General features: G+C 39.0%; 11 protein-coding genes and 1 long non-coding RNA gene across 14 annotated transcripts in view; 4 read left to right on the plus strand and 8 right to left on the minus strand.

Annotated features, from left to right (window-relative positions):
* Nucleotides 1-1699: 1699 nt before the first annotated feature.
* LOC122641713 lies at nucleotides 1700-2390 on the plus strand. The gene has a single exon (XM_043835004.1). The coding sequence runs from the start codon at nucleotides 1855-1857 to the stop codon at nucleotides 2176-2178; it is 324 nt and encodes a 107-aa protein (XP_043690939.1). The 5' UTR covers nucleotides 1700-1854; the 3' UTR covers nucleotides 2179-2390.
* A 3575-nt stretch (nucleotides 2391-5965) lies between these two features.
* LOC122641711 lies at nucleotides 5966-21551 on the plus strand. 2 transcript variants are annotated; one of them, XM_043835002.1, is made up of 4 exons: nucleotides 5966-6692; nucleotides 6799-6948; nucleotides 7041-7368; nucleotides 21542-21551. In XM_043835002.1, exons 1-3 carry the CDS (start codon nucleotides 6075-6077, stop codon nucleotides 7326-7328), a joined length of 1056 nt encoding a protein of 351 aa, XP_043690937.1. In that variant the 5' UTR covers nucleotides 5966-6074; the 3' UTR covers nucleotides 7329-7368; nucleotides 21542-21551. The 2 variants fall into 2 exon arrangements, with proteins under 2 accessions (XP_043690937.1, XP_043690936.1); XM_043835001.1 differs by lacking the exon at nucleotides 21542-21551 and having other exon boundaries at nucleotides 7041-7453.
* LOC122641714 lies at nucleotides 9990-10443 on the minus strand. Its single transcript, XR_006329948.1, has 2 exons — nucleotides 10322-10443; nucleotides 9990-10174 (listed from the first exon to the last, which is right to left on the minus strand). It is a non-coding gene; the product is annotated as an uncharacterized LOC122641714 (long non-coding RNA).
* On the minus strand, nucleotides 11083-12143 carry LOC122641712. Its single transcript, XM_043835003.1, has one exon. It carries the CDS (start codon nucleotides 12015-12017, stop codon nucleotides 11409-11411), a length of 609 nt encoding a protein of 202 aa, XP_043690938.1. The 5' UTR covers nucleotides 12018-12143; the 3' UTR covers nucleotides 11083-11408.
* An 831-nt stretch (nucleotides 21552-22382) lies between the features above and the next one.
* On the minus strand, nucleotides 22383-40021 carry LOC122641710 (serine/threonine-protein kinase EDR1). The gene is made up of 14 exons (XM_043835000.1): nucleotides 39934-40021; nucleotides 39438-39883; nucleotides 37978-38400; nucleotides 37171-37274; nucleotides 29971-31235; nucleotides 29426-29466; nucleotides 27975-28043; nucleotides 27758-27858; nucleotides 26755-26833; nucleotides 26566-26664; nucleotides 26128-26196; nucleotides 25958-26007; nucleotides 23675-23851; nucleotides 22383-22810 (listed from the first exon to the last, which is right to left on the minus strand). Exons 2-14 carry the CDS (start codon nucleotides 39864-39866, stop codon nucleotides 22678-22680), a joined length of 3039 nt encoding a protein of 1012 aa, XP_043690935.1. The 5' UTR covers nucleotides 39867-39883; nucleotides 39934-40021; the 3' UTR covers nucleotides 22383-22677.
* Nucleotides 40022-59358: 19337 nt separating this feature from the next.
* Nucleotides 59359-60042, plus strand: LOC122642104. The gene has a single exon (XM_043835519.1). It carries the CDS (start codon nucleotides 59408-59410, stop codon nucleotides 59936-59938), a length of 531 nt encoding a protein of 176 aa, XP_043691454.1. The 5' UTR covers nucleotides 59359-59407; the 3' UTR covers nucleotides 59939-60042.
* Nucleotides 60043-67212: 7170 nt separating this feature from the next.
* LOC122642103 (pentatricopeptide repeat-containing protein At4g14850-like) lies at nucleotides 67213-76450 on the minus strand. 2 transcript variants are annotated; one of them, XM_043835516.1, is made up of 5 exons: nucleotides 74806-76450; nucleotides 73268-73747; nucleotides 73217-73219; nucleotides 70918-71012; nucleotides 68700-68724 (listed from the first exon to the last, which is right to left on the minus strand). In XM_043835516.1, the coding sequence occupies exons 1-2, from the start codon at nucleotides 76392-76394 to the stop codon at nucleotides 73282-73284; spliced, it is 2055 nt and encodes a 684-aa protein (XP_043691451.1). In that variant the 5' UTR covers nucleotides 76395-76450; the 3' UTR covers nucleotides 68700-68724; nucleotides 70918-71012; nucleotides 73217-73219; nucleotides 73268-73281. The 2 variants fall into 2 exon arrangements, with proteins under 2 accessions (XP_043691452.1, XP_043691451.1); XM_043835517.1 differs by lacking the exons at nucleotides 73217-73219; nucleotides 73268-73747; nucleotides 74806-76450 and adding exons at nucleotides 67213-67502; nucleotides 71188-71490 and having other exon boundaries at nucleotides 68611-68724; nucleotides 70918-71009.
* A 1133-nt stretch (nucleotides 76451-77583) lies between these two features.
* LOC122643765 (E3 ubiquitin ligase PARAQUAT TOLERANCE 3-like) lies at nucleotides 77584-91305 on the minus strand. Its single transcript, XM_043837347.1, has 15 exons — nucleotides 90689-91305; nucleotides 90122-90221; nucleotides 89783-89867; nucleotides 89507-89673; nucleotides 89324-89403; nucleotides 89150-89215; nucleotides 88853-89009; nucleotides 88616-88764; nucleotides 82309-82473; nucleotides 81926-82219; nucleotides 81638-81679; nucleotides 81071-81323; nucleotides 80805-80924; nucleotides 80434-80512; nucleotides 77584-78377 (listed from the first exon to the last, which is right to left on the minus strand). The coding sequence occupies exons 1-15, from the start codon at nucleotides 90852-90854 to the stop codon at nucleotides 77679-77681; spliced, it is 2622 nt and encodes an 873-aa protein (XP_043693282.1). The 5' UTR covers nucleotides 90855-91305; the 3' UTR covers nucleotides 77584-77678.
* A 2897-nt stretch (nucleotides 91306-94202) lies between these two features.
* Nucleotides 94203-109852, minus strand: LOC122644119. The gene is made up of 10 exons (XM_043837723.1): nucleotides 109659-109852; nucleotides 99639-99698; nucleotides 99493-99532; nucleotides 98141-98319; nucleotides 97952-97990; nucleotides 97712-97798; nucleotides 97491-97551; nucleotides 95712-95836; nucleotides 94657-94748; nucleotides 94203-94536 (listed from the first exon to the last, which is right to left on the minus strand). Exons 1-10 carry the CDS (start codon nucleotides 109704-109706, stop codon nucleotides 94422-94424), a joined length of 846 nt encoding a protein of 281 aa, XP_043693658.1. The 5' UTR covers nucleotides 109707-109852; the 3' UTR covers nucleotides 94203-94421.
* A 23941-nt stretch (nucleotides 109853-133793) lies between these two features.
* LOC122643766 (zinc finger BED domain-containing protein RICESLEEPER 2-like) lies at nucleotides 133794-135116 on the minus strand. Its single transcript, XM_043837348.1, has one exon. The coding sequence runs from the start codon at nucleotides 135114-135116 to the stop codon at nucleotides 133794-133796; it is 1323 nt and encodes a 440-aa protein (XP_043693283.1).
* A 5021-nt stretch (nucleotides 135117-140137) lies between these two features.
* LOC122641911 (protein MON2 homolog) overlaps nucleotides 140138-144179 on the minus strand; it is a 127160-nt gene continuing 123118 nt past the window's right edge. The window contains exon 44 of the mRNA XM_043835239.1: nucleotides 140138-140151. The gene's annotated coding sequence lies outside the window, so the exon portion shown is untranslated. The remainder of the gene's footprint in view (nucleotides 140152-144179) is intronic.
* LOC122641913 (late embryogenesis abundant protein D-34-like) lies at nucleotides 142844-143985 on the plus strand. Its single transcript, XM_043835244.1, has 2 exons — nucleotides 142844-143174; nucleotides 143525-143985. The coding sequence occupies exons 1-2, from the start codon at nucleotides 142845-142847 to the stop codon at nucleotides 143972-143974; spliced, it is 780 nt and encodes a 259-aa protein (XP_043691179.1). The 5' UTR covers nucleotide 142844; the 3' UTR covers nucleotides 143975-143985.

Consider the following 144179-nt stretch of genomic DNA (forward strand, 5'->3'; position numbering starts at 1 on the left):
CAGTTGGAGAAAGTTTTCTTGTACCGTCCATCTAGGGTCATAAACGTCAACTCCTTTTGTATAAGGTCGATAATACCCCTATAGTGTTTCCTGATACACTCTAAATACCATTTGAACCCCTCGATCAAGGGAGAACTGAAGGAAAATCGTCCTCTAAACAATTCACGATAGTCTTGGTTAAAAAAAAACAAAAGAAATAATTTCCGAGCAAATTTTGAGCAAATGTTTTTTTCTAGATCATAAATGATCTTTGGATAAATTACACGTCACCCCCTGATTTTCAAATAAAACTCAAATCACCCCCTAGTTTTTGAAAATACTCATCCGTCCCCCTCTACAAGAACGATGTTAGTCTGCTGTTAGTTATTTGTGTGAAAGGATTATTTTACCCTTGTACTAAAACATTAGAATTAAATTTACAATACTACCCTTCAAAATCTATGTTTGGATGTCAAGGGTAGTTTAGAAATTTAAATTTAGTTAACTGACTCACATCATCACTTAACAACATAAAACAAAAGGTAAGGACTAATTTGTCATATTGGGGTCTAATACAGGAGGTGATTTGATTATTTTAAAAAATCAGGAGGTGATTTGAGTTTCGTTTGAAAACCAAGGGGTGACGTGTAATTTACCCATGATCTTTTTTGATAAGAACATTAGTTTTGCCCCATGAAATGACGATTTGAAAATTCCAACAGTTGGATATATAGGGATTAACCACATGTAAAATTTCAAAATTTTATCATTTCCATCATTGTAATAGCATTCTGATCCATACAACCCTCTTGGTAGTCTTTAATTTTCATTGTTTTAATTTACCACTTGACAAACATTTTGGATAGAATCCTAAAACAGAGATTTTGAAGTCTAGTTATCCACAAAATTTCAATTCTATTTTCCATCATACGATAAAAATGTCGGTGGTCTTACTTAGAAAGCAATAAGTATTTTTACAGATTTTTTGGAGGGGTTTGGGAGATTTGACAGCGAAAGTGATGGCGACTCAGTTGAACTCGGAAGTGATAAATGGTTAATGCACCTTCTTTACTTGAACAGTCAATATGGATGGCGTTTAGCCAATCACAGCAAACCGGCCTAAGCCTAGCTACCCTAGCCATGTCGTTGAAACTATACCAACCGAAAGTGTAACTGTCAATCAAACACAAAAAGTGAAAAACTAACCCCACTCTGATGAGAGGAAGGATTTAGGAATCGGTATCAATCTCGGTCAATATGGATTCGGATTGGCTCGTATCAGTCTGGCCCGGATAGATCTACCCGTGTATTTTTTTTTAAAACTCTTTTACCCTTGGTCAGTTCTAATCCACTAATATGGGCTCGACCATGAATCGATATCGGCCTCTACCAATACCGATATGATTTAATAGATCCGATATCAATTCCTCAAACCATGGATGAGAGTGAGACTAAAGAATCCAATTTGCAAAACCCAAACCATGAGCCCCCTTGCCCCTTAGAAGATGGAGGAAATTATGGCAGATTTCTCTATTGTGTCCTTTCTCTTCTCTCACTCTTCCACACCATAAAAGACTTCTCACACAAGACACAAGACCAAACACCACCACTTATGGCAGCAACACAAACCATCAAACCAAGTGATGAGAACACAAAGCTTAAAAGGAGAAGAAACCCAATTCCTCACCATAGATATGTGGCTACAGCAACCTAATCAATCATTCAATATAGGAAAGTAGGCTTCTTTTGCTGTATAATTCACTAATCACTTTGCTTCAATCCGTTTCCACACTTGGGTTTTGATCTCACCCAGTTTCTTTCCTTCCTTTCTTCTTCCTCCAGAAGCAGAGCAAGGAAGAAGATACAGAGACAGAGATGGAGATTGAATTGGTGAATTGCGAGTGTTGCGGATTAAAAGAGGATTGTACCCAAGATTACATTAGTGAAGTGAAAGCGAAATTTGATGGGAAATGGTTATGTGGGTTGTGCTCTGAAGCTGTGAGCGATGAGGTGAAGAGAGGGAAAAAGAGTTCATTTGGAATGGATGAAGCTGTGAAAGCTCACATGTCTTTCTGTGGGAAGTTCAAGTCCAACCCTGCAGTTAAGGTTGCAGATGGTATGAGGCAGATGCTTAGAAGGAGGTCAGGGGATTTGTCTTCTTCTTCTTCTAAGAAGTTCATGAGATCAGCAAGCACATAACCAGCAGGAGACAAATTCTCATTCTCACTTTACTAATTAGAAGCTTGTAGAGCTGAAGGGAAGGAAGGGGGAGAAAGGGGGGAGGGGGGGCTCTTCTGGGTTTTTTCTGGGTTTAAATAATTCTCACAGCCTTCCATGGTTAAATTCTCTTCTAATCTTGTACAGAGTTTAATGTCACTGCAGGATTAGTATTACATTATGTTTTTTCTTAAACATGGGTATGTGTTAAAAAAAATTCTCTCTCCCCTGAAGAAATTTTTAACTTTTAATCAATTTAGAACTTAATTTGCTGAAACTAGTTTCTAAGGAAATGAAATAATCTCTTGTCTTGTAATTTAATTTTCTTTTAACAAATCTTTCTATTGTTTCTCACTTTTAAAAACTAATCAGTAAAGAGAGGGTGTCCGAGTACACCTATAAATCTCCACATCGAGCTACTCATATCCAATGTAAGATTATTACTTCCACCTTTCACATGAATCCCAGCAGCTGATAGCTGACTTAGATTTTCTTCCTTTTTCTTCAACATCATTTACATTTATGATCAAAATACAAATTTTAGAAAGAAAAGAGAGAAAGTTTAATCCGTCACTGTTCACAACATGGGTGTCCACTTCTTCTTCTACAGATGAAGTTTTTCTTATTCCTGTTCTTCTTTTTGTTCTTAAACATGAGTTTCTAATAAATAGAGTGGGGATGGATTGTCTTCTCTGACTTCACTTACATCCAAAATCGGTGTTACCTCAACTAATTTTCAGAATCCAGACAATTAAGAACTGATTAATGCTTTTGTATAGTGGTTAATAAAAATAAAAGAACAAAAGTTAGCTCCACTCCATTGAAGTTGAAACTTAAAAAGACTCCATAAGCATTATTGCATGAGATTCAATCATGTTAGAGGTGAACTATAATTTTTGAATACCATATATTATAATCAGTGGTTGAGACTTTAAATTTGAGAGGGCCCTACTCACTAATTAAACATATCCCACTTTAGACCAATGGAAGATTTTGTATTGACTCAATGTGGGTCTAAGAGCACTGAGTTTCTCAAGCTCAAATAGACAACCTAGGAAACCAAACCCACTACACTTTAGCAGAACTCAAGTGATTCAACTCACAGAGATATGGGTTTGTAATATTTATGATGGGTTGGCATTCTCTGTGGAGGAGTGCGACCCTGCATGTGCGCGAGCCAATGAAAGCACGTGGGTTGGCATCATAGGGGACAGGATTTTCGCATTTCATGGGAAGTGAGGCAGTCATTTCGCTTCCTCTATGTTTGGGCATGGCGGTACACTACTCTGTAGAGAACTTTTCTCCATATATGATTAACCGAAAGTTGATTTTCTTTCATGGCTACACATTCTCTTAACTCGCTGAATTAACTTTATTGATGAGATCTTGGTTCTTCCTACATTCTTTCATCATCTATTTTGTCTCAGGGGTGTCAAACGATCGGTTCAGTTTGGTTTTGGTTGGTTTGAATCTGTTTTTGGTGTTTACCAGTCTAAGTCGAAGCTGAACCATTAAAGTGAGATTCGGTTTCGCATTTCTTTCGGGTTTTCTTTCTTTGACAACAACAAAAAGCTCTTTGAGCCTAAGGTGCACAAAGCGTCTCTTCATTTTCATTAAAATATAAATTATTTTGAGGGAGAGAAATAATGATTTAAAAAAAGAATGTGTGAGGGTTCAAGGTGTAACCTTGTTTGCTTACAGAACCCTCTCCCTAATATTAATAATAATAGTGGTCCAACTAAATCGGGTTTGATTTTAACATCCCTACCTATCCATATGGTGCTTCTTCAAGAGTGCTATGGGTGTCAATTGGTTTGGTTTTGATTTTTCGGTTTGGATTCAATTTGATTCAAGATACAATACAAACCAAAATCAAATAATTTTTATAGGGTTACATTTCATTACATTCAAACCAACGGTTTAACCTAGAACCAAAATTGAATCAAATTTTTTCAGTTTAACTCGATTCGATTTTAAACAGCCAGTTTTGATTCCAATTTTTTATTCCGATTCTAAATTGACACTCTTATTCAAGACGAGCGATATCAACAACTCCCCAAAAAAGTTGAAAGATAAATTGATTCTAACTCCCAGGTGGCTTTAACGGGAAAGAGTCTAGAATTGAATAAAAAATTTTCAGTACGACTCGATTCAATTTTAAACAGTCAGTTTTGATTTTAATTTTTTATTCCGATTCTAAATTGACACTCTTATTCAAGACAAGACAAGCATATCACCAATTCCCCGAAAAAAATAGAAAGATAGATTGATTCAATCTACCAGGTGACCTTAACGGGAAAGAGTCTAGAATTAATAGATATACACCGTATACGAGGCCTTACCACACTTAACATGGTGCACAACGTAACATTTGGAGAATGGAATCGGATACTTATGCTATGATCTGATATATATGTAATCAAGGAGCTGTTCACTCATCCTTGAGTGATGATAGCTTTCATGGATTACTCTTTTTTGACAATTCCCAACCTTAGATTATACCTGATTTGATGAGGGAATGGGAATAATTTCCTTTTGAATCTAAAATTGATCAAAAAGTGCTTGAAGTGGATGTGATGACTTTGCTGATAAGATTCTATAAACCATTAAAATTGCAAGGACTTGACTGTCTCCATCATCATCATCATTGAAAGGTTCCTTAGAATTCAGAACCAGGGATTTAGTAATCGGCATCCGATATGGTATCGATCTTGTGGATTCAATATCAATCTGGATCGACATTTATCGGACAGATTTGCCTTTGGTTTTATTTAGAATTGATTTTTTTTTATCATTTTGTCCTTGGTCCATTGCAATCCATTAATACATAATTGGTCAGGAATCAATATCGATCCGTAGAATCGACGAATCTGATACCAATTCCTCAAACCATGGTAAAAAAGAACTAACTTGTGGGACTAATATTCCTTCAAAAAGCTTCAAGTTGGGCCGTGGTCAATCCGGCTAGGGTTGGGTTGATATAGACCAGGCCTTGGTTTAAACTTTAAACAAAAAATAGGGAACCGGAAGTCAAACTAGTTGGGCGTTTGGCAGTTTGGTCTGCAAGATCTAGATTCCAAACCATGACATGAGCTACTCCGGAGTCCGGACTCAGCCCTACTTCTACGCAGGCTGGGCTGGGTTCTTTAATCCAAGGGTTGGGTTTGACAAGGTGGGTTGAGGCCCGATATTTCCATCATGGGCCAGTTGTTACCCAACAACATTTCATTAATAATAAGGGAAAAGAACGCTACCTGATCATATGGCCTGCATGGCTCCTGTGCCTAGACACAGAAGCACATGAAAGTACCAAGCTGTCCTCATGGAAAGGCCAAAATCCCGCCCAACATTATACTTGCTCATGCGCTCCCATTGGCAAGTGCATGCGTGCAAGCTCTAGAGGGCCAAACAGTGATCTTTTTCCCTTTAATTGGGCATCAGGGCCAATGGGAGTGCATGAGCAAGTATAACTGATGGAGTGTATTGGATAGATCATTGGGTTAACTGATGGAGTGTAGAACAAATTAGGTCATCGACGGTCGACCCATGCTGGAGCCCAGCCCATTTAAGAACTGGTCTGGTGTCGATTGTGAACCGGGCTGAACCTAAGCTGTCTTGTGTGGGGTCAGGGGTGCGCAGCTCCTGTATATTCCATTCCATCTAAAAAGGTTGTTTACTTGTTGGGGGATCAATTTCCAAGAGGGTATTTAAGTCATTTATTCCAACATACTAAAACTGAAACCCGCATAAATAGCGATTTTATCATTTGGCCGTTTCTTGGAGACCGTTGGAAGATTTAAATTTCGAAATCCACTTTCTAAAAGATCGTCAGAAACTCAGAAAGAACAGAAAAAACGGAGAAGAAAAGAAGCCCATTAATGAAGACCATGGTGGTCACATCGTCTTCTTCTGCAAGAAGCCTTAGCAGTACCATGGAAGACCGTTCAGAGAGCCGTGACAGCTACTATTTTCCGGGCTGCCGGAAAGATGCCAATTGTTCCTGCGATATCTGTCTTGCGAGCATCAATGCGACTTTGGATCTCATGCCTATGAGCAGTCAAAGGAGTTCTCTGACGAAGTTCTCAGCCTCAAAATCGATGATGGAAAGAACTCCTGTTTCTTTTAATCGTTCAGTCCTCTCTACGCCCAGATCGGAAGTGCACCAGCTATCAAGAACACCGCCTCTCAAATCGACTGGAAAGTCGATTCCTTCTGAGAAAAGGAAGAATAAACCTAGGGTTTTTGGGTTCAACATCTGCCGATTTTTATTGGTTGCGAGTTTAATTTTTGCCTCAGATTCTGTATTGGGTTTGTTGATTTTGGGGTTATTCAGTCCTGTGTTGTCACCTGAGATTGTGAAGAAGGTTGGGGAGGAATCTTGCATCCTGGAAGATTGGAATTTGAAATTAGACTTCTTGGAGAAGAAACTAAGAGATACGGTTCATGTGGATGTCTCAAACTGCAGATCCCCTGATTCTCTATGGAAGATAGATCAGGTAACAATTTCCAAACTTCTCTTTTTTTCCCTCACTTTTCTGATGTTATCTGAGAACAGCAAGATTAGTTATACTGAAAAATCCTGTTCTTATTGCCTATTTGCAGGAAGGATTGATATTAAACTCGCGGTGTACATTGTATAAATCCATATCAGAGGAGGTAAGCTTATGGGGATGGCCTCTTCAAACTGCTGGGTTGCTCACATCAGAGCTTTCTTCTCGGTCATTCACCATCTTGACAGGAAGAGTCACAGAGGTATTTATTTATGAACACCTGAATTCATAGACTCACAAAACCTTATCTTACTTTTAAATGTGTGGTACTGTGGTTTTTGTTTTGGTCTCCAGTGGTCAGAAGGGAGGCTTGGGTTCTCAATTCACAAGGCAAACAGTTCATGGGTACAAACAAGATGGAGTGCTTCAGCTGTGCAAATGGATTCTAATACCTGGATTCTTGAATATCGTTCAAGTTTAGTGTTGGAGAATTCGAGATTCTTTACAGCAGCTTTTGAGTTCCTGAAGTTCAGAATGTTAAGAACAGTTAGAGAGATGAAGCAGCAATTTTGGTTATTGCCTGCATTTTTTCACCCTTATGGTAGTCATTCTGAGGATGTCGTTTACAAACATCCAACTTAAGATGTACCCATATCTCATGCCTTGTGAGACATTTTAACCTGTAAAAAAATTTCCCCTTGCTTTTGGTTTATTAGTAGCTGCTGATCTTATTGATTAAAAATGAGTTTTGTAGATATCTCATGCAATCTAGCACTTTGTCAGGAATGGATTGCTTGTTCTTGATTCTGATACAGCACTAATGATGCCTGAAATCACCTAATTTAGCTGGAATCTCCACCCAAATCTAACCCTTTATGGGATCTTGGATTCTGAGTTTCTGACCTTGGAAAAGGGTGTTCTCTCTATGTCTGATTAACCTTATACTCCTATAGTGGATATGCATTTTCTTCTTGTTCATATGTATGCATTCTCTGATAATCAAATCAGTCAGCACAATGAAACAAGTATCCAATTCTCAAGCACATTTTACAAACTGCAAGATGTGGAGTAGTTAAAGCAACAAGAAGAAACTGGCTGGCACAAGTAAAGGGCGCTGGCTGCTTCAAGGCCTTTCCATGGAGTGAAAGTAAAAGGCAGCAGCCACAACCTCTATTCCAAGTGGAGAGTATACTGTGCCAGATGGAATGGAACCAATTACTTCCATGTTAGCCAATGCCAAAAAAAAGCCTGAGTTCAATTTCTTTTCTTTAGTTTCTTTAGGGTTAGTTCAGTTAGTAGCCAAGCTTTCTTACATTTATGGGTCGGTGCCTCTCTATGGGAAGCGTGGCTCTCCCTGCGTGCACATGGGGGCCCAATAAGAGCATGTGTGTTGGTTTCATTGGGGTGGGATTTCCGCTTTTTATGGAGGCGGGATGATCATTTTGTCCTCCCCCATCCCCATTGTGTCTGGGCGTAGGCAGTACAGTCTTCCACAAAGAACTTTTCTCCTACATTTATATTTGGATTTTTTTGGATGGGACATTTGTATTTGGATTTGGATCCTCTCCAATGAGCATCCCACCCAATAAGGCATCCGACTGTGCGGCACAGCCTAGCCGTTGGTTGCCTCATTGGGCTCTCCACTCATTGGAGAGGATCTCAATCCTACACATTCAGGATTGGGGTGGCTGATGATTTGGCTAAAGCAAGATCCATGTCAAGAGTCTCCACAAAATAAAGTGTTCTTTTCCTATTCGAGATTACAGCTTGCCACATGACCAAACCAACATGTTTGAGTTGAGTTCTTGTGATAGAGTATCTTGCATCCAAATTTCAGTGTAAAATCTATTTTCATTGAAAAAACATAAAGGATATTTGAACAAGCAGGCAGTGCACCAACGAACAATTTAGCAAATAGGGATTGGAGGTCATTTTCTCCTTTAGACTCAGAGAAAGGACAAAAAGAAGGAAATATCTGAGTCCCGTTTGGTATCAGCCTAGAAAGTATTAAGGCTAGGATTGGGATTAGGATCGAATCTAGCCGATTTTGAACGGATTCCATTCCAAATCGGCTAGAATCAATCAGATTCCAACTGAACCTTAGAAATGGAGTGTGAAGCAGTTATTCTGAAAAGGGAGGGAATCAAGATCAGCCTCGGCCGATTCAATTCAGTTTTTGAAACCGCGGAAATGACTGTGGATCATGTCAATGAGGAATGGTAACTGCCTGCACCAGCCAATTACTTTTGATTCTTGTGTCCCATGTTTTTTTTTTTGAGATCAAATCCAATGCCAATGCGGCAATTTTGTAAGGTTTGATGCACATGTTATTGTTTTAGGAAAAGATTCTCCAACCGCTGTGGTTGCACCTTTGTTTCTGTGTCTCTGCCTCATATGAAATGTCTTCGTTGGCTTCCAATATTAGATTTTTCTTTTCTTTCTGAAATGAGAGAAAACATCCCATGCGGTATTTTTGTTAAAGTAATAGAAATATACTATTACCATACCACCTTGTTTATCGTGTTCTTTATCTATTTTCTTTGTTTGGCATTGGTCGCACATGAATTCACTGTATGTGTTTAAGGAGATCCCTTGTGCCAATCTCAATGATCCAAGTTTCCCGTGCAAGTATGCAATGGGGGTTCAATACAATTGAAAGTAAACTAGAAGGAGAATGTTCTTTGTCCCACAGCACAGGCTGCGCCCAGGCACATGGGCAGCCTGTGCAGAGGGGGCAGGGTGATCATTGCACCCACCCCATGTGCTTGGATGCAGCCTGTGCTGCGGCACAGATAACAGCGCCCCTAACGAGAATTATAAAAGTGCCACACCCATGATTGGTGGCTTCTCCAACAGCTCCTCTCTCTATCTCTCTACTCTGCCCAATTGACAAACCGTGACCCACCCCCATGATTGGTGGCTTCTCCATACCACTAGGAGACTCTCAAAACCAACAATAGAGATTAGTGACTGCACTTCTCATCTACAGCACCAAACATTCCGGATCAGATCCCACGTCCACTGGCCAAATTTCGCACAAAAGGTGATCCAGCCTTGCAACAACCAAGTTCACATCGAACCAACTTTATAAGAGAATCCCCAAGTGGCCACTCATGGATAGTTCACTAAACTTGGTGAAGGGCATCATCTTCTAAAGTAACCTAGAACTTAACACTTTGATTATGGTGATCATCCATCATATGGAAAAAAGTTTCTGGCAAATCCATAACAAATCCACAACGTAATAAGAGTCTATAATAGAAGCATAAACAACTCCGGTCCAGTAACTAGATGCAAAGTTCACACAAACAGCCCAATGGGAATTTAATACAAAACAAAGAAGAAACAGCTAATCCTAGATGACTGAAGCATTTCTTACACAATGATGGTTGTGGTAGATGGAGAACATTATCCCAAGAAAAACCATATCGTACTCAATCAAGCCTCCTGAATATTCTTCTTCCATTGGCTTCCTCCCTGGGCCAGCACTGTCCAGTAAACAAGAACCACAGATACAATGAGAACAAAAAATCTTCCAAGAAAATATAAAGGCGCAATGAGATGGTATTGCAGAGAGAACTCATTGCGGCATAGCCATTGAAAATACAGCAAAAGGAAGAAGAGAGAAGTTGTACCTTATGAGAAGCTTAACATAGTCAGCAATCTCCAGAGAGTGAAGACTTTCACAGGGACAAACCTAATAGATGTTGTTACAGTTACTTATGGAAACAAGAGAACCAAAAGGAATTACAAAAGAATTTCCCTGTGCTCACCCCCACTTTCCATCATAGAAAACCTGAAACGGGGGTAAGGGAAACGCAAAACCCTTGCAAAGCATCAAGTAAGAAGAGTTCAGCAGTGAAAAGAAAGAAAACGGTGAGGATGAAAGAAAGTTGAACTCTATCATCTGGGCAACCAATGCAGGCAATGTTGGACCAAGTACATGGAGGAGACAACCTAGGAAGGAGCATCAACTACCATCTAAGCAAGCAATTCAGGCAAACTAGGACCAAAAAAAAAAGCGACTAAGCAGGAATTACAAGTGTATTGATTGTATAGTCAGAAGTTTCTGGAGACATTCTAAGAGGAAGAATGAAAAGATTCATATATGCCAGACACCCAAGGGAAATAGACAAACTTTAAGGAATAGAGAAGGTAAAGAAAACTATAGAACATGAGAGAACCCTACTAGAAGAAATGACCCTAGAGTATCAACTATTAACATTGTACAGGAAACTAGAAATTCCTGACCTAATTCATCAAAGAAACCAGTTAAAAGCATTGACATTGTGAAATTCACATCTCAAAGGAAGTTTCTGGTGATCCGCATTCTCAAAAGAGAATCCGCAACAGCACCAAAGCATAGATCAGCTGAGGGACCATCAAGGATCACATCTTAATCAAAAATTCACTTCCTCGAGACAACATGAATGTACCAGCTGCCCCATTTCTGGAAAACCCCAGATATCACCGCTCTCAACGCTGTTTAAGAGAGAACTATATTTGAAATCACACCCACATACATCAATTGTTGCAGCTAAATCTGGAAACTGTTGTAGAAAATCAGCCACTGGCAGTTCTCTTTGCATCACCTATGCAGGAAGCAGTAATGAAGTTGCAGAGACTAACAATACAGAGTAAGTTAGCTACTCTTTATGTACAAAATAACACCAACACAAGTTGCAGAGTTGGTTTATGTTACAGGGTTCAGAACCACCATCGTCATTCGTAACGTATATCCAGATGGAGAATACGACGAAGGTCTCTGGTTGCGGAGTCAGTGCTTAGAAAGAAACCCCTTGAAGAAGAGTATGGTTCCCTTTTAGGTGAAGGCGGAGCGGACTTAACAATGGGGTACACTGTTCTCTTCGATACTGAAGCTGGCACATCAAGCGATACACTTTGCTTTGGAGGGATTGAAAATTTAGGGATCGGCAATGAACTGGGAGGAGGTGAGTTCGAATAAGTTGGCCCCGCCCAGAGTTCAGAGGAAGAGAGGTCATCACTAAAAGACCTTTCAAACTTTCTGGCCTCGATGTTAATAGGCACTGAACTGGCTTTCCCATTACTGTTAAAGTGCTTATCATCTTCCCAACGAAGGTTAACAGTAGCTGGAGTTCGAGGGGAAGAGCATGCCTTTCTAATCGTAGCAGGACTGTTAGAGGGCTTCAAGGGGGTAGTAGGTAGAATACCTACTTCAGATTGAAAAGTTCTACAATTGATCTCCCTGAAGCTTCTGGATGGAGAAGAACCAAATCTATCATGAAAACTTGAGTTGCTTCTGCTGTAGTATTGATTCCGATACTGTGCAACAACAACCAGCGTCTCCATTTGGACGTTTCAGTGGTACCTGCAGGGATGTCCGGTTCAAGAAAAGTCGTTATCGCAGATTTAGCCTCTAAAATACTGTAAATCATAAGGGAGAAAAGCCAAAGTATAGATCAAAGACTTAAAATTCAGAAAGGATCAATTCTCCAGCAAAAGATTTGAACCTGAAGACTTGACGTCAAAGGAAAAACCCCCAGTTGAGACTTCTGCTTCTCAGAGACTACAGAAACTATTGAAAACACCAGCTGGTAACTAAAGTTTCAAAGAAGTACAAGCCCGAAACCCGAAGGACTGAGTATTTCCATCTAAATCGACTAGGTCTTCGTATGATGAGTTTTACAAGAGCAGATCCAAAGATATAACACATTAAAATCTGTAGCAACAACTATAAACCACAGAATCCATCAAAACAGAGTGAAATAAAAAGGCAACAACATCAGCCATATTAGTAAACCTAAACCAAGATTGCACAGTATATGTAATAAACCTAAACCAAGATTGCATAGCAGATGAAAGCATCATTCCTCTAATTTGTCAAACCCTAACCTCCGAAAAGGGTAGCGGGGTGGTTGTTAGCTTCAATATTTTTCCCACACACACAAGCAGAAGCAGAAATCACCTCAAGAAAGAAGGACAACGACGCTCAGGACGAATGGAGGAGTATTTACACTAGGATATCTGCAACAGGAAATAAGTCTACTGAGGACGAAACTTCCCCAACCTCAAGGTTTGGCTTCCTCTCAATCTCTCAGATACAATCCTACCCAAACGAAAAAAAAAATCTCAGATGCAATGAAAGCTTCACCCTCGAGCTTTGCACAGAAATGGCGGATCTGAAATAAGACTGAGTCGCATTTTAATATCTGAGAGATTTTAGGGTAGTGTGCGTGGTCCTTTGGAGTAGAAAACATTTTACTTTTACAGTTACAAGAATGCCCTCCATTTTCTAACAAAATAACAAAATGTTGTTGATGCCCAGTACATGTACACGGTACACCGACATTACAAGAATGCCCTCCATTTTACTTTTACCAAAAAAAAAAAAAAAGATTAAGGTCTTCATTAGTTCATTCTCCAGGAGGTTTAAAATGACCTTAATACCCTTACAACAGGGGGCTTGCGCTAAATATGGATTTTTATCCTCTCAACTCTCAACTCTCACCTCTCGAGTGCACTAGGTAAAAATACCCGTACAACTTGATATATTCGGCCAATCTTGGAGGATATTTGTCATCTATGTATCTATCTGGACGAATGTAATTTTTCTCATATTCCAATGGTGGTGAATAGTATTGCGGATTTCCTTGTCAGGAGGGCCCTGTCTGTTACAGGAAAGACTATGGGCATGTATCCCGTTCTTTTCAATAGTTTGCATTTCTACTTAAACAAAACATCCAAACATCTCAATGGGAATTGAGCACATCAACGTTGAATTAGACAATAAGGACATGATCTCCTACCTCCAATCCCCAAACAGAGGCACGATGGCGTCAACCTCAGTTTGTTCCATGACTGGTTGAGGCCTGGCACTAGAAGTTGGGCCCAGTTCAAGTTTGAACCTGAACCAAAAGAGGTCTTGATTCTTTATTGGGTTTTGAGCTCGGTCTTTTCTATGCATAAAACATCCATTTCCATGATTTTCAAACATAGTCTAAAGAATTTTAAAGAAATCCTAAACCATGTAAAGATTTTAAATACTGTTGAGGGCTTGGAGAAGCTCTCGAGCTAAAAATAATGGGTCTCACAATATTTTGAGACATCAATTTCATCATCCCTTGGTCTACTCCAGGGTGACAAAATGAGGTGTTTACACTAACTCCTAGAATATAGTTGTGTTACGCTCTTAGAATGCATTCTAGGTTGATTTCGTATCCTGAGATGATAAAACAGTTCAAACCATTTTCCTAATATCTTATGGTAGGGATGATAATCTCAAACAACTTCCCCGGATGGCGATGGTATCTATTACATTACCTTTTTTATATTAAAAAATATGAAAAAAATAAGTTGGAATCTGTTCAATGTTTTTATTTTTGTACGACCTATGAAGCCCATTTCTCTTCTCATGGTTTTTGGGCTAGACATAACTACTATCTAAGGGATGTAATTGAATTGTTTAAGTAGTTAATGAAATTCATATTTAGTTTGGACATCGAAAAAAAAATTTCCCACAGCCGTTACCACTGATCCCATCGATCTACACAAGTTTCATGTCCCTAACCTCTTCTTGAATTTGCTCAATACTTTATGGGATAAAGTTCTCTGCACTTGGGGGGGGGGGGGGAGAGGATACGCCCAGAACACATGGGGGTGTGGGCGAAATGACCACCCCCCCCCCAATGAGCAGTCTATGCCTAGATGTGCTCCCGGACAAAGAACTCGCGCTCGTACTTTATTTTATCACGAGGCTTATTTCTTTTGGACTAAAACTTTACATGTATGGAGGAAAATTTGGGGTTCTCCATAAATTTTACCAGTGACAAAAGTAGATACTTGTCTATGTAACCCAATTTATTAAATATGTATACCTTTGTTTAATGGAGCAGACATATGAAACTTAGAGTAGTATCTTCGCTTTCTCTCGTTTTTTTTTTTTTTTTTTTGGTAGAAAACAGACTTATCCATTAGAAGGGCGAGGAGGAAAACGCTTGGAATCTGAGTTACATAGCCCAGTAAGCCAAGGAATGGTAACGGGCCAACTAGTCTCACTCAAACAAGTTAGCCTCTTCCTAGCCAGGGAGTCAGCCACGCTGTTAGTCTCCCTGAAAGAAAAGTAAAAGGAAACTTCTCTAAAAAAAGACAAAGCCAAGTGAGAAATATCCTTGATAACAACATTGGTATCCAGAGGAGGAGCGCTGGTGGAGGTGGAGTTTATGTGGGAGATTAGCTCTCTGCAGTTCGATTCCACTTCGAGACATTCGAATCCTTCTGCAATGCCCCATAAAAGACCAAAGCGCATGGCAAGGGCCTCGCCTTGGATAATTGAGGAGGCAAGAACAAGAGATAATACTGCTACCAGAGGATTATCCCTGTTATCTCGGATAATAAAGCCAATGCCCCCTTTATCACCACATAGAGAAGCATCTCAATTGAGCTTAAGGTAATTTGGTTTAGGGGGTTTCCAAATAGGGGAATTAACTACCTATGCGATATGGTTAAGAGGAATTCTTGCAATAGCTGTCTTGAACGCATCAAATTGGGCTTTTGCTAATCGAAGAACCTCCTGAGGCGAGATTGTAAAGCCTCTGAAAAGTAAATCATTCCTTGCCTTCCAAAGCGCCCAACAGATGAAGGACGAGAGACTAGCAACATCCTTGGCCAAGCTCTTATCATGAGGGGAGAGGGAGCTCCAACTTTGAAGGAAATCAGCTAACTGAGGAGATGGAGGAGGGACAAAGGATAAGGTGGACCCAAACCACACCGCTCTAACAAAAGGACAATCGATGAGGATATGGCTAGCTGATTCAATCTCAAAACCACATCTGCTGCAGCTAGCATCAATCAACATATTTCTCCTTTAAAAACCTTCTCCAGTAGGGAGACTTTTAGCACAAGCCCTCCAAAGGAAGTGACGGACCTTTGGTAAGGAGTTGCAAGACCAAATATTGCACCAAACCTCCTTTGCGATTGGGTTACTCCTCCTGGGTGCAGCCAAATCCAATGAGTTTTTCTGGTTAAGAGCCCCTTGATTACATAGGAAATGCTATCCAACCTTTGCAGTATAAATCCCTGTTCTCGAACCTCCCCATACATATCTATCAAGTTGAGAAAAATGGCTTAATTTGGTTTTGAAAATGGCGGCAGCATCTTCAGGGTGGAAGGCTAATAGAATTAAATCCCTTTTCCATTCACGCGTCTGAGAATCTATTAGATCTGTAACCCAAACCAGGTTTTGAGATTGATACTACATATGCTTGATCTTGAAGTCCTGGTTAGTTTGAAGCCACCGGTCCTCCTAGATTTTAATTCGCCGACCATCCCCGCTCTCTCTCTTTGGAAAATGGGTAGATGGAGACTTTTCATGTTCTTCCCTATTATCGGCTCCCATTTTCTAATCAATAGTAGAACTGGGACAAAAGTCGGGCTCATTATTTAGTTGAAGGGTGGAACTTGTTGTCATCAAAGTGGTAAACTACAAAGTTGTAACATTCTTTTATTTGCCTCTTGTCTTATTCCTTAAAGTTATTCAATAAAGGGTTAAAAAGGATTTTTTAAAAATAAAAGTTTTTTTAATGTAGTGATAAATCAAGTATTTATGTGAAATAACAGTTAGACAACACTTGACATTTGATCCAATGAGTAACTCAAATACTTTTCCCATGGAGTAAAAAGGAGTATGTTACACTCCTATTTATTTTATTTGTATTGGCAGTGGTTCATTTGAAACATATTGTGAGTCTCCTTGTTTATAGAATCGAGTATAGTATATAGTCCGGTAGAGTGAAAAAAAAAGGAGCATTTTTTTTTGGTAAAAAAAACAAAAGAGCATTTCATGACTGACACTCATTGCATCCACACTTATTTCATTATTTAACTATTAGAATGAGCATGACTGAGTATTTCAAGAATTACATTCTCATTGCATCCACACTTCTTCCATTATTCAACTATTAGAGCATCCACTTCTTTATAATATGAAAAAATGTTTCCTTTTTTTTGTTGTACGATAAATATGATCATTTTTTGGATATTTTGTTCTTGTATTTGACTCTTTGGTATGGTGATACATATAATGGAGAAGCTTTGCTGTAATGAATTATCCTCTCAAAAAAGATTGTAAGTTTAGAGTTTTCATCCTTTCGCTTCTTTGTCTCTCTACTGTATTCTTTTTGTTATTTTTTTGGATCATCTAAAGTTTTACAAAAATATGACTGGATGAAATGTCATCTATGTTTAAGCAGTATAACCATAACAATAACGATCTCAATCGTCCTCATGTCAATCTTTTAAAATTTTATGACAGGGTGATCTTAGATGAGATTATACCATCATGTTTGTCATTATTTAAAATGTTAATTGAACAACCTCTATTTAAATCAAATATAATATTATGGTTGAGCCTTATCTTTCCAATTGAGATTTTTCTAAAACTATTGATGATGTGATCTTAAATCAGGATGTACCATGATATTTGCCAATTATTTAAAATATTGTATAAATGGTTATAATCTTAATAAAAAAATATATTTTTTTAAATCTAAAAGTGTGATTTTGAAGTATATCTTTCCAATTAAAAGATATACTGTTAGTTATCAAAATTGGGGCATTTTGGTCATTCCGTCACCATTTGCTATCGTGTGCTAATAAAGTTTATGCATTGGCCAGGACCCAAACATAGTTAAAATGTCAAGTACTTAAACATAGATAGCCTAATCCAATTTTCAAGTTCTTTACATTAAAACATTGGGACTAAAAGTAGTTCAATATGACATAAAAGTCTAAAATAAAACTAAATATATAAAGGTAGTTCATACTTTGTAAATAAAACCATTGTATTCCCATTAAAGAATTGGGTAAAGTACACGTATCCCTTATAATGCACCCAATATTCCTTGTACCCCCAAGCGGCTCAATATTCCACGTGCACCTTGATATTACGTCACCTTTGTTTTACACCTCCACGTCTGCCACCCTTGATATTCCACGTACCGCCTTTGTTTTACACCCGAAATGCAGATAGGTCCAATCCGTTAAATACCACCGTTAAATGCCAAAAATTTGACCATTTTACCCTTTGTTCCATTTTCTTAAATCAGAAAAGACTTAATTACCCTCACTTATTTGTTGCCCTAAACTAATTGAAAATAACCATTTTACCCTTTGTTTTATTTTTATAAATAAAAAAACCTAATTGTCTTCATTTATGTATTACCCTAACCTATTTTGAAAAGACTATTTTACCCCTAAATATTTATTCCTAAAAACCCCAAAATGTCCTCATCTTCCCCAAATCATCATCTTCTTTTACATACCCACCACCACCCACCATTGGCTTTGGGTTGTAAGACAAATGCGAGGAAAAGGGCTATCATTGTTGCGGATAAGAAATCGAGTATCGAAATGGTCGGTGAAGATGGAGTATCGGAAGCCAGCGGCGGGGATGAGAAATTTTCTGGTGGGAAGGATCTCACCCAATATGCTCTCTGAGAAGTATCAGAAGCCTCCTCCAGAACTCTTCGATTTCTGGTCATTTCCATGACCTCAACCAGGAGATCTCCACGCTTCTCGACATATTCCCGTTGAAAGAGCTCGAGCTATCTCTGGACATCAGAGAGCATATTGAGCTTATGCAGAGCCAGTCAAGCATAGCCAAGTTATTTCTTGACCAACGTGATGAGATGCTGAGGCTTCAGCTCTTCTCCTTCCTTGAAGAGTTTGAGCGGGGACATATTCCTAATTAGGAAGAGTTGCGTACTCTTTTCATCGACAGATTGGGGATTCGAGATGCAAAAACTTGTAGAGCTGGGATTGAATTCTTGGAAGAGCAGATTTATAATCTTGAGGGGGATGTTGAACCGACTGTCTCTGTACTCAATGGGTTTGTCGCCCTTACAAGGTATTGCAGATTTTTGCTTTTTGGCTTTGAGGATGAAGAAATGGGAACTGGTAACCATAAGAAACAGAACAAGGGTCTTATTTCTTTGGATAATGGTGAATCTAGTGTTCCAATTCCAAAGGATTTTATTTGCCCAGTATCTTTGGACTTGATGCGAGACCCGGTAATAATCTCAACGGGGCAGACCTATGATCGACTTTCCATAGCCCATTGGACGGAAGAAGGGCATTGCAGCTGTCCAAAGACAGGACAGATCCTTACTCACCCTTTTCTTGTGCCAAATCGAGCTCTCCGAAATCTAATCTCCCAGTGGTGCTCTGCTCATGGGACACATTTTGATCCATCAGATAGTCCAGATACAACAATGGAAACCATTGCAGTGGCTGCAGCTTCCAAAGCTGCGATCAAAGCTAACACAGCAACAGCTGAGCTTCTAATTCAACAGTTATCAAATGGGTCAGAGGTGGTAAAAACAGTCGCTGTTCGCGAGTTGCGGTTGCTGGCTAAAACTGGAAGAGAGAATGGCTGAGATCCTTCCCACCAGAAAACTTCTCATCCCCGCCGCTGGCTACCGATACTCCATCTTCACCGACCATTTCGATACTCGATTTCTTCTCCGCAACAATGATAACCCTTTTCCTCGCATTTGTCTCAGAACCCAAAGCCAATGGTGGGTGGTGGTGGTGGGTATGTAAAAGAAGATGATGATTTGGGGAAGATGAGGGCATTTTGGGGTTTTTAGGAATAAATATTTAGGGGTAAAATAGTCTTTTCAAATTAGGTTAGAGTAATACATAAATGAGGGCAATAAGGTCTTTTCATTTATAAAAATAAAACAAAGGGTAAAATTGTCATTTTCAATTAGTTTAGGACAACAAATAAATGAGGGTAATTAAGCCTTTTTCGATTTAAGAAAATGGAGCAAAGGGTAAAATAGTTAAAATTTTGGCATTTAACGGTGGTATTTAACGGATTGGATCTATCTGGCATTTGGGGTGTAAAACAGGGGTGATACGTGGAATATTGAAAGGTGGTACGTGAAATATTGGGCTGCTTAGGGGTACAAGGAATATTGGGTGCATTATAAGGGAGTACGTGTACTTTACCCTAAAGAATTTACTCTTCTAAAATTATGTCAACCAAATAAGTTCACTTAGAATAATCTTAAGTTTGACATTGATAACACATATGGGAACAGGGTGCAAGTGCACGCCACCCGGATGCCCACCCTGTGTCTATCTATCCGCCACCCTCATTGAAGGGACCACCCTTCCCCTCCCATCTAGGGTTGCAAACGAATCGGATTCTGTTCGGATAGTGCTATATCCGCATCCGCATCCGCATCCGATTAGCTATCAGACGGATTCAAATAGTGCTAAACGGATACGGACACGGATACGGATCGGATATTTTATCCGTTTGCATGTAAATATATATAGCTTTTTGGATAGCTATAGCTTATCCGTATCTGCATCCATTTAGCTTTCAGACGGATTCGGATAGTGCTAAACGAATACAGATACAGACACGGAAACGGAAACGGATTTCGGCTATTCATTTACACCCCTATAGTCCCATCCCCATTGGTCAACGCTGCCCGCATACTTGGAGCAGGCAGCGTGCCCAAACTCTTCCCAAAACATAATCTTGAAAATAAATTGTTTGATTAAACACCCCAATACTATAGTTGGAACTTGAAAATACTTTGTTTGATTAAAACCTTAATATTAAAGTTGGATAAATTTGTTTTTTTTTTAATTGTAAATCTGATAAAAGAGGCATACTACTGATGAACTTGGTGTTTTATGCAAAATAAAGTAGGAAATTGATGGAAAGCTTTTCCAGGAACACAAAGGGTATGCTTCGGCCTTTTGGCGAGATTCACGTCAACAACAAGAAGATGAGCTCAATTTCTCTATAGAACCACAAAAATCTTATGGTAACAAACTATTCAGTTAACAACACCTTCCTGCATCAATGGCTCAACCTGTTTGAACGTCGGTGAACTCGAAAGTAGGATCTTAAAGGAGCTCAGATTTGTGGACAAAGTAGACCTTGAGAAAGGTAGATTTGAGATTGTTGGCTGCTCCGTTCAAATCTGCCATGAGGAGAGTATTGCGAACAGATTGGGAATGCGAAGGGACTTGTACAATACCATGATTTTGGAGGTTTACAATTATGTATTGGGTTTTTGACAAATGCCCCCTCAAAATGCTCATTCGTACAAATGCATTCCTACAACTTTACAAATTCCAAACTCCCCTTACTTTCAAAACACTATAACACTCTAATCCAGCCCGTTAGTCTGGGACGTTAGAAGTTAGTTTCAGACTTTCAGGGAATCTAATGATCAAAATACCTTTATGATAAAAACCCACAAAAATTAATGAATAAAGTGACCAAACTGCCCTCATCCCCAAATCATTTAGGTTTGAAACTGAAAATCGAAAAAACCCTAAACGATTTCCAGACCTCTCTGAATTCATTTCATTACTTGTATATGTAATGGACTCATTTGCATGGTCATCGTTTCTTTAGCTGCCTACGATTACGTGCCATAAACAAAATGATCTCCCCTTTGCTTGTTCATGGTCTATAATTTTGTCTGGTCATAGCGCATAGAGTAATTGAACTAATATCTACATGCACTTTGCATTAGTATGAGAGTATTTTGCCTCTCACTTCAGTTTTTTACCAATGAAGAAATTTGTCCAATGCATGCCCCTGAAGCAGTAGAGAACTACACTGTGATTGCACCAATGAAGAAATTTGTCCAATCCATACATGCACTTTGCATTAGTATGGATCAAGGTTTTGATAATGTGAGCAAAACAGGTATTATATGATAATCCATTCCAAGACGACAGATGGCATACGTTCTCACCTTGGATCCATACTGCATTCTGGACTGAGAATGGAAATGGCTCTCATCAGTCTTTTATCTTCACAATAACAAGCTTTTGCGAATAAGATTATAAAACAAGCTTAATAAATTCTATTTTCGATCTCCTCCTTTCCCAATTCTCTGTTCTTCCTATTCTTTCCTTAACACCTCAATTCTTCCCTCCCAAACCTGCAACTATAAAATTTTTCGAAGTAAAGTTTTCCTAATAAAATTTTCCCTTTACGCCAAAACAAACGGAGACTCTAAGAAAATTATCAAACGGAAATGAATCCCTAACAAACCTAAAAGCAAAAGCAGCACTAAATAAGATGTAACCTCTACCACTAATCATTTCTGGAGAGATGTTTGACATTCCCGCTTCAAATCAATCTTAAAGCCATGCTTTAATGCAGAACAATCATAACGTACGCAGCCTTACCCCCTGCTTTCTCAAAGAGACTATTTCCAGACTCGAACCCGTTACCACTTGGTCACAATGGAACAACGTTTATTGTTGCACCAAGGGTGTACCCAGTGCATGAGGAGGTTCCCGCAACTGCAGGGTCTGGGTAGGATCATAACGTAAGTAGCCTTACCCCTGCTTTTGCAAAGAAGCTGTTTCCAGACTTGAACCCGTGACCACTTGATCACAGTGGAGCAACGTTTACCGTTGCACCAAGGCCCGCCCCGTAAATTAATGACAACTAAATAATCATGAAACCTATATGTTTTAGGCATTATCACTGCTTCACTAGTCAGCAGAGAAGCAGACTCTGGCAGCAATGGTCACACTACCATATTTGCAGCTTCCAGTTGCTTTCACCATGTGAAACAAGACTCGGTAAACCCATCTACATTTTGTGGCACATCCGACGTACCATCAAAGATCCAAAAAATCACCCCACTCAAAGCCTTGGATAGCAAAAGCTTCATCAATTTCATTAGAAATACAATCAGAAATTTGTTTTCATATTACAATATAAAACTATGAATCCAGTAACCCTCTACAAAGCATTTGTGTGTGTGTGTGTGTGTGTAGATAGAACCATCAACACCCTGTACAAAAATGCCACTGAGGCCTTACATGTGGCAGAAACACATACAATCATCTAACTATTATCAAGGACCAATGCCCACTTTCTAATTCTCATATTTACCTTCACCCCTGAAAAAAGCAACAGCTTGTTTCCTTTTTATTCACAGTTGGGAAGCTGAAGCTCTTTCTAAGGTGTAGAGTTCACGGATATCTCCTGCGGCAGAGAACTTTGCTGGTCTGAAAGTGAAGGGATGACAAGCTGCTGCAAGGGCTTGAGAGCTGTCGTGAGCTGCGCAAATGAAGGGCGCAAGTTCGGATCACTGCAAAAAAGCAAGATTGAAAAAGCATAAAAACTCAAATCAACTAAACTAAGAATTTTTTCTGTTTTCTCAACTAAATAGGGTCGGTGACTCGGTTATATGAATTCTGTTACCACCCTGTTTAAAGGCATGTGTGTGGTTTATCCGAAACTAATCATATCCTTTTTCACCACTTCTTCCCAAGTACTATTCAGTGAAGGTAAAAATAATGTAGAAAAAGTCACTAGAAAAACAATTCCGAGTCTTCTGGCAAATACCACCCCTTATTGTTTTGGTAAACATACCTCACTCCCTCAGTTTTCACTGGTAACAGATGTGTTAAACCCTCCCCCTCCCCCTCCCACCAAGAAAAAGGAAAAAAGAAAAAGGTTGATGTAACTTAAAAAGTAGTCAAGTGACTTCCAGAAATGCTTTTGGATTACCCAAAATGATTACAGGACATGTTATTGATATATTTGGATGAAGTTGATCCCCATTTGTAATAGTTGAATCAGGCAGGTCCTTCTGAGCATACATTGCTTAGAAAATGGGCATATTTGTCCAAAGTCTATTACATGGGCTGAAGCCATTCAGGAGTAAAATGGTATTCCGAAAGTGTCTGAAAGTCAAATAACTACTCTTTAACTACTGCCAGACTAAGAAAGGGGTGTATGTGTATACTATGAGCAAAAACTAGAGTAAGGGAGAATTGTCGGAATAAGAGCAGGACATGCCTAATTGTCAGAACAACCAAGGGTTCTAAGTACAATTTATTCTTTAATTTCCTAAGATTCAAAAGAAACAATTCAGTTGATGAAGCAGCAAATCTCTGAGCTTGTGTATGAGCAATAAGATGCATGTGCACATTTCCAACTTTCAACTTACGTTTGCCAGCATTCCCAAATTATTCTTGCAACCAAGGGATCAACTTCCTTGGGAATGTCAAGTCGGCGATTCTGAAATCCCACTGCACCTACCACCTGCATTGGGTTCATTCCACTCCATGGCATTCTCAATGTCGCAAGCTCCCACAGAATGATTCCAAAGCTATAGACATCACACCTGTACAAAGCCCCAAAAGCAATACAGATGAAGATTTAGGTAATGCAAACTCTCTAAGACACTAAAACAGTTGGATAAACCACAAATACAGATGTCTAAGGTCACGCAGGGCAAGGCCGGTTTAATGGTTAGGATTTGCTATGAACCTTAACAGGTTATGCACACACACACACACACACCCACCTGATGTGGGACTAAAGCCATCAAGGTCCACCCAACTTGCCGTGACTTATGGGGCACTGACCCAGTTGAGTATATGAATTTTTGTATTCCCTTTCAAGTATTAAAGAAGTTTACTCATGTTGGGGGCACCAGGGGGTGGGGGTGGGGGAGAGAGAGCAGAATAGAGTTACATTTTAGGTCTTACAGAGCCAGTTTAAGTAGGAGAATTCTAAGAAAATCCCCCCATGTTTCTACTTTGGAAGGCATTCCGTAGTCCGTACCCGAGAGTTGAATTTAAACAAGGGTCTGTGGGAGGTGTTATAATAAACAGACGTGAGATTTTCAACAAGTCCTTGTTTTCTCAGGATTACTCTGGTTATCATCCACGGCCAAGTAAGTGTAAATTGTTGCTGCAGTTGACACCATAAGGATAAACTGCTCTCCTATTCACTTGGAATACGAATTATAGGCTGCTGTTTCTCTTATCTAATCAATTTCTATAGTTAGTTTCAAGATTGACCTAATCCAAATTTCCCCTGGAACTTCATAGTGAGAAAATTGATTTCTTTTCGTCGATCCCATAATTTCGTCTCTAATTGCTAAGTTTCATGTTTAGTTTCTTCCATGTTCAATACACAGGGTGTCTGGATTTTCAGCAGCGTTACCCTATCTCAACTTCTATTGCTGCAAATTCCTTGTTTTCTTTCATCTTCTTTCTTCAAACAATCTTCTTTCTACCCTATTAGCAAAATAGCAACCATACATTCATAAGGATTCCTTTTCAAGCCCTGAAACCCAAAGAATTTGGATGTCCTGAATTTTTACCAAGAATTTCTGGAGGTAGCAAACAACCCTGTCTGAGGCTCAGATCTGCCCAATGCATCTCATGCTCGAGGTCCTGCCTCCTCTGAGTGCCATTCTATCAACATCACATTGGTCTCTGACTTATTTTCATTCTTCAATCAGTCCATTGAGACTCAACCAAGGCCTCAGCCCAAAAGTTTCACTACTTGGTTCTCTATTGAGAGCAGAGTGCAACCATCTTGTGCCTATCCAAATGTTTCCCATATTTATCATATACTCAATTTCATTCAATCTAGGCTCAATCTGTCAAATCAATAGTGTTTCCATAAACAAGGCCAGCAACCTTCAACTGTCACTTGGAACCACCACCAGAAAATCTTCTTCTTTTCCATTTGCCTCACTTTATTGATCTCTTTATTATTCATCCCTCATTCACACATGCAACTGTTAATCTAAGACTTCACTGCTTTAGAGCACATCCTCCTTCCCATTTTGATAATAATTCCTGGCATATGTTTTCAATTTTCACTGTTTAGGTGGCAATTTGGGTTTCCTGTTTTTCCACAAAAAGCAGTTACATCCCCATTACCACAAAGGTACTCCAACAAACATTCATTCTTTAGAGCAGCCATATTGATAAATGGATTCCTTATAATTCAATACTATGGTAACATACACAATTTGTTTAAGAACACAAAAATTGACAAGTTACAAATGAACCTAATGCTTTCTTTCTTCACATTTTAGTGCTATAGAGAGAATTATATATCATTTCTGATTCCTTTCTCTCCACATCTTTGACATTCTTCTTGACAAAAATTCATGAACAATGAATTCTTTCTTTTGGTTATGTTTTACCCCTAAAGAAACAAAAATGAGAATACCAATCAGAGCTGTTCCTTATAAAACTGAAATAATAAATTAAATCCAGGGGCAAAACCTCTTTCCCCATCAAGAGAGAGAATACCAGTGGACACCTACTTCTTATAGAACTGAACAAACTAATAATAGAGTCAAGGAAGAAATACAAAGATTTCCATGCCAAGCAGCCAGGAAAGCAATGAGCACTGCACCGCTACAAGACTATATAAATACATTACAGTACAGAAAATCTAGAAAAGTTACGATTGTTTATCTTACTTCTCATTGGAGGGTTCATTGCGGAGAACTTCAGGCGCCATCCACTCCGGCTAGCAGGTTCAAGAGAATTTAATCAGAAAGAGGAATGCGCCAGTGACAAGCATAGATGAACTTTTTATCTCCAAGCATAAATAGGAATATATCTTTACAATTGGTTTTGTGATTCTCACCGTTCCAGCAGTGGACTTGGAAGACAAAAATGTATGGTGCTTCAATCGTGAGAGTCCAAAATCAGAAACCTTCATGTTCCAGAACTTAGAGTTAGAATAAATGCACAAAGAGAGTCTCTCCTAGCTATCTTGATTCCTATCCTTTACTATCAATGGCATCTAAAGCTCCTATTGAAAAAAGGCATGGCGAACAATCTAATAGGGGGATCCCCCCTAGTGGTCCCCGGTTAAAGACCATTTTTCCCGAGTTAACACAAATGACAAATGCCGGATTGGGGCGCACAGAGAGAGATTCTATAGGTGGTTGCCACATCAAAGTGCATCATTTTTTCGTCCTTCAATGGGCATGCATGGATCCACTGTCACGTGCAGTAAAACCCAGGAAAGATAACTCTGAAAACTAAACATAAATGATCCATACTATAAAAACCTTCATACCTTGACATTCCAATTCTTGTCAACCAATAAATTTGGTGATTTCAGATCACGATGAACAACTGTTGGTGTGCTAGCATGCAAGCAATTCATACCTTTGGCCTGATGAACAAAAAGATACCTTGAATCTGATAAGAAAACATAATATAGATAAAGATGCAAAGGCACTGGTAAAATTCTGATAATTCATACCACATCAAGAGCCATTTTTATTCTGCGCTTTTCATCGATTTGACAATTAGGACGATGAAGAATACGGTATAAGCTTCCCCTGGAAGACCAAAAGTATTTATAAGTCAAGCAATTGCAGAAAACTATTTGGCAAGATACAATGAAGAAACTCTGATACAAAAAATTTAGCACGCCAATGAATAGGTTCCATTGAGTTCCCTTTTTTGGGGGTGGAGTGGGATAGATGGGAAAGTTCCCCCACCAATTTGCAAAATCATGCAACTTTGTCCCAAACATTTTCCTCCATGTGGACCTTATCCTTATAACTGGAGAGAAGAAGTTTCAAATTCAAATCATATGCATAGGTTTTGGACGGTAAATAATTTTTTGGGAGATGCGTCCCCAATCTGAAAGCTGGGAGTGAGTTCTCTTTCTTGGTTATAGAGGCTGCATAATTCCTAGCACAGTTGTTTTAGTTACTTGGTACCCTAGTAAAGAGAAGAAAAGGTAAGAGAGAAGAAGACAGAACGGGGAGAAAGTGATAAATGTTGTGAATTTTAATAGATGAAATCCTCCTGGGACCTTGCCGATGCAGGTCCTGCACCAGGTTTCGGCCCTTCTATCCCACAGAGCATTCTAATAGATGGCCACGCATACCTCCAGCAATTGTCATCCGATGACTTGTCAGGAAAGAAATTTGAAATACTGTACTCAAATTCTGGGGGGCAAATGTATTTCACCACACCTGTCAAATGCAAGTTCACCTTGGTGGCTCACTCATTTAGGGAAAATGGAAGGGGACCTGCCAATCCCACATGGCAGATATAAGCCAATCAAGGCAAGCTAGACTTGATAGCCCATGAAGTAAGCATTCAGCCATTTTGATACCATAACATTTGTAACTACAAAACTACAAAGTCCTTAGATGACCTTAGTTATGTTGTAAATGAATACCATACAAACTTCCATAAGCTGTAAGAAGACAATGATTGCAACTGCAAGTCACGTAGGTGACCTACTCTACCTTGGAAGAAACTCTGTGACTATAGAAAGGTGGGGAGGACGGGTGACGGCACCCATGAAAAGAACAACATTTGGATGACGCAACCTGCGCATAATTCGCACCTGATATTTAAAAATAAACAGCAGAAACCCTTATCAGGTGTCGATAAAAAACAAGCATAATCTTTCATAAATCTCGTTCACTAGAAGGCATCCTTAGAAACAGCTTTGCCGCTTACCTCACTTCTGAACTCTTCCAAAGCATCGCCAGAGAAATCCTGATCCAGAAACTTTTTCACAGCTACCTCCTGTGCTTCAACAAATAATGGCAAGCCAGAAGTCAGAATAATCCTAATCTTTGATCAGGTAAGAGGAGTATTCTAGTAATAAAGTTTTAATAAATAAACCTTATGAAAGTCAAAAAATTTCAAGATTTCAAGACACAATCAAATTTACAAGTATATTTTAAAATTTATCACAGAGCACTTCCCAATGTCTGAGAGAAACAGCACTGTCTTCCATTAGTAAATTCTGAGTCAGAATATGAAGACTATGATGCTTCGTTTCCACCTCAAATTCTAATCAACATTTGGCCCCTTCATGCACACAAGACCAATGCATGCCCCAAACTATACATACTCCTATATATATATATATCCTGTTAAGCATCACAAAGGTGGGTTTATTGGACAGAGAATGTTGCACCCATCTCACAGGTCAGGAAGTGGTTAACAGTGAGTTTAAAGTTTCATAAAATTACATGAATAGCATCCAACTTTAATGGAAACTAGTTGCATTCTTGAATTATTTTTAGTTTCAATTCAAGTTTAAGACACTTCCATTACTTGTTTTGAGCAGAGTCTTGAGAGATGGGTACAGTCGTACAGAGTCCTCTATCACATGGCTCCACATCATATTTGACAGAAGGCAAATTGGTCACTAAGATATGGTTCACAAATCCTAGCAATGCAGATCATAGGGAGGAGATCTTGAGAATATTCTAGAAGATTTAAAAGAGATTATAGGTTGAATCCTGGGCACTTCAGCCAACTTTATCTGATTCTTCTGAATTTGAGATAACAAAATTATAGGTTGATTCAAATTATAGTATTATACATAAAGTTTATCCCAGTCGGAAAGAGATGTGTCCTTTATTTTTTTGGAAAGGTAAAATGACAGAGCTGTGTCTTTTACGTTTTGACTTTCGAGTTCCAATCTTCAAAATTGGAAATTTTTTATGTTAATTAAAACAGTGGGCGAGCCTTGGCGCAATGGTTAAGTTGCACTATTGCAAACTGTTGGCTGCGGGTTCAAAACTTGGAAACAGCCTCTCCTGTGAAGCAGGGGGTAAGGCTGCATACATTTACCCCTCCCAGACCCTGCAGTTGCGGGAGACTCATGAACTAGGACGCTCTCTTTTTTTTCTTAATTAAACTATTATTAATAACACTAAGTGGCAATATACTATGGATTTAATATAACATTTCGGACAAAACAGATTGGACAGGGGCATGTGTCTAACTGAAATCTGGGGTTTCAGATCAGGTCAGGGTTTCTGTCACCCCTAGTTTAAGGTTTGACTTATTCTCTCCCATTGCCTAGTCCCTACTATCGCTATTACAATTTACATGATTAACATATATAAAGAAAGTTAAAAAAAGAGGGAGAGAGAATGTAAAGAAAAACTTACTGTGCCATTCCAATCAGCATGGTAAACCTCCCCATAAGAACCTATCCAATAGACAGAAGTGATCATGCATCCCAGTGAGTATAGCATACTATGATAAGCAAGCAAAAACAAACCCTTCACCCTTCGCCCCTTTTCCAAAAGAGACAAGAAAGATGGGAGTGAAGCGAGTGGAAGAGCAGAAAAAAAAGAAAGAGAACAGAACCATCTACAATTCAGTCAATGAATTACAATCCTCGCTGAGAAGAAAATATGAGAACTATTCATGAAGGGGCAAAAGGAAATGAAATTTTTTCATCTAGACCAAAAGTAAACAAATCTGACAGAATTAATGATAACTAGAATCTGTGGAATAGAGTACCCAGAAATACAAAATCATATTCCATTTGGAAGCAGCAAAGCATTATTTTAGAATTTAATAAAAGAAAAAAAAATTAAAGAAAATGAATGGTAGATAAATCACTTTAGGGATTCACAAAAAAAAAAACTCCAATAAAACTAATTGCATCAAAACCCAAAATTTTTTTAACTCAGCTGAATAATATTACCTAATCCAATCCTTTCACCAATGACAAGGTCTTCCCACGGGATTTCACATTCTGCTACATCATCTAGCATTGTGTCAAGCCTACTTGGACTGGTATCTACTGCTGAACTTGAACTTTCCTGATCCTTCGATTTTGAGCTAGTGTTCATAAATCTGTCATGAGTACACTTTCTTCGGTCAAGCTTACCGACAATATTCTTGCCATGAACATTTGTCTGGTCTACCATGCTATTCTGCAAAACTGCCCCATCTTTACGACAATAATCTTGCTGAAGATTTTTCTCAAGAGATTGAACTGATGCGAGTGGTCTATTCATTTGAATGACACCCTCATCAGAAGGCAATCTATCATATTGAGTTGTGTTCGATGTCACCACTGAATTTCCACAACCAGAGGTATTCATGTCAGCTTTACTTGTACTCGCTATATGAGAAACTGTGGAGGCCTCAGAAGTGTTAACTTTAGAAATTTCAGCATAGACTTTTTCTGAAGTAACATAGCTGGGGGAAGCTGATGACGATGCATTATAATCTTGAGCTTCTTGCTTGTTCCTTGGAAAGAGTCCTTCCACAAATTCGTACTGTTTTGTTCTAGGCACCTCATTGCACGTAGAACGATTCTTCCATTTCAATGGCAAAGGGGGTCTCCCAGGACCTGAGGCAATGTTTTCTTTCTGCCTCTGAAAATCATTAACTTTATAGTCTGGTGGTATTTTCTGTCCAGAAGTTTTGCTGGATCCTCTTATTTGAAAAGGATTAAGATCTGCAAAAAGGTTTTGAGAGTCCTCCTTGGTATCTTGAGGATAAGGCACTAAGTTAATATGCTCCTTCACACTATCACCAACAACAAGGCCTTCTTGATTCCCTTTATTCTGTGAGGAATTTCCAGCAGCCAAAGAAGATAGATTATGCGACTGATTAGCAGAAAGCAAAATCTTTGAATTTCCAGCAGAACTGCTGCCAATCTGTGGGGGCAGCATTCCACTGCTAGTAGGCGAGACAGAAGGCACTAATTGTGTTTTTTGAGGACTTACAATTCTATCTGAGGTTGTATTATTCTCAAGGATAGATTTTCCATTTCCACCACTACATTCACCATGTAATGGCTCTGGCCTTGAGTAACTGACTCCCACCTCATTAGCTGCCCGGAAAGAGGGAGCTTTGTTCAATTTCGGATTATAGGAGTTGAAGGAAGCATCTTTTGTACTCAGAATATCAGCTGGTATAAGTGTCCCAGGAGCTGCCATCAGATCAACCAAAAATTCCCTGAATGCAGAAAAATAAAAGTTAGTTCCAGAAAATAAGAGAGTACAGTACCAATAACAGAAAAAAATAGCATAAATTCCAAAAAAAAGGTTATGAATCCCATCATCGGAAGTCAAGGGATCTCTGTTAAAATGGTAGTGCTGGGACCATTGGAACAAAATAAATTGCATTGAGCTATTAAAAAGAAGCCAGTATCAGGGCCCTTTTGACAAATAGCTGCAAAGAAAATATTGGCAGGACATGGCGTTTACCACTAGTACTGGATGTTAATCCAACACCACTAGATACCATAACATCCGAAACAACGAACATAAATTAAATTTGTTTGTCCAATTTAATACAATTGAATTTGATATGTCTACAATTGACTTTGAGAACTTGAATAAAGTTTCAGGTCCAACAAACATCGCATATGTTTAAGAACTCATATAACTGAAATACTGAATTACCAAAAAGGGAAAAAAATACTAAACAGGATTCAGAAAATGAAGATTGAGACAACTTTTTTCTGTTCTATTTCAGAATCTTATATTATTAGTGTTAAGTTTGTTCCTATTGTGTTAATGCTACCACAGGGGGTACTTTGGGTACATAGTTCTGGTTTAGTGGTTCTTTATGTCATGTTTAGTAGTTCAGGGTTATTCTTGTAATTTGCATTTTCTCATAGGTCACAATTTGGTACAATGACCAAAACCGTGAGTGTTTTCTTCTCTAATACTTGCGACTCCTCTTCTCTCTCTTCTCTTCTTCTTCCTCATCTTCCTCTTTTGCTAACACTGATTATCTGTGTTTGGTATTACTTCATGGTATCAGAGCACCTTTAATCAGAGTTGGCCATCTTCCTTTTCTTTGTTTTGAGAGACTCTGCTTAGGGATTTCTCTTGTGGTGTGCAGCCACCTATTGCCGCGAGGAAGCCAGGAAGGGGAAAGGCTGAAGGGAAATAAGGAATTAGGGTTTCTACTTTCCCGTTTTCAATTTCATAACCCTTTAGGTAGTTTTTTAATTATACAAGTTTACCCTCCAAAACGGTATGGTATTGGTACGGTATGTCTAAAACAGTACGGTATCGGTACATACCGACGGTTTCAATGTAAAAACCGATACCGTAACGTACCGAGGCCTATACCGTTTTCTCATACCGTACCATTTTGTAACGGTATGGTTTGGTATGGTTTTAAGCGATCGGTTTCGGTTCCAAATTGACACCCTTAAAATACTTATTGATCTCCACTTGAAGCTGATCTACATCATTCTTTTACTGAAAGTTTCTCTGCAGGAACAGTCCAATCCCACGGTTCTCAACGGATTTTTATAATGAAATACATACTCGATTTGATATTTCTATTAAAGTTTTTCGGTTCGATAAATGCACTTGAGTACTCTCAGCATTAGAATCTGTTTTTTGTTTTGATCATAGCATGATTCGTCAAAAGAGTTGTTCTTATACACCTCAACAAAACGGGGTTGTTGAGAGAAAAAAAATAAAGACATTTATTTTTTTCTTTGCTCGGTCCTTGATGGTTCATATGAATGCTCCATAAAGTTTCTGGTGTGGTGCTGTGTTAACCGCTTGTTGATTGATTAACCAAATGCCTCTGCTGTTCTTGATAACCGGACTGCTCTCTCTATAGTGTTTCCTGATTCTCCTTTGTTCTCTTTGCTGCCTATAGTTTTTTTATGCACATGCTTTGTTCATTATTTGCAACCTCAAGTTGATAACTTATCTCCCCACGTTGTCAAATGTATTTTTTTGGTTATTCACGAACTCAGGAAGGGGTATAAGTGTTATGATCCTATTACAGAACGACAATTTGTTAATGCAAATGTTATTATTGTTTTTTTTTTAAATACCCCATATTTTTCTTCCATTTGTCATTTACCTGAGTATGGGAGAAAAACGATGTCGTTAGCTCCCTCCTATCCCAGCTCTTGTGCCGTTTGATGACGTGATCCAACTACTACCTCGCCTTCACCACTGAAAGTGTATCAGCAGCGTAAGAGGACAGTGCAACATGATTCATTTATTCCTGCTTTGCAGCTGAACACACAATCTACTCCTCTGCCTGAAGTTCATGCTTCCTCCTTGCCTCCAGATGACTTACCAGTTGCTCTTCACAAAGGTACCCGCTCCTGCACTCAAAAATCCATGACTTCCCAGGTTGCTCTTTGCAAAGATACCTGCTCCTTATCCTAATGAAAATTTTGTCTCTCTTTCCCATCTTCTATCTCACTGCCAAATCTTTGGTTTACCATTATCTACTCATTCTATTCCTAAAACCCATTATGAGGCCTTGTCTCATCCTGGGTGGAAAGGTGGAAAGGGGCTTTGGGAGTAGAAATGGATGCCTTAGTTTCTTGACAAGACATGGACTCTTGTGGATTTATCTCCAGGTAAGGATATTGTGTGGTGTCGCTGGGTGTACACTATTAAATACAATGCAGATGACTCTGTTTAGGGGTGTCAAACAAACCCAGCCAGACCAAGCCCGCCCTGAGCCCAGACAGGGCCGGGCCGGGCCTGGGTTGAGGCCTCAGGCTGAGCCCGGCCCTGCCCAGCCTGACCTTGTATTAGGTCCCATAAATCCTGCAGCTTTGCCTCCCCAACCTTTTCCTTCTTTCTCTTCTTCAACTGTTCATATCACGAAATGTCTTCTCTCAAACTCAACAAGTCCAGCTGCAAGGTTGACGATAGGATGCTGCCGGATAGATCTTGGTCCACGAACCGTTGACACCCCTACTTGCGGTAAGTTACCAAGTCTTGCTGCTGCTGCTGCTTCTTCAGGCTAGGTTATCGTCTTTTTCTTCTTCATCAGATCTTATTCTTTTCCCACCCATCCACCCCTCCCCCTTTTCGTCCTCTCCTCCTCACCTCCTCTTCTTTTTCTCTGGTTTTCTGTTTTTCTTTTTCTATCTTCTTCTTTGTTTTCTGTTTTTCTGCTTTAATTATGGTTGCCTACAGAATTTCATATATTCATAAATTTGGTGGTTCGTTTTGACTTCAAATGATTAAATGACTATTGGACTGTAAACTGAGGATTTGATATAGTTAGGTGCTTCTAAATAAGCTTGGAGCCATATCAAGAGAAACATTTTCAGACGCTTCCTTTGTTATTATCAATTTCTTATTCCCCTTTCAGATTAGTTAATTAATGAATCTTTGAAATCTGCACTAGTGTTTTGCCGATCTCTACTTTTCTCACTTCTATTGATTTATCTACTTTATTAGAGCTGGTGATCTCTCTATTTTTTTCTCCATTTCCATTCACAGATGTGATTTTCATCACCCAGTAATGGCAGCTCTATCTCTCATCTATCTCTTCTCCTCTGTAATTTTTATTTAGTCTAAAATAGTTCAGGACGCTGTCAAAATCCTTGCAGACTTTAGCTTATTATCTATGTCACTAACCTTCGAACTCATCGTCCAAACCCTAATTCTTCCTATGGAAAGATCTTCTCACCTGCTAATGATGTCTTCGTTCAATCGGTCCTCATTGTTGATTGCCATGGCATCACTGAGCCACTGAGTTAGGGTTTCGAAGGCTGGAGTCTCAAATGAGGACATTAGGAAAGGGAGATAGAAATGAGGGACAATCAGGGCCGGTCCGGCCAATCAAGGTCAATCAAGGCCGGTCAAGCTCTTGTAAACCCTGCCAGGGCAGGGTCGGGACTGGTCGAGGGTTTGTTAGGCCCTGGCAGGGCTTGTGATGAGTTAAAAGACCTTATGGTTGGGCTAGGGTTTAGGGCAAGCCTAGCCTGTTGACAACCCTAGCTCTGTTGAGCGGCTCAAAGCCCGACTGGTTGCGAAGGGGTATACTCAAACCTATGGTGTGGATTATTCTGAGACCTTCTCTCCTGTTGCTCAGTTCAATTCAGGGCGTGTGCTCATTTCCTTAAGCTATGAATTTGGATTGGCCCCTCTATTAGTTGGATATCAAAGATGCTTTCTCATATGGTGATCTACATGAGGAGGTCTATATGGAACAACCTCCAAGGTATGTTGCTTAGGGAGAGAATGCTCACAAAATTTGTAATTACACAAGGCAATTTATGGCCCCAAACAGTCGTCGTCTAGAGCATGGTTTAACAAGTTTAGTTCTATTGTTACTCGGTGCGGATTTCTCGCAATGCTATCTAATCATTCTATGTTTGTCCGTTGCCAGAATTCTAGAGTGACTGTATTGGTTGTGTATGCCGATGATATTATTATCTCTGGGGATGAATGATGATGCGTCTGGGATTACAGAGGTGAAGTCTTATCTATACCAGCATTTTCAGATAAAATACTTGGGTGCCCTCCGGCCTCAGGTATTTTCTTGGTATTGAAGTGTTTCGGAGTAAAAAAGGGGTTAGTTTCTCACAAAGAAAGTATGTTCTAGATCTCTTATCTAAGACTGGCATAGGGTCATGGCTCATACAACAGCCAAGTTAATGTGGTTGAAATCACTGCTTCAAGAGTTTATGTTTTTGGCTACTAAGCCTATGAAGGTATTCTATGATAATCAAGTTGCAACATATATTGCCAGCAACCTGGTGTTTCATGAAAGGACCAAACATATTGAAGTCGATTGTCATTTTGTGAGGGATGTAGTGATGAGGAAATTGATTGCTACTTCGTTTCTTCTGCAGATCAGTTGGGTGATATGTTTACCAAGCCTCTGTTTAGTCCTGCTTTCCGGAAAGGCTGTTCCAAGCTGGGCATGGGTGATGTATACCCTCCAACTTGAGAGGGAGTGTTAAATTTGTTCCTATTGTGTTAATGCTACCGCAGGGGGTAATTTGGGTACATAGTTCTGATTTAGTGGTTCTTTATGTAATGTTTAGTAGTTTAGAGTATTCTTGTAATTTGAATTTTCTCATTAAGTTATATAAGCAGCACAGTAGGTCACAGTTTGGTACAATGCCACACCATGAGTGTTTTCTTCTCTAATACTTGCAGCTCCTCTTCTCTCTTCTCTTCTTCATTGTCTTCATCTTTCTCTTCTGTTAACACTGATTATCTGTGTCTGGTATTACCTCAATTTGTATTTAAAAAAAGGAGGGTGCATACATAGTAAACACCACACATTCTTAAGAATGGAAAATACGAAGCACTTATAAAGCAAAATTTTCTGTAATGATGTTAGGAGCACCTGGAAAATAACATAAAACACAACGGTAGTATACAAGGAAAGATGTAACTTTATATAACCTTTTGGATTATGATAGTATAAGACACTTTTGTTCCTTCTCTGTAACATCAGTTACACTAGAGAGCTAATTACTAGCAGGGGGAGAAACAAAAGAAAATAATGAACGGAATAATAATTTTTGAAAACCAATATAAAATAAGTGAACCTCACTGTAAGAGGCAAGAAATGGATCCATCTTGGAAGCAATCTATAAGTGGGACTAGGTGAAATAAATGTGACATACTCACAAAGCATCCACATTAATTAGATCTGAACTTCATTCCTTGTACCCAAAAGCCAGCCTAATGAAAGCTATATACAATACAATTCTCATCGGCTATTTGCTTCTCTTGTTAAAGGGTGTTATGTTAAATGGCAAGTAGTTGATTGAGGGTTTGGTGCAGATTTTTTATCTTCGGAAATTCAAGCTGCAGCAAAGAAATTAAATGGATTCACCTGCTCCATTTAATTCTTAGCAATCCAAAAAATAGAATAAATTGTAACATTCAACCAACTATTAAAAGTAAAAGATCTAAGATCAAATTTCACCGAGAAGCCTTATGGATATCTGCCAATTACTACTACAATGGAATAAAACTCACACACAAATTTCAACTAGAACTGTACAATTCTGCAGTTAACAAAGATGTTCCATCAATAAATTATTTTGTAAAAAATGAACAAAGTCAAACTAAACAACCAAAAAAATATATATGTATATAAATATAAGTTCTGAACTAAAGACCCAAGACATTGGAAGCATAACCTATCATTCTCCAACTTAATTATGTTGACAGCATCATCCTCAATGCCAGTGTAATGACTTCCTTTAACCAGTCTGCAAGGAACCCCAATGTTATCTGCTAGTACCTGTGTTCAGGAGAAAGGACCAAATTACACATAAAGGGCAAAAAGGAACATATAAAATTAAGCAGTTAACTTTGTAATTACATCCTCAAGCATTAGAGAACCAGTGTGTTTAGACTGTGAATTTAGGTCATAACTAAACATAAGCTCAATATGCTGATTGATAAGCTCCATCTTACAGTGAGGGAGAAACTTTGAAAAGCTGTCACTGAGAAGGTCCACAGCTTCCAACACCACATTTCAAGGTTCAAACACCATTAATTACACCAATACTTCATACATTACACGTCAGTAGTTAAATATTATAAAAATTGGGAAACACTACTTACATGTGGCACACAATAGTTGGGTCCATGCGATCGAGGGACCCAAAACCATCCCATTGGTTAGATTTCAACCCTGACCAAGTAAGGGACGTCTCTTCAAAGTGATAGAATAGTACCAGAATGCTAGATTTCATTAGTATAAAATTGCATTCTTGTAATTTTGCAAAACATTAGATTCACTTGTAACCACTTCTTGTGATCGTATCAAGCTAAAATTTGACCAGACACCTCTATCACAAAGACCCAGCCTCCTATGGCGAGGGAGCATTACCTTATGATGGATACAAAGGTCACACCTCATGACGTTTACTTTTCTTTTTAAATATATGGATATTGGAGCTTTGAAGGATAGCATTTAGAAATAATTTGTAATACCTAACCTTGAAAAGCAAAGCACGGTGACGTGATAGACCAATGTTTAAAGACCCAATGGGCAACACACTGGTTTGAAGAGAAGTCCGTAACTCTGTACTTCTTTCCATCCACCTTGCCAGCATGATATTAGCATCCTTGACTGGCCCACCCATGTGCTCTGTAACAAGATCGGCAAGCCTCTGTACCAAAAGACCAACATCAGGAGTAGGACAATCTAATGCAATACAATGTGCAACTTGCTTCAACTCTTCAAGCGCAGGATCAAGTGCCCGATTGATTATAACAACTTCAAAACCAGGATCCCCAACATTTGTTTGAAGATCTGCAAGTGAAGGGATTTTTCCTTGGCTTGAAGGACCACTTGTTAACCCAAATACATCATAGAAACCATCCACCACTTTCTCTTCATAGTCAAGCACATTATAGTCCTGGTGCACAAATGACAAATGTAAGCAGACTAAGACATGAAAAGAAAAATATATGTAAGTTACAAAAATATATTTTGCACCCATAAACTGCATAAAGTTTTTTCACATTAAATTCTAACATGTCCCATAAGATATGTGGGAGGAGTGATAAATGGACAAGAGACTGCTTTGCAATGCATATTTTTCTTTTTTTCCTACTGATTTTAGGCTGTGCACGCTTTGGCCACCTACTCTGCAAATACAAAGGTTGATCTAGTAGTAGCCAGGACATAGAATTGTTTCCATGTCGGATAACACTTCCAGATTTCTTTTTTGTCTTCATCCCTGTTTGTTGGACATAATGTTTTTGGAAAAAGACCAGATATGAAATCATACAGACTTAGCAATTGGTAATCCAAACAATCCAACTGCGACATTGACCTTATAATGATGATTAGGAAGCCAAAGAAGTGATACTTCACTATTAATTTACAAATTTTGAATATACTTTACTCAAACCTCAGGGAAAAAAAAGACTGATTTTATTAAATTCAGTGACAGCATACTCAACAGCTAAAATTTCATAAATGCACACAAATCAAGCATTGACAACTTAAAACTCCTGACACAGACCTAGAATCCAGCATCAAAGCAATATGAATAGACTGGGGCCACCGGAGGCCTAGGCTTCGTTGGTTGGTCAATCCTTAGCTTTACTGGGGCTTTACATATTTGCCTTGGCCACAATTAAATTCATAATATCACCAATTAAGGAAGCGACAATCTTTTCCAACAGTTGCGCAACCAACATTCGAACCCAATAGTCCGCTTAAAACCAACAGTCCAGATTCTTAAACATTCGTCAACAAAAACAGTAACAGAATCCCAAACAGTGCAAATTCTCCAGGATTCATCAATAAACACAGTATCAGAATCACAATTCCGCATCAGCAGCACGAGCTGAAGTATTAAGGAGTTCCAATTTTTCAAAAGGAATAAAATTTACAGTATCGTAATGAGAAAACCTAGAGCAGACAACACCAATTGAAATAACTCACCCAATACCGACGCGACAACGATTCAGCAGCTTCATCCACTTCTCTTGCTGAATCAATTCGAAGACGTCCCAAGCTCAACAAAGTCGCCGCACGGATCTGATCATTATCAGGATCATCACGGAAATCCGAGTTGGATGCACTGATCGCTAGGGCTAATTGAACCTGGAATTCTTCTTCGGAGGAAAAATAATCCTGTCGATCGATTGAGACCGAAGTAAGCGCACTAGGCGCACTAACAGTACTTGCTGGAGCAGGTGAAGACGACGACGACAAAGAAGACGGACTCGCCGGAGATTGACCAGAATTTTGGCCGGAATTTTGACGGTTATCAGATGCACAAGAAGAAGATAAAGATGGCGCAGGGATTTCGTTCGATCGATTGGGGTCGTGATTACCACCAAAGTGAAGCTTCTTGAAAATGTGCTTCATCGTCTCTACTCTCTCTCCCTCTCCTCTCGCTCGCTCGCTCTCTCTCTCTCTCTCTCTTCTTTTTTTTCCTCTTTCACTCTTCGTCCCGAGTCTTTAGCACTCGGAGTCAGAAAGTGAGAGGAGGGAAAACTTAACCGAGTGTATTTAGTAGACTTTGTATAATAAATGCTTTTGGGCTTTCCACGAAATTTCAAAACCAGCCGACCTTTTTTCTGTTTATTCCGTTTTGTTCGTTGAAACGCGGACATAAAATGGATCCTATGTATAACATCTCTAAGATAAGACGTCCTTTTGGATTTTCTGAACCGTTCATTGCACTTCGCATCCTTCCTAACATAATATACCAATCAAACGGTATATGTTTATTTAGTTTTTAAATCAAACGATAGAAAAATGGGCCTAAGAAAGTAAATAAATCGGATGAGATTGTTCCACGTTTATCCACCTTGTGCCCGCCCATTGAAACATGCGTGGGGTTTACGACAAGGCAATGAAATCAAGACGAGGTGGATCATGATGGGCAATATTGGTATCGGGATATATATATATATTGGTCTCGGTCGATTTCGATACCGATATGCATCTGTTGTATCCGGATAATTTTGTCTTCAACAACAATAACTTAGTCGTATCCCAACTGGATGAGGTCCGCTACATGAATCCTTTCAAAATAAAATAAGGAAAAACTGAGGTCCTCACAAAGGTAAAGGAAAATAAGAGAAATGAAAAATGAAAGTAAAAGGAAAGAGGATAGCCCAGGAAATCTCTTTTACATGGTGTCGACAACGTTGATCTTTGCCTTCCAGTTGGCTTTTTTTGAAGTCATACCTGGCACAAGACCAGACTATGCATGTCATTCTTGAAACCATGATAAGGGGGATTGTGGCCTTGTGGGGCTTCAAAACTAATAGTGAATTGTAATCCAATGTTGCAAATGAGCACAGATTTACTTTGGTGGATGGCATATCTTACTTAACCCAACCTAGACAAGGGAATATGCTCTCGTGGTGGTGTTTGTTAGTGTAATAGAGTGTTGGCCTAAGTCTAGGGAAAAGTCATTGTTTCGACTCTCCCTCTGCCCCCATCCCTTGGTTGTCATTCCTTTAGTTGGGACGGCAATCTCTAGTGACTTATAGATCCTCATAGACAATAAATATAGTCCTATAATTGATGGTTTTGTTTTCTTCTAACTCTTAAGGATCTAATTTCTCTCAAGGAGCTGGGGCATCCAATGGATGCACAGGATAGAATGCCTCACAATTCATAATTAAAGAAGCACGCATGTTCATGGGAGGAGCGAAAGAGGATGAGAGGGTGTGTATCAGCAATGTAGACAATATTTTTCCTTAAATTTAAGATTAAGACAATACAATGACATGACAGTATAGGAATATCCTTGTTTAGGAAATATGTGTTTTACCCAAAGGAAAAGGATATATGAACTACGTGTTGAATTTTGTGATACAAGAGGAATTGTGTTGACTTGGACTACTACAAAACAAATGCGTGATACATCAGGAATTGTGTTGACTTGGACGACTACAAAACAAATGCAAGAAACAAGCCTTCAATTTGATATTGGAATTTTTATTTTTTTTTAAAAAAAAGATACTGAAATTAATTTATGGAAAAATGTTTTCTGTGGGGGACGAAATGACCATCGCATCCCCCATGAAAAGTGGAAATCTCACTTTCATAGATGTCATAATGCGTGCTCTCATTGGTTGTCGGACGTGTGTGACTCTATGCTCCCCCTTAATTTATTGTCTCTTTCCTCCTTTCATGAATTTTTAATAAGGTTTATACTGTTCATCAATTATTGATAAAATTAAAATAAATAACATACATATTATGTGGGTATATTATATTAAAAATAAGGGTAAAATTCTATGAACAAACGACATAGATGGGCACATCAAGGAGGTGTGACAAAACGATATTGTAAATTGGAGGATCAAAGGGTCATTTCATGTTAGAATAAGAGATCACGTAAATTGGTGGACCCTACCAGGGTAGGGTATTCGAGTAGAAGTAGGACAGTCATTTCACCCCTGTTTGTGTCATAGGAGGGAGGGAGGTAGGACAGGTTGTAGGAGAGGAACCAGACGCGTTATTGTAACCGACTCCAACAGCAGAGAAAATCTTTTCTTTGAAATTAATAATGTAATTGATGTTAAAGAGACAACACATTTGGGATGAAGTAGATTATTTTGTGCTTAGTTTGACAATTCAAACATTAGACATTGAGTACATAACCTGGGTTTGGACTGTTCAATCTTTTAAATGCCCTTTGTGGTTATCATTTCAAAGATGGCTATGTACATAATCAATAATAGAAAATGGACTAATTATCATTGTAATTAAATTTTGTTTACTATGGAAATATGGATTAATTATTTGAGTTTTCAAATATATGAGGAAACTAAGGTCCATATGGTCCACTAGGAAAAACTTACTTCTAAACTTATTATTCAATTAATAGGTTATTAATGATGCACCACAACATTCCCAGTTCCCAAACCAATTTGCCCCAGTACTTAAAATGGTATTAAGTATCAATATCGTATGACCAATATTTATACGATACCAATATGAATCGATTGCAAACTCATCTCTCCCAAGATCCTGCATATAGAGGACAACATTTTAGATATGAAAGAGAGAGTCATCAATACCTCCCAAACCTCCCCCCCCCCCTTGCAAAAGGATAAATTACACTAAAAATCGTATCTAGAAAACTCTTCACCACCATCACCGTCATCATCATTATCACCACGGCCACCACTACTCTCTCCACCATCACCTTTGACGGTTGTGGCCTTTCTGCCAAAGAGGGTTAAATTCAGTTGTTGTCGCCGTCGCCGTCGCTATCAAAGAGCAAAACATATTGTTGGCTACCACCCTCTGCATCTCCCTGCCTGCCAACCTCGAGAGAGAGAGAGAGAGAGAGAGAGAGAGAGTTTTGAATTTGCAAAATCCTCGACACAACATATATATTTTTTTTAAATCCTCGACACAACATATATATATTTTTTTGTAATACTCGACACAACATATGAAAATAGGACCCCATTCCATTCTTATCCTCATAATAAATTTAGTTAAAATACAATACAATAAGAAAGGGGGAGAAGCAAATTAAAAGTCTTCGTTAAAAGTAAGAACTCAAGTACTTAACACAGTCTTGATCAGTTTGCAGAGCACACGGTAAGGAAATTACTGTCACTCCCCTACATAATCTATATTTTCTGCTACTTTCTTGCCTTAAACTTTTTTTTCTGAATATCCCCCCCCCCCCCCCCAAAATATGAACTTTTACCTCTCCTTCTCCCCTGATGTTTTAGATGCCCAAATTACCTCAAATAAAAGTGAACTATTACTTCTCTCTTTTAACTTTCTATTACTCTTTTTCAAATTGATTGGTTCAAAAGCAAATGGTTTGAATCAAAACAGTAGCTTTTACCGAACCCTAGAAAGAAATGTGTGGCTGAATCAAGAAGGGAATAAGAATGAAAAAGGTGGGTGAAATTGAAAATATAAAAGAAGAAGGTATCCTACTAACCATAATATCTATAAAACATGAGGTATCCTAAATATAATACGGGGAGGAGTTTTCTGTCCAGGAATGTGACTTACGTCAACACCCCCTAGCTCTCTCTCTCTCTCTCCTCCATAAATAGGGGGTAGAAATGTTATTTCTTAGAGGAGAGGAGAGAGAGAGACATGGAAGTGCTAGTGTAGGCCATGCTCCTGGACATAAAATATTTTCTCACATAATATTTTTGAAAATTGAGGTATCCCAAACATAATATTTCAAGCGTGAGATATCCTAAGCATAATTTATTTAAACATTAGGTACCTAAAGTATAATTTACCTCGCCCTGAGAAAAAAAAAAAAAAAAAAAAACACAGAAAAAGTAAAAGGAAAAAGACTCTCACAATTCAAATCTACTCACAAAAAAATATATTTAATAAAATTGTAATTTATGATAGTGAAACGAGGTCTTCTTTTTAGTGTCATATAAGCTTAGGGCAATATTTAAACCCAAAAAAAAAGGGGTGGCGGGAGGGAGGAGGGTTAGATCAATATGTGCCACCCTCAGCGGCTCGTGGTGCATCACAAAATTAAGTTATATAAATTTAGGGAAGTCGTTCTATGTTTGGGAGCGTAGCCTACTTCTCTCTAGGGCTGTAAATGGATCGGATTCGGGTCGGATAGTGCTATATCCGCATCCGCATCCGATTAGCTATCGGACGGATTCAGATAGTGCAAAACGGATACAGATCAGATATTTTATCCGTTTACATATAAATATAGCTTTTCGGATAGTGGTAGCCTATCCGTATCCGCATCCGTTTAACTTTCGGACGGATTCAAATAGTGCTTAACGGATACGGAAACGGATTTCGGCTATTCATTTACACCCCTACAGTTCTCTCTCCTTTCCAAAATAAAGGGGTAGGGATGTCTTTTCAGTTTGTAATTATATTTTTTTGTCTTCCAATTTGTTATCTATTTTTAGGGAAAACTGTATATGTGCTAGTAATGTAATTTATAATAAATCATACATCCCACTATAATGACTATATTGAGAATTTGTTCAATTTTTCTTATAAAGGAAAAAAGATCTCTACTTGGTGGTGTTTCCAATGCCCTCTCACAGGGCACCGTGAGAGGGCACCGTGAGATGACGCCTCTACGGCTCTACCCCCTCGATAGATACCCAGGCGTGCTCACTCATTGGCGTATATGCTTGTGTAGAGACCATGCAACCAAGTAGAGATCTCTTGCCCATCTATAAATTACCTAGAATTAAGAGAAATTGTACTTTCGATGAATAACTTTTGTTGTAAGAATGGGTTTAAATTTGTTGGGAAGGTAGTGGTTCTTGCTCAATAGTGTAGGATACGCAGGAGAGTGAGAACCAATGAACACCCCTTTATCGATTCAATCAATAGAGGCAGAGAGGCCATTTCATGGGAGAATGATAGAGATAGAGAGAGGGGGTCAGGCAGCCAATGACATATCTTGTGTTCAAGACTTCCCACCCCACAATCCCCCCAAACGAGCGGTGCCATGATAGGAATGGACCCAAAAAAACACATGTCGGGCTGGCCGCACTTTAGAGTTGATTTAGACCAAATTGTTGAAGCATGAATTCAAACTAGGCCTAAGAGTTGTTTTAGCCCAAATTGTTGGGCCCAAATTTTTGCATCGCTTTGAATTCAAGCTTACAAGACAGGCATATATAATGTGATGAAAGGTATATTAGGTTTTTGGGGCACTGTTCTTTGTGCCGCAACGCAAGCTGCGCCCAGGCACATGGGGGTGGGCGCAATGATCATGCCCCCTGAGTGGCAGGCCCATGTGCCTGGACGTAGCCTGCGCTGCGGCACAGAGAACATTCTCCCTAGGTTTTTATATAAACTGTCTCATTTTTTGTTGTCTTAACACAATCAACAGTGAAACAATGATAGGTTTGGAATATTTGAATGCCTTTCAATTTAATCTTTCTGGTGATGCACGCTATTAATTAGAAGATTCGACCCATAAAAACACCAAACCCACATGAGTTGGGCTTTACTTGGAGTCTAGCCCATTGAAGAAGCAATCGGTCTGTTACATATCACAGAACCAGTGGACGAAATTTTCCTGCTACCCGGGCTCACAGCCAAAGAAATGGAATAATTCACTTACCCTTTTTCACAAATTCTGTTAAATCCGTGCCCAAAACCCGGTTTAAAACCCGGTCTGACCACCGGTCTGGTTTGAACCTTTTATGTAGAACCGGCAGCGGAGTACGCTCGGGAATGGTGGGCCATGATACTAAAGCCATCCCACAAGATTGTTGACCGTGACTCTGGAGAAGTCGTCGAGGATAGGTATATCGACCAAGATAGGGGAAAGTTTGTCTTCGAGGGTGCATTCCTAGAATTTCCTCATTCCGAGGATCCGCCCGGCCCTTGCCTAGTGTACCCGTTCCCACTTACAGATGATTGGGAGTAAGTTAATATCCTAATAACTCATGAGTATAAATACTAGAATGGGCTTAGGACCTGATGTTCCTTCTAATCATATTATGGGCTTAGTAGTATGATGGGCCCAATAACTTAAAATGGACCTAAAGACCTAAGACAACCAAACATGACTTAAGACTAAAGTGAGGTAAATAGGGGTCAATCCACTATTCACCTCACAATAGAAAACCTAAATCGTGGAGAGGAAAGGAGAGAAGGAAAGAAAGAAGAAGAAGAAAAAGAAGAAAAAGAAGAAGAAAGGAGAGGGGTGGAACTCAAGCTCGCTCTCCTACCTTGGTGAGCATTCTCTCTCTCTCTCTCACACACACATTTCGTAATTTTTAGACCTAGGGTTTGGAATTATGAGCCATGAATGCTTCATCTACCCTAATGGAAAGGCCATTAATGACTAATCTTTGAAGTTTAGTTATAAAGACACCTAATCCTACGTTGAACCCCCTTTCACCCTTTCTCCATTTATGAACCCTAAGTTGGGGATTCACCTCCATTTATGGGTTTCACCAATCCTCATGGAAGATCATAGAGGTGTGGTTTGTGGGTTGTTAAATAACATTGATTAAAGACCCTTTCAAATCCCCAATACCCAAACCCATGAGTTTCCTTTCCATATGTATTTTAATGGAGGAAAACCTAATCGATCATGGGATTTACAAACCCATGTTGGGTGTGTGATATGGCACCTTGGTTGGAGTTGTTCTCATGGCCAAAGAGACCCCAAAAAACCCCTAAGAATACCCCATTTTAGCCCAAGACTTTGGGGCTGCAAAACCATTCTCGGAATAGCATGAACAACAAGACTGGCACAGGGACAGGCACATGCAAGTGCCTGTCCCTGAGAAACTAGATCTGCCGGTGGAAAGTCAGAGAGGGACAGGACATGGACAGGCACATGCAAGTGCTAGACGCACAGGAGGGATGGACGAGTGCCGAACTAGCACATGATATAGCACTTAGGCACATGATATGCCTTCGTATGTGTCGGTCCCTATGTTAGCCTTGTTTGATAACTTATGGGGCCCAACTCTTTTAGCCCTAAGGCACTAATCTCTCCCCACGTTGTACACTCTCTTTAGGTTGACTGACCCGGCTCGGGGGCGTATTAGTACGTGGGACAGTGTACTTGGCATCGAACGCAGATTTGAAGAACTCCGTATTGACGATTGACTGAGAAGCAAGGTGAGTGAGTTAAGCAAACGTCTTAATTTATGGAATGTTTGTGTGTCGTGTCTTGCGAATGTCATTCATGCATGTGTGCTATAATGTATAATTATTGGTAAGATATAGGATGATATAAATGTCTAGATGTTGATAGGACTTTACATTCTTGTCTTGCGATAGTATTTATTTTACTGTACTATGGTGCGAATGGTATTGGATTTAGTTATGGGACTCGGGTGCCGATTGGTGCCGGACCTGGGGATTCCATAATATAGACTCACTCATGGCATGTAGATCTAGGGCTTCGGAAGCGGGATCCAAGTGCCAGTGGGTGCTGGGCTTGAGATTGCCGTACTTGAAATTGCATTAGAGTTGTCTATTGCATTAGGTGGAAACGGGGTGGTGACCGACCGACTGCCTTCGATATTCACATCTCGTACTTGTATACGTATGTATGGGCTAGAGGGGCGAGAGGATAACCAGCCGACTGTATTTTGGTATTTATGGACTCGACCTCTGACCTATGCACATGCGTACCTCACTCATACAATAGGTGAATGCTGGCTAGGATAAATGTTTACCCAGTACTATGACCCTTACCGACAGGGGGTTAGGTGTCGGTCAAATCCGTGGGTTCCGACCGTTATTTGGGTATACCTACTCGGAAAGTTTGGGCACCGATCGTATTTTGAGCCTAACGCCAGGACGGGATTTGACTTGGGGGTTTGCGTATATCTCTTGGTGGAGATCGGTACGGCAGGCTTTCAGCGTAACTCGGGTTTGTAATCGCCGGTATACCATCCGTTTATAGTACCGAGGTCGGGGATGCTACCTAAGGTGTTGCTATAGTACTATACCTGAATTAATTGTGTGTTAGGTGGATAACAATAAAACTATACATCATCATTCATTCATGTAGCATGATTGTAAATTGTATGTGATGTACAGTCTATCTTGGTGGTATGAGACACCTTGGTATCCGTCCATCATATATGGTTTACAGTCAACCCCATTCATTATTATTATTGTGTATGCTTGTGTGGCTTAGTCACTCATTGGGCTCAGTTGGAGCTCACTCCTCGAGGAAACATATTTTTAGTTGATGCAAGTACATTCGAGCAGGATGGCGTAGGGTTCAAGACTCCTGAAGAAGGTCATGAAGAGTGGTGGACTTCGGAGTATGAGGATCATGGACCGGAGTGCTACTGTGAGATGTGTTCCACGAGGAAACAGTGATTCTTGGTTGGTGGCCATCTTTTGTTACACTTTGATAAACTATCTTTTGTTTCAAAGGTGTATTCTTTTTATTCCTTTCTTGATAGGTGTATTTATTATACAGTGATAATACATAGATCCTGATTAGAACGAATTGTACTTGAAGGGGTAAACTTGAATAGACAATATTTTATATGCTATCACCTAGCTTCTGCTAACTCTGATGTTATTAATATTAATCCTTTCCTTTTACCTATTATCTGTCGTTGTGAATGAGTTAGTCTTGGGTACTGCATCAGTGATTCTGGTGGTTGGAGAGCGTAGTTGTATGCTCCGGTTGCATTCCCCGTGATTCAGGGATGGGGGTGTGACAAATTCCCTCCTAGGTTTTAAGCTAAGGGTGTCAAAAGTGAATCAAAATGTGAACCAAAATTAATTGGTTTGGTTTTGGTTTTGGTTTTGATTTTGACTATTAATATTCTGGTTGAATGTCAACTAAAAACCCTCGGTTTCAACTTTCAAACCAATTTAAAATACAATAAATGAACCATAAACCATTAAACCGAATTTTGGTTGGATCAATCCAAAAGCTATTATTTTTCCAAAATAATGATCATATTTTGATCATTGGTATTCTTGGCGCCCATGCATGATTCCACACCCATCCTACGGCTAGATTGCTTCCCTCACCCAAATATGTTCAGATGTGCTTAGTACTGGACATTTACAATAAAAAATGGAGAAATATTTTCTGTAGGGAAGTGTACCACCCAAGCCTAGACATAGAGGTGGGAGGGGGGGAATCCCCACCCGCACGCACCCCCATGAAGGCGAATATGTCCATCGAATTGTTGCTCTTGCTTGCTCTCATTGGCCCCCGTGCATGTAGAGGCCATGCTTCCCCACAGAGAACTCTTACCCATAAAAATATATATCAAGGGAAAATGTTCTCTGTGCTGCGGGGCTACTTCCAGACACATGAGGGGTGGGAGAAATGACCACCCCGCCCCCCCTAAATGGCGGAAATACCGCTCTCATGTGCCCAGGCAGCCTGCATTGTGGCACAGAGAACATCGACCCATATAACAAATAGAAAAGAATATAAAACTTGAAATTTATATTATTTACCTATAGACTATTCTACATGGAACAAACACAACCTTACGATAATCGCAGAGAACAGGGATAAGGTTTTGAGTTTTGTTAACAAAGGCTTCCAAATTGTCCTATTTGAATGCCTTAATTATCCTTATCTTGAAATGAGACCCTTAGTCATTGGAAACCTTGTAAGAGTGTGGCATGAGACTGTGACTTCATAGTCATTTTGGGATTAGAATTGACGTTATCTTTTAAGTCATTGGATTGGGAGCTCTGCATTTGTATAACCCAATATTTTTTGGCCTTTTCTTCTTCCTGACCTCTTTTATAGAATTTCTTTCAAAATGAAGTCATGTTAAGGCTCATTCTTGGATCCAAACACACCCTTATTAGCTGAACTTCTTATTTTTTAGGGAAAGAGAATACTACTTGGGCGTGTGCAGTACGCTGACATTGTACCCAGACACAGGAGTAGGTAAAATGATCACCCCCCCCCCCCTAGAACTTCTGCCTTTCCATGGGGGCACAACTATCATTTCGCCTGCCTTGTGCCAAGTTGCAAGGGTAGTGCACCGCACATGCCCAAGTATCGTTCTTTCTCTTTTTTTTATTATTTATTTTTTTGGAAAAGAGAACGCTACCTAGTCACGTGTAGCACGCAACTCCTACATCTAAACACAGGGCTATGAAAAATGACCGTTGTGCCCTCAAGGATTTCTACCTTTCCATGGGGTGCGACAGTCATTTCACGTGATCCTGTATCTTGGCGTAGGCAAATACTATGCGTCACACTCGAGGTAGTGTTCTTCCCCCCCCCCCTTTTTGGTGGGGGGGGGGGGCTAGAGGCCAACTATTGGGAGAGAGTCTCGAACAGTAGTCATGCCAGTCGGCTGCTGCTTCGACGAGAAACATTATCACAAACTTTCTTTGAAGTTTGTTGTTCTCTACGGTTTATGCGAATATATCGATTCAGGAATTTAGTTCACGGTATTGGATCGTGTATTGGTCTTGGCCAATGCTGATGACAACACCGTTACAAATATGCCAAATTGGACCATTTTTCCCTCACAAACCGACCTAGATTTTTTTGACCATTTTACCTTCCCCTATTTCGATACCGTTCCTATACCACCAATACACTATCAGACAGGTATCGATCACAGTCATTATCGATACAAATTAGTCAATAGAGCGGATTCAATACTAATACCTGAAACCATGAATAAATTGCAAAAAAGTGCACTCTATAAGGGAACATAAAAATAAAAATTTGGGAGAAAGAACGCCACCTGGGCTGTGTGCGGTGCGGTGTGTTACCCTTTCCATGGAGGCGTGGCGATCATTTCGCCCACACCTGTGTCTGGGCGCTGAGGCAGTGTAACGCACGTACCCAGGTAGGGTTCTCTTTCCCAAAAAGTTTTCACACTTGCTTTCTATTTTTAATATTTTTTGTGGTCGAAAAGCCACTGTCCACGGCAATCTTTATCTCGCTAATGTTCACAGCCAAACACGTCATAGATAATCAAACACTTAAAAAGCTTATTCCATAAAAACAGAAAAGGAAATATAGCTTTAGAGTTCAAAGCAAAGTCTCTTTTTTTCTCCTCTAAAGCAAAGTCCCTTTTTTTCCCCTCTAGGTAAACGTCATTCAGCACAATATGTGGACAAAATTGTTGGATAACAAAAGGAAGAAAAAAAAAAGCCTAACTTTTCTGGTGGGCACCGTTAAAATTGGAGAGATCTGTTTGGCACTATTCTATAATGATCAAACGATCTCAACAAATTTAGGTAATTTTTTTTATGGTTTTAGATGTTTGGCTTTGCTCAGGGGGACCTGAATTTGTAATTCGTTACTATTAAGGGTAAATTACACATCACCCCCTGATTTTTAAACGAAATTCAGATCATCCCTTGGTTTTTGAAAAAACTCAAATCATCCCCTAATTTAGACCCTAATATGATAAATTAGTCACTACCGTTAGTTTTATACTGTTAAATGATGATGTCAGCCAGTTAAATAAATTTTAATCCCTAAAATACCCTTGACCAATGTTGAAGATTAAGGAAAGGTAGTATTGTAAATTTAATTCTAATGTTTTAGTACAAGGGTAAAATAGTCCTTTCACACTAATAACTAATAGTAGACTAACACTGTTACTATAGAGAGGGTGATTTAAGTTTTTTCAAAAACCAAAGGGTGATCTAAGTTTTGCTTGAAAATCAGGGGGTGACGTGCAATTTACCCTTAAAACTATGCTAAGCATTTCAATTGCTTTAGCTTCAGGTTTGGCTCATCAAGATTTTCTGGTTTGCTTTAGTCTACCACATGAAACTTCACTATTACCACAAAATTAGATCTAACTATGTAAGAGTACTATTAAAAATAGAAACTTTAGGGCTTGGGCTCAATTTGTAAGTTGCAAGTCACTAAAATAAACTATCCATCTAAAGATATTCCAACCCCCCCCCCCCCATGGGGCAAAATTCATTAAGCTTCATCTGGCAAAAAATGGTTTTACAATATGTAAGAGGTCCTCAAGATAAGAAGACTCTCAAACTTCTTGACGAGGACAACCAAAAGTCGATTTTGCAATACTATGTGCATGAAAGTTTTATGTGTTATTTACATAAGAGAAAGAATAAAGAGAGTGTTTGGATGACACCTCCATAGGTGTATTTAAAGCTTGACACTTTCTTTTAATTTGCTCTCTATCATTTTCTCAAAAGTTGTTTAAGATATGGGTATAAAAGGTTTTCATAAATAATTTAAAAGTGACTTATCGTTATGTTATGTCATTAGCAAAAGATGTCAATGTCATACACATATTTTTGAGTGCACTTGTGAAATAATACTATTACCCTCAATGGTAAAATGTTTGCCATACTAGCTAGAAGGACAAATAAAGAGTACGTGATAGTTCGAATGCATCACCACCTGTCAGATTCCAAGCAAGGAGGCTATTTTAAGCTCAAGTGTGAGAGCTAGAGCTTCCCCCACAACTGTTGATAAATGATCCATCACAATCGACGACAAGCGTTTAAACTTAGTGAAAATAAGACATCCCAGACCCATTGCCTTCGGTTTTGAAGAGAATGCAACATTTGTGTAGATACTATGATAACCTTGTTATGAAAACAACACCTAGAATGGCGATTTGCAGAAGAAAATGCAAAGAGAAAAAGAAATACACATGCACAAGACCAGATTTACGTGGTTCACCCATAAGAAGGAAGGCTACGTCCATGGGCGAGCGATAGTATGAATCCACTAATGTCTAAAGCAAAATACAATTCTCTCTCACACATCTCTCAAAGAGATAACAACATTATATAAGAAAACCCTAACTCCAAAAAGTACAAAACTGCCCCATGTAATCCATCCGGTTCGGAGCTAAACCGAAATAGGTCGAAATAGATATCAAATCGAAGCTCTCGACGAGCTCAACAGGACACAACGCCTATGGAGATGATGTATGCACTTTTTAGCTATTCTGACTCGTTTCAAAGGTGAAACGGCCCGCCGAAGAATCACCACAACACTTTCTAGATTGAAATCAGGCTTCACCAATAACAAACCTGTGGTGGAAAAGTGTGGAGAGAATGTGGAAGTATTTGTAATTTGGTTTAGAGCAGGACCTACAATCAGGGGACGAGAATGTTATTGGTGAAGTTTGATCTCAACTTAATCCAAGAAGTACTAGTGATTCATCCCCAATATCGACGCTCTCAAATTTTTAGGGAGTCATTTATACTAGGAGGTCCATTTTGTACTTTTGGAGATTAGGGTTTCTTTATATTATACTACGTGAGACGCTATATATAGGGAGTTAGGGCTTGTATCTTTATTGATTGAAATAGTGGAAGCTCATCTTATCGTTCAGCCATGGACGAGCCCACCTTAGGTGAACCATGTAAATCTATATTTTATGGTGTTTTATGTGTGTGTGTGTGTGTGTTATTAATTCCTAACTAAGAACTCCTCCATTCCTATTTATCATTGATATCCAATTTCTAAACGATGATATTGATGTCCAAAATACATTTGCATTCCCCTATTTCCAAATCTCCCACACTACAGTCGCATGGGTTGCAAGAGCTATATTTTGTTCCCTATTTGTTAAGCCAAAACTTTACCCCATTGAATCACACATTCATTTTAGGGGCGGTTTGTATACTACATATCTCATTGTTACACAAGAAGCAAACAATGCTTGCTGAGAATGATGGAATTCTAGAAGTGCATGCTCGAACTTATCCACATCATGGCCAAAGAGCTAATCGCACGATATTCCTTTGTTTGAGGTTTACATGGATTGCATATGAAGATTTGAATCTTGGGTGGGATTTTGAGTTTCACAAAAAATTTTAACCAGTTTTGGAATAATATTTTTTTTTAAATGGAAAGAAAAAGTATAATGCAAAAGGGGAATTACAAAGTTGGGAGAATGTTCTCTGTGCCGCAGCGCAGCTTGTGCCCAGGCACATGGGCAACCTGTGCAGGGGGTAGGGTGGTCATTGCGCCCACCCCCATGTGCCTGGGCGTAGGCTACGCTGCGGCACAGAGAACAACACCCCAATTTTATACATATAAGATATATTACATCATTTAAAAACTAAACAAGTAAAATTATCAGATGCTTCGCAAGCTCACAATAGTTGTTTATAAGATTTCAAAGAACGGTATTTGAGTTAGAGAGAATAAGTATTTCACAAAGTTCTTTGTTGCAAAACCATATTTCTTTTTGGGTGAGTGGGACTTTTTGGGGTAGGGTTGATGCTTCAAATCTATATGCTTATTTCAATTCAAAAATACTTTTTGGGTGAAGACCCAACAAAGCTTCTTGGCAATCTTCAATGCTGAGAGGAATCTTAAGTATAACATTGATCTATTGATACATAAAGAGTCTTCTACACTTGTAGCATGGCATTGACTAGCTTGGGTTTAACTTGCAAGTCATTGTCATTGACACTAACCTTAGGCTTGGATAAAATGAGCCTGCTCAGAAATGAACACATTAATAACTTAGCAGATATCTGGATAAATTTAATAGCTTCCATTTTTTGGCCCACATTGGAGCCAGAGAGGGGCCCACGAGGGGTCAGATAAGGGATCCACTAGGGGCCAGCAAGGGGCACTAGGCCCACTTATTGATAAGTACCTACAACTACTACTATTATATATAGTCAAGAAGGTGGGGGGTAGGAGTAGATCACTCGACCCCCCGGATTTACACCACTCCCACTGGATGGAGGCCTGCTATTGAGCTAGAAGCCTCGTCCTTGATTAGTTTGGTTTGTGTTGAAAGGGTGGAAGACACCATGCATTGATTACGTGTCAAATTTAAGGCCTTAAATTTAATCATAGGAGAAAGAATGCTACCTCCACGCATGCGACGCGTGGTCCTGCACGCCTACACATAGGGCTACACAATATGACCGTTGCACCCCACGAAAAGTTGGAAATATATGAGGACACAATGGTCATTTTATGCGATCCTGTGTCTGGATGCAAGGGCGCATGCCGCACGCGACTAGTTAGCATTTTCTTTCCCTTTAATCATATACCATACTTTGTATTGCATATCATTACTAGTACATATTTTTTAAGTATTTTTATTTTTCTATCTCTTTTCTTTATTTTATTCCAATATTTGACAAAATTAGATTGGACAAAACCTTTTTTTTGGTAAGATTGGACTCAAACTCAACATAGTAGTCTAGCATATTAGTCTAGGAGAGTGGGCCTACCTGATACTAAAGTTGGGGCCCACCTAACAGGCTAGGTGGTAGATAAAGCTGTTTGGAGCTGCACTAAAGATGCTTATCTTTTTTTCTTTTTCTTTTTTTTTACTTTAAAAGAAGGTCATTAATTTAAAATTGCAGAAATTACATCTAGAGTAACACTACCTTTCACGTAATTAGTCTCAGCTACTACAAAGAGCTTATATACTATAGAAAGATGTTGTTCCTAGATTGAATATTTAACACCATAAAACCTGACATAATATTGGTAATTTTGTTTATGAAATGAATGTTGTTTTTGGTATGCATTCTTAGAACGCATTTTAAGTCAATTTTACATTTTCGGATGACAAAAACACAGTTGAAATGTCTCCCAAGTCCAGTATATAGGGTGACACCTATCAAGCCATCTCATGATGCCTCCAATATTGGTCCATACATCTATCTCTCCGAACCCTAGTTCCAAAGGCCCTCATAGTCCTTGTTTGAAGCCCCGTGCCATTGCTTCTTGTAAGCATCTTGCAATTCCATTATCCATATAAACCCCAAACTCTATGATTAAAAAGTATTAATTCCACCCATCTATTCTAGCCTCTCCATTTTTTTGTGTAGGTATAACTACCACTAAAACTCATGATCAAGAGATTCTGAGATAGGTGTTTTAAAAACTCTTGAAAAGATAAAAATTATTGATTAATAAGCTTACAAGAATTTGTAATTCGAGGAGAAAGTAAATGATCAAGATCAACAATCCACTAGTGAAGATTTTTTTTTGTTGCTAAAAACAGAATTCATTGAAGGATTGAATGTGTACAGCCTAAGGTTTCAGATTCACAAAGATCATGAAGCCATGGAATGGAATTTGGCCAAACTCACACACACATAATAGACAGGCCCTTCCTAGCTAGGGCATCTAAAACACCACCAGTTAAGATTAGCAATAACACATAGAGTTAGGGGAGTAATTGTTAAATAAACAAGGATTTCGTTCCATCCAAATGAAATAAAAGTTATTGAGGCTACAACAACGATATGTAAATCCATACCTAAAATCTGATTATTTAGAAGGATAGACTGAAACAAATGGATCATGGAATCGGCTTGCAAAACATTTTTCCGCATACTTAATGAACTTGCAAAAATAAGAAAGAAAGAAATGTGTCAATCTGATTCATTTGCATGTTTACACAATATGCACATTTGATTCATTTGTATAAATTGATTTATTCTCTTTTTAGTAGATACTCTGCCTATCAAATCCTTTCAAAAATTTTTTTTTGAAGTTAGGAGGAACTAAATGTGAAATTGACCTAGAACGTGTTCCAAGAATGCATACCAAACGCAACCTAAGTTTCCAAACAAACTTCCATAATTTTGAAAAAGATTAAAAACGATTATTGTTATTACTTGAAGATAAGAAAGAGACAAAACACTAGTAGTCAGTATACCCGTGAGAGAATGACGTGCAACAAGAATATTAGAAGAATTGAACACAACCTAAGTTTCCAAACAAACTTCCATAATTTTGAAAAAGATTAAAAACGATTATTGTTATTACTTGAAGATAAGAAAGAGACAAAACACTAGTAGTCAGTATACCCGTGAGAGAATGACGTGCAACAAGAATATTAGAAGAATTGACAACATTTAGCTTAATACCCAAAATAACAGTTGCTACTCCTAGTGGAAAGAGATATTACATTAGACTATAGTTCCACAATCCATTTATTTATTTGCACTTTTTCTTTTTTTTTGAAAAAAATTTGATATTAATATTCAATGTGATTGTTGCTCACTGAATGCAGAGAAAATACAAATCACACTATGAGATATGAGGCAATCTTATGTACGAAACAATCTTTCTATATTATATATGTTGAAGGGGAAGGTTATCATGCATGTCTGTATGGGAGAGGAAAAGAGTTACAATGCGTAAATAAGGGGGTTTTTCAATTCAATGACCTCATATGAGAGTAGGATAAGATCATACATGATGCACGATCGTGTACAGAACCTTTTGCATATATTGAATTTATTTTATTTCCAATCTTTTGTAGAAAAGGGAAAGGGGAGTATTTATGATGAAAGGTGACGACAAATAGGAAGTCCAGCTTTAGGATGACTACCAAAGCCAATAAGACAAGATCTGAATTGCAAAATCAAAAGAGGGTTGCAAAAATAAAGGATTTATATTCCTCTCTTGTGTACTAAAAGAAGACAAAAGAACAAGATGAGTTGGTTCATAAATTGACAGCGGATGCTTCTAGGAAGGATACATGATTCTTCTCTTCTTTTGGCTTTGTATGAGTAAATTGCTTTCAAAAATTTCAAAACTACACATATAACAAGTTAAGCCAGTATCGTCATTTATTTATGTTCCCTCTTTTTTAATTTTGGAAAAATAAAAGTGGTTTGATCGTGTAGCTCCTACATTCAATCATGGAAACATATAAAGTTACCATCCAACCCGTATGAAATAAAAAATTCTATTCTTGTTGATACCTCCGTACACGGTTTCATTGGCCCCGCATTGATTAAGGGTCACATGATCAAGCAATGATCTTTTACTCTAATTTTTTAGATAGGTTGAGTTTATCTGTCGTTTGTAGGAAAAAAAAATCTCTTTATTCTTGGATCCTAAATGCTTGGACTGAACTCTTAAATAGTAAGTCATAAGCGATGCAAGTAATGAAGGGATTAAAATTCTTTGTAGTGTATATATCTGGTGATGCACTGTAGTGCGATCTTGAGAGCTCGACATGTGGAAAAAACTTCATCCAACGGTGTGAGCTCAATGCAAGGCAGTTTTTTTTTTCATTTTCTTTATTCTCAAGCTCAACATCATTAAATATCGTATCTTCCACATGTCGAGCTCTTAAGTCCGCATTATAGTGCACCACCAGATTAGAGCACTTCAGAGGATTTTTTTTTCCATAATAAAGTGGCTGAGGAACTGAGGATAACACCTCTGAAAGGAAAACACTTCCCCCTACCTGTTTTGGGAAATAGAGAAAATGGAGAAGTGGAGTTGTGATGGGCACTTTGACCCAAGAGTCTGCCCGGTCACATTGTAAAGTCCTTATGTGGATCATGCACTTTAAAGTTTTGCTTATACAATATTTTTTTTATCTTTCCAAAAAAAAATATTTACTATATAAATTAATGGGAAAAGCTATAATCCATGAAAAGAAAAAAGGAAAAGACGAATTAATGAATTATTTTTTTTAATTGTCTGAAAGTACAATAGTTTTAAGTTTCATGAGTCAAATAATACACTATTAGTAACTTTGTATCCCACATTAATTGGAGATTAAAAAAATTTTCTCAAGTGTTTCATGTGTGGAGTGTTTAAAAATTTTGCTTATACATTAAGTTTTATTTTATAATCAATATTTATATCAATATAATTTAATCTAGGGAAAGAGAACGTTGTCTAGTAATGTGCGGGTGCGGCTTTAGCTCTTAGACATAGGTGCACATAAAACGACTGCCACACTCTCAGGTATTACCGCCTTTCCATGGTGTGCAGCAGTCATTTCACACGGTCCTCCAGGTAACATTCTTTCCACCCCCTTTTTATGAAAATCAAAACTTCATTTTTTACCATTTCTTTGATCAAATGTAAACTTTTTCATTAGAGTGCTATTATTAACCAATTGGAGCAGGTTAGGACTTTGGGCGTTTATGAGACCCACCTAAAACCCGACCCGGCCACTGCATCCGAGTCCGACTGAAAGAAGTGTGGACCTCTTTTGGGTTTTACTGTAATTTCTCTTTGGGCACAAAAGGGCAAATTTAGTAATTTGGTTGTAGAAAAGGGTTAAGAGTTGAGAATAGAACCCTTTTCAAGTTTTACGCTGCAAGGATGACCTCGATTCTCTTATTGGCCAATCAAACAAGAAGAGATTTTATCTGCAATTGTATATCTTCTTACAATATATATATATATAAAGAAGGGAAGACAAGACTCCCCAAAACCAAAAACCAAAAACTTCCTTCTAAGAATTCGTCACTTCTCACAGACGAAGAGAAGAATCTCTTTCTTCTTTTGCTTTCTTTCTTTCCATTGTTAGTGTTTGGGTTCGCATCTCCAGTGCAGTTTTCAGTCTTCAAGGGTTGAATTCATTGGATTTGTTTATTAGGGTTTGTTTCTCTTTTGATTCTCTCCAAAGGGGATTTCTTTTGTGGGAATTATTTTGGATAATTCGATTTGTTTCGAGGTTCTTCGTCGTCGTCCAAGAAGAATTTCTCTTTACTGGTTTTGTAAATCCAACGAGAGAATCGAAGCGATGAAGGTTCATCCAGCTCCAAAGAAACGGAACATCACGTTCAGGTATGACATCAATTCAAGCCTCTTGGAGGCTAATAGACTCATGGGAAGGCAGAAGAAGCTTCGTCGACTTCCTCATATATTCAGTAGAGTCTTAGAGTTGCCCTTTCATTCGGATGCTGATGTCTTGATCGAAGAGAATTCTGATTGTTTCCGCTTCATCGTTATAACTGATGATGTTAGCAATGATGTGAGAGCCCACACGATTGAAATTCATCCTGGAGTTACAAAGATTGTGATCAGAGGGAGCAACCTTCTTGAATTGTCTCTGGATGAGCTTGAGCTTGATCTATGGAGGTTCAGGCTTCCACCATCGACAAGGCCAGAACTTGCTAATGCTGTTTATGTTGATGGGGAACTAATTGTGACTGTCCCGAAGGGTGCCAACACCGATGACTCTGGCGATGCGAATGATGAAGAAGAAGAAATTTGGGGTGAGGGAAATGGGAATCTCAGGGGTGGATTTGGTCGTCTAGTCCTTGTACAGTAACACCTCTATTCCATTCCTGTGTCTTCAAAGTTTCGTTTAAGCTTTGTTAATGGAACTAGTTTTATATATATGCTTGTTGGCTGAATTAAGAAATTACCTTTGATATACATGGGATGGTTGGTGCTGTTATTTTTTTTTTCCCTTCTTCTTCTGGCTCTTTTCCTGGTTCTCTTTTCTATCTTATTTTATCTGTTTAATATTATGCATTCTAAAATCCTTCATCTCTATGCATCAATTTCCTCAGGGGATTGAATTAATGTTCCTATTCTTTAGAATTCTGCTAGTTTTTGTCCGAATGAATTCCTTGTTCGATGGATTTTAGTCACAGCATTGTTGTGAAGAACCTGGTTTCTTCCGTTTCTTTGGTGTTCACAGCACCATGCAGAAGCCCAATCAGATACTGTACTGTATTCCTTTGTTCTTCAATTTTTTATTATATTATTATTATTTTTCAATAAAAGAGGACAGATAATTTATTAAACTTCTCAAAAGAAAGCTCTACATCCCATCATTTACAAAGAGAAAACCAACAACTTTCATGGTTGCATGAAAGGTATAGATTCGTATATTTTTTTTTCCTTTTCTTTGTTTCATTGTACAAGCATATGGGCTTCTGGTTCTGGTTAAGTAAAAGGGGGTTTATGCTCTTTGGAGGGGGAAAAAAGAAAGTAAAATAAGTTTTCTTTGATGGGTGTTGGATGATGTTCTTTTATTGGTGTCAATTAGTCCATTTAAAAATATCAATCTGATGTCTCAACATCATTTGTGGTATTCTGGTTTCTTTTACCTTTCTAGTGAGTTTTTCCTCTTATTATCAATCAAAAGCTTCATTTCCTTATAAGAGTTCACTTGATCACTAAAGTATGCATATTCAAGAGAATTTAAAGAGAACAGTTATCTTTTTCACAGATAAGATTTGTTTATGGCCCCATTTGCCATTATGTAATTCTTAAAAAAAAATTCTAGAAGACATCTATCTCTGGAGGTTGGAAAATAGTTCACAGAAGCTGCTGTTACTTCTTTGTTCAAATTTGATAAATATCTCTTCACAACAAATTTTTTTTGCCACAAACTGGGGTTGGGGGTGGGGGGTGTTGTTCTGCTGGAATCTATTTTTGGCTGTAGTCTTCTCTGAACCAAATGGAACATGGGTTTACTCCTTTTTTTTTACCCTTTTAAACTTAAGGTAAGTAGGTGACCCCTTCCTATCAGCTTAATCTGTGATCAAATTGCACCTGTGAGTTAGCCTTCCATCATCTATGTTTTATAGTTCCTGCATCAGAGGTTCATGATTTCTGTTGACTTGCTTTCTGTTGCTTCTGTTAAACCTATTCTCTGTTTCTTATCATGACACTGTCATATCCATATTAAAAGGAATGTTGAAAAACCATCCTTAAGATGCATTCCAGGGAATACAATCTCGAGAGCACAATGAATAACACTTGTAATTTTATGATTTGATGGGGAGAACCCATTTTGACTGTTCTCTTTCTTAAATGATTGAATTTTGGTGCTGTTTGTTGCTTAACCAGGTTTTACAAATGATATTGTTGGTCATCTTGTGGTGGGTGTTTCGTTGTCCAAAACCCTGGGGTTTCCCAAGATCAAACGAATATGATGAAGGCAAATCTTGGTAATCTTGTGGTTTTGGTATGTTGACCATAACTCGGTATAGTCAATTCAGTGAAGGAGCTTAAAACCTCTCTCTCTCTCTCTTGGGTTGTTCCTGCCCTTTGGTACCTACGAAGGTTCTATAAATGTGACCGCTTTTTGTTGCATACTGAAGTTCCATGAAGGAGAATCTTGGTAGCCTTGTGGTGTTGGTTTGTTGTCCAGAACTTGGTCTATTCTGACCAGTGAAGGTGCTTCAAATCTCACTTCTTTTTTCTTCTTTTGGATGAGAAAGTCCCACATGTTTGATGCTGTAAATAACTCATATGATACCTTGACTATTGGAATAATTAAAGTAGGATTAATTGGTTGGTAGGCAGACAATTCATGTTATATCAAAAGTTATAATGGCATATCTTTAAAGTGTTATTCTTCTGTCAATAACTCATAAGATGCCTTGATTATTGGATTAATTGAAGAAGGGAACGATCAACAATTTATAATTTATTCGCAATTCATATATGCTGGAAAATTTTTGTTGCTCCATTTAGCCCTGCAGGTACTTATGCTCTTTTGTATCATCTTGAGGGGGAGAGTCCATCCATAAAAGTAAGGGTATTGATTCGGTATTCTGCTATATCACCTTCAAAGCAGATCTGAAGGGACCATTAGAATTTAAAAAGATAAAAAAGAAAAAAGAACAGTGATGGGGGAGCACCCTTTTCTTATCTTTGGAAGGAGAGAATTATTTCCTTTCAGGATAAATGTCCATCAATTCATTGATAGTTCTACTTGAGAGGGGATTAATGTGGCTTTGATGGTCGGCTTGAGTGTTCAATGAGACCTGTCATGTTTTAGCTCCACCTTTACACTTTATAGTCCATAATCGATTTGGCTAAGCTGAGACCACTTGTAGTTGTATGTAAATGGTCCCTTGGTGGAACATTGCTACAAAAGGAGGTAGCCCACTCATTATCCAGATTCAATCTGCTTTAGTTCCAATCCTCCACTACTGTTTGAACTCCAGAAGTAATTGTATCTGTCTCGACTTCTGAACTGCCCAAAAGGTTAACGAGATTAGTTTCAATTTTTGAAGAGGGAAGGGAATCTATAGAAGAAAAGCTGAGAGGGGGGGGGGGGGGAGGATGGAGGAAAAGGGTACAGGTGGAAGCTTGACAATAAGGTATGATGGTGAATTGGATAAATTTATCATGATAGATTCCAATTGATTTGACATGGCTATGAGTTTTCAGATCTAAGAGCCAATTCTAGGATTCTTGGGAATGATTTCTACCAATTCCCATCCAAGATGGAACTGATTCGATTCCCAATTCTGTGTTTTGAAATTCTGAGCATTCTATTGAAATTTTGTTGTATCAATCAAAGATTTTCTTTAACTTATTCACACAAGTTCTGTATCTTCTAGCTCAAATAATTAATAAGGTCGGTGGTAGCACCTAGATTATTGCCAAGCTATCATCAGCCAGTGGGCCAAAATCAATAGGGGCATCTTGTCACGTTTAGCAATACATCAATGCTACAATGTGTTTGCCATAATATTAAAAAGGTTTACCGGCCAATATTTTCAAGATCAACTAGTCTAGATGACATGGGGGTGATATGTAGAACATGTGATTGTTTTTTTTTTTGGGTAAGAGAACATGTGATTGTTGAATCTGATAAATTCACCATTGGAGATACGATCCAAGATATTCTGCACTTTGTCTTCTTTGTTCTTGTATTTTCCAGTTTATTCCAAGGAAGAATAACAACATTATTGACTTCCTAACTAGAAAGGCACTGTTGGTAACGTGTACAACAGTTTGATTCAATTTTGATCCATGGCTTTAGGAGATGTGTTCAATTCCTATCATGTGCTCTTCGTTTTTTTTTGTAGAAAAGAGGGCTATTCATTCATGCGCGTCCAACGCCAAACAAAGGAAAACAAAATACATAAGATAGATAGAGAGCATGATAAACACAAGGTATGGATATACGGTATCCAAAATTAAGGAGTGGAAATTGATCCGGTCTCACATGCCATTGATTGGATCATCCAGAGTAGGGGATGGATTATAACCATAGCCCTAGAGAAAAAGCTGTAGACACAGCCAAAGATAAGCGCATGCACATACGTGCCAATAGAGGGGGGCCCATACACGCCGAACAGACCAAAAACACCAGATCTCCCATGCGTGCCGCTACGCTGCCATAGTCTACTTTCAAACAGACCTGCTAGAAAGACAAAGTTTTGCTGGATCGACGAGTGGAGCTTCGATAGACAGTTAAAAAACCATCTGGAATGTTGCCACAGCCTACTTTCGAACAGATCTTCAAGGATCTGCTGGATCGGCGAGTGGAGATTCGTTCGGCGACAGGACAGATATGGTGAAGGTAGAACAGCAGTTGGAGTTTCTGAGTTGACGATAAACTCAGTGCCACCAGCACCTGGGTCAGCAACACCAGCAAACAGACAAACAAAGAAAACGAAAAAGACGGGGCAGTAATGAACCTTGAAAAAAGGGGTGGGTTCATCGTCATCGTCGTCGGCATCGTCGGTATTGTCACCGACGAGTCCAAGGATCATGGTGAACGGAGCAAAAAAGGAGAAGAGAAGTAGTACACGTACAAACGGCGGAGGAGAGACACACCCAAACGACGGATAAAAAAAACACGCACAAATGGCGGAGAAGGGTTTCTGTCAAGCAAACTTTATTTCTAGGTTGAATAGAAACAAGCAAAACAGCAGCACGAGGTCAGGAGCGTATATGCTCAGCTAGACAAAGTATCGAACACCTTATGTGCAAAAGTCGCAGGAAACTTCAACATATAGCGCTTGAGCTTCCAACCCCTTAATTACCGAAGAAAACTAAAACTTGAATGCCTGAGACCCTGAAACGTCTTCCACAAGTCTTCATCGACTTTGGCCTTCAAATCCCTTTTCGATCTCCCGAACTTCAACAATCTTTATTTTGTCTCGATAGGAGCTTCGGCCTTTCTCTTACAGACTTCGTCTTCAAAGCACTCTCTGGAACATGTCTTCTGCGATATTTCTTCAAGCAAGGATGGGCGTTTCTAGGGGTGTCAATTCAAGGCCCGGCCCGGCAGAACCGACCGAGCCCGCTCGACTAAAGCCCGGCCTGGCCCGGCCCATTTACTAAACGTGTCGGGCTTAAGCCCGGCATGTTTAGTAACCGGGCGGTCTCGGTGTGGAGTCTTAGCCCGTCGGGCGCCCGACCGGACCGATCGAATGCTAGCCCAACCTCACCCGACCGAGCCTAGCCCGACCTAGCCCGACCTTGATGTGTAAAGATATCCCAAAAACTGGGTGATCTTCCATCCTCTCCTACTGCTCCTTTCACCTTAAACACAGAACCACCACCACATATATACTCAGTATTTTCTTATCTATGATTTGATTAACTCCTCCTAATCTAATCTTCCATAAAGAAACAATTCAGTTTCAATTTGATGACAGGAGATCTAATATAAGGTTCTTGATGATACTATACCTAATAAGCCGAAGTTCATGAACCAAAGACGAAGTCGGAGGGGAAGTCATGGCAGCTATATTTGGGTGAGTTTTGGCCTGAACCCACCTTTGATGAAGCTAATAGACAACTTAGCAAATTACCAAAAAAAAAAAAAATAGACAACTTAGCAAATGGAGAAGAAGAAGAAGAAGAAGAAGAAATAGCCAAATTGACTCCTCCTTTCCTGAACCCACCTCTACTATTATTTCACTCAAATCGTTCATTGTTGATGAGATGGAACCCAGTGAAGGGTATAATGTTGTATCAACATCAGTGCTGAGAAGTGTCAATTTAAAAAGATTGAATCCATTACATGACATTTGGTCTGAAACATCAATTAGCCCGACCGTTTAGAGTTAAATAGGTCATTAACCCGACCGAGGCCCATTTCAGCCCGTTTAGTCCAAATAAGGTTGCACCGATTAAAAACCGAAAACCGATCGATCGAAATGAAACCATACCATGCCCGTCCAATGCAAGCCCGAATGCCTAAACAATCGAACACGGTGCAACCTATAAAATTAGTGAGGCCCGATCGAGACCGATCGAGCCCGACCGGTTGACAACCCTAGGCGTTTCCGCGGAAAGTCTATTATCAAACCTCAACTCAAAGGATGACTTGACGTAGCGACGTGGTGACCTGTTGTTGCTGGAAAACTAAAACCCTGCCATGTGCTCTTCACATTGATTATGAATAAAGTTTTGTCCTCCACAAAAAAACAAATCATGTCCTCCTATGTATATGCATATTTTCTCATGTTTTCAGTTGTCCGTTTCTTCTTAGAAAATTTTTATTTCTTTGTTGGATTTTCAAAGGTATATTTTGCCAAATCCCACTAATTGAAATTTGACATGCAACTACACAACCTTGAACTTGAAGTCTACCTATTTACAAAATTTAATTTCTATCCAATCAACTACGTGGCAGATATTTCTACGGCTAAACACACCATCTGCTAGACTAGAAAAGTTTTTAGTTGTTATGTGTCTAATGCGGCCCACTCTAGTGTATGGACACTAAATTGGACCAATCTAACATGTGATATGTTAAAGGGTTTGATTTTCCATCAGTTTCGAAGCTTTTGGCGTATCGATCAAATACCAAACATTTGGTATCAAAACTGGGCACCACGTCACGAGTTTAAATCACAGAAAGGACTACCTGGAGTAGAGTGAAAGCCGTTAAGAAAAAACTATCTGCTGCCAGGCAAAAACCCTAGAGTATAATGAAACCGCTTGGAAAGAACTACTTACTGCCAGAGTGACAGCTGTCAAAAATAAGAGCCGCTGAGGACGACGGTTGTGGAAGCATGATGATCTATTATGTACCTAATGGGGCTTTTGGCGGTATCTCAAATTATAATGAAAAGTGAGGTTTTATCCACTTTCTTTTTTTTTTCTTTGATAAAGAAGTTTGATCCATTATCATATTGAGAATTTTATACTTGCAAAGACTGTTTACTTAAAATGCACCATGAAGGAACGGACTCCTTCATTGTCCATGATTTTCAGCCATGTGGACAGCTGATTTACCCAAATTTACCATTGGATGGGTAGTACAACTTTGGATTGGCTATATATCAAGCTAGAAATCCTAAACGTGGCATATTTAATTTTGATCCCTTCAAACTAAACTATTTCATGTTGAAAAACTAAGCAAGGGGTAATAATTAAAGGGAAGGAAGTGAATTTTCAAGCCTAAAAAAAAAACTTTTATAATTATTACCCATATTTATGTCATTAACTCCAAATCATTTCTTATGTTTTAATTAAATTTTACTATACTTTGCATCTAAATCCCTTAAATTTAAAAATAAAAATAAAAATCATATCTAAAAAGTATGATTACTAAATGGTAAAAAGAACGCTACCTAGCTATTTGATTTCTGCACCTAGACACAGTTTTGCCTTGCCCCCCTTGGAAAGTACCATCCTGCCCCAATCGATGCTTGCACGTGCACTCCAATTGGTCACCATGTACATGTAGGCTCTAGAGGCCCACACAGCATTCTCTAACCCTTACTAAATATAAAAGGAATTTTAATTAATTTATACAATCATGTTTGATTACAAGAACTTTTTTTTAAAGATTAAAAATTTCACTACCCTTTCCTTTATTGATTAGTACGTATTATCAAAACTTGGCATACAGAATATTTAACACAGAGCAAAAGGTGACCCCTATAATAGGAAAGGAAGCAGGAGCATACTCAAGCTCTTCCTTCTAATCTCTTACCCTTGTTTTGCCTTGGACCAACTACCGTCCAACCATCTTCAGCTTCTACTGTTTCTCTCGGCCTCTGTACATCTTCTAACATGGGTTCTGGCTTCGGATTTAACCTTGCCTTTGGCTCATCCATTACCATGTCTGATGACTCGTCATCTGAGCTCTCATCTTCATCTTCATCATCATTGACCATCTGTCACAAAGATTCAAGTCAAAAGAAAAACCACAAATCAATTGCCATCCTTGTAATTCCCACATTTCATATCCATTAACAAATTTGGTCATAATAACCATAGCCCCTCCCAAATGAGAACTAAGATCGATGTGTACTACTACTCTTTCATGGAGGAGATGTAATAAGACCACCAAGATAGGCATACAGACACACAGAAGGTGATGTTAGTGCCCAAAAACATCATACAGGCAAGTGACTCAATGCAGAAACATAGCATCCACCTCAGAAACCTCTCTCTCTCTGGAGCAAGCACAGAGTTCTACCCCAAAACCCTCCCTGTTCTCTTGCCATCTTGCTTCGGATGGGACAACTAGAATCTGTAGACATTCCAACTGGGGTAATCTATAAGTTCCAAATTTCTCATACATGTAGTTGATGATAAAAATGCTCTTAAGATGCTACATTGCATTCAGTCAGGGACATGAAGCGTAGCTAGACATATCTCAATGAGCAATTGCACAAAGGGCAAACATCAATTGCAAGTAAGGGTACAAAGGCTGCAGGAACATCTCTTATTCACATCTCCTGGCAAAGAAGAAGTACTAGTTGCAAGTTCAATTCTTACTTTTGCCAATAGGTTATCAGCTCTTATTCTGATATTGTTACTGACCCATATCATAGATTCTCATAAAAAAAATAAGAGGAAACTCCAATTATGTCCACAAATCAAGTTTCACAGCTTAGAAAAGTTAGCACCATAAGAAACATGAAACTGGTCTATCTCAAACAACTGAAAATCTATCTGAAAATTGTGATAATAAACTTCAGCAAACATTCATAGAACTCAGAATAGTTAATGTGAGGAATAAGATAGACAAACGATAAAAATGATTATCAAATAAACAAAAAATTACTGATATGATACACAACCTATCAAAGGTGGACCAAGAAAACTAAAGCACGCTTTACAATTAAATTACTTCCCCCTTCCTCAAAGTTTGGAGATTAATTTTCAGCCTCATGAATGAAACGGCAGAGACATTTCATTCATCCAGAACATAGGTTTGCTGTAAACAGGTCTAGAAAAATAATTTTGGCATAAACCATCCAAGGACTAATAACTTACCCGTCTGCTTTGAGAAACAGCTTCTGCCTCTGAGCTGGACTTGCTCAACTTCTCAACTGACTCATAATTGCCTTGCAGACAGTCCTCATGCATAATCATCAACTGTTCTGCTACCTACTTGGATAAGTAAAAGAATAAGTAAGCTCCATATGTCATTTGTGCAAGATTCTAAAGGTTCTTCAAAACCAGAAACCAAATTTAAGTTTTTCATCCATGAACGCTTAAAAAATGTTAACAAGAAAGCATTATATGAAGGTTTGAAATTCTTTGACCATCTACGAATGCGAAAAGAGTCACAACATAGAATACAATAACTCAGCCTTATCCCAACTAAATGGGTTCAGGTACATGGATCCTTATTCCTTGCCCTCCAAAAGGTTGTAGAATCCCTGTAAAAGGGTTTGGCTGGGTTTTTTTTCAGTGCCGGCTGCCGACCTGACACACCAACCCTCCTTTATCCGGGCTTCGGACCGGCAGCAAACACTGGCGGAGGAACTTAAACCTAGGGAACATAAACCGTTAATTAATCAGGATTCTTAGACTTTCAAGATAATAAAGGGAACAAAATGCTGAATGACATAGTGCTTGACATTTTGATTTTTATAAGACAAAAATGACTCATTAACTAAAGCACACTGATAAACCATAAATACTCGGGGCCAACCCCGATCCGCTGCATGGCATGGCATGGCATGAAGAGAGGACAACCCAGACTCGGTTACCTCAAGACTCATCCGCTAGACTCAAGAAGAAGAGACCCAATAGGTCACTCAAGGACCAAGGACACTACACAAATCGGCAAGGGCATCACCACCCAGATCAACGTCATCCTACCAGTAAAGGGATCTATCCCAAAGGAGATGAACCTTATCTACGCACGACCCTCAAGGATCTTATCCAATATGCGAGGGAAGCACATGTCCGTCTGCTAGGGAACGCCTTCCCTATCTGGACTCTACCTCCCAAGAGGAGGTGATCTACTACGTGAAGGACTCTACTACTAAGGAGGCCTATCACTAACTACTTGGACTCTCCACACCGCTATACTTCGCTATAAATACTCAGGTATTCTCCCCCCATTAACCCATCTTGAATTCCAACAATTCATCTGTTGTTGAGAGAGATCTAACTTAGGCATCAGAGAGTCCTAGGCCAGAACCACACCGGTTCTCCCTTGTCCCTGACGTCCTTTTGCAGGTTGCGGCACCCGAAGGACCACCCAGCGATTTCTTGACGCAACACACACTAAGACACAAGCAACCCCTAAAGGAACCAAACATGCCTAAGGGTCACAGTTAAACTTTTTTTGGTTGTCAATTAAACTAAATTTTGAGAAAGTTTTACAGTAACAGAGCTAAAATACATATCACTGATGACAAACATCCAACCAAATACCCATAATTACCCTGTACAGCAAAGAGAAATATTTTCTGTTTCTTCATTCTACAATGGCGATGACCATAGAAACTTTGATGCAAGGAGCCCCTTGATGACTTTTTAGGCAGTAGAACCAGCTACCCACTTGCAAAGTCTCCTATTTCTCTTCATTACATTTGGTTTCAATCATGGGCAGCAGGACAGGATAGAAATGATGCTGTTCTCCCTCCCTCCCTCTTGTGGGGGGGGGGGGGGGGGAAGGGGGAAGAGAATACAACCCTCAGAAATTGGCCAACAATTGGAGCCTTATCCAAGATCTCATATCATGAGATGCCAACTTAGCCACCAACTCATTGGTAAATCAGCTAGCAATGCAAAGGATCATAAAGAATAAAGGGTAAAATTAAAATTGAGTTGGACAGGTTAAGGTTACAGTCTTTCGGATGTGACCACGGTTGGAACAAAATATTTTGGGTTTCAACCGAAGCTCTGCATGTTTTGGTTGGCCATTTCGGTGGTCATTTTGGTTAAAATTCTGCATACCTAGTAAGTAGACCTGCGTTTTGTTTTGACCTTTTTTGAAAGGTTTGGACCGAACGTTCAAACCATTTATAACATAACTATTTCCCATTCAATAGACATTTCAGAAAGTGAAAAACTAAAACCCAAAAGTCAGATACTTCAGCATGCTTGACAAAGAACCTAATGTAGCCTACCAAAACCATAAACCAGCATAATAAAAAGAAGCTACGCCTATGCTACATTCAGGTTCCTGAACGCGAGGGCTCAGCACTTTTGTTTACGGGAGGATGAAATCAATCCTCATAATGTGCCAACAGGAAGGGAGCATATAAGGCAAACATTATGCAATGTAACAAAAGCCATCCCAAATCTGAGTTTCAAATTGATGTGATTGAAAAATAGACATACCTCCTCAATGCTGCCGTCCTCAATCTCCGCATTGAAAGAAAGCATCATTGTTTCATCGAGCATATTCTCTAGATCATCAATATAAAGCGGCTCTGGATAAGAATAAAATGAGACTAATTAAAGCCACTTCAGAATGAAATGCATGGCCTACAAGTAAGAAAATGACTTCCCAATTAACAATCATCAGAGTCTTAAAACCGCACGGAGCCCATTTAAAATCTCAATTTGCAGCAACCAAAAAAACGTTACAGTCGTTAGCCTAAACAATACCTTTAGATTGGGAGAACCATGAGAAGAGATCAACGGCGAGTTGTTCAGACTTCTGATGAGAATTTCTGCCGCCCCATTCGTTCTGAACAGCCATCTGAAGTGAAGTCCATCGAGAGAGAAGCAAAGAGATCCCTTCAGAGAAGACAGAGAGCGCCTCAGGCGTGAGCTGAGTAGGCACTGGGCCTCCCTTAGCAGATATCATCACTAACAACTTACAGTGCAAACCCTAACTCTCCCTGGCTTCTGAACTTCTCTCTTCGCAAGGCCTCGCCGTCAGCGAACCACAGAGGGATCAGCTCAGCAGAGAGAACAAAATACTATTTGATTTAGGGTATAAATATGGCTTTGAGCTAAACGAAGGGCTCGTAGACAGACTCGGAACCAGAGCAGTTCGTACCGCTATTATTAGATGTGAACCGTTACAACCTAGAATTAGGGATGTAAATGAATAGCGAAATCCGTTTCCGTATTTGTGTCCAAATCCGTATATTACTATCTAAATCCGTCCGAAAACTAAACGGATGCACATGCGAATAGGCTATAGTTATCCGAAAAGCTATATTTACATGTAAACGGATAAAATATCCAATTTGTATCTCTGTGCCCGTATCCATTTAACACTATCTAAATCCGTCCAAAAGCTAATCGGATGCGGATGCTGATGCGGATATAGCACTATCCGAGCCGAATCCGAGCCATTTACATCCCTACCTAGAAACCCTCACAACTTGTGAGTCGAGATCTGGATTGGTGTAGATTCCGGCTCTGCTTGAACTCATTTTCTTAGTAGAGTTTGTTGAAATGAAATTTGACATAAAAAAACACAAGGGCGTACCCGAGGCTCCCCCACTGCAGGTCTGGGGAGTGGGGAGGGTCATAATGTACACAACTTTAACCCACTTCGCAGAGAAGTTGTTTCCAGAGACTCGAACCTGTGACCACTTGGTCACAATGGAGCAATTGGTCATTCTCACGGTTGGATAGACCACATCATAAATTTGATGTTCCATTGCAATCCATACATCCGCCATGTATTTGTGCATTGAAAAATGATTATGAGTTAGCCTTGCACGTATGTGTACCTTACACATATAGTTAGGTGATGACATGTGTCCTTTTTCTTTTCATAAATGATTTGCTTCCATGCCCTCTTAACAACAGTTGGTGGGATACATGTCATCCATCACCTAATTATACATGGAGCACACACGTATGAGTAGGTGATCCAAGCTCCTGTTGCCTTTAGGAGATGTTGTCGGGTGAAATCCCATGAATTAATAAGAATATTTAAATAAAAGGGAAAAAGAACGCTACCCAGTCGAGTGACTCCTGCACCTAGAGAGTGCATGAAAAAAGTACCTCCTTAAACCCTCCCCCATGAAATAAAAAATCACATCTATGTTGGTACTCCTGCATGTGCTCTCATTGGCTTCCGCACCAGGGTTTTAGTAATCGATGTCAGTCTCGGTCTCGACAAGGGGCCTTAGGGTCTACTACGCTAAAAATTTCAAACCTAATTCGATCTAACACTAAATAAGATTAGATAGCCAATCATGGCTTGGTAATGAGGACTACTAAGCCCAAAAAACCTTCTCCCAAAGGAAATCACAGAAGAAGGTATTGCTTGAAGCATACTAAACAATCTGGAAAACGCTAAGGTCATTGCATAATCGTATTGCATTCAGTTGGGGAGAGAAAGAAGAGATGATATTACTCCACTGATTTTGAATGAGAATTTACAACAACAACCCAGTAAAACTTGCAAATCAAAATTACAAGGCTTACTCCCCGGAGAAAATAAAAGAATTGGCAATTAACCATAAGCAAAAGTTTTCATTCACCTGAAGGAAAAACTCATAAATCTAGAGTCGTTATTACTCTCCCTTCCCTTTTTGTTGGATGTTCGAAATAACCTTCATTGTTCCCTAGCACCCACCTAGCGCAATGATGGCCATCAGTGAAGGAATTCCTCATTCACAGTGGCTTAAGTATCACTGCTCCTCTAATTATGGTACTGTTCTTTCATTGTCCACTATGATAGTGTATAAATTTGTATTCGACAAAAAATTTGAAGTGAAGCAAATTTTGTTATTACTACCAATAATCTCTGCAAGAACATTGATTGTCCCTGAAACGATGAAATCGGTTATTGTCCCTCACAATAATCTCTCTCCCAACAATACCTGAGATGAATTTAATAGCACTGTGACAATCTCCACAGACCCTGAGATTCTTGGTGATTCTTATTGGTACTCCAGGAGGGATGCAAATGAGTCCAAAGGCTAGTGCAAGCTTTTCACTGTGGTACCATACTTCTGACTCTTTCTCTTCCTCCTCCAAATCATACAAAGCAAAGTTGGTGTCAGGAATGTAACCGGCTGCCTTCATCTCTTTCCTTAGCCTTGCCAACATCGCCTGAATTTCATTGTTTCTCTCATGAGAGGAATCCTTTGCTTGGAAGACATGGACTGCATTCTTCATGGTGAGCCAACTGCATCCTGGGTCTTTCTTGATCCCCACATCCTTCATCTCCTTCCTCACTGTTGTGGCTTCTTCCCACCTACATCAAAATTTCAGAAAATACTTAATTACAGAAGTAGAATCTTATGAGAGATTTACTTAACTTAAATTAACTTAAAATTAAACAACGAAAAATAAGGTCAGAACATAGGGATGGTAATAGCCATCATTCCTACAGCTGAGTAGTAGTGCATGCATGGACTTGGGGATTCTCGAAAGATAGGTATCCTATCAGAGAGTACAAAGGCCTAAAATTGACTCAACTGATTGGTTGCAACAACACAAGCTATAAGCAAAACAAAGCCAATAGATCAGATGCATAGGGTTCAATCAGGTGAACTTCAGGCCTGGACATCTCCTTGGCAGAAAAACCATCAAAACAGTGGGTCCTTGTACCATGCAAATGCACCAAAAGTATTGCATTGATTACTACTAGGCAACCAAAGAAGAGTGCAAATCATAAAAAATTTATCTCAAGAAAATCATTATGAATCTGATCTTCTGAAATGTGAAAAAAATTATAATCTTGCCAATAAGATCCCTCGAGGCTAGAGCAATATGCTTGACAAATTGAGAGCATCCTAGGGAACTATGAACAAATTTTCTTGTAGAACCACAATAAAGAAATTCATACTTTCTGTTGCATTTTCTTGTAGAAGAAAAGAAAGAGAAGGTAGAGAAATCTTTTAATGCCTTGTCTATCTAAATCATTTGTACAATCTTGGGGAGGTCCTTGGCATACTTGACTTTAGGATTTCTCATTTCAAAGCTCAGATAGGGTTACATTCCAGAATATCAGTCTGCAGCATGCACAGGGTTGCATCATTCAATAAGACCCACAAAGGATATCTATCATGCCAGAAACCAAAGAAATCAGGAGACAAAATCCTTCAGTGAAAGCTTCTATGGTTCAGTAACACTCTTTATGCATTCAGAATAATGCAAACAATTGGAAAGTATTGTCAGCTGCATGTTTAGATTTAGGTACAAGATCTAAACCTACAAAATAGTGTCCAGCCCCACAGCATGTAGAGCTAGTGATAAAAATGAAAGGGAGAAACAGAAAATAAAAAGTTGACTTTAAAGTTGTAAAATCACCTGCCAGCGGCTGCAAACATGTTTGAAAGTATGACATGGTTGCCAGAGTCTAGTGGATCAAGTTCGAATAAGTTATCAGCCGCGATCTTCCCCAATTCTGGCTTTCCATACACTCTACAACCTCCCAACAGAGCACCCCAGATCGAGATTGTTGGACGGATTGGCATTTTCTTTATAAACTCATAAGCATGCTCCACCAAACCTGCTCGTGCTAGCAAGTCGACAACACAAGCATAATGCTCAGCTCCTGGCTCTATTCCATACCTCCCTCTCATTGACTCAAAAATCTCCATCCCCTGCTCCACCCAACCAGCCCGACTACATGCCGATAGTACACAAACCAGTGTCACATAGTTAGGCCGCATCTCATGGCCACCTTGTGTAATCTCCTCGAACAGTGCTAGAGCCATTTCTGCACATCCTTGATGTGTATACCCACCAATCATTGCATTCCATGTAATTATATTACTCTCAGGCATCTCATCAAAGGTTCGCTCTGAATCCTCTATACTTCCACATTTACCATACATGTCCACCAGTGCACTCCCAACATACACATTTCCTTCAACGCAGGCCTTCACAGCAAGTGCATGCACAGACCTCCCCAATTCAAGTCCAGCCATCCCAGCACAAGCGCTAAGAACACTTGAAACCATGAAATCTGTAGGCTCAAAACCTTCTTTCCGGGCTCGCGAAAAGATCACAGAAGCCTTTTCTTCTTCATCATTCTGTACATAGGCAGCAACCATTGAGCTCCATGAGACATCATTGGGTCGGAGGATTCCATTAAAAACAACCTCCGCAGATTCAAACTGTCGGCATTTCCCATAAAAGTCAATTAGTCCATTAGAAACTGATACATCTCCATCAAAACCAATACGAATCAGGAACCCATGTAACTGACGTCCGAGCAGGAGATATGATGCATCAGAACAAGCATTGAGGAAAGCACAGAATGTGATTGAATTAGGCTCGCCACCCACACGTCGAAACCTGATATAAGCACCAACCGCATCATAGGGCCGACCATCAAGAACTGAATTCGAAATGTACGCGTTCCACGTTGCAGCATTCCTTTCAGGCATTTCATCAAACATTTTCCGCGCATCGTCTCTGAGGCCAGTTTTAGAATACATATCGAAGGCGCTACAGCCGACGAAGACATCGGAGATCTCACCTACCTTGACAGCGAGTGCATGGAGTTGTTTACCTGTACGGGGAGAGTGAAGAGAACCAGAGGCCTTGAATGCACAGGGGAAGGTGAAGTCGTTTGGTTGGATTGACTCACGGCGCATGTTAGAGAAGTGGTGGAGAGCAGAAACGAAATGACCGTTCTGTACAGAGCCGGAGATGAGAGAAGTCCAAGTGACTACGGAACGTTCCGGGTTGAGTGAGAGGACGAGTTGGGCTGAGTTGAAGAGGTCGAATTTGGAGTACATGTTGACAAGGTGGTTGTAGAGGAATGTAGGAAGAGGGTTGCTGAGGAACTTGATGATCTGTGCATGGGCAGCTCGGCCGACGAGAGAGGACTGAGTTGATACCGCCGATTCGACCAGAGAGGCGAAGGTGTTGGGGTTCAGGAAAGTCATGGTTGTTAGTGATACTCATGACTGTTCGAGGTGGTGGTGGCTTGGTGCATGTGGAGAGCGGAGAGTTGACAGGCGTGAGGAGGTTGAAGAGTAACTATTTTAAAAGCGTCTGGAATCATATAGTGGACTTTTTGAAATTAAGGTTTTGTTTGTCACGAATTCTTGGGTTGAGAGGCCATCGTCTGCTGCGCTCAAGTCAGAAGCTGCTACGTGAATTTTATGCTGATCCAATGGTTCTAAATACATGGTCATTTCATGTGCACCAAAGATCCATGCAGTGAAGGAACATTGCGATGCCAACTCTCTTGTAACTGTTTTTCCATGAACTGAGAAAGAAGACCAGCCATCAATCCATTTGTACACTTGAACTTCATTACCACTTGGAAACACATAAGAAAGACAGCAACCCAACCAAACAGTCGGAGCAAATGGACAAGAGTGTAAGATCTGATCAATCAATTCACAAGCCGCACCACACTGCTGGCAGTGACCATCAACTGGAACTTATCTACGTATCAACGCTGAACACGAAACCAATCCATTCGTGCAGGCTCTCCATAGAAAACTCTCAGATTTTTGGAAGACTGAAACAGTTCCAAAAGGTTACGCCATCTCCTTCGCTATCTATTGATGACACAGCCGTTAAATGAACTAATTTAGAATATGTTTCGATGCCAAGAAAAGAAAAAAAAAATCAAAAATTTTTTTTTTAAAAGAGAAATAAACACATTAATCAATTTTACTTACTTACTCCACATTCTCTTGAGTGAATTAAAAAAAATCTTACATCAGATGTAAGACAAGAAATCAAGCCTATCTGAAAGCAGCATACCAGATAGCATGGCCTCAGCAAGATCGCCTATCTACTTTAATCAGCTGGGCCATCAAGTTAATCAGGTTTCTGGATTTTAAACCATTGGCTGTAACCATGGACTCTAACCAGGTGCCAACTGCCAATTCCAACTCCCCCCCCCCCTCTCTCTTCACACGAGACAAGTATTGACAGCTTAAAGTCTTATACAAAACATGTAATTAAATGAGCCAAAATATCAGACGAAAAATTATTTGATTTATTCTCTCTTTTAATTATGGAAAGAGTAAGAATTTCCATATCATGAGCATATGAAGCATTGGGAATTAAAAGGGGGGAGGGGGGGGTATACAGCTAGCGCTGTTTCCTTCTCTCGTTCACGTTCCTTGTGCGACTCCGAGAGTTCCGAGCCGTTTGGGCATCCATGGAAGAGAGAAACAGAGATATGTGGACAACCAGTACTTGGGCCATTCTTATCTGTGCTTGCTGCTGCGTCCCCGTTCACGTTCATACTCGCGGTGATGGTCTCTTCCGCGATCTCCATCTTGCTCTCGCTCCTGTTCTCTTGAGCTTCGAGATGGCCGGGCTTCATCTTCCCATTCCATGGGCGGTGGTGACGGCTGATACCGGGATGGCCTCCTTTTGAAATGTCGCTCGTCATCGCTCGAGTCGTGGTCCACAACGCTCTTCCGTCCTACTACTGTTCCAGCACTCAATGACGACACCACCGCTGCACCCTTTACCGGTGGCTTCAACCCGTCACGATACCCATTTGACGATGGCCTATTATGAGGAGATGCAGAGGGCTCGTAGCCCTTATTATTCCCGTTGGCGACAACTTCCTTACTAGTCCCTACAGAAGACGACAGCTTTCTCTTACTTCCTCCTTCGGGAAAGCTAATACGAGAGAAAACGCTGCCCTTGTGCTTGCGGTCCTCCGCGCCAACCTTGTTGGGCGCCACCGCAGCTGATGCCTTTGGAGCATTAACACGGTGGTGGCGGTGATCATGGTAATCGTCATCGGGATGGTGGTGCTCCGATCTCTTCTTCTCGAACCGAGTTAAGTCAGAATTAGGCCCCAACCGTACTGGACTCGACGGTCTCTCGGCTCGTTCATGAAGGAAGCGGTGGTGGGGCCGATCCGCCGCGCCTACAACACGGGACATTGACATCTGTTTGGAATGACAACAAACAAAATTACAATTAAGTACTGTTTGGAAATATGGATAACAAATCGTTACCCATCCCGACTTGCCATATAATCAGGAAGAAAGAACAGGGCCCACTAACACTACATATATATATATCTATACATTTTCTATTTCATCCAAAAAAAAAAACAGGGGCCACTTAAAAGCCAGCAGCATTAGTTTAAACCATTAAACTATCCCATAATTTCCCCCAAAATATGAAGATGAATAATGAGTACTGACCGGGTACTCTCCCATGCTGGTTATTTTTTAGATTCTCATCTCTCTTCTAACCAATTGTGTGGACTTTAGGGGTTAGATAGGTTAATTGGGTTATCCCTATTATTTTAAATCGCATCATTTACTTTTATTAATCAATATTATCATCCCAAATTGTACCCCTAAAAGACCCAATATCTGCAATTGTTTCGTTAGCATTGGCACTATAACGAACCATGGCAGGATCATTTAACCTATTGCCATTAGGCAAACTATTACCCATGTTGGCTCACCAACAGTGCCAAACGCAGAGATGATCACACTTTAGTCATACTAACGATTTAGACCATTATTTAGGCTGTGATTGGTATGCATTCTTGGAATGCACTCTACTTCAATTTCACATTCTTTGACAATAAAAACAATTACTTTTATCATCCCAGAATGCAAATCGACTTGGAACGCAAACCAAACACTACCTAAGTTTCTTAAATTCTCATCCCTGTGTTGGACCCTAGTGAAAAGTACACATAAATGACATGAGAAACTGGTGGATGCCTTGTCCACCTAGACTGCTTCATCCTTGAAAAATCTCCATATTAAAACCCAAAAGAAATTTCCAATTATAATGATGGGCTATAATGAAAGCATTTCATTTTGGTTTTGCATCAAATGGGGTATACAACATCTTCACCCAATAAGGACTCAATCATCCCAAGTCATCACTTGAATGTGATAAAAAAAATAGCTCATTTCATGAAAACCCTTAACAAGACCCACTTGTTACTTTCATGAAGACATGAACATCGCCATGATGACAGAGATGAGTTCATAATTGTTCCATTCAATGCCTTCCACAGGTTTAAACAGAGTCCTAGTGCCTACAAAGAATGCACAAGTTTCTGCGGCTAATACTTAGTTATGAAGCTAATCCCACATCGTAGAAAAAAGAGTGCATACTTTTTACTCTAATGAAATAATATAATGAGAAAATGTTCTCTGTGCTAGGGGGGGCAGGCTGCGCCCAGACACATGGGGAGTGGACAAAATGACCACCCCACCCCCTTGAATGGAGGAAATACCGGCCCCATGTGTCTGGCTGCAGCCTGTGCTGTAGCACAGAGAACATCGACCTTAATATAATATAGCTGTGTTTCCTGCACCGAGCACATTTCAATTACTGTATAACATTATACAGTGTACCAGATAACTCCACAATTTCATGCTGCAGGACTCAAGATTCTGAAATCATCACTAATGCCACAAACCTAATTAAAACCTCAATGCCAGCAGATGGCCCAACTGCCAACAGAGGTCAACCGCCTCATGCAGGTCATGCAAAACAGTGTCTTACATAATACCAAGCTTTGTGCTTTCAATTGGTCCACTGAAAGACAAGTATACTCAGGAACTCCAAAATAATGAACTTGGAAGCAAATCTCTCAAGTCTATGTGACAAATTAACACCCAATGGCAGCCAGGGCCCAGGATATTAGACTGTACAACCTACCCAATAAGGCCCCGACTCTTAATCAATTGTGTGTGTAGTCTCAATGGAAATCTACACAAGTAATACCCTCACATTTCTTGATCTTCTAGAAGATCAGTAAGTCTTTGGTGGAGGAGTCTTGATCCCAGCAACAAAACGCCGCCTTTTTTTTTTCTTTTTTCTCTTCGGAGAAAAAAATTAGAGAAAAGAAAATTATGAAAAACAGTGTTTTCGTGCCAAATTTCCATAATGCATGAAACACACCAACAACCATGAAGTACACATGAATAGAGAGGAACAAGCCAAGTTTGAATAATAAAAGAGACATACAGGTTTAGATTTCATTGAAGGAACATCACCACTGCTGCTAACTTCCCTACCACCTCCTCGTTCCCTAGAACATTCCCTGCTGCATAAGAAAACACCACTCTTCAAGTTCAATACAATTTTTGAAGGAAATTTTTATAAAAGAAAAGGAAAATTCTGACACTACTTTCACTGTCAGTCTCAGGCAATAAGAAACTATACTATCTCGAAATGCAGAACTCAACTTGTAGATGAGCTTCAAAATTATCAGTACTTGGTAATTAGGACAGGAGACATAGCTAACATCTAAAGCACTTTGGAATGACAACTATGCATAATTTCATTAAAGTAATGGTCGAGACTAGCCCTTCAAAGGTAAAATTAAAGCATCAAACCTTTCACCATGTCGCTCCATTTCACGCTTTCTCCTCAGGTCAGCCTTCCGAGCCTCAAATTCCTCCCTACTCATGATTGGCGGTACTGGGTTTGTGCCCATCGCTAATTCTGAGAGATCCCTGAAAATTTTGAAGTTTTATACGTAGATTTTAAGTGCTAGACAAAATAAAGCACCACAATGGCACGTATAAAAATTTGATTGACCAAAGAAACAAAAACTAAAGTTCAAGTGCCAAGAAGTACAGCATCACCCAATAGTTCAAACCTTTGGGGTGGTACAACAGGTAACATAAATCCTTGGCCTCCAACAAAAGGGTCTTGAGGTACAATTCCACCGAAGGGTACATCAAAGGGGCTGGGAGCATAACCCATATAGGGCATAGCACCAGAGTAAGGAGCGTATCCATCCATCCCAATTTGCATGCCAGCCCAGTATGGGTTATAAGCCGAAGGACCAAGAGGCATCATATAATTTTCAGCTGCAAAATCCTGAGAGGTTCTCCACTGCATATCTGCAGCTGCAACCATCAAAGAATTCATTTGTCAAAATTTTCTGGCAAAAACAAGAGAATAATGGAAATTGCAAAAAAGCCCCTACTTTAGTTGAAAATTCACAATAAAAAACAAAAGCCCAAGAAACCTTGAACTCAAGGCTTAATCATTTGCATTTTTTTTCCCTTCTTCCTGTTACAGATAATATCAATTGCATGCCCTATTAGGTTTTTACAGTTCTATGTTGCAATTTACAGTTCTTCGTTAATATCCGATAGATCATGGGACATGTGACATTGGAAGAATTTGGCTGAACAACATTGCGGTGGGAAGAACAAACCATTTAACGGCAAAAAGGCTTTCTTCTTCTTCTTCTTTTTCCCTGAAAACAAAAGAAAGTGTCAATAATATAACTGATTACCCTGGCTTCAACTAAGAAAATCTTATGACGTCTTTCACAATCCTTGGAAAGAGAGAAATGAGTAAAAGGAACTCAGGCCGCATCAGTGTGACAAACAGTAATAGCTACTCATCCACAGTTCTTAAGTTGTTTACCTGGATCAGCAGCTTGCAACTTTTGCTGTACTAACAGTGATAGCTATTCATCCATAGTTCTTAAGTTATTTACCTGGATCAGCAGCTTGCAACTTTTGCTGTACTTCTTCCTCAGGAAGTGGTGCACTGCATTGGGATGTTGCTTCCTTCATGCTTACAGACTCACGTGCAGCTTCAGAAACATCCATGGTTTTTGTAGTCCTACCTTTCACCACATATGGCTGTGGGGCACTCACGGTGGCTTTCTTTTCAGTCATCGAGTCCTTCAAATATGGAGTAACATTCTTAGGTGGTGGTAGTACATGGTCTCCCTTTGAAGTGGCAGAAAGAGTAGGCGACGATACTTTAGGTCGAGCAGATTCCATATCTAAAGAAAGAAGGCAGTTTATATTAAAAAAAAATATTTTAAAACAGTCAACCTGTAAAATATCACATCACTAAAAGACATTCAACAACCTTGTATTTGTGACATGCTCCCCGCATTTTCCGCACTGCTGTTATTTGACTCCAAAATTCGATTGATGGTATCCCTTAGTGTCTTGTTAGGTAGAAGATCATCTGCAAGTACATTTGTTGCCCCACAAACACACATCGACTTCGATATAATATGGTCCCTGATACCTGATTAAATTTCCACAAGAAATTCAAATCTCAGAACTTGACAAACATAATGTAGGGGGCACGACTTGGAAGAACCAAAACAAGCTATATTCCATTATTTACAAGTATAATCACGTAAATCATATCATAGCCCCACAAGTAGAAATGGATGATAAATTCTATTTTAAATATGCTACCTCTGAAAAAGTTGGTCAAACACTCTACCAATTATTTCAGCCTGTAGACAAGGATACCAAATATATAGTATAATAAAGCAAGCAATACATATATCACTGTCAAAATAACTAAGGAAATAAAAAGGTTATAGAGAGGGTGATGCCTTTAAACTACGTTATTTGATTCTATATTTTATTGGAAGGTCAAATAAGTCCCTCAAGTTCAGAAAACACAATGATTATAATTTTGGGGGACATATTTGGCTCAGTTTGTAATAAAGGTTGCACATGATTAAAAAGGGTGTACCCAGCGCACAAGGCTCCCGCCACTGCAGGGTCTAGGGAGGGTCATAACGTATGTAGCCTTACCTCCACTTCATAGAGAGGCTGTTTCCTGACTTGAAACCGCACCCACTTGGTCACAATGGACCAACCTTAACGTTGCGCCAAGGTTTGCCCACTAAAGGTTGCACATGATTCAGTCAAATATATTATCATAGGAAAAGTCATGAGCAGGATCTTGAAATCGTAGTTGGCGTCACCTAGGCTAGGAGACAAGGCGGATTTCAAGGGGTAAGGCGTGGGCATGCAGTCGCCTTAGGTCCAAGGCGTGTTTTTCTTTAAATATAATTTTGATTGATTTTTTATTCTATTTTTAATATTACTATTGGCTGTTTACAGAACCCTCATGCTGGGCTCATGCCTAAAAAAAAGAGAAGAAAAGAGGCCTGAGACGTGAGAACAGATTGAAATCCTCGACCTCGAATGCTGCTTTTTACTTTCTGTGAGAGGAAAGCTTGGTTGGCGACAATCATTCTTCTTCTTCTATGTTTTGGTTTTTCTTTATCTTCTCTTTCTTCTCCGTCTTCCTACTTCTCTGTTTTGGTTTTTCATCTCTCCTCTCCTTTTTTCTTCTGCTTATTTTCCGTTTTTTCCCCCACTTCTTTTCTGGTCATCGCTTTCTTTTCCTATCTAGTCGAGTAGCTGGCAATAAGATGTTGGGCAAAGAGAGAGAGCTGTGATTATATCAGAAGATCTCGTTATCTTTTGGGTTTCTTTGTTAAATTTAATTTAATATTACTTGGTTTGATTTACTGTCTCCACTCCACTGCCCTTGCAGTACTATTCTCCTTATGTATTAATTAAACGAATAAACAAAGGCAGTATACATCTTCTGGGTGGACTTGTTTGCCCTTGCCATACACTCAATGGGACTGTAGGGCTACAGCTGTGTTCATGAACCCTCTCTTGCTCCACTTGGATTGCCTTTTAAGTTTCAGCTCTTGCAGGAGATGGGATCCATGCTTCCTAGGAGCGGGCGCCTTGTCACCCCTCCACCGCCTTGGGTCACCTTGACAACTATGCTTGAAATTCAATATATCTTATAGGAGTTATAGCACTCATTTTGTACTACCAAGCATGTAAGTAAATGAATTATGGTTATGATTGTGGTAGTAGCTCTCAAACCTGTCTTTATCGTTCTACGATGGAGAGGTTACATAAAACAGACTATCAAAATCTCTGGTACTGAATCAGTGCCTTCTACTGGAGAACAAAACCAAGGAATCAACCATGTATTGATCTTCCCATGCCCTTCTTCCACTTCAGAGATTGGTGAGCTATAAAGATTCCTGCCTAGTCCCTACAATCTTACCCCTTTTTCTCAATGAACACCACATTCCTTTCTTTTCCTGTGCCTATACCTATTTAAACCCCCTCCCCTCCAATCATCTAAAGACAAGGATGGGCTTTGTCTGATGAAGAACAATCCTACTTCCAGAGCTGATTCCACCACACCAAAACTAGGAGTTTCTGCCTCCAACTCGCTACATATGATTCATCTAACAAAGATTGATCAGCCATTGACTTCTCTTTTAAACTGTCCCATTGTTTGTTGCTTACATCTATATGGATTATAAATCATCAATGCACAATTATCTATATTGTTTTATACACAGATTCTAGCAGAAGTTTCCATAACTACAAAGGTAAAAGGTAAAATTTCTATGTAACAAAGATCACAGAACTATTAACATCTAACAAGGATACAAGGTGTCTGTCATTGGTCAACAACAAATAGCACAAGCCAATACTTTATTTTTTTTAAACCCAAAAAAAAAAAGACCTGTAGTCAGTGCCTCTTCTCCCCTGCCAGACTAGTAATTGGGATTGGGCTTGGGAATGGACCATGGGTCCTGACAGACTATTATTAAAACTGCTCTTTCTTCTCAACCCTCCCAAATGCTTAACAGTCAGAAAGAGAAAATTTAGGGATTGGGAGTCCAAATGATTAAATCAAAGACATTTATTTCATCTTCAAAATGGATCCTTTTAGACCTTAAAGAGAGAGACTTCAAACTTTGGCTACTATTATGAATGTATTCATCTCATAACAGGATTACAATTTTTATCTACATACCCTAATCAACTCAGCCTTATCCCAACTAAATGGGGTTGGCTACATGGATCCATACCCTCCAATCAGCTCTATTCAAAGTCATACTTAATACCATAGTTGTCATGGCGTCGCCATGGCGTCCTGGCGCTGGGAGAGGTGGCATATCGAGCTATGCCATGGTGGATGTAAATATATCATTCGATATGGCTTCCATGGCGACGCCAGGACGCCATACCACGATATGTTGGCATATCAGTCGATATTTGTACATATAAAAGTTAGATTTAAATTTTTTTTTTTTAAACCATTTAATAGCTTAGATGCTTTGCTCCAAATCACACACACTGAAGAAAGACTATTGCTATCAAGCTTCAGTAAACAGGTTAGCCTATCATTTGATTTTTACTATTGCTTTCAATTATTTGATAGGTTAATCTATATTTTCAATTTTTCATACTTTCATATACACTAATGGATATTAGTTACACTGTCATGAATTAAACCATAGTGGCATAGTATATTAGTAGTAGTGTAGTACACTTTCATGTTGATTTTTGATGTTATAGGACATATATTATAGCATACTAAATGACATTAAAAATACAGAAAATAAAAAATTAAACATGGTCGACATGCTCGCCATGGCGCGACATGTCGATATATCGACGTGACACCCTTCCACCGACTTGGATCGCCGTGACGCCGTGACAACTATGCTTAATACAAGGCCCAAATTATGCATGTCTGTTTTTTACTTCTCCCGGAGTCATTTTAGGTCTGCTCTTGGCTCTTTTAGCTCCTTCAATCTAAATCCAATCACTCCTCCCTACTGGAGCATCTAAACGCCCATTGTACATGGCCATATCACCTCAAACGATTTTTTCATAGCTTATCCATGTAACAAAGCTACTCCCAAATCAGCTTTAATTTATTCATTCTTTGCATACTTTATAACATCCTCATCTCAGTTACATTGGGTTTAACTATCTAGAAGAAGGGGCACTTGCAGTGCATCAAGCTGGGGACCTTACCCTAAAGCAGTTCCTCTCCTTCCAGGACGACAAGGACGTCCCTCTCCCCTGCTACTGGGTCGACTAGTCAGCTTCTAAACAACAAGTCTTTCAGAATTCGAGAGAGAAACGAAGTATCAAAGGATGAATTAGGATTGGTGGAATTCTAGAGCGCTTGTATTCATTGAATTTGATTCGTGATGCCAGTGGAGTGATCGAAGCAAACCCCCCAACCACCACCACCACAACCACCATCAGGGCCACAGTTTGCTTATTCATCTTGTTAAACTTGCATTAAATTAAGTAATCACGGATGTATGTTCCTACTGAGGGTGGTCGTAGATCAGCTGGAAACAGATCCACACACAATCCTAAGGACAATCTTATCTAACCTTGAGACCACACCTTTTTTAGATTCCATCTTCCTCAGGTGCTTGTCTTCCCTGGCAAGGCAGTTTTAATAAGTAGTGAGCTGATATTCATCAAAGTACAAACATGACTAAGGTGATAGCATCTGTTAAAAATGTGATAGACTAGTTGTGTCATGTCGCACATTGATTTGAAGAAATAGCCATCTTCCTTTAAAGTTTTAAAAGAACACAGTCGATCATACAACACTCCATATGCATCTCTCTACTTCATCCACATCCTATTTTATTTTTTTGTGTAACATCATCCTCTATTCTTCTTCTTTATTTATAATTGAACCCAAATACCTAAGATAATCACGTTGTAGAATCTCTCTGTCGTCAATTTTCACCACCTCATTATCCATCCAAGTGTAACTAAAATTACAAATCATATACTCCGTTTTCATTCTACTTATCTTAAAACCTTTTGATTCCAAGGTTGATTTCGATAAATCCAACTTGGTCTTAATCCCTACTTTTGTTTCATCCACTAGAACAATATCATAAGCAAAAAGCATACACCAAGGGGCATGATCTTGAATTTCTTTGGTTAAATCTTCTATGTTAAGTGCAAACAAATAAGGGTTTAAAGCTGATCCTCGATGTAACCCAACTGCAATTGGGAATTGACTACCCTGACCCCCCCCAACAGATCTTACACTGGTCATCACACCAGTATAGATATCTTTAACTATGTCCACATATTTACTTGAAACACTTCTCGTCTCTAGTAGTGGCCACATTAACTCTCTCGGGACTTTGTCATAAGTTTTTCTAGGTCAATAAAGACCATATGGAGATCCTTGCAATCTCTAAATCTTTCCGAGTCTCCTAAGTAAATAGCTTTTGTCGTGAATCTTCCTGATATAAAACCAAATTGGTTCTCCGTAATAGTAGTTTCTTGTCTTAGGCGAGACAAAAAACTACATGATAGTATAGAGCATGTTATTAAGCATATTTTATAGCCAATTATATGAATACCGCAGTAATAGATTTTCAGATCTCATTATTTCTCGTTACTTGTGATAAAAAGGGCTTATCATTTATAACAATTAATTCAACCATGCAGATAAGAATCATAAAAACAGGCTTCTCTTAACTCTTGTGTTGGCTATGCAAAACCACTCAATGGTTTTGCACATAAGCACAGCACATTTAACACACTGAATGGTTCAGTTGGGAATATATTCCATAATCCAAAGGTCAGCCTCACTCCCATCCTGTACATGTCCAGGCATATCAGCAATTGGATTCATGTTGATGAATATTGCACGGCCAGACGAGTCAAAATGATGTGCCCTCACATAATAACATCTTGAAACTGAAAACGGCAGCACGTCTTGCCTACTAACAAACTCCCCAGCTACACATGTATTAGGTAAGACCACATGGTATCTGTTCCATGACCTGGCATCAAAACCGACTACTATAACTTCTCTTTCCATTGCTACCCCCATGTCTATATAACAACAATGATTAAATGTGGGTACTATGGAAAAGTGAAAAGACTCCACCAAATTACCATAATAAACAAATATTTGGGGAACCCAAAAAAAAAGATGGTCTTTTTGGGACAGGAGTAAAATCAAAGTTTAGCTCCTTAAATATCTCTCCTCCCAATTGTTCCTAACAGTCTATATTACATGGATAAGGGTGTGCTTCAAAATACAAAACTTATACAAGTACAAAGACTTTGCAAATCCCAAAACTTCTCAGGATGCTAATGAGATTTAACCTCTTCTCATTACTTTAGCATTTTTCACTTGGGTGAAATGGCCCCACACAAAAGAGTAATTCTAGAGGATGAACAATGCTAGCTCTATACTAAATGAGCAAGACAAGTTTCAGTTTTACATAGAAATGTTGGAATATTTCAATCTTTTGCCTCCCATTAAAAATTCATTATTTTCCAGAAAGAGAGAAATATTACACATTTATAATATATCTTTTCCTAGAAACAGTATCATGTTAAAATTTATAATAATTTTTAACAGTTCTCCCCCTTTCACAGCCATTCCTTTTGTCTCCTACATCCAGTTTTTGCTAGTAGCAGAGGAAAAATTATACGTATATAAGGTTGCAACTTTTAACATCAAGAAAGAGAGATCAGCATAGCTAGGAATACATAATTAAAGCATATAGTGGACAGCTAAACACTGGAACACTTACATTTGTCACAAAAACTCTTGAAACAGCACTTGCTTGTTAGAACAGCATCTTTCATTACTTCCATGCATAATGGGCATCGAAGTTCTGGAGGGAGTTCAGTCAGTGATCGAGTGGAAGGTATCCCTTCAATTTCCTTCTCAAAAGCAGCTCTGTTTTTATTTCAAAAGATTGCAATCAGATCATAATCCGCACAAACAACTGATCATCAACAAAAGATAAGTGGCAAACATATCTTACTCATTTGGCTTCAAAACAGCAACAGCACCACTTGGTAAGGCATATGAGCCATCTGGGTTAGCCATCAACATTGATTTTGGTATGCCAGTTGGAGGTTTCACCCTTTTGACGTCATAATTAGGGTCACCATTCGTAGGGCAATGCTGAATAAAATGCCCTGGACAGCACATACACACTCATACATTAACATTTAGAATACTAAACCCCACTGTAAAAATATAACTAAACAACACAAAATCTAAAAAACAAATGAGTAGAAAAAGAAGAACATGAACCATGAAGAATACTATAACATACCAGGCACCTTGCATCTGTGGCAGATGTAACCCATTGGAGGTGTCTTTCGCTCAAATCCACCCCGGCCTTCAGTATGAAAGTCATAGAATTTAGACTCACTAGAGGCATAACTTGCCTAACATATCCAATTAAAACTAAAATTCCACAAAATTTAATATAAGACTAAAAACTTACCAAAACCCCGGCCACCCATCATTCTTCCTCCCATACCCCTTCCGAAGCCTCTACCAGAGCCAAAGCCATCTTGAGTTTGCCTAAAAATCCAAATTAAAATTTCAAACATAAAAAACTTCCATATTGTCGGCAGAAAACAATCAATGTTTCACATGAGGCTATATAACAAGGATAACATCTTACTGCTGCCAGTCCAAGGCAGGAGTACCAACTAAAGCCTTAATCTTGCTATCCTCATCAGCTTTATCTTGGGGAGGAGCATCCTGGACCGCATTTCTGGACTGAACTGGCAACATTTCTGGAATGGCATACAAATCACTACCAAATTCATCCCATTCTGACTCCTCAGGCTGTAAAATCCAATGAAACAAATATTCACATAATTGTACCAGAGGCTTGCTATTCAAACCACCCAAAGACCGAATCATATCTCGGAGATACAAACTAACTAATGCTTACAAATCTTGTGACAGAAGCATCTGGCACAGGGTAGCTGCTCTTCACAGGTTGAGCATCCTCTACCTTGTTCTCTAATACTCTAGACCTGCAGTCGAACAAGAAGTTGCAAAACTCAACCATAACCTCAGAACTTACCTTGCAAGCAAGAACATATTTGAGGGGTAAAGGTACCAGAACAACTAAAGAATGGTAGAAAGCTAAAGCAATGAGACAAGTTCCATTGTAAACAGTGGAACAGAGACCATAAAAACTAGAACTACATTCAGCCTGAAGAACTATATTTAACCAGACAAAACTAGCAATCAAGACATGTCAGGATTAAAGGATCTGAGATAGTACTCGTCTTGTTCAGCAACAATGTTCATGCGAGGCTGTCCAGGAACCCGACGAATTAAAACAGAAGTATTTTTTGGTATCAGCGTGGCTTCATCAAGGTACTCTGAAATTGCAAATCAAAGAACAGAACGTCTATAAAATACTGCAAAGATATTAATCCACCCACGTAACCAAACATATTAATGATTGAAACATAGTCCCAAACCCCACCAAATCAACCTAGAATGAACAACCTAACTATGCAATTTATAAGCACGATCTCATAACTCATAATCCCTCCTCAAAGCTGACAGCAACTGGCCTTAAATTTTCAAATCATAATCTCCCTCAGCCAAAATCCCAAGCCTTCTCGCGCCCAACAGATGCTCTGAGTAGTATCCAGTTGTATATTGATCAACAACTATCAATACACCAATCAGAAGAAGAGCATGCCTCGGTCCGAGCTAGTTCTAAGATGCTACAACTACTGAAACTTGGGAAAGTAAAAAATTGTGACGAAACGCACAATGACCTATAAAGTTATGCTAATATTTAAGATGTATCCATAAAACCTTAGGAAAAAGGACCAACCTTGATTAGTCTGGGCGTTGGTGACCATGAGGTCAAAGTCCGTACCCCTGCCCAAGTGCTTGGATTCAAATATTTTTTCTTTCAAATTCGCAACTGATATGAAATGACCGTCAATAGAAATAGAGTCGTAATCTTTTGCACTTTTAAACTTATAGTAAACAGCCATGTTTCCTTTTCCTTTTTTTCCCCTCTGCTCTAAACGTAAGAGAAATTGAAAAGAACAATTGCAGAAAATTGAAAGGCCGTAAAAAGCCCCCCAATAAGGACTTGATATTGAACTTCAAAAAATTAAAATGAAAAGATAATGAGTACAAGTAATTATCTCCTTTTCCCCCGTTGGGCGACTTCTGTTATTCAACAATGACCCTATGAATAAACAGGAATCTCTTCGAAACAGAAGCAACCTCCAAGAGTCCAATCGTTATTCGAAACACGAAAGATATCTTCAAATTTGATTTTTGACTGCTTAAAACGGCAATTCCTCCTCGAACGATCTACAAGAGAATTCTTCAAAGGATGAATACCAATCGAAGCCTCCGACGAGAAACTCGTAGCTTGAACTCCACCGAGCGTATAAAATTTTGACGCTTTCGATGAGATTGCAACAAAGCCCATAAAAGAAGCCTGAAGAAGAAAGAATTGATGGTTACAGTATCAAAACCCAAAAGATGATCACAACCGCCAGCTTCCACGAACCGATCTTGTCAAACCAATGCCACCTCAACAACAGATTCAAGGTCTGCAGCACAAGCCACGAACTAATTTCATGTTCCGGGAAAAGAAACAAAATACACCGAAAGAAAACAGTGCTTCGAGGAACAAGATTCCAGGACCAAAATCTAGCATGAACAAATAAATTGTTCCTGAAAATTCAGTGGATACCGAAGGTAATGAATCCTTCGAACGAGAGATGATAAGATGAAGGAAAACTAGGGTTCCTGACAGATGAATAGATAAGAACGGAACAACGACGCAGAGCGGCGCTCTCGAGTGTTTCGGTTTTCCGATTTTGATTATTGCAATAGAAATTGTGGCCTCTGAGCCTTAATTATGTTTCCCATGAGTCATGAGTCACTCAAGACTCAAGAGACACCTGTGGTTAAACCTTGGTTTAAGGTTTAAGTCATTGTCTGAAAAAGCTGTAGTCTAGTAATCTAGTTCACAAAGCTTAACCATGGTTAAATTAAGTATGTCATTCGAATGGGGTAAAGTGCCACGTCATCTAATAATGGGTAAGTTGGGTAAGGAGCCATAGCTGGGTAGTTGGGCCTACCCACCGGCCAGCATTAGGCCCAAATCCATCCAACTTGTCCGCATCTTTCTTTTTACTATGACGTCACAATTCAATTAGATTAAATTTTTTTTTTTTTTGAAGTGTTCACTGTCAAGGAGTGTGGCTCTGCTCCCACGTGCACTGGGCCAATGGAGAGCGGTTCGGGGCATCAAGTGAAGCATCATTTGCACATTTTATGGGGGCAGACATTTCGTCTTCCATGTGTTTAAACGTAAGCCATACACTCTCAAGTAGAGTTTTTCTACATTTTTTATTTTTGAATAATTGTTGAAAAATTCTATCTTATTACATAAATAAATATTATAAAAATGTTGGACACGCAGTCAAGATGCCCAACGTGTGTCATCCTCCCTCCTTCCTTTTTGGAAAAGATCTCATTGCCTTCTTGTATTCAGTCCTATGATTGATGTATATTGCTAACGTATCAAAAACTGTCGGCATACCCAACCCTCTCCTATAAATGTTCATCAAAATTTTTTCCTTTTTGAAGAAATATGTTCATAAAGTCAAAAGTAAAGTTATAAAGAATAAAGTATAGCCATGAGTTTTCCTTTTTTCCAAAATACTATTAGGTAGGGCATAAAACTTGATCTATTTTTAGTTTGAGGTCAAAAGATGGCATCAACCAAATGGTCAAAAAGGGAAAAGGCTGGAAAGAAATTCACTTGATAAAAAGTTTTTTTTTTTTTTTTTTCTGTGTAAATTCTTACCACAAGTCTATAATTTTGTATGGTTTTTTGGTAACAAGGTTACATTTAACTTCTAGCTAAGTTCGTAAAATTTTCTGTGGTTAAAAACCATGCCTCAGGATTTCCAAACTCCTCTAAATTTTACCTCAAAAGAAAAAACAAAAAGTCTTGTATGCAAGAGTTTTAAAATTTTTTTTTTTGAAGAAAGTTGTCCTCCACCCATAGAGGACAACTCACCCATCATCCTAGGGTTCAGAAACCCCTGTAGGATTTTAGTATGTTTCCAAAATACCCTCCCGATGCCATTTCCCACCTTCTCCCACCCCACAATGAATGGGGTCCCAGTCCCCTTGGGCGGAGGTAAAATTCGATCATTTTCTTTTTTATTTCCCACGTTATAAAATTGAAGTGTTTTTTTTATTTTTTTTTGGGTTCAATAAAATTGAATAGTGTTGAGGTATGATTAAGAAGAGCACTGCCTTTCAAAAATATGTTATTTTTCTGGTCCTTCTATTTGTCACCATATAGAATGAATAATTTCATTCACTATTACTTTTGTTGTCCTCAAAAGTGGGTTAAATGATCTAAGTGTAAGGGTAATTTTAGGAATTTGAATTTAAGAGGAATCTGACGGAAGCACCATACAAACAAAGGTAAAATAGAAAGAAAAATAGGTAATGAAACATAATGCAGAATGAAGATTGAATATATTACATATCTAATTATTGAGATTCGAGAAAAAGAGATTCTAATGTATTCAATCTTCACTCTCCAAGGTGTTTCATTTCTTATTTTTCTTACTATTTTACCCTTGTTTGCATGGTACTTCCATTAGATTCCTCTTAAATTCAAATTCCTAAAATTACCCCTACACTCAGATTACTTTACCCACTTTTAAAGATAACAAAAGTAAATAGTGAATAAAATTCATTCACTCTCTATAGGGACAAATAAGAAATTTTAATAATCCTTTCAATAGATCTGCAAATTATTATTAGCCTCCTTTCTAGGCTACCTTGGCATGAATCAGCATTATTGGACTGACCAGAATCGGGATCATGGTCATTTCCTATTCAAGAATCGGATCACATTCGGGTGTCATGAGATCACAAAACAATGTGCATCTTTTTCCGCTTTCCAAGTGCTGGATTATTTAGACAAAGTTTCTTCTAAAAATTTACACCTTTCCAGGACGCAAATTTACTAGATTTTGTTCAAGGAAAATGTTCTTTGAGCCACGGAGGGAAGGTAAGGTATGCTAACACCTCTGTGTCTATCTCTCTCCTCCTCACATGAAATGACCTCAGAACACCCCACACAAACTATGGAAAATGAGTCTCATTTTCTTCCATTACAATCCACACACTCCTATGATTTACTTTGTTGCATTCTCACATTCACCTGACAACAAAACACAGGTTAGTTGTCAACAAAATGTCAGTCCCACCTGATCTAGCATATGGCAGGTATTTAGAAAGCTTTTAGGCACCCTCTTACACATCTGATCTGTTGCAACCAAAACCACTTAATAGGTTAATCCTGCTAGGCAATTCCAAATTTCTATTGAGAAACAGGGGTAACTTTCCCCAAAGTAAAAACACTTTTAGTCACTACTGATGTCACAATCATAAATAGCTACCCTGCTTAGCTACTTCCACTAAATTTAAAAGAAAAATGCAACCTATTAATCAACATGAGAAAAAAAAAAAAAAACAAAATGAGTAAAGGGGAAGAACAGAAAGAAAATAAGTCAGACATCTGTCAAGATAAATGATGATACAATCATAACATATGCTAAAAAGAAAAATATAGCTATTTGAATGATGAACTTCGGATTTTCTCTCATGTTTGGTGATGTAACCGCCCTGCAAACCATAAGACATTTATTTCATAAGCATCAGGAAACATTAAAAAAAATTGAGAAAACAAGAAGAAAACAGATCAAGTTACATTCTAAGACTATGATCTAGAGTAAAGGAACTTGCCTTGCAATGCGCTGAGAAAGTCGTAAGAAGGGCAAACTCTGAAGGAAGACTATGCCTGGTCCAGTTAAAACAGCTGTAACAAGGTTGTCACCCTGCAAGATGGCATTTAAACAATAAATCATAAGTGTGCCAGTTAAGTTGGATCCCATAATAGGCATTGCTAAATGCTAAAAGACACATTTACAGAGAATGCCAGACACTGGAGGCTACATGGTATGCATGTTATTTAAAAGATAGTGCCAATTTTCCTCCCCCTAGTAATAGTCTGAGCTTGAGACTTCAACTCATTTCATTGACTAGCTGCATGGCGATCATAAGGTTGCACAGTCGAAACCAGATGAGTTTAGAAGATTTAAATAAGGTTGAACCCAAAGAAAACCAAGCATTGGGGTTAGGTATTTACAAGAACCTAGGTAAATATCAACCAGAACTACTTGATAAAATGTCTAGACTGAGTTTTACTTTCAAAACATGTCCGTATTTGACACAAATCAAGCCACAATTTTTGTTTACAACAGTCCTCCACCGTTAAAGCATTGGTTCATTGAGTTATACAAGTGGCTAAGATTATTCACCCCAAACCAACAGAAATCAACTAGGATACCTTGATTTTTTTGCAAATAATAATGTCCATATGGATATGACGGGTAATTCATAATCTGAAATATGACTCAAGTTCAAGTTGGGATTAGCAAACCCAAACCAAGAAAAACAATGGTGGTTTTCATTAAAACAATTACCAACCTCCTCCCTCAAAACAATATAGGAATAAGAATAATTCTCAGAAAAATTATGATGCCAACATAAAATGAACAATTGCACTATCAAAACTGAATATGAATGCACCAGAAAACTACCATATCCCCATAATTTGACAAATGAAAGGCAAGGAACAGAAGCAAACAAGAACAAAGGCATGTATTGATGTCTCAAGTTATAACTGGAAACAGTGGCATGACATTTCTAGAAAAATGATGAGGGTGATCTTTACGAAGAAAATATAAAGGGGGAGGGGTGAGGTCGGAGAAAAGATTAAACATGAAAAATCAACTCACCCCAAAGACCACCCGCCTTATGGGACCAGAGTATTTTACTTGGAAATTAATGGAAGCAGTCATGGCAACAATGCAAGAGGCATCAACAATTAGTACTTCACCCACGTCAAGATTTTTCTGTACAACTAGCACAGAGGAACCACCAATATCAACCAAGATTAGTCAGGAGAAGAAGCATATAGAAAATAGAGAACTATTAAAATTTAAAGGTAGATGTGGTTTGGGAGTTTAAAAGCAGCACTATAATCTAATGCAAGCAACAGATATTAGAGGAAATTGAACAAGAATTCTGATCTATAGGGCTATGTACACTTTTTATTGTTATTATAAACTGGTCTGTGAAGCATAACATGAGGAAGGCAAACGCAAAAATAGCAGCTAAGAGGATCAGAAAATGCAAAAAAAATATCAAAAGTGCAATTGTACCAACAGAGTAAAGGTAGTGCAAAAGGCCAAGTTCCCCAAACATGTTGAAGTGTAGCAGACTATTGAAACCTCCATCCTTCTTATGTTTATTAAAAATTTAGGAACATGGTTTCATGTCATCTGAAAACACGAAGGGAATAATGAAGTCGACTGATTAGTGATTCCAAGTTGGATTCTTTTCAGCAAGGGCTACAGATGACATTAGAGGTTACTTCAAAATTTATTTAATGTAATCATGTTTGGGTAAGCCTCTCAGAGAAGTGGAGGTAAGGCTGCGTACATATGACCTCCCCAGACCAATACACCCATTTTTTTATGTTTGTGTAAGCCAATCACTGCTATTGGAAACTAAGGCCTTAAAGAGAGTGCAAATGAGAATAAAAATAAAGATTTTTGCAGTTTACATGCAAGCTGTACATATATAACGACCTAAAAATCTCCATGATAATTGATAACCCTGCAAATTGGTACAGAAAGCAGGTTTGGCCATGCAGCTTTCAAGCTCCAACTTATATCATATGAAATATCAAATATCTAAAGTTTGGAAATTCTCAGTAACAGAACTTCAACTGGGAACCATCCCAGGAAGGACCAAGCTCTTCCAACAGTCTCTAGATCAAATTCTGGCAACTGTTACACCTAGCACTATACCTGGACCTTATTCTTGCAACAAGAGTACAGAGTCCCCACGAAGTTGATATGGAATACCAGCATATACAACTCTTTGTTTTATTGTACACATTTTGAGCATAAAGGCAAGCATACATCTATGTACTTTCAACAATTACGAATCAATTAATAGTCTGAACTCTCCACTGAGAAGTTCAGGAAATAAGCCCTATCCCACATATGTATTACTGAGGCCGCATAATCCGAAGAAAATATATTCCAGATTCCAAAGTAGTGCATGCATCCTGCTCTATGAATTGTATAAAAGCCAAGAGATCACGAGTTGTCCAGACAAACCAAGGTCTATAAAAGCATAGCATGATAGCCCCACAAATAATTCATTATTTCAGATGGATGGCTAGGAAAAAAAAAGGCAAGCGCATATCCCCCTCAAAAGTCTTTCAGCAGTTCCCCTAACTGATAATCAATTAATCTTCTTGTCTCCCTCATTTATGCCCATAATTATTCAAGATCTAAACAAATTTATGTCATATTTTTATATTTTTGTGCTTATTAGAATCAAAGAGTAAAGGTTAACAGATAATAAATCAACAATAACTCCCAAATTGGCAAGAGGAGACTTTCATCAAAGCATCAGGAACAGTAGAACCATGAATAAGCCAGGTTCAGGACACCCCTAAGCAACCTTGAATGAAGCACTACGACTAAGGGAAGGATGAATACCAGATCCACCGGCAACGATGAAGGCTAGCCCCTGGCCTGTGAGCTTCTGCCTCAAAATTCCCTGCACGTATATGGTTGGCAATCAAAACACAATGATAGCTCAACTAAAACAGCAGAGTGATGAAGTGTTTGAATGGGAGAGGACAAAAAAATAAAGATTTCAATACAGATTAACATCAATTGTATGACTGCATTAAACAACCCAGTATCCTTGGTCTCACCTCTGCACCAGCAACAACATTACGGGCCCTATGATCAACTGCATTAGTGACTGTTACATCATTGACTGAGCAAAGAAATGCATCTGGCTATAACAAACATTTTTAAGAAGTGAATTACAAGTCTGAAAACGCAATAAAGTGAGTACAACAAAAAATGAAATATTTAAAATAGCCTAGAGGGAAAGAACTCTATCCAATTTCTTAGAAAAAAAGACAGCAGTCTGGATGAATCAGCTCTACCTGGCATAGAATTTCTCCACCAAACTTTGCCAGGTCAATCTAAAAAAGAAGTGTAAAGTATGGCCAATGATGACTAGAGTTAGATAGATCCAAAATGTAAAATGTGGCATTATGAGCAAATTCTAACTAAAAACACATTTCAGTAGGAAATGCATATTTTAGGTTATGTATAGTTTTCCGAATACAGACCGGGAGTATCCTAGCAAGCGAAGGTGCGGCAATTCCGACAAATCCATCATTTGGACCAGGATTGAGGAGAACTATACTAGTCACACTCTTTCCAAAAAGCCATTGCAACATCCCTCCTTCATTTTCAGGGAGGTAAATGTTTTCCATCAGAACGGAGCCAGATATGTAGCACATGGAACCTACAAAGTATTAATTACATCAGATGATCAGAAGTAGTTAAGACTATTACCTTCACCTAGGATTGGGCGATTTACAGTCTGAGAGCGTATATCCAAATAAAGGATATAATTACTGACTTTCTCACAAATGGAAATATCTATAAACTTTCTGGAATAAAGAGACAAATTATCCTAAATACTAAATTGATCATGCACAACAAGAGGTCATGAAGTCTGGCAGAATCTACCTACTTTTGACCAGCCTGAGACTCTAAAGACCTAAAAGGCCAGATCTATGGTCGCACGTAAGTACCATGAACATTCCTTGAATTCTACCTAAGTATTACCAATCCAACCCAGGGAGGATTGGACAATACTTTTGTGAATTATCTGATCCAGTATGCAAAGAACCAATATTGTCCATGGATCGGTTGATACACTCTGTTCCAGATTGGATTGTTCCCATCCTACCCTGATTTGGAATTCTGGATATATGCCCAATTTTCCAAGCCTGTGCTTCAATTTAATCCTTGTTGCAGAACCACCAAAGGGCACATTTCTGGTTCAACTACCGGTTTTGCACGTTCAGACCATCGTTTTGATAGCCAAACAACAATTTCTGGTGACATACCAAGAACCTAGCAGAGCATGACAGCGGGACAGATGAAGTTGGGTAGAATTATCGTGGAGGGGCATTGGCTGGCTTACCCTTTTTTTTGGGGGGGGGGGGGGGTGAGAATGGCTGACTTGCATTGCGTTGAGGAGATTATTATGCCTTATCATGGTAGAGATTCATTTAGGGCATCCATATATATGCTTCACTCTGCCTAGATCAACCAATTCTTATGTGAATCAACCAGATAGGAAAAGAGGTGGCAAGTGACTCATGGTATACTGGTGAATCTATTTGTCAAGTAACTGGATACAGGATTTGCTGCCTTCTATGCATTTGTACTCTCCTTGTTTATTTATTGGTGTGGGGGGGGGGGGGGGGAAGAATCTGTTCAGTATTGTGTGTGTGTGTGAGAGAGAGAGAGAAATCTGAAGATTGTAAGCTACGCACAAATTAGTATTGTCACTTGAATAATAATTAAAAATTCAATCCACCATACAGCTAAGTAATGCATTTGGTTTCACCAAAGCTCACATGCAGTCATGTCACTGATAGCAAAATCAATTGACTAGGAGACTTACCAGGCTTTGCAATGACCTTCTCTTGCGGTTTTAACATGATCTGATCACGAAAGCATGGGGGTCAAATACCGAATCTTAAGAGATCCATGAATCTAGCTATTACTCCTATTAGAAAATTAAGATTGAATTTATTTTGCACCAAATACCTGAACAATCTGAGCTTCACCGCCCAATATTTGAAAGGGTATAAGAGCTGATTGTGGGCTCTGCAATATATGATTGTCTCATCAGTTTTGATATGCGAAGCTCCCAGGTTATTGACAAAGTTAAACAAGAATAACATGCTGCTCAACTCATGATTTACTAGACAGAATAAGTGTAATAAACTAATGCTATATATCATGCTCTATCCACCTTCAATCCACATAGATGATTGTTTCCAACCTCGGTAACAGCAAATTTTTTTTTTTAGATACTTTATCAAGAAGAAATAAACTTCAATGTGTGTGTATACGAAAGAGAGAGAATGAAAGGTTCATTACAAATGTAAATTTTATCCCTCTTTTATGTCATGTATTTTAGGATTTAAAAGAGGTTAAAGAGTGTTGGTGAGAGAAGAACTTTTTTTTGATAAGCAATAATAGAGCAATTAAGATCAATGGAAAGTGCAAGTATAAGGCCACATACAGAAATGGACCAAAACCTCAATATAGATAGGGATGTAAATGGATCGGATTCGGCTCGGATACGGATCGGATGTGATCGGATTCGGGTATTCCCTGGCCGAATACGGATACCTCTAAAAGGATTCAAATGGTTTCGGATGCGGATCCAATTCGGATTTTCAACCATCCATTTACATCTCTGCCTTGTGTAACCCGGACCTTCCTCTCCCTAGTGGATACAATTCACTCTCAATCCATAGCTCTTAGATCATGATTCTCTTTTCCACATATTCTAGAACTTGTTGAATCTTAAAAAACCCTCAAGATCATTATTTACTTAAATTTTTATTATTAAGTATTCAGACTTTTTTCTGGATGGATTTTATTGGAGTATTAGGATTTTTTTCTGGATATCTCTAAATGGATACGGATGCCGATCGGATTCGGATTTCGGTTATCCAAAACAACTAGTTACAAATGTCCACAAAGACCCCAAAAAAGCAGCACTATCCCTGCAAGAGAAGAGATGCCCTGAGATCCACTCAGACCTTCTAACAGTTAGATTTTAGGTTTAGGAGGTAAGAAGAGAGAAGGAAGAAGTTGGAGGAGGAAGAAGATAGCAAGAGAAGAGAGAGAAGAGATAAGAGAATATTTGGGTTGTAATCGATTGTGTTGGAGAGGCTTCTCCATACACCTATATTAATTCAATCATAACAAATAGAAAATTACATCCACCTCCCTAGGGAAGTACAAGGGAAATAAAGAAGAAAAACATAATTACATAATAAGGCAACTAGTAATGGGACTAGTTCCCAAACTACCCCTATTACATGATTTCTAACACTCCCCCTCAAGCTGGAGAATATATATCATGCATTCCCAGCTTGCTCAGGAAAGAACTAAACTGAGGAGAGCCAAGAGCCTTGGTGAAGATATCTGCCAACTGATCACCAGTCTTCACAAAAGGAGTACACATACAGCCAGAGTCTATCTTCTCCTTGATGAAATGCCTATCAACCTCAATGTGCTTAGTCCAGTCATGTTTAACAGGGTTGTGAGCAATACTGATGGCAGCCTTGTTGTCACAGTACAGTCTCATGGGTCCTTCAGTGTCGAATCGCAGTTCCTGAACAAGTCTTTTTAGCCAGATGAGCTCACACACTCCATGTGCCATAGCTCTAAATTCTGCCTCGGCACTAGATCTAGCCACAACATGCTGTTTCTTACTCCTCCAGGTGATTAAGTTACCTCCCACAAAGGTACAATAGCCGGAGGTAGATCTCCTGTCTGTAATGAAACCAGCCCAATTAGCATCTGTGAAACCTTCCACTCTCAAGTGGTTGTGCCTTGCATACAACAGTCCTTTCCCTGGAGAGGACTTCAAATACCTTAGAATGCGATACACAACATCCAAATGGCCACTCTTGGGAGCATGCATGAATTGGCTGACAACTCCCACTGCGTAAGAGATATCTGGCCGAGTCATAGAGAGATAGATAAGCTTCCCCACTAGCCTTTGATACTTCCCCGCATCAACAAGAGAAGGACCATAGTTCTCTCCTAGTTTGTGATTCTGCTCAATAGGAGAGTTTGCTGGTTTGCAGCCTAACATCCCTGTCTCTGTCAACAAGTCAAGGATAAACCTCCTCTGACATATGTTGATTCCTTTCTTGGTCCTTGATACTTCTATTCCTAAGAAGTACTTCAAGGGACCCAGATCTTTGATCTCAAATTGTTGTGCCAAGTAGCTCTTCAATTTACCTATCTCAGCTGTATCATCTCCTGTGACCACGATATCATCAACATAAACAATGAGAGCTGTGATAGTACCATTACTCCGCTTGGTAAAGAGAGTGTGATCAGCTTGGCTCTGGGAATATCCATTCTTCAGAATAGCCTGTCGGAAGCGCTCAAACCATGCCTTTGGTGACTATTTGAGACCATATAGAGCCTTCTTAAGGAGGCACACTTTCCCTTCAGCTGAAGGCATCTTGAAGCTTGGAGGAGTTTGCATGTACACTTCCTCTTCCAAATCACCATGAAGGAAGACATTCTTCACATCCAACTAATATAAAGGCCAATTTTTATTGGTAGCCAAAGATAAAAGAACTCTTATTGAGTTATGCTTGGCCACAGGGGCAAATGTCTCCTGGTAGTCAATTCCATAGACTTGACTGTACCCCTTGGCCACCAACCTTGCTTTGTATCTCTCAATACTGCCATCAGATTTATACTTGATTGTGTAGACCCATCTGCATCCAACTGGGACACGTCCCTTGGGAAGGTCTATAAGTTGCCAAGTACCATTCTTCTCAAGTGCCATCATCTCCTCAGACATGGCTTATCTCCACTTTGGGTCAGACATAGCATCAATGACATTCTTGGGAATGAAAACAGTAGAGAGAGCAGTACTAAAGGCAAGGCCTGTAGGAGAAATTGCATCATAGGAAACAAACTGGGATATAGGATTAGTACAAGTTCTTTTCCCTTTCCTAATAGCAATAGGAAGGTCCAAATCAGATGGAGGAGAAGAAATGTCACCTGATTGAGAAGACTGAATCTCAGGATGTGGATCTGGATCTGAAGAAGACTCTTGGTAGGTCTTCTTTCTTGTATTATGCAAGCCTTCACCTTTTTTGTATGTAATGTGGTAATCCTTGTCCTTACCAGAACCACTTTCAACAACCAAATCTGTATTCCCCCTTGGTGGTTGGTCATCAACCTCAACCACATCTACAGTCCTGTGTTTCCCAATGTCAAGCATAAAAGGAGAGATAGGTAGAGGAGAAAAAAAGAAATCATCAGTAGCCTGTTCACTCCCACAATTCTCCCCCTGAAGAGGATGCTGAGAAGGGACAAAAACAGGGACTGACTCAAGAAAGGTAACATCCTTGGAAATGATACATCGGCGGGAAGAAGGATGATAACACTTGTACCCCTTGGTAGTAGAAGAGTACCCAAGGAAAAGACACTTGAGAGCTTTGGGGTCAAGTTTAGTGCGGGCAGATTTGTTAACATGCACGTAACAAACACAGCCAAAGACTCAGGAGGAAGAGAAAAATCAGAGGCCTTTGGAGATAAGATGTCCAAGGGAGATTTGAAATTAAAAAGCTTGGTAGGCATACGATTGATGAGAAAGGAGGCAGTGAGAAGAGCTGCGGACCAGAAGGTCTTGGGGACATGCATGCCAAACTATAGACTACGGGTGACCTCCAGTAGATGGCGATTTTTCCTCTCAGCAACCCCATTTTTGTTGGGGTGTGTCAACACACGCTAGCTGATGGATAATGCCATGAGTAGTAAAGAAGGTTTGAAGGCCACCAAACATGTACTCTCCCCCTTTATCAGATCGCACAATTTTGATGCGGGTCTCAAATTGAGTAAGGATCATTTGGTAAAAATTCTGAAAGGCATCACAAACATCACTCTTATGCTTCAAAAGTACAGTCCATGTGACACGGGAAAAATCATCAACAAATGACACAAAGTAACGAAAGCCAAATAAAGAAGTAGTAGGGGAAAGACCCCAAACATCAGTATGCACAATATGAAAAGGAGCAATAGTTCTATTACCATGATAAGGATATGAAGACCGACAATGTTTGGCAAACATACATGGTTCACATTGAAAAACATGAGAAGAGGCAATAGAAGAAAATAAGTGAGGCAATTGTTTCCTCATTACAACAAAAGATGGATGGCCAAGACGACGATGCCATAACATAATAGAATCCACAGAACTACTATCATTACGTCCACACACATAGGAATGAGCTGTGGGCAAAAACGGATAAAAAAAGTAGAGGCCTTGCTCCTCACGTCCACTACCAATAATCCTCTTCGTCACCAAATCCTGAAAAAGACAGTGAGAAGGAAAAAATGTGACACAACAGTTGAGAGATTTAGTCAGATGACTCACAGATAAAAGATTCAGTGTAAGGTTAGGGACATGAAGAACAGAAGAGAGGGAAATAGATGATGTCACAGGGATATTACCCTTACCAGATATGGAGGAAAGGGAGCCATCAGCTACCCTAACCTTGTCTTTACCAGAGCAAATGGTATAGGAATCATAATAATGAGACATACCAGTCATGTGGTCAGTGGCACTCGAGTCAATGACCCAAGACTGGGTGGCAGTAGAAGCTGAGGTGGAGACCTGCAAAGCTGAGGAGGATGAGGATCCAACCATACTAGACGTAGAAGATGTGCTCAACTGTGACACAACCCTGCGAACCACTGCATCCATGAAGGTGGAGTCATCCTGTGGGCCATCAGCATCAGTCGCCGCCGCGGAATGAGCTCGAGCTCCCCCTTTACGGCCACCATGACCACGCATACCAGGAGGACGACCATGGAGAGACCAACACCTATCCTTGGTGTGTCCAGTGCATACACAATGATCACATTTAAATCTGTCTCGCCTAACTCCACTGGCACCAACTGTCTCCACAATACTAGCTTCCTCACGGTTAGGCCCTGGGCCTCTACCACCTCCACGGGTGTCTCGAACAGAACTAGAATTGAGGGCTGACCTCTCAGACGATGCTGGTGGTGGTGCCATAGTAAGTTGCCTGGTCTCTTCACTCTGTAAGTAACTACAGACTTCACTAAGAGAGGGAAGGGGAGACCGGCCTAACAGTTGGAGTCTAACTGGCTCATAGTCAGGGTTCAGATCACCAAGTAAAGAGAAGACATGCTCCTTTTCAAGAATCAGATACACTTTTGCTTCATCCTCTGGGTTGGTCAAATAAAAGTCCCTATAGTGATCATACTCTTCCACAAGATTAAGAACGCACTGTAGTACTCAGAAATAGTACTGTCACCTTGTTTCAATGAGTGAATTTTTTTATGGAGCTGATAGACCTTGGCAGTGTCACCTACTCTGTCAAAGGCCACAGAGACACTATCCCAAATAGCTTTGATTGTTTCCTTCCTTATAAATCTTTTCTCAATCTCGGGCTTCATGGAGAAGATCAACCATGTCATAACTGTAGAATTTTCAGTCTCCCATTTATCAAAAGTAGGTGAACCAGCTGTGGGAGCCTTGATAGCACCTGTGATATATCCAAGTTTTCCCTTACTCCTAAGAGAAAGTCTTACAGAATGTGACCAATCTAGGTAATTAGTACCATCAAGCTTTACAAAAGAAATCTGTTGGTGAGTACTCTGATAAGCCAACTGAGGGACAACAGTAGGGGACTGTGAATCAACAGTACCAAGCACAGATGTATCCGAATCAGGCATGATGGAAGGGATTTGACAATAAACAAGAACACCAAAGACAAGTGGGGAGTACACACTCGACCCAAACAAGCAAAAAGTCCAATAAGCAGCCTAGGATAGCACATCGCCAAGCAGTCCCTAGCAAAGAAATCTCTAAGAGGACTTAAATCAAGCACTTCTAGTGCATTCCAACATCATCCAAAGAAGGCCCCTTATAATATCAGTACCACAAAGCTTGCAAGGAGTAGTATCAACTCCAAACAAGAGGAAAGGCCTCACAAAGGCTGTGCATACACATCCCTCAACCAAGAGAGCATCAAACTGTAGCTCAAAGCAAGAAAAAAAGGGTAAACACTCTCGGGTTTACCTGGGCAGAACAGAGGATCCCACACAAGAAGCAAATCTACTCATATGGCTTCTTCAATCAGTAAGGAAGATCATAGCCATCCTTATAAGTGTCCTAGGACGATGCAAATAAGCCTGACCAAGACACAAAAGCAATCCGAGAATAGCAGCAGCTACAACCTGAACCTGAACCTGGCAGAACTTGTAGCAGCAGCTGTGTGAGATCTAAACCTTTAAGAGAGCTTGAAAAATAGCTCAGGTATATCCTTCGATCATCAAAAGAGGTTAGAATGAGCCTATTCCATACTCTTTAAGCAAAGCTGTACACCGGAATCTCCTCTTTGGAATCCTTAGACACAAAGGATTTCAAAGAGAAGAGAAAGAATGAAAACAAGGACTGAACACGACTCTCAAACCTTGAGCCTGCTCTGATACCAAGTTAGATTTTAGGTTTAGGAGGTAAGAAGAGAGAAGGAAGAAGTTGGAGGAGGAAGAAGATAGCAAGAGAAGCGAGAGAGGAGAGAAGAGAATATTTGGGTTGTAATCGATTGTGTTGGAGAGGCTTCTCCATACACCTATATTAATTCAATCATAACAAATAGGAAATTACATCCACCTCCCTAGGGAGGTATAAGGGAAATAAAGAAGAAAAACATAATTACATAATAAGGCAACTAGTAATGGGACTAGTTCCTAAACTACCCCTATTACATGACTTCTAACACTAATACCATCCTTGGCCAACTCATCTGCCACAGAATCAACAGATCTTGACTTCCATACAAACGGGTGAGCTAGATGTGTCTAATAGTACATCTCCATCTCCATGGCTATAACGATAGAAGATTTACCCTCCACTATTAATGTAGACTAGTCAGAAGTGATAACAATTCCACAAGATGGTCGCAAACTTCAGGTCCAGCAACAGTAAATACTTCGATCAATTCTCAGCTTTGCAAGAAATTTCTGAACAATAAAATAAAAAAACAAGAAATCGATGAAGGGAAGAAGAATATAGGGTAGTCTCTGACTCAGGTCACTCACCCACGGCCTCTCACCATATTTTGGTCTCTCACCATACTCTCATAGAGTAAAGCACAAAGCTATGGGTTTTTTTTTCTTCTTAATCTCATTAATCAAATTCGTGGACAAACTGTAGCCCCTTACAAACTTATATAGAAGACTCAAAAACAAACTCAAACACTAAAAGAGAGGCCTAACCCAATCTTTAACTAATAAAGTAACATAAACTGACCACAACAAAAAACTCAGTCTTATCCCAACTTAATGGGTTCGGCTACATGGATCCAAACAAAACAAAGTAGGGAAAACAGAGGTCAAATGAAGATGGAGAAAAGAGGGATGGGAGATCAGATGTGAAATGAAAAATGGAAAAAAACAAATGAAAGGTGGAAAATAAAAAGAAAAATTAAAAAGATGGAGGAAGAAAGTAGGAGGAAAGAGGCACAGCCCAACAAGTCAAGAGAATCTCAGCTAAATGGGGTCTGCTATGTAGGTCCTTGCCCTCCAATAAGCTCTAACCGAGGTCATACTTGGTACAAGACCTAGGCTATGCATGTCCTTCCTTACAACTTCTCCTATGGTCACTTTAGGCCTGCCCCTAGCTCTTTTAGCTCCCTCAATCAGGATCATATCACTCTTCGTTACTGGGGCGTCCCTACGCCTCCATTGAACATAACCATACCACCTCAGACGATTCTCTCGTAGCTTATCATTGATCAGGACAACTCCCAAGTCAGCTCTAATACGTTCATTCCTTACTTTATCCTTCCTAGTTTTTTCACACATCCATTGATGCAGATAATTCACATAATGGGCTTTTTTTATTGGAAATAAGTCTTGGGTGGGGTTATGTATGCATTGGGTCTTTGATTCCATGTGTTTTCTTTGTAATGGGCCACTTTAATGGGCCTAAAATGTGGGTACAAGGAAGGCATACGGGTTTAGGCTTAGTAGTAGCTTATTTTCATTCCTAAGTTAATTAATGTAGTGGATTTTACTTTCCTAGGTAGGCAGTATTTATTAGTCTTTTAGTTTTCCTAGCTTAGTAGTTATTATATCTTGATTGTAATTTCAATGTTTTGGGGATAGTTTTCCATATCTAGGAACTGTTATCTATGTATGGGGAATTCTAAAGGGGTTTTGGAATTCTAAGAGTCTCTTAATGTTATTGTGTTATACTCAAGATTTCCAACTCTATATAATGCAAGTCTTGGCTACTCTAAAAGCAGCCATCGAATTTTACAGCATACTATCTTAGTATTTTACTTGTGACTCAAGTGGGCCTAGGTGAGACTCCTACAGCAGGATCAAGGTGGGACACCGACGGTTGGGCAACTAGTGGGACTCTAGGCTGCCACCTCTCCTCAGCTGATAAGTATCTGACAGTAAGTACCATTTTGTGAGCTTTCTCCCATCCTAGAGCCCTACACTTCAAAGAGATTGAGATTTGTGAGAAAAGAACATTCTACCTCCATCATCTGACCACAAAGCTCCTTTTACCAATGCATTTGTCAGACAGCATAACTCCTATGGATTAAGGGGAAAAAAATGAAGAATGCAATAATATAGGATGAGTGTTTGTGAACTAAGAACATTTTCTGGCTAGGGAGAAAAGATATTCTTTTTTTTGGGGTTTGGGAGGAGGGGGTGTGGCAGTTAATAAGAAGCAAAGCATTTCCATACTGTATGTCCATTGTAAATTTCTTCAGTTGATTTTCTGAGCATTATCCTTTCCACCAGTCCCATCACCCTTCAACTCCCTCCAAACAGTTTTACCTTGTAAACCGAAAGCTGATTTAAAGTAATCACAATTTAAGACTTTTCTTTTCCATTTCCACCTTGGTAGAAAAATAATAAATGCTCAATGATGTTCGCTAAATGTTCATCATATGAACATAACTAGAGCCCTGATAATTACCTTAATTGATATTTCTTCTTTTTTAATAAAACTAGATCGCTTCACTCTTAATTTTTATTTTTTATTTTTAACTTTTTCATTAATTTCCTCATTTCCCTTAATGAACGAAAGTCGTCCACTGAAGAAATTTTTAAGCCTTATAGTCATACTTGCTGATATTTCAGTCCTTCTATGGGCTTACAAGCATGTGCAAGGAAGATATCCAAAACTAAAGCAATGAAATAATAAAAAAGGGTTTGAAGACCGAAAAGAAAATGATATGTACAACTGTTCAGACACCACCAGAACAATAGACCATGGACACTCAATTGTTCTTCCATAACCCCAAAACGGTTCCATGGTTATTGGGGGTGGGGAAGACCCAATGTTCAAGTGTGGATTACATGGTTATTGCGGTGGGGAAGACCCAAAGTTCAAGTGCGTGCGCAACCAAGATACAATATTAAAAACCTTGGTACCCTTAACCAAGCTTCAAGGTCACTTTTAAAATGAATGATTGAAAAAAAGGCTTGCGAAATCTTAAGACGGATATATAGTAGGGTTAGTATACAGCTCACAGAAACATTTAATTAGTTCCTAGGTGGTCATGTCTCAAGGGTTATCCTCATAAACTATCGTGAAACAGCATTTTGAATCCAGGTAAGCCCCAACCAAAAGGAAATTACGACAATAAAAGTAAGACATGGTCATCCCAATCCCAAACGTCTGTAAATTAAAAAAGAAATGAAGGACTCAACTATGTTTCACCAGCTTTAAAAATTTTCGATGCTTTGTAATCCAACACGCAGTACAAAATGGGCCGTGGAGAATCAATCTATAAGAAATAAATAATTAAATAAAACCGAATTTAAAAGTTTTCCAACAAAATTGCTCATCCAACTATTGTAGGTTAAAATTGAGTGTCTTAATGAATTGAAATAAAACCATTTCCCTTGATCTTTGTACAAACAAACAAGATCTAGCACTGAAAGGAAGGAAAACTGAAACCCCCAAATACTAAAACGAAAAATAAAAATGAAATTTGAAGACAGGGAGAGTGAACTATTTACCTGGTAAATGTAGGGCTGGAAAGGCGTAGAGAAGAAAGGTGCAGCCATGATGATCAGAAAAGCTTTCAACCATCACACTATCAGAGATCGAGGTATCAAGAATTAAGAAGCCATTAAGACCTCACGAAGAACTTGAGATGTCCTTTTACAAATCAGATCGATGAGATGAAATTCAAATAAACAAAGAAACTCCCCTTCAAATTCTCCAGAAGACTTTTTATGAACATATGTCTAAATAGGTATCGATTCGAAGATCACAACCCTCAACATCGCATCCACACTTGTAATATGAGATAAGGACACTTTTTAGAGAATCCCAAACCCAAAAAAGTCCAGAAATGCCCCAAATAACCCCAAACGACCCGCCCGATCTGTTTTAAATCGAAAATGAACATAAGTCAAAATAGGTATCGATTAGAAGGTCACGGCCCTCAACATCGCATCCACACATCTAATGAGAGATAAGGATACTTTTTAGAAAATTCCAAACCCCAAAAATTACAGAAATGCCCCCAAATAACCACAAACGACCCACCCGATCTTGTTTAAATCGATAATATACATATGCCGAAATAAGTATCGATTCGAAGGTAAGGACCTCCAATATCGCAACCAAACGTCTGATAAGAGATAAATACACTTTTTAGAAAATCCCAAACCCAAAATAGTATAGAAATGCCCCCAAATAAGCCCAAACGACCGACTCGGTCTGGTTCGGACAAAAAATGAACATATGTAGAAATGCGTATCGATTCGAAGGTCACGACCCTCAACATCGCATCGACACGTGTAATAAGAGAGAATGACACTTTTTGGAAAATCCAAAATACAAAAAAGTACAGAAATGCCCCATAATAACCCCGAACGACCCACCCGGTCTGGTTTAAACCAAAAATGAACATATGTCAAAATACGTATCTATTCGAAGGTCACAACCCTCAACATCGCATCCACACGTCTAATAACAGATAAAGACACTTTTTAGAAAATCCAAAACCAAAAAATGTACATAAATGTCCCCAAATAACCCCACACAACCCACCCGGTCTGGTTTAAAACGATAATGAATATGTGCTAAAATAGGTATCGATTAAAAGGTCACGACCCTCAACATCGCATCCACACGTCTAATAGAAATGCCTCCAAATAATCCCAAACGACCCACCCAGTCTGGTTAAACCGTAAATGAACAAATGCCAAAATAGGTATCGATTCGAAGGTCACGACCCTCAACATCGCATCCACTCGTCTAATAAGAGATAAGGACACTTTTTCAAAAATCCCAAACCCGAAAAAATACAGAAATGCCCCCAAATAACCCCGAACGACCCACTTGGTCAGGTTTAAACCGAAAATGAACATATGTAGAAATAGGTATCGATTCGACGATCAGGACCCTCAACATCGCATCCACATATGTAATAAGAGAAAAGGACACTTTTAAGAAAATACCAAACCAAAAAAAGTACAAAAATGCCCCCAAATAACCCCGAACGACCCACCCGGTCAGGTTTAAACAAAATGAACATATGTCAAAATAGGCATCGATCCGTAGCTCACGACCCTAAACATCACATCCACAAGTCTAATAAAGATAAGGACACTTTTTAGAAAATCCCAAACCCATAAAAGTACAGAAATGCCCCTAAATAACCCGAAACGACCCACCTGGTTTGGTATAAATCGAAATTTAACATATGTCAACATAGGTATCGATTCGAAGGCCACAACCATCAACATTGCATCCACACGTCTAATCAGAGATAAGGACACTTTTTAGAGAATCTCAAACGCAAAAAAGTACAGAAATGCCCCTTAATAACCCCAAACGACGCAGTCGGTCTGGTTTAAACAAAAAATGAACATATGCTAAAATAGGTATCGATTCGAAGGTCACGATCCTCAACATCGGATCCAAACGTCTAACAAGAGATAAGGACACTTTTTAGAAAATACCAAACCCAAAAAAGTACCAAAATGCCCCCAAATAACCCCAAACGAGCCACCCGGTCTGGTTTAAACCAAAAATGAACATATGTTGAAATAGGTATCGATTCGAAGGTCACGACCCTCAACATCGCATCCACATGTCTAATAAGAGATAAGGACAGCTTTTTAGAAAATACCAAATCCAAAAAAAGTACAGAAATGCCCCCAAATAATCCCAAACGACCCACCCAGTCTTGTTTAAATCGAAAATGAACATATGCCGAAATAGGAATTGATTCGAATGTCACGACCCTCAACATCACATCCACACGTCTAATAACAGATAAGGACGCTTTTTAGAAAATCTCAACCCCAAAAAAGTACAAAAATGCCGCCGAATAACCCCAAACGACCCACCCGGTCTGGTTTAAACCGAAAATGAACATATGCCAAAATAGGTATTGATTCGAAGGTCACGACCCTCAACATCGCATCCACATGTCTAATAAGAGATAAGGACACTTTTTAGAAAATACAAAATCCAAAAAAGAACAAAAATGCCCTCAAATAACCCCGAACGACCCACCCAGTCTGGTTTAAACCAAAAATAAAATTATGTCGAAATAGGTATCAATTCGTAGGTCACGACCCTCAACATCGCATCCACACATCTAATAAATGATAAGGACAATTTTTAGAAAATCCCAAACCCAAAAAAAGTTTAGAAATATCCCCAAATAACTCCAAACGACCCACCCGGTCTGGTTCGGATCCTAAATGAACATATGTCAAAATACGTATCGATTCGAAGGTCACGACCCCCAACATCGTATCCACATGTCTAATAAGGACAGTTTTTAGAAAATACCAAATCCAAAAAAAGTACAGAAATGCCCCCAAATAATCCCAAACGACCCACCCAGTCTTGTTTAAACCGAAAATGAACATATGCCGAAATAGGAATTGATTCGAATATCACGACCCTCAACATCACATCCACACGTCTAATAACAGATAAGGACGCTTTTTAGAAAATCTCAACCCCAAAAAAGTACAGAAATTCCGCCGAATAACCCCAAACGACCCACCCGGTCTGGTTTAAACCGAAAATGAACATATGCCAAAATAGGTATCGATTCGAAGGTCACGACCCTCAACATCGCATCCACATGTCTAATAAGAGATAAGGACACTTTTTAGAAAATACAAAATCCAAAAAAGAACAAAAATGCCCTCAAATAACCCCGAACGACCCACCCGGTCTGGTTTAAACCAAAAATGAAATTATGTCGAAATAGGTATCAATTCATAGGTCACGACCCTCAACATCGCATCCACACGTCTAATAAATGATAAGGACAATTTTTAGAAAATCCCAAACCCAAAAAAAGTTTAGAAATGCCCCCAAATAACTCCAAACAACCCACCCGGTCTGGTTCGGATCCTAAATGAACATATGTCAAAATACGTATCGATTCGAAGGTCACGACCCCCAACATCGTATCCACATGTCTAATAAGAGATAATGACACATTTTTGAGAATCTCAAACCCAAAAAAGTACAGAAATGCCCCGAAATAACCCCAAACGACTCAACCGGTGTGGTTTAAATCGAAAATGAACATATGCCAAAATAGGTATCAATTCGAAGGCCACGATCCTCAACATCGCATCCACACGTCTAATAAGAGATAAGGACACTTTTTAGAAAATACCAAACCCAAAAAAGTACAGAAATGCCACCAAATAAGCCCAAACGATCCACCCGGTCCGGTTTTAACCGAAAATGAACATATGTCAAAATGGGTATTGATTCGAAGGTCACGACCCTCAACATCGCATCCACACGTCTAATAAGAGATATGGACACTTTTTAGAAAATCCCATGCCCTAAAAAGTACAAAAATACCCCAAGTTACTCCAAACGACCCACCCGATCTGGTGTAAACCGAAAATGAACATAAGCAGAAAAGTATCGATTCGAAGGTCACGACTCTCAACGTCGTATCCACACGTGTAAAACTAGATAAGGACACTTTTTAGAAATACCAAACCCAAAAATGTATTGAAATGCCCCCAAATTACCCAAAATGACCCACCCAGTCTGGTTTAAACCGAAAATGAACATATGTCAAAATGGGTTTCGATTTGAAGCTCACGACCCTCAACATCGCATCCACATGTCTAATTAGAGATAAGGACACTTTTTTGACAACCCCAAACCCAAAAAGGTACAGAAATGCCCCTAAATAACCCCAAACGACCTACCTGGTCTGGTTTGAACAGAAAATGAACAAATGTCGAAATAGGTATCGATTCGCAGGTCCCAACCCTCAACATTGCATCCACACGTCTAATAGGAGATAATGACACTTTTTAGAAAATCCCAAACCCAAAAAAGTATAGAAATGCCCCCAAATAACTCCAAACGACCCACCAGATCTGGTTCAGGCCGTAAATGAACATATGTCAAAATACGTATCGATTCAAAGGTCATGACCCTCAACATCGCATCTACACGTCTAATAAGAGATAAGGACACTTTTTAGAAAATACCAAACCCTAAAAAGTACTAAAATGCCCCCAAATGACCCCAAACGACCCACCCGGTCCAGTTCAAACAAAAAATGAACATATGTCAAAATAGGTATCGATTCGAAGGTCACGACCCTTAACATCGCACCCACACGTCTAATTAGACATAAGGAGACTTTTTAGAAAATCCCAAACCTAAAAATGTACAGAAATGCCCCTAAATAACCCCAAACAACCCACCTAGTCTAGTTTGAACCGAAAATGAACAAATGTCGAAATAGGTATCGATTCGCAGGTCAGAACCCTCAACATCGAATCCACACTTCTAATAAGAGATAAGGACACTTTTTAGAAAATCCCAAACCCAAAAAAGTACAAAATGCCCCCAAATAACTCCAAACGACCCACCCGATCTGGTTCGGACCGTAAGTGAACATATGTCAAAATACGTATCGATTCGAATATCATGACCCTCAACATCGCATCTACACGTCTAATAAGAGATAAGGACACTTTTTAGATCATCTCAAACCCAAAAAAGTACAGAAATGCCCCCAAATAACCCCAGATGAACCACTCGGTCTAGTTTAACCCGAAAATGAACATATGTCAAAATAACTATCGATTCGAAGGTCACGACCCTCAACATCGCATCCACACGTCGAATAAGAGATAAGAAAACTTTTTAAAAAATCCAAAACCCAACAAAGTACAGAAATTCCCCCAAATAACCCCAAACGACCCACCCGGTTCGGTTTGAACCGAAAAAGAACATATGCCGAAATAGGTATCGATTCGAAGGTCATTGTTTGAGTTTAAAAATTACCGCAAGCTTATGGGTCAATCGTAGCTACGGGTCGAACACGAGGAGATATACGCCACTCTATTTAACTAACTTAAAAGTAATGCAAAGTGAACCAAATTAAAGTGTTAAATTAAACTAATTAAACTAATGAAAATTAATGCATCCTAACTCATAAGCATCTAACAAAATTAAGGGATTAAATTGGCGTCTTAACACATGAACATCTAACCTATCAAACTAACGTAAATTGGAAGGAATAACAAAAACGCAGCCACACTTCATAATCACATAAAAAGAAATAAGGGAATAAAAGTGCATCCACATACCACAACCATATAAAAAAAATAAAAGAAATAGAGGGAGAAGAAGAAGAAGGTAGAGAGAGATAGAGGAAAGGGAGAATGAGATTGAGAGTTTAGATAGTAAAACCTGGATGTGCTTGCATGAATGTAATTGAAAAGCTTGAATACTTGCATAAACTTACCATGGCCTCCTCTTCTAAATCTTCAAGTCTTGTCATCAACTTAAGAACTTAGACTAGAAGGCTTAAAACCTAAACTAAAATTAAGAAATTACAACCCAATTGAAGACTTAAATTGAAATTAATGCATAAACTAAACCTATTACAACCATTAAATGAAAATCAAAAAGCAAACTAGAACTTAGAAAAGCCAAAAATCACAACTTCGAAGGAGAAGAAGAAAAGAAATTTTACTAAGTGAATGAACTAAAAATTACACTAAAAATTGAATTAAAATTGAATTAGAAACTAACTGAAAACTAAACTAAAAAACTAACTTGTTACAACCTAAAGGGCAAGGGGTATTTATAGGGGGAAGAGAGGAGAAGAGAGAAGAGGGAAGTGTAGGAGAAATATTCCCTAAGAAAAGAGAATATTCTCTTCTCCTTCCTCTTTTACAATGCCTTGAATCCTAAGAAAAAAGAAAAAAAATAGAAAGAAGAAGAAGAGAAAATTGTTTACATAGAACTTCTATTTCTAGAAAAGTAACTTCCAATTATAACAAGTGCTTCCTTTTCTTTGTAGATATCTTCTCCAAGCAATAAAATCAAAGATGCTTTGACTTTTCAACTTTCCTTAGGTGAGAGAATATCTTTCAAAATAAATCTATCCCAAGTAGAATTTCAGAAGTGCCCTTGAGAAGTTGGAGGAGAGAGAGAATAAGGGTGATGACTAGGATTCCTTCAAGAATAAATAAAATATCCATTCTATCCTTCAGGAAACTTGGAGCATGGGGTGTTTATATAGGCCTCACCATTGTGTTCCTTGCGAAAAATTACGCAAAATAAACCCAAATTTTGTCCAATTTGGAGTTCGGGAGCCCAAGATATCTCAAGTTGAAGTTGGACTGTCTAGAGCCCTCCAAATGGAATCTTTCGGGTATATGAAATATAACTTCTGGTTATTGCGCTAAGACCCCTAAAATCCGAACTTTCGCTTCACTTTGTCTCCGGCCGACTGTCAATATTTGTAAATAAACCCCTATAGACCATTTTCGCGCTTCGTTACGGAAACGGCCGTAACTTCTTCGTTTCAACTCGGAATCATGTGCCGTTTGAACCGTTGCGAAGCTGACTCGATGGGCTACGTATCCAAACCATTAACACCTCCAAACTGCTTAAAAATATTTCCTTAGCATCATCTCCTCCATTTTCATAAGAAATCACCTAAAACCTGAAAAGCACAAGAAAGCAGCAAGTAACTCTGTCCAATGTGGTAAAATGTATGCTTTATGCCCTAAGATTTCACACATAAATGTGCTCATTAGATTCCCCCACACTTGAACGTTACTTGTCCTCAAGTAAAGCAAAAGATAAACAAACACTAGAATGCAAAAAAAATCCTAACTCACTTTCGTAGGAATCACGGTTGCACTTAGCATGTGCAACAAGCCTTTCAACCTCTAGGTTACCCCTAGTGGATGAGTTGTGTCTCGTGAGTGTTTGCAGTAAATATACACCCAAAATTCAATAAATAAAAAAGAATGATGTAAATTTTTCTCATGGCATAAGTAAGATAGGGCACACAATCTCAAAGAAATACTCAACTAAAGATTAAGGGGCCAAAGGTTCCCCCACACTTGAATTTTATCACCCCACATCAATTCAAGTAACAAGCATGCAACAAGTTCAAGGGATCTTCTCATATTTTCTGAACACTACTCACTTTCAAGTAAAACCCCCCCCCATAGCATCGATGGAACCAAAGACTTAGGCATTGAGTATTGTTGACCATACTTTCTTTTTTTTTTTTTCAGGCATTAAGGCAAAAAAATTTTTTTTTTTTCAACCACAAACTCTATTTCTATTCCACTACTGTTCTCTGAATGACATGGTGGAGCATACACCAGACACCCAAATACTTGGTAGCTTCGCTTTTTGCATATATCCATAGAGACTTTGAGATATTGATGCAAGAGTTTTTTGAGTTTCCTTCCAAGGAATTTCGATCAAGTCATCTTGCTTCATGAGGTACAGTGCCCTGTCTAGTCCCAAGGAATTCCACTTTCTTTTCTGTTCCTTGTTTTTTTTTCATTTTCTTTTTTTTTTCATTTACTTCCACTTTCATGCCTTGCCTTGCCACAATCAACTTGGTCTCAACTACTAGCCAAAAGATCAAAGGGTCCATAAAACACATAGAGGAATCTAGCCATCAAATGAAATAACGCTCATATTTTCAAATTCAATCCCCATCACCGGATACAAACCAACTACCGTCATTGAAAAGGGATTTTTTATTATTTTGCATACTAGGACACCTAATTCCCTCTCTCTCTCATTTTGCAATCAAAGAGACATGTGCATAAAACCAAACTATTGCCACAATCAAAATTCATCAATTAAGCCCAACATCCCCCCACACTTAATTCATGCAGTGTCCTCAATGCATGCATAAAAGAAAGAATAAGGACAAGGGAGGAGATGAAGGGGCTTACCAGATATAATCAACAAAGAGGATCATGAAGAGTGATGAGCTCTACAAAAAGTACTAGGAGCAGCAACAGAAATCTCAATCCATGGCCAGTAAATGGAGAAATAGCTTCAGACCCAGAAAACACTCGACCATGAATTTTAGTAAAACGAGAAATAATATAAAAGTTAAGCACAACTAAGAAATATCCAATAGAAAAAACTGTCCTCATGGGATAGTGGAAAATGAAAGCACTAAAACTCAGGCCATAAATCCTTCCCTTCTCTCCCATTTGTAATGTAGAACACCTATCATTCTTTGAAAAATCAATCAAAAACGGATCACAATAAGCATAAAAAGGATTATGAATAACCTCATCTAAATAATCATAAAAAATTGGAGGTTTACTCAAATCAATCCTAGCAATACAACTATCCGCTCTTTGCATAACTTGGTTTGCCAAATAAGGATCATGGAAATATGCTTGAAAGACATTATGACTAACATTGTCCTCCTCAATAAAATCGTCAAACCTAGGAGGTTTGGACAAATCAACATGTGAGACAATGGAATCCTCAAAATGACAATTATCTAAGTTTTCCAAAGAGAGAGGGGGAGATCGAATTTCTTGGCTTTCTATGTTATCATGAAAATCTGATTCTAAATCAATAAAGTCACTAGGCTCACTAAAATAAAAAATTTCAGGCAAAAGGTGGACTTCCCCAAGTAGTTCATCAAACCTCGCTTCACAAATATCTTGAGGAGACTCAATCTCAACAAATAAATCATCATGAAAAGCAACTTGTTGGGAATGATGCTCATTAACCTCAAACTGGGGTGGTGGACTTTCAATATCATTAAACTGGGGATGGGACGGTTCAGGCTAACTAGGTAATGTACCCGTTTCCTCCTCTTGCACCATGGTTATCAGTTGAGAGAGTTGCTTCTCCATGGTATTTTGGCTTGTTGTGAAAAGGTCTATGTATTTCTCAAGCTCAGTCAGTCTGGCCTCCTCACCCATGTTTTGAAACTCAAGGGGTTGGTGATATGGTTCAAGGAGAGGTGGTCCATTGAGATTTAATGGAGGGTTGGGCATTGGAGGACCAAACTGACCATGATATTGGAAATTGGGTGGTCCAGCTTGATTATTCCATTGATCCCACAAAAAATCGGGATGATCACTCCACCCCTAATTGTAAGTGCCAAAAGAATTGTATTGAAATTGAGGACTCACATTCTCATCACCATAGCTACCCCCATAAAGATTAGGGCATCCTTCCATAACATGGATTGTCTGGGGAAGTGGTCAATCAAAATTTTCCGAAAACCCATAGTTGGGTTGGAGAGCAAAATTGTATTGGGGTGGTGCAAAATTGTTCTCTATCTCACAACTTTTGGCTTCCCTAACCTGTTTAAACATTTCCTCCAAAATCATGGTTGCCTTAACATAGGTCCATCTTTCCCCCAAAGTCTTATATGGAAGTGTATCTCCCATTATTCTAAAATTAATCACCTATCCCAAATTGAGGTCTCCCATAAAAAAAAAGTTTAAAGAAACATAAAAGACTAGAAAAAAAAATACTAAATACAAGAGGGAGCCCAAGGTAGATAGTGTATCTATCCCTCAGAAATCGAAACAATGGTTCCAAAGCTGTAAGGTTGCCATATAGGTTGACAGCAAGGGAACCCGTATAGTCTTCACGAGCCACCTACAAGCAACTCCAAATGGATTCTGATGTAGGGTGGAGGACTACTATATGTTTATGTTTCCAAAACTCTGACTATGTTGTTTTCCTGTTATCAAGAGTGGTCACCTCCAAAGATAAGTCACATGCCAATCCAAACCACCCAACGAATCAAGGGGCTCCAAGATTGGCTGGGTTTGGGCATATGAAGGACTTTAGATTGGGCGCACACTATTTGAAACAGAAGAGAAACAAGAAGAGGTTTTCAAAAACTTTTTTTATTTTTTATTTTTATTTTAAAAAGAAAGAGGAGAAAGAGGAGAAAGAGAAGAAACTAAAGCACTTCAAATTACTTAAAAATCAAAAAAATAAAGTGGTCAATAATCTCCCCGACAGCGGCGCCAAAAACTTGTTTGAGTTTAAAAATTACCGAAGCGTACGGGTCAATCGTAGCTACGGGTCGAACACGAGGAGATATACGCCACTCTATTTAACTAACTTAAAAATAATGCAAAGTGAACCAAATTAAAGTGTTAAATTAAACTAATTAAACTAATGAAAATTAATGCATCCTAACTCATAAGCATCTAACAAAATTAAGGGATTAAATTGGCGTCCTAACACATGAACATCTAACCTATCAAACTAACGTAAATTGGAAGGAATAATAAAAACGCAGCCACACTTCATAATCACATAAAAAGAAATAAGGGAATAAAAGTGCATCCACATACCACAACCATATAAAAAAAATAAAAGAAATAGAGGGAGAAGAAGAAGAAGATAGAGAGAGATAGAGGAAAGGGAGAATGAGATTGAGAGTTTAGATAGTAAAACCTGGATGTGCTTGCATGAATGTAATTGAAAAGTTTGAATACTTGCATAAACTTACCATGGCCTCTTCTTCTAAATCTTCAAGTCTTGTCATCAACTTAAGAACTTAGACTAGAAGGCTTAAAACCTAAACTAAAATTAAGAAATTATAACCCAATTGAAGACTTAAATTGAAATTAAAACATAAACTAAACCTATTACAACCATTAAATGAAAATCAAAAAGCAAACTAGAACTTAGAAAAGCCAAAAATCACAACTTAGAAGGAGAAGAAGAAAAGAAATTTTACTAAGTGAATGAACTAAAAATTACACTAAAAATTGAATTAAAATTGAATTAGAAACTAACTGAAAACTGAACTAAAAAACTAACTTGTTACAACCTAAAGGGCAAGGGGTATTTATTGGGGGAAGAGAGGAGAAGAGAGAAGAGGGAAGTGTAGGAGAAATATTCCCTAAGAAAAGAGAATATTCTCTTCTCCTTCCTCTTTTACAATGCCTTGAATCCTAAGAAAAATAAAAAATAAAATAGAAAGAAGAAGAAGAGAAAATTGTTTACATAGAACTTCTATTTCTAGAAAAGTAAACTTCCAATTATAACAAGTGCTTCCTTTTCTTTGTAGATATCTTCTCCAAGCAATAAAATCAAAGATGCTTTGACTTTTCAACTTTCCATAGGTGAGAGAATATCTTTCAAAATAAATCTATCCCAAGTAGAATTCCAGAACTGCCCTTGAGAAGTTGGAGGAGAGAGAGAATAAGGGTGATGACTATGATTCCTTCAAGAATAAATAAAATATCCATTCTGTCCTTCAGGAAACTTAGAGCATGGGATGTTTATATAGGCCTCACCATTGTGTTCCTTCCAAAAAATTACCCAAAATAGACCCAAATTTTGTCCAATTTGGAATTCGGCAGCCCAAGATATCTCAAGTTGAAGTTGGGCTGTCCAGAGCCCTCCAAATGGAATCTTTCGGGTATAGGAAATATAACTTTTGATTATTGCGCTAAGGCCCCTAGAATCCGAACTTTTGCTTCACTTTGTCTCTGGCCGACTGTTAATATTTACAAATAAACCCCTATAGACCATTTTCGCGCTTCGATACGGAAACGGTCGTAACTTCTTCGTTTCAACTTGGAATCATGTGCCGTTTGAACCGTTGCAAAGCTGGCTCGATGGGCTACGCATCAAAGCCATTAACACCTCTAAACTGCTTAAAAACATTTCCTTAGCATCATCTCCTCCATTTTCATAAGAAATCACCTAAAACCTGAAAAGCACAAGAAAGCAGCGAGTAACTCTGTCCAATGTGGTAAAATGTATGCTTTATGCCCTAAGATTTCACACATAAACGTGCTCATCAGATTCCCCCACACTTGAACGTTACTTGTCCTCAAGTAAAGCAAAAGATAAACTAACCTAGAATGCAAAAAAAATCCTAACTCACTTTCGTAGGAATCACGGTTGCACTTAGCATGTGCAACAAGGCTTTCAACCCCTAGGTTACCCCTAGTGGATGAGTTGTGTCTCGTGAGTGTTTGCAGTAAATATACACCCAAAATTCAATAAATAAAAAAGAATGATGTAAATTTTTCTCATGGCATAAGTAAGATAGGGCACACAATCTCAAAGAAATACTCAACTAAAGATTAAGGGGCCAAAGGTTCCCCCACACTTGAATTTTATCACCCCACATCAATTCAAGTAACAAGCATGCAACAAGTTCAAGGGATCTCCTCATATTTTCTGAACACTACTCACTTTCAAGTAAACCCCCCCCCATAGCATCGATGGAACCAAAGACTTAGGCATTGAGTATTGTTGACCATACTTTCTTTTTTTTTTTTTCAGGCATTAAGGCAAAAGTTTTTTTTTTTTTTTTCAACCACAAACTCTATTTCTACTCCACTACTGTTCTCTGAATGACATGGTGGAGCATACACCAGACACCCAAATACTTGGTAGCTTCGCTTTTTGCATATATCCATAGAGACTTTGAGACATTGATGCAAGAGTTTTTTGAGTTTCCTTCCAAGGAATTTCGATCAAGTCACCTTGCTTCATGAGGCACAGTGCCCTGTCTAGTCCCAAGGAATTCCACTTTCTTTTCTGTTCCTTGTTTTTTTTTTCTTTTTTCTTTTTTTTTTCATTTACTTCCACTTTCATGCCTTGCCTTGCCACAATCAACTTGGTCTCAACTACTAGCCAAAAGATCAAAGGGTCCATAAAACACATAGAGGAATCTAGCCATCAAATGAAATAACGCTCATATTTTCAAATTCAATCCCCATCACCGGATACAAACCAACTACCGTCATTGAAAAGGGATTTTTTATTATTTCGCACGCTAGGACACCTAATTCCCTCTCTCCCTCATTTTGCAATCAAAGAGACATGTGCACAAAACCAAACTATTGCCACAATCAAAATTCATCAATTAAGCCCAACATCACCCCACACTTAATTCATGCAGTGTTCTCAATGCATGCATAAAAGAAAGAATAAGGACAAAGGAGGAGATGAAGGGGCTTACCAGATATAATCAACAAAGAGGATCATGAAGAGTGATGAGCTCTACAAAAAGTACTAGGAGCAGCAACAGAAATCTCAATCCATGACCAGTAAATGGAGAAATAGCTTCAGACCCAGAAAACACTCGACCATGAATTTTAGTAAAACGAGAAATAATATAAAAGTTAAGCACAACTGAGAAATATCCAATAGAAAAAACTGTCCTCATGGGATAGTGGAAAATGAAAGCACTAAAACTCAGGCCATAAATGCTTCTCTTCTCTCCCATTTGTAATGTAGAACACCTATCATTCTTTGAAAAACCAATCAAAAACGGACCACAATAAGCATAAAAAGGATTATGAATAACCTTATCTAAATAATCATCAAAAATTGGAGGTTTACTCAAATCAATCCTAGCAGTACAACTATCCGCTCTTTACATTACTTGGTTTGCCAAATAAGGATCATGGAAATATGCTTGAAAGACATTATGACTAACATTGTCCTCCTCAATAAAATCGTCAAACCTAGGAGGTTTGGACAAATCAACATGTGAGACAATGGAATCCTCAAAATGACAATTATCTAAGTTTTCCAAAGAGAGAGGGGGAGATCGAATTTCTTGGCTTTCTATGTTATCATGAAAATCTGATTCTAAATCAATAAATTCACTAGGCTCACTAAAATCAAAAATTTCAGGCAAAAGGTAGACTACCCCAAGTAGTTCATCAAACCTCGCTTCACAAATATCTTGAGGAGACTCAATCTCAACAAATAAATCATCATGAAAAGCAACTTGTTGGGAATGATGCTCATTAACCTCAAACTGGGGTGGTGGACTTTCAATATCACTAAACTGGGGATGGGACGGTTCAGGCTGACTAGGTAATGTACCCGTTTCCTCCTCTTGCACCATGGTTATCAGTTGAGAGAGTTGCTTCTCCATGGTATTTTGGCTTGTTGTGAGAAGGTCTATGTATTTCTCAAGCTCATTCAGTCTGGCCTCCTCACCCATGTTTTGAAACTCAAGGGGTTGGTGATATGGTTCAAGGAGAGGAGGCCCATTGAGATTTAATGGAGGGTTGGGCATTGGAGGACCAAACTGACCATGATATTGGAAATTGGGTGGTCCAGCTTGATTATTCCATTGATCCCACAAAAAATCGGGATGATCACTCCACCCCTGATTGTAAGTGCCAAAAGAATTGTATTGAAATTGAGGACTCACATTCTCATCACCATAGCTACCCCCATAAAGATTAGGGCATCCTTCCATAACATGGATTGTCTGGGGAAGTGGTCAATCAAAATTTCCCGAAAGCCCATAGTTGGGTTGGGGAGCAAAATTGTATTGGGGTGGTGCAAAATTGTTCTCTATGTCACTACTTTTGGCTTCCCTAACCTGTTTAAACATTTCCTCCAAAATCATGGTTGCCTTAGCATAGGTCCATCTTTCCCCCAAAGTCTTATATGGAAGTGTATCTCCCATTATTCTAAATTAACCACCTATCCCAAATTGAGGTCTCCCATAAAAAAAAAGTTTAAAGAAAAATAAAAGACTAGAAAAAAAAATACTAAATACAAGAGGGAGCCCAAGGTAGATAGTGTATCTATCCTCGAAATCGAAACAATGGTTCCAAAGGTGTAAGGTTGCCATATAGGTTGACAAGAAGGGAACCCGTATAGTCTTCACGAGCCACCTACAAGCGACTCCAAATGGATTCTGATGTAGGGTGGAGGACTACTATATGTTTATGTTTCCAAAACTCTCACTATGTTGTTTTCCTGTTATCAAGAGTGGTCACCTCCAAAGATAAGTCACATGCCAATCCAAACCACCCAACGAATCAAGGGGCTCCAAGATTGGCTGGGTTTGGGCATATGAAGGACTTTAGATTGGGCGCACACTATTTGAAACAGAAGAGAAACAAGAAGAGGTTTTCAAAAATTTTTTTTTTTTTTTTAAAAGAAAGAGGAGAAAGAGAAGAAACTAAAGCATTTCGAATTACTTAAAAATCAAAAAAATAAAGTGGTCAATAATCTCCCCGATAGTGGCGCCAAAAACTTGTTTGAGTTTAAAAATTACTGTAAGCGTACGGATCAATCGTAGCTACGGGTCGAACACGAGGAGATATACGCCACTCTATTTAACTAACTTAAAAGTAATGCAAAGTGAACCAAATTAAAGTGTTAAATTAAACTAATTAAACTAATGAAAATTAATGCATCCTAACTCATAAGCATCTAACAAAATTAAGGGATTAAATTGGCGTCCTAACACATGAACATCTAACCTATCAAACTAACGTAAATTAGAAGGAATAACAAAAACGCAGCCACACTTCATAATCACATAAAAAGAAATAAGGGAATAAAAGTGCATCCACATACCACAACCATATAAAAAAAATAAAAGAAATAGAGGGAGAAGAAGAAGAAGATAGAGAGAGATAGAGGAAAGGGAGAATGAGATTGAGAGTTTAGATAGTAAAACCTGGATGTGCTTGCATGAATGTAATTGAAAAGCTTGAATACTTGCATAAACTTACCATGGCTTCCTCTTCTAAATCTTCAAGTCTTGTCATCAACTTAAGAACTTAGACTAGAAGGCTTAAAACCTAAACTAAAATTAAGAAATTACAATCCAATTGAAGACTTAAATTGAAATTAAAGCATAAACTAAACCTATTATAACCATTAAATGAAAGTCAAAAAGCAAACTAGAACTTAGAAAAGCCAAAAATCACAACTTAGAAGGAGAAGAAGAAAAGAAATTTTACTAAGTGAATGAACTAAAAATTACACTAAAAATTGAATTAAAATTGAATTAGAAACTAACTGAAAACTGAACTAAAAAATTAACTTGTTACAACCTAAAGGACAAGGGGTATTTATAGGGGGAAGAGAGGAGAAGAGAGAAGAGGGAAGTGTAGGAGAAATATTCCCTAAGAAAAGAGAATATTCTCTTCTCCTTCCTCTTTTACAATGCCTTGAATCCTAAGAGAAAAAAAAAAAAAATAGAAAGAAGAAGAAGAGAAAATTGTTTACATAGAACTTCTATTTCTAGAAAAGTAAACTTCCAATTATAACAAGTGCTTCCTTTTCTTTGTAGATATCTTCTCCAAGCAATAAAATCAAAGATGCTTTGACTTTTCAACTTTCCATAGGTGAGATAATATCTTTCAAAATAAATCTATCCCAAGTAGAATTCCAGAAGTGCCCTTGAGAAGTTGGAGGAGAGAGAGAATAAGGGTGATGACTAAGATTTCTTCAAGAATAAATAAAATATCAATTCTGTCCTTCAGGAAATATGGAGCATGGGGTGTTTATATAGGCCTCACCATTGTGTTCCTTGCGAAAAATTACCCAAAATAGACCCAAATTTTGTCCAATTTGGAGTTCAGGAGCCCAAGATATCTCAAGTTGAAGTTGGACTGTCTGGAGCCCTCCAAATGGAATCTTTCGGGTATAAGAAATATAACTTCTAGTTATTGCGCTAAGGCCCCTAGAATCCAAACTTTCGCTTCACTTTGTCTCCAACCGACTGTCAATATTTGCAAATAAACCCCTATAGACCATTTTCGCGCTTCGTTACGGAAACGGCCGTAACTTTTTCGTTTCAACTCGGAATCATGTGCAGTTTGAACCGTTGCGAAGCTGACTCGATGGGCTACGCATCCAAGCCATTAACACCTCTAAACTGCTTAAAAACATTTCCTTAGCATCATCTCCCCCATTTTTATAAGAAATCACCTAAAACCTGAAAAGCACAAGAAAGCAGCGAGTAACTCTGTCCAATGTGGTAAAATGTATACTTTATGCCCTAAGATTTCACACATAAATGTGCTCATCAGTCATGACCCTCAAAATCGCATCCACACGTCTAATAAATGATAAGGACACTTTTTAGATAATACCAAACCCAAAAAAAAAGTACGAAATTTTTTGCAAATAACCCCAAGCAACCCACCGGGTCTGGTTTAAACCGAAAAAGAACATATGTCGAAATAGGTATCGATTCGACGGTCACGATCCCCAACATTGCATCCACACATCTAATAAGAGATAAAGACATTTTATAGAAAATCCCAAACCCAAAAAAGTACATAAATGCCGCCAAATAACCCCAAATGACCCACCCGGCCTGGCTTAAATAAAAAATGAACATATGCCAAAATAGGTATCGATTCGAAGGTCACGACCCTCAACATCGCTTCCACATGGCTAATAAGAGATAATGACACTTTTTAGAAAATACCAAACCCAAAAAAGTATAGAAATGGCCCCAAATAACCCCGAACGAACCACCCGGTGTGGTTTAAACAAAATGAACATATGTCAAAATAGGTATCGATTCGCAGGTCACGACCCTCAACATCGCATCCACACGTCTAATAAGAGATAAGGACACTTTTTAGAAAATCCCAAACCCAAAAAAGTTCAGTAATTCCCCCAAATAACTCCAAACGACCCACCCAGTCTAATTCGGATCCTAAATGAACAGATGTCGAAATACGTATCGATTCGAAGTTCACGGCCCTCAACATCGCATCCACACGTCTAATAAGAGTTAAGGACACTTTTTAGAAAATTCCAAATCCAAAAAAGTACAGAAATGCCCCCAAATAACCCCAAACGACCCACCCGGTCTGATTTAAACCGAAAATGAACATAGGCCAAAATAGGTATCGATTCGACGGTCACAATCCTCAACATCACATCCACATGTCAAATAAGAGATAAAGATACTTTGTAGAAAATCCCAAACCCAAAAAAGTATAGAAATGCCCCCAAATAACCCCAAACAACCCACCCGGTTTGGTTTAAATCGAAAATGAACATATGTCGAAATAGGTAACGATTCGAAGGTCACGACCCTCAAGATCGCATCCACACGTCTAATAAGAGATAAATACATTTTTTAGAAAATCCCAAAACCCAAAAAAGTACAGAAATGCCCCCAAATAACCCCAAATGACCCACCTGGTCAGGTTTAATCCAAAAATGAACATATGTCGAAATAGGTATCGATTCGAAGATCACAACCCTCAACATCGCATCCACACTTGTAATATGAGATAAGGACACTTTTTAGAGAATCCCAAACCCAAAAAAGTCCAGAAATGCCCCAAATAACCCCAAACGACCCACTTGATCTATTTTAAACTGAAAATGAACATAAGTTAAAATAGGTATCGATTAGAAGGTCACAACCCTCAACATCGCATCCACACATCTAATGAGGATGTCGATATAGGTATCGATTAGAAGGTCACAACCCTCAACAACGCATGCACATGTCTAATAAGGCATAAGGAAACTTTTTAGAGAATCCCAAACCCCAAAAATTATAGAAATGCCCCCAAATATCCCCAAATGACCCACCCGGTCTTGTTTAAACCGAAAATGAACATATGTCGAAATAGGTATCGATTCGAAGGTCACGACCCTCAACATCGCTTCCACACGTCTAATAAGCGATAAGGACACTTTTAAGAGAATCCTAAACCCCAAAAAGTACAGAAATGCCTCCAAATAACCTCGAACGACCCACCCAGTCCGGTTTGAATCGAAAATGAACATATGCCGAAATAGGTATCGATTCGAAGGTCAGGACCCTCAACATCGAATCCACACGTCTAATAAGTGATAAGGAGATTTTTTAGAAAATACCAAACCCAAAAAAGTACAGAAATTCCCCCAAATAACCCCAAACGACCCACCCGGTCTGGTTTAAACCGAAAATGAACATATGTCAAAATAGGTATCGATTCAAGAGTCACGACCCACAACATCGCATCCACATGTCTTATAAGTGATAAGGATACTTTTAAGAAAATACCAAACCCAAAAAAGTACAAAAATGCCGCCAAATAACACCAAACGACCCACCCGATCTGGTTTAAACCGAAAATAAACATATGTCGAAATAGGTATAGATTCGAAGGTCACGACCCTCAACATCACATCCACACGTCTAATTAGAGATAAGGACACTTTTTCGAAAATCCTAAATCCAAAAAAGTATAGAAATGCCCCCAAATAACCCCAAACGACCCACCCGGTCTTGTTTAAACCGAAAATGAACATAGGTCAAAATGGGTATGGATTCGCAGGTCACACCCCTCAACATCGCATCCACATATCTAATAAGAGATAAGGATACTTTTTAGAAAATCCCAAACCCAAGAAAGTACAGAAATGCCCCCAAATAACTCCAAACGACACACTCGGTCAGGTTCGGATCGGAAATGAACATATGTCAAAATACGTATCGATTCGAAAGTCACGACCCTCAACATCACATCCACACGTCTAATAAGAGATAAGGACATTTTTTAGAAAATACCAAATCCAAAAAAGTACAGAAATGCCCCCAAATAACCCCAATCGACCCACCTGGCCCGGTTTAAACCGAAAATGAACATATACCGAAATAGGTATCGATCGAAAGGTCACGACCATCAACATCGCATCCACATGTCTAATAAGAGATAATGACACTTTTTAGAGAATCCCAAACCCAAAAAAGTACAGAAATGCACCCAAATAACCCCAATCGACCCACCTGGCCCGGTTTAAACCGAAAATGAACATATACCGAAATAGGTATCGATTCGAACGTCACGACCCACAACATCGCATCCACATGTCTAATAAGTGATAATGACACTTTTTAGAAAATTCCAAGCCCAAAAAATAAAAAAAATACCCCGAAATGACCCACCCATTTTGGTTTAAACAAAAAATGAACATATGCCGAAATAGGTATCGATTCGAAGGTCACGACCCTCAACATCGCATCCACACGTCTAATAAGTGATAATGACACTTTTTTTAGAAAATACCAAACCCAAAAATGTACAAAAATTCTCCCAAATAAACCTAAACGACCCACCCGGTCTGGTTTAAATCGAAAAAGGAGCATATGTCGAAATAGGTATCGATTCGAAGGTCACGTCTCTCAACATCGCATCCACACATCTAATAATAGAACAGGACACTTTTGAGATAATCCTTAGCCCAAAAGAGTACAGAAATGCCCCCAAATAAACCCAAACGACCCATTCGGTCCGGTTTAAACAAAAAATAAACATATGTTGAAATAGGTATTGATTTGAAGGTCACGACCCTCAACATCGTATCCACATGTCTAATAAGAGATAAGGACACTTTTTAGAAAATCCCAGGCCAAAAAAGTATAGAAATGCCCCAAAAAATCCCCAAAGGACCCACCTAGTCAGGTTTAAACCGAAAGGCAACATATGTCAAAATAGGTATTGATTCGAAGGTCTCGACCCTAAACATTGCATCCACACGTCTAATAAGTGATAAGGACACTTTTTAGAAAATCCCCAGCCCAAAAATGTACCGAAATGCTGCCAAATAACCTCAAACCACCCACCCGATCTGGAATAAATAAAAAATGAACATATGCCGAAATAGGTATCGATTCGAAGGTCACGACCCTCAACATCGCATCCACACGTCTAATAAGAGATAAGGATACTTTTTTTAGAAAATGCCAAACCCAAAAAATTACAGAAATGCCCCCAAATAACCCCAAACGACCCACCCGGCCTGGTTTAAACTGAAAACGAATATATGTCAAAATAGGTATCGATTCGAGGGTCACGTCCCTCAAAATCGCATCCACACGTCTAATATGAGATAAGGACACTTTTTTTAGAAAATCCCAAACCCAAAAAAGTACAGAAATGCCCCCAAAAAACACCAAACGACCCACCCAGTCTGGTTTAAACCAAAACTGAATATATGCCAAAATAGGTATCAATTCAAAGTTCACGATCATCAACATCACATCCACACGTCTAATAAGAGACAAGGACACTTTTTAGAAAATCCCAAGCCCAAAAAAGTACAGAATTTCCTCCAAATAACCCCAAACCACCCACCCAGTCTGGTTTAAATAAAAAATGAACATATGCCAAAATAGGCATCGATTCGAAGGTCTCGACCCTCAACATTGCATCCACACGTCTAATAAGAGATAACGACACTATTTTAGAAAATACCAAACCCAAAAAAGTACAAAAATGCCGCCAAATAAACCCAAACGACCCACCCGATCTAGTTTAAACCGAAAATGAACATATGTCAAAATAGGTATCGATTCGAAAGTCACGACCCTCAACATCGCATCCACACGTCAAACAAGAGATTAGGAAACTTTTTAGAAAATCCCACACCCAAAAAAGTACAGAAATACCCCCAAATAACCCCAAACGACCCACCCGGTCTGGTTTAAACCAAAAATGAATATATGCCAAAATAGGTGTCAATTTGAAGTTCACGATCATCAACATCGCATCCACACGTCCAATAAGATATAAGGACACTTTTTAGACAATCCCAAGCCTGAAAAGTACAAAAAAAGCCCCCAAATAACCCCAAACGACCCACCCGATCTATTTTGAACCGAAAATGAACATATGTCAAAATAGGTATCGATCCGAAGGTCACGACCCTCAACATCGCATCCACACGTCTAATAAGAGATAAGGACACTTTTTAAAAAATCACAAGCCCAAAAAAATACAGAAATTCTGCCAAATAACACCAAACCACCCACCCTGTCAAGTTTAAATAAAAAATGAACATATGCCGAAATAGGTATCGATTCGAAGGTCACGACCCTCAACATCGCATCCACACGTCTAATAAGAGATAAGGACACTTTTTAAAAAAAATACCAAAGCCAAAAAAGTACAGAAATGCCCCCAAATAACCCCAAATGACCCACCCGGTCTAGTTTAAACCGAAAATGAACATATGTCGAAATAGGTATCGATTCGAAGATCACGACCCTCAACATCGCATCCACACGTCTAATAAGTGATAAGGAAACTTTTAAGAAAATACAAAACCCAAAAAAGTACTGAAATGCCGCCAAATAACCCCAAATGACCTACCCGGTCTGGTTTAAACCGAAAATAAACATGTCGAAATAGGTATCGATTCGAAGGTCACGACCATCAACATCACATCCACACAACTAATTAGAGATCAAAAAAAAGTGTTATATTAGAAGGGCAAAATGTAAGGTTACAATCTTGTTGTAATCAACCTTGGTTACAACCGGATTTCCCTTTGTTAAAGATGATGTGATACTAGCTATGACATATAAAAATAACATTTATGGGCCAAAGATTGTTGCCTGATCGTGTTACCCCTACATCAATGTGGGGGTCAATGAGAGCACATGCAAGGGCATCTGTCTGGATGTGATTTTTTTTTTTTTTTTAATTTTCACTAGGGGCTGAACTAGGGGTGTCAACGGGCTGGTTTCGGTTCGGGCTTTTCGGTTTCGGTGTGACTTTTATACAAACCGAAACCAAACCATTAAGAAATGTTCGGTTTCGGTGCGGTTTGGTTTCGGGCCGGTTTCGGTTTATGACAACGGTTTGGATTCGGTTTGGTACCGGTTTTATATGACTACTAAGATCCGATAAGTGCTTATTTTTTTTTCTTTCTCTTATAAGAACAACATTTGAACATTAGATAAAAGTTCATATCATATGGAAGTGGAACCCAAGAAGATTTTCAAATGCAATTACAAGATGTGACCCACTTAAAAGTCCATACAACATCTACTTAAAAATTATTTAAAAATTCATGCAACATTTATTTAAAAGTCCATACAACATTGAACATCCACTTAAAAGTCTTAAAAGTTCAACATTAAGAATTAATGTTCCCTTAAAATAATTATGTTCTTCATTCCTCAAGAACGATAACACAACATAAGACTTGAGAGTTGAGACCAAAAGTGAAATAACATGTCCTACACACACAAGAATAAAAAATATATATATATTTAACTCCAAAGATCAACAATTGTTATATTTTCTTAAGAATCAAATAATAAATAGTGAAATGTGTGCAAATGCAAACTACCTTCTCAACAGGCTCGAGCAAATCCTTCTCTATCTATTATAACCTGAAGGCTCACCAGTCTCCGGTCTCCCTTTCAATCTGCAACCGTCCAAGCACATTTCCTAGCGCGTTGTCCACATCAACGGGATCATCAACATGTTCAGCTACATACATAAGAATATAAGATAGTAATTTAGCAACTAAAGTAAGCAAAAATGAAAAATAACTTAATGGAAATTGAAAAATTACATCTGAAATCTATATCAAACATCCAGTCTCGAAGACATATCGTTGCTTGACATTGGTAGGTAGTAGTTTGCTCGATATTTGTCAATAACACGACCCCAGCGCTAAAAGGCGACTCGGATGCAACCGTTGAAACCGGTATAGCTAAGACATCACGAGCTATCCGAGCCACATCTGGATACCTTGACCCATTCGCCTTCCAAAAAGCCAACACATCATACTCATCATCATGATCACTGAATGGAATCTTGGGTTCTTCTAGATACACATCTAGCTGAGATTTAGTTCCATTATCTACCTCAGCAATCACAGATTGCATAAATTCCTATAGAAATTGAAAAATATGAGTCATTAATAAGATTAGCAATGAATATGGAAACTTGCAACTTAAAAAATAAATCAAAATTACAAGAAATGTAAAATTTACTTACAGTTCTGGTTCTAGATTTTCCAGGACGAGTGAACAGTACTGGAATCTCATAATCACTTGCATTCATACTCTTGTATTCATTAAAAAGCTGATACAAAGCAGATTTCACATTGTTTCCCATATCAATTCTAGTTGGGTCCAAAGGAGCAAGCTTAGCAAATGCCCAAGTCACAAAACTAAGTTTGTAACGAGGATCGAACACCAAGGCAATGGCCAAAATTGGACTATAGTTCCTCCAATATTTGTCAAATTTCTTTTTCATTTCAATTGCCATTGGCCTCATAAAACTAAGCCCATGTGATACCTCTTCTAACAAACTTTTGTGAATCTCCTAAACATTTTCAAAATACAAATTTGATGTAGGATACTTAGAACCTGAAAGCAAAACAGTGATTTCATAGAAGGGATGCAAAAAACCCATCAATTTTTCAATCTTTAACCATTGATCAGAATCTGGACAAGTTTTATAATTGTCCTCCACTAGTCCAAGGTTCTCAAATGCTTTCCGATAAAATAAAGCAGAATTAAGCATGATATAAGTTGAGTTCCACCTTGTGGTGACATCTCCATGCAACCCCTTACTACTTGGTAATGACAATTGCTTACAAATATCCAAGAATTTCATTTTCCTTGCTTGTGATCCTTTCACATAGGCTATACTAGATCGAATCAATGCCACAGACTCGTCTATGTGCTTTAGTCCATCTTGTACAATGAGATTGAGAATATGAGCACAACACCTATTATGAAAGAATTCTCCTTTACATAAAAGAGCATTCTTCAAATTCAGATTTCTCTTCAACAACTCAACAAAGCTGAAATTAGAAGTAGCATTATCCAAAGTAATTGAAAACAATTTCCGATCAATACCCCACTCAGACAAGATCTTTGAAACCATTTCACAAATATTGAGGCCAGTATGTGGAGGTGGCATGATGCAAAACTTCAATAATTTCTTATGCAACACCCAATCCTTATCAATATAATGGCCAGTCAAAGATAAGTATCCATCATTGGTGATGGATGTCCATAGATCACTTGTCAAAGAAATCTTCCCATTAAATGACTTGAGTAGATTATGGATTCTACTGGACTCCAAATTGTAAAACTTCAAAATCTCCGCCATTTGTGTGTTGCGGGTAATATGGGTGTAGTCAGGAAAAATGTATGTGATTAATTCCCTAAACTCCTCATACTCAACAAAGATTAAAGGTAACTCATGTCTCACAATAAGCCTCGTGACCTTATCACTTACCCAGACTTGGTCAACCTTTTTATCTCTTAACATTAATTTCCCATCATTAACACCCAGAGTCATTTGGGTTGGTCCTTTGTTTTTCCGTTTTGGGCAATGTAAAATATGTCTCCTAAGGGTTCCAATTCCATTAGTAGTACTATCAGCCTTATAGATTTGCCTACACCTATTGCATTTCGCTCGTTCCTTCCCATCACTAAAACCCTTCCCCTCAAGAATTTCAAACTCCTCCCAAACAATACTCCTTCTTTTCCTCTTGGTAACATCTATTTCAACAGTTGTTGTGCCAGCAGGTTCTGTTGCTGAAATTCCAGGAATGTAAAGTCCATCATCGGACATCACATCAGCATCTGAGCCACAATCGGGCTCATCTTCCATGTTGACTTGTGTGTTGGACATTTCTATAACTATAATTAATAGAAAAACATATAACATATTAATGACTATAATTAATAGAAAAACATATAACAAAAAGAAAGATTTTAACAACAATATTTGTGAATTTGTGACAAGTGCTGTCATATAATGACTCAGAACTTGAACTTAAGGCTTAGCAAATAAAAATCTAAGATTCTAAGTAGGAAAAGAAAGTGTTGAAGTATCAAAATCAGAAGTTCAAGAAAGTTCCTATTGCTCCCCAATTCAACAAATAAAAGTGTGAAATACCAATAAAACTGCAATGTCCTCCAATCTGACTCAAGTCACTTGGAAGGGTATGAGATGGGACGAACTTGAGCTATGATTAGTTGATTACCCATAGGTCATAGGACTTTAAAAAGCCAGGCTATGCAAGGGAATTCAAAACTTTACCACTTTGAGTTTATTATCCAATGATGCACTCCCTTTGATCAACAAATGCTTAGTGATACAATCATTCCAGTTATGGGAGAGTAAGAGAGTATATAACCCACAAGACTAGAAGACACTTCATGAAATGTGGAGGTGTAGAGTATTTAACTGAACAACTTTAACCATCATTTTAAAATTAAATTAAAACATCTCTTTTCTTCAATTACATGATATCAGTAATCAACAGTTGAGGAAATAAGCATGTGGCTATTTATAACACCAACTAATTAATATGTGGACTAAGACACGTATGCAATACAGTCAATGGATTTTGCCAGGCTGGGAGTGTTTAGATCATTTACCTAATTTCCATTTTAACTCACAAATTGGTTCCTAGCAAACCAGTCCCAAGTTGAACCTTCAAAGAGGTGAGTATATATTTCTAGAACAAGAGTAGTGCGAAACTCACACTCAAAAACCTAGAAAGACTGGCAAGGTTGGGGGGGGGGGTTGGATGAAAAGGGACAGAGGATAGAATCTAGATAAACAAAAGGAATCCAAAATAATTATTTCCGTAGACCTGCCAAATGCTATCCATCAAACATCATTCAAATCTCATGAAAAAGCAACATAACTACTCAACAGTACCAATAAATCCAATTTCTCGTAAAACAAAGATCACTGAGAATTAAAGAACAATCTTAAGTATAACTGTATAAGTATCACAAAATTTCAGAACCTCAACAGTTAGTTTGAATCTGAAGATCCAAAAAAATTAAAAAAAAAAGAAGTTCAGAAGAAACTAATTCCAAAAACGAAACAAAGCAGTGACACGAAATTAGAAATGAAGAATCGGGAGTTGAGATTGGAAAAAAGAAGAAGGGATACTCGAACCTAACTCCGGTCTTTGCGAGTGACCTGAGCCCTTGAGCCTTGAGGCTTGATTGCTTGAGCAGTTTAACTCTTGAAGCTTGAGTGTCGTTGAGGGACGAGGAGTGAGGAGTGAGGACCGAGGAAGTGAGGAGTGCAGCTGCCGCTATTGCCGTTCTGCCGCAGCCGCGAGAGTCGAGAATAGAGAACTCGAGACGAGAGAGGAGAGACGAGAGAGTGAAAGAGATTAGGCCATTAGGGCATTTAGGGGGGAGTAAGTGATTTTCGGGTCTAACGGTTCGGGTTGGGTTCGGGCCTAACAGTTCGGGTTTGCGGTGCACCGTCGGTCTAGCCCGGACCGAACCGAACCCGGTTGATCTCTGGATCCACAAACCGAACCCAAACCACTAAGGGATCGGTCCGGTGTGGTCCGGGCTCGTTCGGGTCGGTTCGGGCCGGTTTCAGCGGGTCGGGCTGGGTATTGACACCCCTAGGCTGAACGATCATTCTGCACACTCCTGTATTTAGGCACATAAACCACGCAATTAGACAATTTTTTTTTCCAACATTTATTTGGCCAAAAATCCCATGCAACCTATTTGCATTGAAAATGTGATGGACATCCCTAACAATTTTTGTGAGATCAACACAATAATCACAACTTAAAGTCTTATGGTAGTTTACATTATGAAGTTTTCCATGGTATTAGCAGCAAAACCTTTTATTTAATTTTGGGAGATAGACAGTGTGTCATCTAATAATAGTAGGACTTCAATGGAAGTAGTGACCAACATCTATTTTCCCTACTTAGGACGTCTAATATGTAATGTTGTAAGATATACATAACGAACATACCAGTAATGTCTGTTGATGCACTTTCCAAGACTGACCTGTGTAATCTGTTACACCTTAAGATTATGCCCCAAACTTCTACCTATCTTGGCACAATGCTCTTCCCTTCAAGGGCTAAGACCAACACCTTAGGCCATGTTGTTACTAGGGTTAAGTCCAAGTTAAGCCTTTGGAAAGTCAACCATCTATCTTTTGCGGATAGAAAAATCTTGATACAATCGGTTTTGGCTGCTGTACCCTCTTACCTCATGTCTTGTTATCTGTTCCCTAATAAGATTTGCAGGTCTTTGGATTCCATTTCACTGAACTTCTGGGCTAACTCAGGCCCGAATAAGAAGACTTGTCATCTTATAAGCTGGGATAATATCTGTCAACCCACTGCTGAAGGGGGCCTTGGATTGCGTACAGCTCTACACCATAATTAGGCCCTCATCACCAAGCTAGGATGGAGACTCATTACTGAGATTTCTACTCCATGGTCTAGGGTCCTTCGAGCTAAATACTTCCCAAAATTATCCATTTTTCACCCTAAGACTTTGGCTCTCAGAGGATCTTGGACCTGGAATAGTATTTCACACACACTTCCTTTTCTCAAACGGTTAGTGTCTAGACAGATTGGAAATGAGAAAACCACTTCCTATAGGTATGACCCGTGGCTTCCTTCCATGAATGGTGAGTTCATACCCCCCATTTTTATGTTCTCTAATGATTTCCACTTAGTTTCTGATCTGCATACTAATGGTAATTGGGATAGAAGTAAGCTAATTTCTTGCTTTGATTTTGACTCTATCTCATTCATTGAGCAGATCCCTATTTCTCAACATGATGATGTGTGGAGGTGTACCCTCAACTCAATAGGGACCTTCTCCACACAGCTTTTGGCCAAGCATCTTCTAGATACCACTTGCTCATCTAGGCCTTTGTACAATCGATGGTGGAAATTCTTTTGGAAACTTACTATTCATCCTAGATTTAAAATCTTCTTTTGGCTTGTTTTACATGTAGGAATTCCTACACGGGCTTTTCTCTCGAAATGGATTTCAGTCGACCCTACTTGTGTATTCTGTGGTTCATACGATGAATCGATCTGGCACCTCTTCTTTTCATGTGATTTGGTTAAGCATATTTGGGCTGCTGGCCCTCTTGGGTTAAGGACTGAGTACCTCTCTGCACCCTCCTTGCTGGACCTCTGTGTCTCTCTCCGGGGCAAGTTTGCCTCAAATAAACAATTTGCAATTTGGTTTTTTTCAGTTTTTTTAATTATTGTTTATTTAATCTGGGATGTAAGAAACAAAATTTTATTCTGTGCTGCCAAAGCCGATCCCATATCGATCATTCACAATATCAATAGATGGCTTAAGGACTTGAACATTCATCCCCCTTGTATACACCCATTACCTAACCATACCACTGAGCACACACATCACCTTCCCATCTACAATTTGTCATCTACTAACTGTAACCCACACTTACATGGTTTAATGATCGGAGGAATTTTTAAACCCACATCTAAATTAGCTCAATGGGCTGTTTAACTTTTGATAGATGGACATCATATGCTAACAAATGCAGTTGCTTACGAACAAGCGATACGAAGCGGTCTCTATGGTCTTTCCAAGGGTGGTGATGAGCACATTTATGTGTGAAATTTTAGGGCATAAATTATACATTTTACCACATTGGACAGAGTTACTCGGTGCTTTCTTGTGCTTTTCAGGGTTTAGGTGAATTCTTGTGAAAATGAAGGAGATGATGCTAAGGAGATGTTTTTAAGATTTTTAGAAGTGTAAATGGATGCATAGCCCATCGAGTCAGCTTCGCAATGGTTCAAACAACACTTAATTCGAGTTGAAGCGAAGAAGTTATGGCCGTTTAAGTAACGACGCGTGAAAATGGTCCCAGGGGTTTATTTATAATAATTGACAGTCGGATGGGGACAAAGTGAAATGGAAGTTCGGATTTTAGAGGCCTTAATGAAATTATCAAAGTTACATTACTGTACCCGAAAGATTCTATTTGGAAGGCTCCGAGGCATCCTAACTTCAACTTGAGATATCTTGGGCTCCCCAACTCCGAATTGGATGAAATTTGGGTCTATTTTGTGTGATTTTTTGCAAGGAACACAATGGTGAGACCTATATAAGCACCCCATGCTCCACGTTTTTTGAAGGACAGAATGGGTATTTTATTTATTCTTGAAGGAATCCTAATCATCACCCTTACTCTCTCTCTCCTCCAACTTCTCAAGGGCACTTTTGAAATTCTACTTGGGATAGATTTATATTTTCTCATCTATGGAAGGTTGAAAAATCAAAGATGCTTTGATTTTATTGCTTGGAGAAGATATCTACAAAGAAAAGGAAGACTTGTTAAAATTGGAAGTTTATTTTCTAGAAATAGAAGCTACATGTAAACAATCTTCTCTTCTTCTTCTTTCTATTTTTTTCTTTTTCTTAGGATTCAAGGCATTGTAAAGAGGAAAGAGAAGAGAATATTCTCTTTTCTTAGGAATATTTCTCCTACACTTCCATCTTCTCTCTTCTCCTCTCTTCCACCTATAAATACCCCCTACCTCTCTTGTAAAATTGGCTCATTCACTTAGTGAAATTTCTTCTCTTCTTCTCCTTCTAATTTGTGATTTTTGACTTTTCTAAGTTCTAGTTTGCTTTTATAATTTTTAGTTAATGCTTATAATAGGTTTAGTTTATGCTTTAATTTCAATTTAAGTCTTCAATTGGGTTGTAATTTCTTAATTCTAGTTTAGGTTTTAAGCCTTCTAGTCTAAGTTCTTAAGTTGATGACAAGACTTGAAGATTTAGAAGAGGAGGCCGTAGTAAGTTTATGCAAGTATTCAAGCTTTTCATTTACATTCATGCAAAGCATCCAGGGTTTTACTATCTAAACTCTCAATCTCATTCTCCATCTCCTCTATCTCTCTCTATCTTCTTCTTCTTCCCCCTCTATTTCTTTAATTTTAATTTTATGTGGTTGTGGTTTATGGATGCATTTTTATTCCCTTATTTCTTTTTATGTGGTTAGTATGTGTGGCTGCATTTTTATTCCTTTCAATTCGCTTTAGTTTGATAGGTTAGATGCTCATGTGTTAGGACGCCGATTTAATCCCTTAATTTTGTTAGATGCTTATGAGTTAGGATGCATTGATTTTCGTTAGTTTAATTAGTTTAATTTAACACTTTAATTTAGTTCATTTTGCATTACTTTTAAGTTAGTTAAATAGAGTGGCGTATATCTCCTCGTGTTCGACCCGTAGCTACGATTGACCCGTACGCTTGCGGTTTTATTTTAACTCAAACAGGTGGCAAATGGCGAAAGAGGAATTTGTTCAGTTGCAGAGCATATGGACTACCAACCAATGTCTTTATGATCTGCTTAATTTTCCTTTCTCTATCCCCATCCCGTGGACTTTGATAGGTGTTTATTGTGACTTACTTGACCATTCCATGAACTTTTCTAAGATAGGTATCTATCACTTAACGTTAACACCGCACACTCACAGCACACGTAAAATTCCTTAGGCTATGTACTTTCCTTTTGCCTCTTAATATACTTTCTTTTCGTCAAAAAAAAAAAAAAAAAAAAAAAAAAAAAAATATACACACACATACCAGTAAATCTTTTTTTGGTCAAGAAGAAAAGTATATTAGTATTACTTATGTGATTTGTACAAGGGGGACTCCAAAGAGCCCGAGGGCAAATGTAAACCAAAACGACCGAGAAAGGCTTGGGGGTAAGCAAAAAAACAGGTGCCAAGTAAGGAATACATGTAAAACAAAGAAAATAATAACGAAGATATCTTCATGGCGGTGGGGTGGAAGATGACCCTGTTGCAGACGAGCCAGTGGGAGTTGAAGTAGATGGTGTTTGACAATTCTTGCAAGAAGCTGATAACAGTTGGAGCCAGAGTTGGGTGAACCAATACCCATATTATGTTGACGACCACGGGCAAATTTTCTTAAGTGAGACTAAACGATGGGCAAGAGGGTTGTAGGCAGAGCGAGGGGGAAAAAGACAGTCCCATAATTAGAAGGGGGCTAGATGGCGAGACAAATGTTGAACAAGATGGGGCAGTGGGAGACAAAGGCAAAGAGGTTGGGGCAAGAATCGAAGTGGGGTGAGGAGCTTTCATAGGGTGTAGTAGGCTGAAGCGAGCAAAGAGCATTGAAGAGCTTTTGTGGGGTCAGAAGTTGGTGCTACTAAGCTACTATTATCACCTCCACTGCTTGACTTAGATGCACCAGTCAAGGGATCACTGAATGAGGAAGATGAGAGAGATGTGTCTTCAAGTGGCAATGAAGAAAGGGGGGCGGGGATCACTATATGGCATGGAAAGGGCGGGGTTATGTTGCATGGGGAGGGAGGGGGTGTGCCATGTGGCAAGGGACTAAAGGGGAGTGAGGACGTATCCTCAAGTGGCATAGAGGAAGGATGCGCTTGTTAAGTGGCAGGAGGATAGGGGAAAGGGGTCAGGGCAAGGGGTTTGTCATGACATTATGTGGCATGGAAAGGGAGGGGGGTGTCACTTGGCAAGGGAGTAGGGAGGAGGGGAGGAAGGGGGGGGGGGGGGGGGAGGGTAGGGGGATGGTATGGGCTTTCATTCGGGAGGGAGGGTGAAGCTCGATAGTCCTTGTTACAAGAAAATTTAAAACATAATAACTTGAGTCGAGATCAATGATTCATGGATGATTGACAAGAGGGCGTTCAGACTGCCCGTGTGAACTTGATGCAAATGCGAGTCATGATTCGCTTTGAGGCCACCCCTTACTCTATCAAAAGATGTTGTAATTTCCACTGAGTTTGAAGGTGAGTTTTCACAAGAGATAAGGAAGGTTCAAGCCCAACAATTTACCGATGAGGATTAGGGTCCCCCAAACTCGGGCTGCCCCTCTGGGCGCCCATCAATATCAACCATATCTACGATAAGTTGAGCTACAAAAAAAAAAAAAAAAAAGGAGGTACATGGAAGGCAGCTGAAAGTGCAATCGTTTGAAACCCAAGCAAGTTATTATGGGGTTCAAATGTTCCATCATCCCACCTTCTCCCGATAAAAATACTCCCTCTTTCACTTGTAAAGAAAAAGGTACACGGTTTTGTTGTTAAAAGCACAAAAATTTCAATTTGATCTTATCGTTACTAGAAAGAGTATTTTGGCTATCCAAAATATCCACTTCATTAACGATATTTATTTTTAGGGGCCACACGAGATGAGACTTGAGAGTAGTTTAGTTTATTATCATGGAGATTATCTCTTGAAAACAAAGGGAAAGGAGGTACCTGAGGTCGGTGGTTATGGAAAATGCCCTTGACGGTGCTTTCAGAGACAGCACTTGCCCTAAAAGGCAACCACGTGTATTAGTACAAGAGAACCGCGTCCAATGCTCCATTGGACACGTTCAACTCCAAAGCCAATGTGTCCCAATCCTCATTCACTGTCTTACAATTCCTTTGCATATATATATATATAGAGTCAGTCTTTGATCTCTCTCTGCACTTCTTACTGAACTGGACAAATCACCGAACACATTCAAGACGCTTTGCACCAAAATCTGGTCAGACCATCCAAACCCAATTGAGAACTCAAAGCTTCAAAGAGTGAAAATGAGTCAGCAACAACCACAAAGGCCTCAACCCAGTGGGCAAGAGAAGCCAATCAAATATTCCGACGTGTTTACAGTCTCCGGCGACCTTGCTTCCAAACCCGTCACTCCAGAAGATGCTGCCATGATGCAGACCGCCGAGAATCTAGTCCTCGGCAAGACACAGAAAGGTGGCCCGGCCTCTGTTATGCAATCTGCGTCCACGTTTAACGAAAAAACCGGGCAGGTTGGTCACACTGACGTCAACGACGTCACCGCTGAACAAGGCGTCTCTGTTGCTGAGATTCAGGTCTCCGGTGTTCGCATCATCTCCGAATCAGTTGCCGGACAGGTTCTCTCTCTTCTCTCCCAGGGTTTTAAGAATCGGGAATCGAATCGGGTGAATCGGTTGTGATTGATCCCGATTTGATCGATTCATACCCAAAAAAACTTAAAGAAATTCTCTCTTTTTGATCTAAAAATCAATTCTAAGGTTCCTGAGTATCGATTCTGGTGGATTCAGACCGATTGCATCTCCGATTCGTATCGGCTCTGATCGATTCTGATTCTAGATTCCCTGTTTTTTAATAGCAGGATCGATTCTCATCTCCGATTCGGCATTTTAAAACCTTGCTTTCTCCCCCTTGATCGACCACTGGTCCGATTTCTAAAAAACTCTTTTATGTTATTAAAATGGTGCAGGTGGTTGGACAGTACGTGCAGCCACAGCCGGTGCCGCAGAGATCACCAGTTTCAGTTCTTGAAAACGACTCAGTAACCATAGGAGAGGCACTGGAAGCATCTGCACTAACAGCAGGTGAAAAGCCAGTAGATAAAAGCGACGCAGCGGCGATACAAGCAGCGGAGGTGAGGGCAACAGGGAGGAATGAGATAATGCCAGGAGGTGTTGCTGCTGCTGCTCAATCAGCAGCAAATATGAATGAACGGACCATGAAAGATGAAAACAAGATTAAACTGTCAGATGTTTTAACGGATAACATAGCGAAGTGGCCCGCTGATAAGGCGGCTACACGTCAAGACGCTGAAGGAGTGGCGGCTGCCGAGATTAGGAACGATCCTAACATGAGCACCTACCCTGGTGGTGTCGCTGCTTCTGTTGCCTCCGCTGCAAGGCTCAACCAGAATCCCTAAGTAGGGTGATGATGATGATGATGATGGTGTGTAGTGACTTGAAATCACGTTGTAGTGTATGCACTTGTATTTTGCTTTTCTTCCACTTTCCCTCTCGAGTTTTTCCTGTGTGTTAACTAAAGAAGTAAGAATCGCAGTATAGTGTAGTGTTAAAAGGGTTTTTGGAGATGGTAAGAGTTGGTTTGTAATTTTGGAAGTGGTATTA

The sequence above is a fragment of the Telopea speciosissima genome, chromosome 10, assembly GCF_018873765.1.
Source record: "Telopea speciosissima isolate NSW1024214 ecotype Mountain lineage chromosome 10, Tspe_v1, whole genome shotgun sequence".
Taxonomy (NCBI): Eukaryota; Viridiplantae; Streptophyta; class Magnoliopsida; order Proteales; family Proteaceae; genus Telopea; species Telopea speciosissima.

Coding starts and splice junctions, on each gene's coding strand:
- LOC122643766 (XM_043837348.1), bottom strand. CDS start 135,116: ATGTCCAACACACAAGTCAACATGGAAGATGAGCCCGATTGTGGCTCA.
- LOC122641713 (XM_043835004.1), top strand. CDS start 1,855: ATGGAGATTGAATTGGTGAATTGCGAGTGTTGCGGATTAAAAGAGGAT.
- LOC122642103 (XM_043835516.1), bottom strand. CDS start 76,394: ATGACTTTCCTGAACCCCAACACCTTCGCCTCTCTGGTCGAATCGGCG. Junction 73,748..74,805: donor ATGTTTGCAGCCGCTGGCAG/GTGATTTTACAA, acceptor ATTTTGATGTAG/GTGGGAAGAAGCCACAACAG.
- LOC122644119 (XM_043837723.1), bottom strand. CDS start 109,706: ATGGCTGCACCTTTCTTCTCTACGCCTTTCCAGCCCTACATTTACCAG. Junction 97,552..97,711: donor ATGTTGTTGCTGGTGCAGAG/GTGAGACCAAGG, acceptor ATATACGTGCAG/GGAATTTTGAGGCAGAAGCT. Junction 94,537..94,656: donor CTTTCTCAGCGCATTGCAAG/GCAAGTTCCTTT, acceptor TATGGTTTGCAG/GGCGGTTACATCACCAAACA.
- LOC122641710 (XM_043835000.1), bottom strand. CDS start 39,866: ATGAAGCACATTTTCAAGAAGCTTCACTTTGGTGGTAATCACGACCCC. Junction 38,401..39,437: donor CGTTGTCGCGTCGGTATTGG/GTGAGTTATTTC, acceptor TTTGTGCACCAG/GACTATAATGTGCTTGACTA. Junction 37,275..37,977: donor ACCGTGCTTTGCTTTTCAAG/GTTAGGTATTAC, acceptor TCCTGAACACAG/GTACTAGCAGATAACATTGG.
- LOC122641712 (XM_043835003.1), bottom strand. CDS start 12,017: ATGGAGACGCTGGTTGTTGTTGCACAGTATCGGAATCAATACTACAGC.
- LOC122642104 (XM_043835519.1), top strand. CDS start 59,408: ATGAAGGTTCATCCAGCTCCAAAGAAACGGAACATCACGTTCAGGTAT.
- LOC122641711 (XM_043835002.1), top strand. CDS start 6,075: ATGAAGACCATGGTGGTCACATCGTCTTCTTCTGCAAGAAGCCTTAGC. Junction 6,693..6,798: donor CTCTATGGAAGATAGATCAG/GTAACAATTTCC, acceptor GCCTATTTGCAG/GAAGGATTGATATTAAACTC. Junction 6,949..7,040: donor TGACAGGAAGAGTCACAGAG/GTATTTATTTAT, acceptor TTTGGTCTCCAG/TGGTCAGAAGGGAGGCTTGG.
- LOC122641913 (XM_043835244.1), top strand. CDS start 142,845: ATGAGTCAGCAACAACCACAAAGGCCTCAACCCAGTGGGCAAGAGAAG. Junction 143,175..143,524: donor CCGAATCAGTTGCCGGACAG/GTTCTCTCTCTT, acceptor AAAATGGTGCAG/GTGGTTGGACAGTACGTGCA.
- LOC122643765 (XM_043837347.1), bottom strand. CDS start 90,854: ATGGCTGTTTACTATAAGTTTAAAAGTGCAAAAGATTACGACTCTATT. Junction 81,324..81,637: donor AGCCTTTTTGCCGTTAAATG/GTTTGTTCTTCC, acceptor TGATGGTTGCAG/CTGCAGATATGCAGTGGAGA. Junction 80,513..80,804: donor ATGGAGCGACATGGTGAAAG/GTTTGATGCTTT, acceptor TTTCTTATGCAG/CAGGGAATGTTCTAGGGAAC.